The sequence below is a fragment of the Hyperoodon ampullatus genome (assembly GCF_949752795.1).
Source record: "Hyperoodon ampullatus genome assembly, chromosome: 1".
Lineage (NCBI taxonomy): Eukaryota > Metazoa > Chordata > Mammalia > Artiodactyla > Ziphiidae > Hyperoodon > Hyperoodon ampullatus.
The window spans coordinates 144,981,469-145,125,647 of NC_136914.1; the positions used below are offsets into that span (position 1 = coordinate 144,981,469).

Here is a 144,179-nt window from a genome sequence, read left to right on the forward strand (position 1 = left end):
TGTAATAGATGTTCAATAGTTATTTGCTGAAGGAATAGATGATAAAATCCAGTCATTTTTTATTTTACTTTTTTACCTCTGTAGCACTGTGAGGGTGATTCATAAGCAAAAAAATCTTCAATGCCTTCATTGCCATGTAAACCTCTTTGTAACTAAAAATTTAGGCCTCAGATATCAAACTCATATGTTTCAGGTTATATTTTCTCTGAATGTGATTCTCTACGATGAAGGTCATGTACTACTTTTCAGCCTATTCCTTTAAGTTTTTGTATCTTTCCTGTAGTCCATTCTTTTTGCTTTAACATTTTGGTTTGCAAAGTCTATTAAAATGTCATTCATTGCTACTGTTTACCTTTCCTTTCCTGTAGTTTACAAAAAAAAAAAAAAAAATGAAATCTTTCCTAGCCCAGATCCCTAAGAGAAACCAGCTTGCTATGCTCACCCAGAAATTTGTCTATTATCTTACGCCCTTCAGTTCTTTTCTGGAATCTATTTTTAAAACATGACAAAACGTTTTTATATGCATTCAATTTTTAAAATTGCCTTTGCCTATAATCTTAGTGGAGAGATTTTATGTGTGTATTTAATCAATCAAGCAAGAGTTGTCCTTACAGAAACTTTTCTTTCCACTGCTTAAATTACTTTCATGTTAGTAAATCTGTATCATAAATTCTACTTCTCACTGATAAGGTCTTTGAATTTCTTACATGGCTATTCTTATTTAAAATAGTATTAGCAAGCCTTATTTCTCTGTTGGCTAATAAATATTGAGGAAAAATCCTAAATTTGTCCTCAAATTCCTTCAGAATTCTTGGGTGAATCCCACTATTTTGGTTTTTTGTTTGTTTGTTTTAATATTTATTTATTTACTTACTTATTTGGCTGCGGGGTCTTAGTTGTGGCACGCGGGAGCTTAAGTTGCCATGTGTGGAATCTTCCTTGCAGCAGGCGGGCTATTTTAGTTGCTGTATGTGGGATCTAGTTCCCCGACCAGAGATCGAACCCGGGCCCCCTGCATTGGGAGCACGGAGTCTAAACCACTGGACCATCAGGGAAGTTCTGCACAATTTTGTTTATGTTTAGCTTTATAGCTAGGCTTAGAATAGATCTTATGTGTACTTAAGCTTGGCCCTAGATGTTAAGGGACACGCAAAATCTTTAACAGTTAAGTCAAAAATCAAGTTTCTTAACTCTGAACTGCCATCTACTTGATGAACACAACTTTTACATTGTACTGATAACTTTCTAACTGGTTTAAGTTCATTAAGCCTAATACTTTGAGCCAAGTCTGTTCATATTTGTTCTTGAATGTTTTAAATTGAATTTCTATGCTACTCACGGATCTCTTTACTGAAGGAAAGGCCTTTAATACTCTGATGATCTATTAATCAGAAAAAAATATAATACTTTATATACCCCTAGTCCCAATTTACAAAAAATATATGTGCATAGAAAGGAAAAGGGTAAATTTACCACGATTTTATTCTATATTAAAGTTGTATTACTATTATAATAATTATAAAAATCTTTATTACTGAAAATGCTACTAGATATGCATACTTATATTTGATATGAATGTATATTTTTAAGTAATTATTAATTTTTTTCATCTTCACAGCTAAATACTTTTCCCTGGCTATTTATAATCCCATTTTTAATGACTAAGTCTGACCAATTCTTTAGTTTTCCAAATTTCACTGGAATTCTGAATTTAATTGTGTTATGATATCCATTGCACAGTCAAGCACACGCAATTACTTCCTGAACCAGTTCCTAATTTTTAGCTCTTAAAAACCGAACACCATATGTGGCCCTTTCTTTTCTTACTGTCTTTTTTTTTAAGTACTTATATAGAAAAATGAACTGTTTATTAAAAAGATCTGTTTCTACCAGTATTAGAACAGGTGATCTCTTTTAATTCTTTACCTTTGGCAATCTACACAAAAGCTCTGCTCAATGAAGTGCAATGAGAAGAGCTCACCTTGGGCAAGTTACTTCATCTCTGTGAACCTCAGTTTCCTCACCTGTAAGACAGGGGAAGCAGTTCCTACCTCAAGGAGGCCTTCTATGGAGTGAATGCGATAAAGCATATACAGTGCTTAGTGCAGTGCCTAGCTCAATAGACGCTGCCATCGCTGTGACTAGCCTGGCCAGGGGACTGTGTGTTTGTACATATTTCAACAAGTGTCAGGTGAGTAAGGGTGAATGTCATTTTTTTAGTAGAATGCTACTGTTTCCCATCTATTCTGTCATCACTCATCAGAACAATGTCACCTCACCCACCTGCTGGTCTTGTTTTCACTACAGAATGCTACTTGGCCTTTGGAGATGATTTTTTTTTTCACTTGATCTCGAAAGTGCCAGTGAAATGTGAGATTTGCTTTTTCTGCCAAGCATTCTAACTTACCCAGTTTTAGGAACGCCTCCTCTAGTCTTTGTGTAGTTGCATTTACACAAATACCTGAATTGCTTTTATGTCAATCCTGTAAAGATGTTTGAAGAACCAAAAACAATTTATACCAAAGAACTGTTTCACTTTGCTGGTTTCCCGCATAATCATGACCCTTGATAATTTCCTTCTGAATTCAATGATTTGATGTTTTATAACAAAGAGAAACCAGTGCTGTTTTTTTCCATTTCACTAAGAATAAATGATCCATTCTCTCTACTCAGAAATACACAAGGTCAACAATAGTTTTATTTTATAGTTTTTGAATCTAAAAATAATGTTGTGATAAAAATCCATTTTATTTCTTTATTTATTATTTTATTTTTGGCTGCCTCGGGTCTTAGTTGAGGCATGAGGGATCTTTCTAGTTGTGGCGTGCGGTGCAAGGGCTTCTGTAGTTGTGGCGCACAGGCTCCAGAGCATGTGGGCTCTGTAGTTGCAGCACACGGGCTCACTAGTTGTGGTACACAATCTCAGTAGTTGTGGCATGCAGGCTTAGTTGTCCCGCAGCATGTGGGATCTTAGTTCCCTGACCAGGGATCGAACCCACATCCCCTGAATTGGAAGGCGGATTCTTAACCACCGGACCACCAGGGAAGTCCCTAAAAATCCATTTTAAACCCCTGTGCTATTCCTTGATGCCTAAAGTCCTATCACTGTGTTTAAAAAAAAAAAGTAATTAATGAAAGAAAAAAACTCCCTTTATGCACATTTCTTTCTTTTGGAATCTCACCCAAAATCATGAGGACATAGGCTCTTGAAGGTTAATGGACTTTATTACATAAAGAAATTGTAAAGAAATATTTGTTGAATTAAATGAGAAAAAAAGTCTTCCTGAGTTTGGGTTTTTTCTTTTTCTATTGTGCATGGATTTTAGCACTAACCCACATTTCCAAAGGCAGGCTTCTATAATCTGAGGATTTCAACAATTTTCTATATTTTATATGAGTTCTCATAATAGAGAACTCCACAGGGAGGTGAAATGCCAGACATTACAGAGCAAAGATGAAGACATTCAAGGTTTCGGAGTTTTGTTTATTTATTTTGTGGTTTTTCCTACCTGGGCTTTAAATATTATGGTGGAAATAGTTCATTTCATTTTTGGAATCCTTGGGCTAGAACAGACTATCAAAGTAATGTGATTCACACAAATGCTCTTCCTCCACATTCTTTTAGAAAAGCAAAACACTAAATCATCTTTGCTTTGTTTCGATTTGCACTAATTTCACAAATGTCAAAGAAGATTTATTGGCCTGCATCTTAGTTTCTGCAATATAATGAAATGCTAATTTCATTTTCATAAGATGATTTCTACATTGAGTATAAGTTAAAGTGTCAAACCGATTTTATTTTTTTAGGTTTAATATTTGTGTACTTTTTTATTTTAAAATAATTTCAAACTCCCAAGAATTTCTAAGTGTATCAAGATCTTTCTTTTTTTTTTTAACTGAGCCATTCAGAAATAAATTAACACTGGATTATTTCGTGTGCATTTCCTACAACCAAGGACATTCTCCCATGTAACCACAAGAAAGAAAAAAACTTTTCCTCTACCCTCTTAGGTTCAGTGTTGGGGGGCCTGCTAATTTAACCGACAAAGGTTGATTAACAGGAGAAAAGGAATACCATTTATTAATATTTGTATTTTCATGGGATTTCACAGAAAAGAAATGAAATTCAAAGAAGTTAGACTCAGGAGCTTCTATACCCTTCTTAGCAAAGGAAGTAGTGTTTGGGCCTCAGGGGACAATAAATTGTATGGAAGCAACTAGGAAATATATGGGCTATTTTAGTAGGGTTTGTTTATGCAGACTCGTTTGGTTGCCGGCTTTTGATCTCCGGTGATAAGTTGTTCTTCTCATCCTGGTATAGGAAAAGGGCAAAATTTATGCCACCTTCACAAAAGGAAATTTATGCCCTGCTTTTAGGGAGATCAAGGAGGGCAGATAACTCTTATCATACTTGTTGATTCCTCAGCTCAAAATAATTTTCATATCAAAGTGGCATATTTTGAGGGTGGCAAATTCTGATCCCCTTTGAATCAAAATCAGAAAACGAACATTGTTACAATACTATCATATAATTCTCAAAGCCATTCAAGTTTTTGCCAATTATTCTGTTCGTGTTTTTCCTAGACAAAGAAGAATCCAATCCAGGATCATAGATTGCATGTAGTTTTCATGATTTTTAGCCTCTTTCAATCTGGGACAGTTTCCCAGTCTTTGCTTGACTTTCATGACCTAACACTTTATACATTTTTAGCAGGAATACCACAGATGTGAAGCTATGTTTTGATGCATCTTATCAGATGGTCAGTTGGGATTTTTCTCATTACAAGTGATTTTATTCTTGATCATTTTGTTAAGGTGGAGTCTGCCAATATTCTCCAATGTAAAGTTACTCTTCCGTATTTCCTTTAGTATTAGCTAAGTATTGGGGGAGGGAGAGCCTATGAAATGATGTAAAGATCCCATTCCTCATCAAAATTTCAGGCTTGGAGGCGACGAAGCCGTCGGCTCCCAGGCCCGCCTCGCCACCACTTCTCACTTTTCCCAGGGCGGATGCGCCTGCGCTCAGCTGCCTGGGCGGGCTGGGAGGCGCGGGTTGAAAAGTCTCCTTCCAAGTTTGGAGAGAGAGAGAAGAGCGCCTCAGACCTCGGTACCCGTAAGCGGGGAGGAGGCGAGAGAGGAGGACGCAGCGTCTGGGGAGCACCCAGGCTGTAAGACGGAGCTCAGGCTTCGAGAGCTAGAAGTGTGTGACGTGCCTGGGAAAGGCAGGAGCGCCTGCGGTTGGGCTGCTCTTGGCTAGCAAGGGGAGTCCGAAGAGGCGGCGAGGGGCGAACACCCGACGCAAGATGGCGAGTAAAGAGATGTTTGAAGATACTGTGGAGGAGCGTGTCATCAATGAAGAATATAAAATCTGGAAGAAGAATACACCGTTTCTGTATGACCTGGTTATGACCCATGCACTTCAGTGGCCGAGCCTTACCGTTCAGTGGCTTCCTGAAGTGACTAAACCAGAAGGAAAGGATTATGCCCTTCATTGGCTAGTGCTGGGGACTCACACATCTGATGAGCAGAATCATCTCGTGGTTGCTCGAGTCCATATTCCGAATGATGATGCACAGTTTGATGCTCCCCACTGTGACAGTGAGAAGGGTGAATTTGGTGGCTTTGGTTCTGTAACAGGAAAAATTGAATGTGAAATTAAAATTAACCACGAAGGAGAAGTAAACCGTGCTCGTTACATGCCGCAGAATCCTCACATCATTGCTACAAAAACGCCATCTTCTGACGTGCTGGTTTTTGACTATACAAAGCACCCTGCTAAGCCAGACCCAAGTGGAGAATGTAATCCTGATCTTAGGTTAAGAGGCCACCAAAAGGAAGGCTATGGTCTTTCTTGGAATTCTAATTTGAGTGGACATCTCTTAAGTGCATCTGACGACCATACTGTCTGTCTGTGGGATATTAATGCAGGACCAAAAGAAGGCAAAATTGTGGATGCTAAAGCGATTTTTACTGGCCACTCGGCTGTTGTAGAGGATGTGGCCTGGCACCTGCTGCATGAATCATTGTTTGGATCTGTTGCTGATGATCAGAAACTTATGATATGGGACACCAGGTCCAACACCACCTCCAAGCCGAGCCACCTGGTTGATGCACACACCGCCGAGGTCAATTGCCTGTCGTTCAATCCCTACAGCGAGTTCATTCTCGCAACTGGCTCTGCGGATAAGACTGTAGCTTTATGGGATCTGCGTAATTTAAAATTGAAACTCCATACCTTCGAATCTCATAAAGATGAAATTTTCCAGGTCCACTGGTCTCCACATAACGAAACTATTCTGGCTTCAAGTGGTACTGATCGCCGCCTGAACGTGTGGGATTTAAGCAAAATTGGAGAAGAACAATCAGCAGAAGATGGGCCTCCAGAACTCCTGTTTATTCATGGAGGACACACCGCCAAGATACCAGATTTTAGTTGGAACCCCAATGAGCCTTGGGTCATTTGCTCGGTGTCCGAGGATAACATCATGCAGATATGGCAAATGGCTGAAAATATTTACAATGATGAAGAGTCAGATGTCACAACATCGGAACTGGAGGGGCAAGGATCTTAAACCCAAAGTTCGAGAAACGTTTCTGTTGAATGTAATGCTACACAAATGCTTGATTTATCAAGCGCCAAAATGGCATTGTATAGTAGGAAGTCTAAGTGGGGTGGCATATGGCGTTCTTTACCTTCTGATCCTAGCACTTTCAAGTGAGCTATTGCGTACTGTATCATATTGTAGCTTTTAGGGAAGAAAGAAATGTTGCTTAAGAAAGATCATCAGCCGTTGTTTTAAAATACAGTAGCAGGGTACTGCCTTTGATTCAACTATTTTAAGTCCTTGTTTTCTCAAACTAAGTGCTTGCTGTTCCTCAATATGCAAGAATAACTTTTACACTTTTTCCCTCCAACACTTCTTGACTGGCTTTGCAGAAATAAAGTTTTAAAATAAAAAATAAAAAATAAAAATTTCAGGCTTAAGTTTTAGCACCCATTAAAATTTCCTATTTAAAGTATTACTATGATGGCTGCCAAATAGTGAATTTCTGATACCATAATTCCTTCTACATTTATTAGTAGGTATTCTAATGTAAAGAAAAAAGATTTCTCCTGTCCCCATTTATGTCTATTTCTAAATTTTTTATCAGTATAAATTAACTAATCCTATTTTATTTAATGAGTTATAATGATTTTTATCATTACTTCTTTTGATGTGAAATTGTCCCATGTTTAACCAGTTCTTTAAATATTTCCTAACTTCTAGCACAAAAAGAAATTCTAGGCTCATCAATTTCACATCCATATGAGCACTGAAAAAAAAAAGAGAAAGAAAGAAAATGAATATGGACCATTTCAATCTTTAACAAAGTTAACTTACCACTATAGTAGGAAAGCTATTCGGTGTAAGTCTATTACATAAATGTTAAACAACCACTGCAAATTAAAAAAAAAAAACTTTATTAAAAAAGAAATTTTTTATTAAAAGTTTAAAATTCGGTAAGAAAAAAAAGCTACAATTATTACAGATGTACACACCACACACTTCTCTCTCTCTGCTGACCTCAAAATTCAAAATAAATATCATAACAGAAAATGTGAGCAACATCAGAAACTAGTTTCTACCTGAACTGAATGCAGAGTGCCCTCTAGAGGCATCATTTAATCAATGCAATATTTCCAACTGCACATGAACCTATTTATAATATAGCTCTGTAGAAAGTTTTCAGAAGCAGTTCTCATTCAATACGTAGGTTTACTCTACACATACTAATAACTCATCATGATTTGATTCAGTGTATTATGTACCACCTCTAACAAAACTAATGCAAGGAATCCAACAAAAAAGTGGCTCCCACTTTATCAGCTAGACAAGAGAATTGAGACACATGATCACAAGATAAGACATCAAATTGTCATATGTCATTTTGTGACTTTTGGTAAAGCTATTAGCAAGTCTGAAATCTCCCAAAAATTTTATACAGAAGAAATGTTTCCATAATTTATTCCATTATTTCTTCACCATCCATAGACGAATCAGCTGTAGATTCAGCTTGCAAACTGCCTCTCTTGGTTCTGTACCTTTTATGTACTGCTGCAAACTTCAAAACTGCTGGTGAATTAAAATCAAGAACTGTAGTCACATCTTGAAATGAAACTCCAACACAGATGTGAAAAATTCACATTTAAACTGATATCGTTTAAATAAGTATTACTTAAAGATCAAGTAAATAGAAAGGTAAACTACTTCTCCTATTATAAAATTTTTATACAGCTCTCAAGTATATGGGGGTCTAAATTACTTAATACTTCAGCTATAGTTGTTAAAAGTATCACTTTCTCACCTTCTTTGCAATAATTTAAAATAATTTGAATAAAATTATTTTATCAATGGCTGTTCCTTAAAAAAGTCCTTTCAAATATTTGTCCCAATGAAATTCAGCTATAACAATATAGATTTGAGTTAAGAGAATAGTTTTAAGATAATATCGTTTTATTTGATCATATTTTTTACCTAAATACATAGTCAATATTAAACAGCAATGAGATACTAGGGAAAATATTATAATTAGACATGACTCAAAATTTAGTCTTCCAACCTTCCTAGAGAATGTCACAACTTGGTATTGTGTAAAGAAGAGATTTGAGAGATACATTTTGATAAATTAAAGGAAAACTATAGTTGACACCAAAATGTGGTTATATCAGATGAGTGTAACCAGATCTAATTTATCTACTTTGCTTTTTTGATATAGATACAATTGTAAAATATATAACTTAATGTTCCTGTTGAAATGCTTATTTCCAAGTACAGTGTAGGGGAGGAAAATTCTTGAATGGGCTCTGCAAGAAAAGACAGCTTAATAGGAGAAAATCGCACAAACAAGTTTTTGGTGACATGGGAGCCTAAGAGGTTAGGAAATGAAGACCCAAAGAAATGGCAAAACCTAGTATGCAATGCTTTTATACTAAATTGATCAAAGAAAAACAATTAAGGAAAAGTAACTGAAACATATGATGAGGCTAAAGGAAGATAAGAATTATTTTAACAAGGTCTGTTTGTACAGATTTCTCTTCGTCTTAATTTCCCATCCTTGATAAGAACGCTTCTTTCTTCCTAGTATAGGGGGACATCTTTCACAAGGGAGTTTTATCTCCTGTTTTCAGGAAGAAAAAGGGGAGATCAGAATGTTTTTTTTTTTTTGTATCTGCTGTTTTTCAAGTATCTTTTGTTCAAAATAATCCTTATGCTTAAGTGGCATATTTTGGGCTGGCATTCTCTGCCATCATTCAACACTCACAATAAAATATATAATTTTGCTCTGCATGTATAGCTAGTTTAATTTTGTTTTCAATAAATCAGCATGAGCATATTTACTCTGCAGAACAATGTGCAAAAGCTTTAACTGTGTGATACAAACCCTAAAATGCCAAGGCTTTCTTGACCTTCAGGTCAAGCTTAACTTAACAGGCTTAACTTATTCACAATGCTGGTTGGGAATTATGTTTCCTATCACCTGAATCTTTAAGAGTATTCACTTTTTATAGTCTCTGCTTCTTCAAAAGAATGGAATTTTGGGCTCCCCTGGTGGCGCAGTGGTTGGGAGTCCGCCTGCCGGTGCAGGGGACGCGGGGTCGTGCCCCAGTCTGGGAGGATCCCGCATGCCGCGGAGCGGCTGGGCCCGTGGGCCATGGCCGCTGAGCCTGCGCGTCCGGAGCCTGTGCTCCGCGGCGGGAGAGGCCGCAGCAGTGAGAGGCCCGCGTACTGCAAAAAAAAAAAAAAAAAAAAAAAAAAAAAAAAAAAAAAAGAATGGAATTTTAAGTAAATAAAGAACAACCTTCATGATAGTCTGCCATATTAAAAAGAAATAGTAACAAAAACACCAAGGAATCTATCCCCTATTGATCCATAAAGCTCTCAAGCTATGTCCTTCCTGTATCCCTGTTAGAGGGTGTACTTTGTGTGTTTTCAACCCCATAATAAATAGTAGGGAGAGTAGCAATATTTGCATGACTTCTTCGTTTTTCTGCTGTTCCTCCAACAGAGTCCCCGCTCCCTGGAGTAGAGAAACTCACATCCTAACAAACCTTGGTGTTCCAGGCTCAGTCTATCCAGCAGATCTAAGATCTAAAAATGGTGTCATTTTTCTCTCAATAAAAACTCAGAAAACTTGTTAGGAGAGGAGAGAATCATGCTTACTACTTGCCCTCGGACAAGATTTTATCCTGATTTATATTTCTTCTCAAGCATCAACCTGACTACAGGTTTGATTCCAGGGAATTTGGAAGGACTCCACAACTCCGATATCCCTCCAGAACCCTGCTTGCTGATGCCTAAAGCTCTATGGCTTGTAGCAGAAAGTTGTGTCCCCTGTTACAATCTCCATAGCTGTTAGGACTTTGTCAGCTCCTTCTCCCAGAGGCTGACTACTGAGATGAGGAGGGAAGAAATCATATGGATCCCATGGAGAGAACGCATCTAGAGAGAACAGATGAGCAGCCTACACGTGACTTTTTAATACAAGTGTCCCCTCCTTCAGGACTACCTTGCATCCTTGTTGACCTCAGACCTAGTTGTTCTTGACTATCTGTTCTCTTGTCAAACATTTCATAATCACTCTGAGACTCTGGAGTTACAATGATAAGCAAGCCAAACCCATGCCTGCCTCCAGGGGTTTCTAATCTAATGGAGGACACATGTGAGTAAACATGCAATCAAGTGTAATAAGCTGCCTAATGTAGGAAATACATGTTGCTATGGTAATACATAGTTGGAACATCTCATGCAACCTAGGGTCTTGTCACGCTCCCATACTTAAGGTGAGAACTGCACAATGGCTAACATTCAGCCAGACAAAAAGGCCAAGGTTTGCATGTATCACAATATCTCCTGTCGAAACAGTGTGTATTCATAGACGCTGTATCCTGTCTCATCTGTCGCTCTGCCCTTGTGAACAAGAATGTTTCACTGGCGCAGAATAGTTCCAGTAAGATGGCCAAACCTTAACTCCGTAGGATAGTTATAGGAAGATGTGGGTTCTACAGAACTATGCTCACCTGTAACCTTTCACGGTCTGAACAGCACCTTTAGCTACATCTTATCTCTACTCCAATCTGGCTCCTCTGTCCACGCGTTCCTCCAGGGAGCAGCCACAAGAGGTTTGGCTGGGGTATGTGGCATCAGTTCAGCCACCTGGCACATCACAAAAAGCAGAAGGAGATAAATAGGGATCCAACCAACACTGCAGATAGGATTTCCCTGGTGGCGCAGTGGTTGAGAGTCCGCCTGCCGATGCAGGGGACATGGGTTCGTGCCCTGATCCGGGAAGATCCCACGTGCCCTGGAGCGGCTAGGCCCGTGAGCCATGGCCGCTGAGTCTGCGCGTCCGGAGCCTGTGCTCCACAACGGGAGAGGCCACAACAGTGAGAGGCCCGCGTACCACAAAAAAGAAAAAAAGAAAAAAAGAAAAGAATGCAGATAAAGGGCAGTAACAGAGTCCATGTTTATAAGAAATATCTCTGTCCTCCAGGCTTTTGTTTCAGACATGCAAAGACCAGTTTTAGACATTTATTTAAATTATTAAGCCACATAGCCTTGGGTTGAACTCTAGAAATATTCACTCTTGCCCGAGGCCAATGTTACTCTGAAAATTTTGTGAGCAAATCTTTTCTCTTCCATTACCTCTTTAAGCCACAACTGTTAAAGCTCCCAATTACGAAATAATTAAGACACCATGACTTGTGGATCTAAAGCACATTTACAAAGAGTAACTTCTTCATTTAGTAATTTGTTTCTCCCCTTTATAGCCAGTAGCACACTCAGAGTACTAATCACAATAACAAAAAGTAAAACCTAAAAGTCACGGCTTGATTACAGTATTTTAGATAACACCTTTTCATTCTGGGTCCCCAATGGTTGCGATTCCTGGTCTTTGAACATCTGGAAGTGTTTCCATTATAGAAGAACATGCTATTGATTCTTCCCTGTCTTGTATTTGAAAATATGCTTTGTTCTCCAGAACCTTCCCTAAAAAGACTGGGCTTATGACATAGATCAAAGCATAACATGTGACCTTGGTGGCAGGTTGGGAGGAAGTGTGGACATTTGAGGTGGGTGAGTGTGCAGAGGAAGACAGAACACTAGTGCCCTTAATTCTCACCCTGGCTTTGCTGTCTGCCAGTTAACCCCTCTGAGCCTCATTTCTCTGCCTTCTAAATGCAGGAGAGGAATTAAATAATCTTCAGGTTATTTCCAAGATTGTGGTTTCTGTTTTGCGTATTGAGTGTAATTGTTTTCTTTAGGAATTTACACTGCTTGCCAATACTAATGAGGCAACCACAGCATGTAACCATAAAAACCAAGTCTGGTGGTTTGGGGTTGTGTGTTCACCTGAAGTCATTATCAGTAAGTGGAAGTTCCATGGTCTTAAAGTATAGACATCCAGTGATGTTAATGTACAAGGCACAAAAACTTAAAAATGCAACCGTCCTACAAATATAAAATGAACATATGTCCACAGTTTTAATTCAGCTCTTTAATTAATGAGGTATCCAGAAAGATAAGAAGGCTCATTCAAAGAGCATTTGAAGAGCTGGGTATTTACAGGCAATTTAATAAAGGAATGGTAGAATAAGATGTTAGATTAGATACAAAAATGGTAATTCCCTAAGAGGCAGTAAATCATAAACTTTGAGATTATCTTTTCTGCCAGAGAGGATTCTACAAATTAACAATGTCCTGGCTCTAATCAAATGGTAAAATTTAAATAATCAAGTAATCCTTGGATGAGCCTATTAAACGATGGCATACAAAGACTTCACTTTATTGGATAATTTTTTGGAGGCATCTGTACTGGAGACCCTTGAATATGTAATAAAAGTCTGAGGCCTCCAGATATACTGGCAACTCATTCACCTCTTTCCCTGATCTCTCTGGTTGCCGGGTTACTAGGCAGATTGTTACCTCCCAAGGGTAGTCTAGGGGAAAAGGAGTTCACACATCATACATAACATAGGGAAAACTATTTGTAAAATAAGCTTCATGGTCACATTGGCCTAACTTATTATCCTATTGGTAAAATTGAATTCATATGAATACCATTTCTATTTACTTTCTAGGTTGATTTATTCTTGTTGAATGAAGGGTAGGAAGGAGCAATAGTAACATAGGAGATTTATATCCACGTAAGATTAAAACAAGCAATGAATAAGCCAAGGATCCAACAGGGGTTTACTGGACTTCATTGAATTTTGTCACCATCATCTTGGAAAACTCATAGCCTAACAATACTGCCTCTATAATTCCCTGTTCACTTGCAATTTCACAAGGACACCACCTCAAATAAAGATTTACTTAATAGTATTTAAGAGTCATTTTTGAATTTTCATAGTTCTTCCATGGTAAAAAATATATATTTTTTAAAATCAAAGTGTATTCTTGGACAAAGAAAGCCACGATGAGATTTGAATTTAAAGTGGCCACTCATGGCAATAACTCAAGATGGGTCAGTGATTTTTAGCTTTTTTGGGAGGTCGAAAAAAATATAGACCCTCTCTTCAGAAAGAGACAATGAGCATATAACACATATATTATAATATATATATAATTTTGTACTTAATTTGATTTGGGATGACTCATGGAACCCCCGCATTTCATCCTGGACCCTGGTCCATAACTCCCAACTTCGAAAAACAAGGAGGATTGTAAAAGATCATCAGTGAAGAACCTGGTCCTCATAGCTTGTCTCCCAACCCTCTCCTGATATCGGACTTTATAAGTCAGCTACCTTTCAGTTGCAGGCACCAATAGGTTGTTTTCTTTGGCACTGAAGCAGAAATGCCCATCACAATGGAAAACCTAAACCCAATTATTTGGGAATAACACAGTCCTCTATGGTCCTGCTGTAGTGACAATTCCTAAAATCACTACCAAAGGTAGATTAATAAGTCATGGGCTTCAGAGCGCATTCTTACCCTGCCCCTTATTAAGTCAAGTGACCTTAAAAAAAGGTACTTAACTTCCCTAAGTCTCAAGTTACATAATTAAAAAATAAGAATGATTAAGGGGTAGGGCCCAGAGCACAGATATGTGGAGCCATACTCCTCACCTAATCAGTTGAGTAGAATCAGGGAACAGATCCCAGGTGAGGATAATATGGACCCAGTAAAACTAATGCAAGGTTATGTAGGATGTGTTCTATTTGTGTTTAAAAGTTTGGTAGAACGTTTTTCTTTTTTTCTTTTACTGTACTCCAAACCTTGGGTCCTAATGTTACATGCAATGTTATATGTTGCATGCAATTATTTAGTGATCTAAAGAGGAAAGCAGAGTTTACAAACTTTAATTAATTCTGCCTCTCAATTGTCACAATTTTGAGCTTTCTAAGAAAGAAATAAACCTTGATAAATAGTACTCTCTTTTGTAAAATAAATCTAAGGCCAATTGAATTCCATGAAACATAATGAATTTCACAAGTTAAAGACAGAATATAAATATATTTTCATTCACTAAATTCTTATATTAAAGAAGAATCTAAAAGATTTGCTAAGAATTTCATAAAACCCAGGTAGGTAACATGGCTGTCTTTTAAGCAAGGTGTGACTAAACTTTTTGATTATTTTTTTAACCAAATTAAAATGTTTGTGCTTTTTAAATTATTTTTCCTTTCAGCAATATACTAAATTTATGGCTCCTACTTTCCAGTCTCATTTGTTAGAATGTTTGGTAACTGTGCCAGACCTTCAGGATAATAACAGTGATATCAATTATTTTTTTTTTTTTTTTTTTGTGGTACGCGGGCCTCTCACTGTTGTGGCCTCTCCCGTTGCGGAGCACAGGCTCCGGATGCGCAGGCTCAGCAGCCATGGCTCACGGGCCCAGCCGCTCCGCGGCATATGGGATCCTCCCAGACCGGGGCACGAACCCGTATCCCCTGCATCGGCAGGCGGACTCTCAACCACTGCGCCACCAGGGAGGCCCAGTGATATCAATTATTAAGTACCTACAGCATACCTGGCACTGTGCATTGTACCTATGTTATCACTAATCCTACTGACAGCCTCACGGTACAGCATTATGCTTCTCTTTTTATAAACCAGGCTAATAGGACTCAGAGAGGATGTGGCACTTACCCTAGGTCCCACTGTTATGTTCAACCCTAAAAATCCTAGTTTCTACTTTCTTCTGCAACATAATGCTTCTTTCAGAGGCTTCATATGTAAGTTCTGAGGCATACTCATTATTGAGACAATGGCTGTGACAATGGCAATGAGAAGACAAAGAAGCCTTGAGTCCTGACTGAGATATAATCCCTGGAGCTCCATCCCTCCCCTGTCCTTTCAACTCCCAGTGGGGTCCCTAGGTGCCGAGACCCACCATCTCCATCGGTGTGACTGGAAGCTCCCCATTCCATTCACCACCACGTGCTTCTCTTCCTCTTTGCCGTCACTTCTCCTCTTTCTAGGGTGGCCAAAGTCACTGAAGCTGTGGTCACCACCCTGAGGCTCACTCTGCTCCAAGTTCAGGAACCCACAAGCCCCACAAGGGCCCCCCGCTCTTTGGCTATTGTTCTGAGGGACATGTGTGAACCCCATTCACAAGAGAGGGAGTAGGGCCCCTGCTTTGAGGCAGAACATTCACTCACTTGTCCCAACAAGAAAGGAAAGGGTGGCTGTTGGCCTCTAAGCAGGTTCACCACTAAAGTCAAAACAGTTTGTGGATCATCCTGGATTGTGATTATTCCTGCAAAAAGTCAGGACCCTGCAATAGTGGATGCTCAATGAATTATTGTTGAATATTGAAGAAGGCACATAATTCAAGGATAAAAGCACAAGGCAGCAATGAAGGCAGTAATAACTAATCTCAAGTGCCCATTCTATAGCTGCCATTAATGTTTCCATGCTTAACAATTTGTGCCTCCACTTTATCAGTCTTATGAGTTTGAGGTTATTTGCATACATTTTAAATAAGCATCTAATTTACTGTTAGATTTGAGTTCATGTTTTGAATTAAACTTCATCACAGAGTCACTTTTATTCAATAACAAATATTTATTGAGGGAGGTCATACTATGTGCCAAGAAAGAGCAGTGAATAAAAGCAGGCAAACACCCTTCTTTCATGGGGCATTTATGAGGCCTATATGGGGGTGGGGAGAAGAACAGTAAACAAATAAGAAATCAAGATAATAAAAAATTCTGAGAAAATTAGACAGAATTAAGGGCCATTCGTGATGGGTGTGAGAAAGCTATTTTAGATAGGTTTGTCAGCAGAGGCTTTCTTGATAAAGTAACATTTGAGACAAGCCCTGAATGGCATGGGGGGAGCAAGACATGTGGAGGAAACAGCAAACGTCAAGCCCCAGTGTGGGAAGCAAGCATGCTTGGCATGTTCAATAAACTGTGATGGGGCGAGTGTGCCTGGAAGAAAAAGGCAGGGTGGAGGGGAGCGGACGATGAGCTCAGAAGCATAGCAAGGAAGCCCGATCATTTGGGGACTTGGAGATCACAGTGGGTCGTATCAAAATGATCCCCTCTGGGGGCTGGGCTCAGTAACATGTTTGCCACAGAGGAATGTAGTACCAGAAAGTATTGTGACCTCTTGGCAGGTAAGTGTGGTTCAGAAAAAGTCAGAAAGCTGCCTCAGGGGCTTAACATTCAGTCTAGTCCAATTCCATAGGACTAATTAATTAATTGAGAATCTAAGTAACCTGAAGGATTTGGGGCAGTTATTAAAGGAATTTTGTGACTCTTCTTAGAGGGTTGTGGGAAACCTTGAGGATAGGTCCAAACTCAATGCTACACATGTACAAACTTTGGGGCCATGAAGGGTTTTACTGTACACCCAGTAGTTTGTTGTATATGGTGGCATCATATGTGGGACGTGAGGTACAGATATTTCACAGCCCAAGAGAAAGAATAAATAGAAATATGAGGGTTAAGGTGTATTATTTAGAGTTTTTTTTCTGTTACAAATAACAGACACCAAAAAGCTAGCTTAAAAAAAAAGACAGACATAATTCATTATAAAGATATGGGATGATTAGCAGAATATAAGGGTAGGAAGGCAGTCATGCCTTAGAAAGGGCTGATTCAGGACTAGAAAATGGCCAAGACTCCATCTCACAGCTCGGCCTTTCCCTACCCATCTGCTTCATTCTTGGCTCCCTCTGCACACGGAAGAGAATCTCATTGGCCAAGCTGGAATCAGTTGTTTACTCTTGGTCCAATCAGCTATAACCGAACAAGTGCGGTCAAGTAGTGTCTGCAAGCATGGCTGTCAGAGCCTCTTCCTGGGAGCCACTCTCAAAGAAGGTAGAGGGTTGGGTAGACAGCCCAAGCAACCTCTGTCACATGGACATGTGATTAGGTCATCCACCTACATATTTATTTTATTTGGAGACAACTTTAAGAAGTATTCCTGGAAAAACTCCTACCCCAATCCAAGGGGTTGTTTTTAAGGGATGAAAAATGATGAGGAAGGCAAAGAAAGAAAGAAAGAAAGAAAGAAAGAAAGGAAAATCACTAAATGAATGTATTTTTCTCTTGAATTGTGTTTTTAATGAGAAGATTTCTCCATCATGCCAACATGATATAATGGAAAGAAAAATGGACTGGAGTCAGAAAATCTGATTTAAATTTTGATGTTACCTGTTAATAGTCATGGGAATGTAAGCAATTCATTCTTGTTCTCATATAAATGATGCAAGTTGGACTAAGTTCTTTTTAGGGTAACTTCCAGATACTCTTTGACTCTAATATAATATTTCCATTTGGTGGCAAATTATTCCTTAGGGATTTGTTCTCAGTTTAATTGAAGACATACAACAAACATAGCCAAGAGACAGGCCATAGAACCCTACAGATCTGAGTCTGATCTTGGTCCTGCCAATGTTCTGCAGTGTGATTTCACGTAAATTAGTAAGTTAGTTAACTTCCTAAGCCTGAGTTTGCTCATCTGTATGATGCAGGTAATGCTGACTACGGTAATGCATTGTTATACCCACTGAATAAGAAAATGGAAGTAAAGCACCAGGCTTACTGGGAGTGCTCAGGTCTGGTCATCGTTATCAGACTGTGAAAATCCCTAAACTTGCCTGTATCTTACTTGATTACTTGGAATAAATGTGCAAGTAAGTGAAAATTAAACTCCAATACTCTTTAAAGTTCTCTAATGGCAGCACCTAATGAATACAAAATGAAATTAGAGAACTGGAGATTTTAGAGGGGTATCATACTCTAATAACACCTCCACATCATTCACAAAATTATAATCATTTTTAATTACCTTTGTAAAATGTGACTTTCCCATGTCCCCTGGGCAGATGTGAAAGCATGGAGCTGGATAATAAAATCTGCGATCTGATTGAGAGGAATATTTCTCCTGATCCCAGAGGGGTCACCCCGGGGCCAGTGCCAAGTCACAGAAGTCCATCTTCTGTGAAGGTAAGAAAACATTTTCTTTTGACGTTTTCTCAATACACCCTTCAGCAGCGTGTTCACTGAGAAGAATGCATGGGGACAGTCCCCAAATCATTTACAGTAATGCACTTCCTTGATGGCTGAGAGGACAAAGTGAACCAGTACCAACTTCTCATACACAGTCACTTCCTGTTACCAAGGAAACTCTCAGCAGAAGCTCCTTCCAGTTTAAAGCGTGATACCAGGGGAAGCAGAGCTCAAGCCGCAAGAAAGAACGCTTAATGCAGCGACAGCTCTTTTACTGGGAGGCGCTAACCTCATTTTTGTAAACCCACTTACACTGGGTTACGAAAGTTTGCACAACTCACGTCCATTTTTTTGATGAAAGAACAAGGTTTTCCTGATTAGAGAAGTTGTTTGACTTTGACTTTCCTCTTGTTTTAGGATATTTGTCTATGGTGCTTTATGTAAACAAATAAAATTCAAGGGTAAGCTCAAGCTAGGAATTTTGTGCATGACTCTCTAGAAATACATCATAAATGACAACATAAGCTCTTAAGCTCTGCAGCCCTTCTGATTAGAAACCATCTCTAATGATCATTTCAAAAGAGAGCTAATGTAAGTAAAGTAGAGAGCATGGCTGACATTAAAAACATTTACATAACTTCTGCTTTGGTTCTTAGTTCTAAAATAATTCATGCTCATTGTGGAAAAGCTATACTAAGAATAGAGAATACTATAAAAATCATGTAGAGACAGATTTGTTGTGGAGCTAATTAAGCTTGGATTCCCCTAAACAAATATTTACTTTTGTAACTAATTAGCATTCACAGATTTGTGTCTTTTTCTCTTAAAGGAGGTCCTGGACTTGTATAAGCCTCAGGCCTCACCAAACATGTATCAGCCTCTGAAATCCCCTCCATGCCCACAGCTCCTAGAAAGCTTCTCTCAGCATTTGGGGTCTGTGTGTCTCCTTCTGTCACACACACATACACACACACACACACACACGTGCACACCCTGTTTTGTTAAACTCACCTTTTTTTCCCTTAATAAAATGTTGTGGATATTCCTATAACTCTTTCATTCATTTAATGACCAAATAGTATGGTGCGTGTTCTTCCCACTTCTCCCTGAAAAAGAAGTATTTCTTTTCAGAGTTAGAAATGACTCTCTGCTAATGATGAGGGGCAAGGAGGCTTTCCTCCCCTTTTCTTTCTTCTCTTCTCACTCCCACCCCCATACACATACCTCTAACTCCCAGTTAAGACTTCCTTCCTTCACGAAATGTGTGCTTTTTTGTAGTGGCCATCTTGTCTAATCCCGGAAAGAAATTTAATGATGAGAATTTGAATCCCCTCTGGTACCCTGATCTGCATATTCTCTGATTATCAGCCCCCAAGACTCATTTGACTGACTTCCCTCCCCATTCCGTTCGTTTTGTTTTCTGGATTCCTCCTTATATGGTAAAGACCTCTTCTCCATCCTTATTGCTACGCTCTTGGAAATTAGCTCGCTCTGTTCTGGGGACTTAACTGGAACTTCTACCTCTCTTTAACATACTGTTTCCCCTATCACTTTGTTGATGAAATTGGCTCATTTTTCGATACATATCCAGGCAAAGGAGAACAGGTACCTGGCTGATGTTTTTTATTTTCCTTGTGAAGTGTGAGGTAAAGACATCTACAGAGAATGAATGCGAGGGTAAACGTGAAGTCCGGTGGTTAACATAAGGGAAGATATGAAATGGCCATTGAGAGACTGAGAGACAGGAGAGAGGTGCAAAACTAAAATGAGTTGCTGAGTAGCAGTGAGGACCACTTAATAAGACCAGTCACTAAAGAATGTTTGGGCTCCTAAATCTTCAATCTCTCCATCGCCTCTTGCCAGCTTAATTCTCCTTAACTTTAAACATTTATGAGACCTCATATTATTTTATGGGTAATATTCTTTCTTTCTCACCATTAAGTATGATTTTCTTTTATTTTTTATTGAAGTACAGTTGATTTACAATGTTGTGTTAGTTTCAGGTGTACAGCAAAGTGATATGTATATATTCTTTTCCAGATTCTTTTCCATTATAGGTTATTACAAGATACTGAATATAATTCCCTGTGCTATATAGTAGGTCCTTGTTATTTATCTATTTTATATATAGTAGTATGTATCTGTTAATCCCAAACTCCTCATTTATCCCTCCCTCGCCCCCATTTTAGGGGTAATGTTCTAACTCACTCTAATATATCATAGCCAAGCTTATTGATCATGACGTCCAAGACTTTCCAGCCCCTTATCACACCACTAATAAGCTCTACCCTGATAAATCCACGGTCATTTTGCATCTGATTTTTCACTTGTCCTCCCATTTGCATTTGGTACTATTCACTAATTCAACTTTCTTAAAATGTCTTACTCCATTTACATCTATAAAAATATCCCTCAACCCCCTCCTTTTTCCTTCTGATCTTTTCTTCTCACTCACCTTCACTGACTTCTCTTTCACCACCTGCCCCTGTTATACTAGTGTCACCCAGGGGTCTGTCCATAATCATTGGCTCACTAAACTACAAAATATAGGCTGATGACTTCCGACACATACACCTACTAAAGGTCAAGTAACTTTCTATACTCATATCAACTTCACTTAACATTTTCAAAGGTGAATTCAGTATCTTTCCTGTTAAAACTGCTTGTTTTCTTTTTTTCCACTCTCCATTTCCCACTTCCCAAAATGCACCCATGTCCCACCATCCCACAGTCCTCTAACAGACCATGCAGTTTCATGTACTATGCCTTTTCACATGCTGTTTATTCTTCATGGAAACCCTTGTCTCCTTGCCCATTGGATGAACTATCTTTTATGCCAAGGTTTGAACATTTCATGACTCTTTAGTCCCACAGAGTTCTCCAGCCCCCTTTTGCTCTGTCCTAAATAAATACCTTCTTTATACCTCATTCATAGGCTTTATCACCTTGGTTTTGTAATCATTTATGTATAGACATGTCTTCCCCGCCGCTCATGGACTTCTTGAGGATGGGGTGTAAAGTGTCACATGAATATGTAAAGTATCACAACATAGGTTTTTCTAGAAGGTACCAGTGTTATGCAACATGTTTGTTTTCATGCACTATGAGAAAACTAGATGTACAAAATCAAATTATCTCTAGAATTCCTTCACAAATAATTCTCAAATTCTACAGGGTAATATTGAATATACACTTATAAGCCCAGTTTCTCATCCTCAAGCTTTTGACTGCCGGGGATTGTCAGATGCCCACCTATCACTGCTGCTTCTAGATGTCAGCTGTACCACTCTCGGTGGCATTGTTGTGGTACCACTACTGTGACAAGTAAGCCTAATATTTGGATATATTCTCCAGAGCCCAAATGCAGCTAAATGCTATTGCTCTCTCTATTTCAATGGAAAGAACTTTTCTTTCCCAACTTTAGTTACACAGGCCTCCAATGCTACTTTACACATCCAATGTTTGCCAGAAATATGTGTAACAGTCTTTTTGACTTTCATCCTTCTACAGATGGGGAAACTGAGGTTCGGTGAAGCTAAATCATTTTCTCATGGTCCTATAGCAAGTAGAAATTGGTTTCTGGACCTCAACCCAGATTTGTTTGGGTTGCCCTACATATCCTGCTCTTAATTTCCCCTCCCTCACATAAGAATCATTCAGTGACTGGGCCCAAGTTCAAGCTGGTATCAGGAATGATGCTATTGTCAGAGCAAACCCTCCTTTCTGGCTTAAAGCATCACCATTGGATCAAGCTACTGTGCCTTTACTCTCTCTTTGAGGGTAAGGTCTCCCAGGAAAAGTCCCTGCAAGTTTCTCTTTATCTCACGGACTTCTGGCATCTCCTCCTCAATTGTCATCTGAAGTATCTTAAAATATTTGATTCCTTAAGTAAACACAGCTTAGTTTCCAGCTGGAAGCTCTGCTGAATTACTGTTTACAATAGCACTCTGCAGAAGTAAATCCTACATTCAAAACAAACAAAAACTGTTGCATTCTCACTGAGATACTGATGGAACTAAAAAAAGTATAGGAAAAACCTTTTGGGGTAAGATAAGGGTGAGCCAATGACAGAAGAACTGTGGAGGGCATCTCTCATTTTTTCACTGGAGGAAGTAAGTATAAGAACAGTAAGGTAGACTCCCTTTCCAGGAAGAGGAAATGAATTTCTTTATGACATTATGAGATGGGAAGAGTGTGGCTGAATAAAAGAAATATGATTTAATGAAAAGTCCCGAGACATATGTCATGTTCCCTTTTTGCTCTATCTTTGCCAAGAATAACTAAAGAGGGAGAATTACTATAAGAGAAAATGAGCAGACTGACTCATTGCTTTGAGGAAACAGAAAAACATTATTGATGAACATGAGGAACTCCATCAGTATGAAAGCCGGTTTTAATATTCTGGGAGAGCTGAAGTAGAAAGCTGGTGAACAGAAGGCATTGAAAGTCTTATAGGAAAAGGACAAATAATTTTCTAAGTGAGAATAATATTCAATTCCAAAATGGGTGTTAAATGGAAGTTACACTAAACCAAGACATGGTCTTAATACTATGAGAAAATTAATATATGAACATTAATTTATAACCCTGTAATTGTATGTCTTCAAAGACAAAAGAAAGTGATAGGAGGCTTGAGATGTATCTCTTGGACAAGCAAATACATTCCAGTAATGCTTGGAAACAAGGGTGCCACTTGGGAATGGGAAGGAAAAGTGTCCAAATTTTAAGAAGATATACCACAACTGAATTTTCTTAAGAGCATTGTCTTGTGTTTAAATTCTATTTTGCTTTTCTGATTTTAACTGAGACAGCACTAGAAATTGGCTTTTAATAACTTTGGTACCAGCTGAGGGAAGATTTCCCAGTAACTGGAGAAAAATTCTAGCTCTGGACATTCTTCTCAAGGCAAAAAGCTTTGGGAAAATGTTTTGAAATGTTCAGAGAGTAATATGAAACTTCTTGGAAAGTACAGTAAGTTGACACACGTTTTTTGTAACCACATTTGTTGAAAAAAACAAAAGATCTAGTTTCCGTTTCCTTATTTCCCTTTTTAGAAAGTTAAGTTATTTCTTTATCAAAATAAAATTTTGATTATTGAAATCTTGTTTTCTCATCTCTAAAATGGGTTGTCACAAGAATATACTAAAGTGAGTGAAGGAGAGTGAAGCTGCACGCTCGCTCAGCAGCTGCAGGCCCCGCTGCTCCCTTGCTGCACCAACGCTGCAGCCTCAACTCGGATTTTCTCCTGATTTCATGCTTCTTGACCCGGGTCTCTTACTGTTCTGTGGAAGGTAGCTCTACACACGCCTCCTCTTCGAGGTAAATACTTAGGAGTGGAATTGCTGACTCGTATGGTTGCAAATCTGGGAGGTCCTTATCCTGGGATCATTTAATCTGCAGTTATCTTGCAGGCTCCACTGTGGCTGGAGGGTCCAAGTTGTCTTCACACAGATGTGTGGCAGTGGGTACTGGATATTGGCTGAGACTCCTCAGTTCTCCTCCACATGATCTCTCATCTTCTGCCGTGTGGCTGACAGGGTCTTGGTGCTCCAGCCTGGTGTCAGGCCTGAGCTTCTGAGGTGGGAGAGCTGACTTCAGGACATTGTCGACCAGAGACCTCCTGGCCCTACATAGTATCAATCGGCAAGACCTCTCCCAGAGATCTCCATCTCAATGGTAAGACCCAGCTCCCTCCCAATGGCCAGCAAGCTCCAGTGCTGGACAGCCCATGCCAAACAACCAGCAAGACAGGAGCACAACCCCATCCATTAGCAGAGAGGCTGCCTAAAATCACACTAAGTTCACAGACACCCCAAAGCACACCACCGGACGCAGCCCTGCCCACCAGAAAGGCAAGATCCAGCCTCATCCATCAGAACACAGGCAGCAGTCCCCTCCACCAGGAAGCCTACAGAAACCACTGAGCCAAACTTACCCACTGCGAGCAGACACCAAAAACAACAGAAACTATGAACCTGCAGCCTGCGAAAAAGAGACCCCAAAGACAGTAAATTAAGCAAAATGAGAAGACAGTGCAATACACAGCAGATGAAGGAGCAAAGTAAAAACCCACCAGACCAAACAAATGAAGAGGAAATAGGCAGTCTACCTGAAAAACAATTCAGAGTAATGATAGTAAGGATGGCCCCAAATCTTGGAAATAGAATGGAAAAAATACAAGAAACATTTAACAAGGACCTAGAAGAAGTAAAGAGCAAGCAAGCAATGAAGAACAACACAATAAATGAAATTAAAAATTCTCTAGAAGGAATCAATGGCAGAATAACTGAGGCAGAAGAACAGATAAGCAACCTGGAAGATAAAATAATATAAATAACTACCACAGAGCACAATAAAGAAAAAAGAATTTAAAAGACTTGAGGACAGTCTCAGAGACCTCTGGGACAACATTAAATGTACCAACGTTCGAATTATAGGGGTCCCAGAAAAAGAAGAGAAAAAGAAAGGCTCTGAGAAAATATTTGAAGAGATTATAGTTGAACACTTCCTTAATATGGGAAAGGAAATAGTCAAGTCCAGGAAGTGCAGAGAGTCCCATACAGGAGAAAGCCAAGGAGAAGCACACCAAGACACATATTAATCAAACTATCAAAAATTAAATACAAAGAAAAATTATTAAAAGCAGCAAGGGAAAAGCAACAATTAACATGCAAGGGAAATCCCATATGGTTAACAGCTGATCTTTCAGCAGAAACTCTGCAAGCCAGAAGGGAGTGACAGGACATATTTAAAGTGATGAAAGGGAAAAACCTACAACCAAGATTACTCTACCCAGCAAGGATCTCATTCAGATTAGACAGAGAAATTAAAACCTTTAGAGACAAGCAAAAGTTAAGAGGATTCAGAACCACCAAACCAGCTTTACAACAAATGCTAAAGGAACTTCTCTAGGCAAGAAACACAAGAGAAGGAAAAGACCTACAAAAACAAACTCAAAACAATTAAGAAAATGGTAATAGGAGCATACCTATTGATAATTACCTTAATTGTAAATGGACTAAATGCTCCAACCAAAAGATATAGACTGGCTGAAAGGACACAAAAACAAGAGTCATATATACTGTCTACAAGAGACCCACTTCAGACCTAGGGACACATACAGACTGAAAGTGAGGAGATGGAAAAATATATTCCATGCAAATGGAAATCAAAAGAAAGCTGGAGTAGCAATTTTCATATCAGACAAAATAGACTTTAAAATAAAGACTATTACAGGAGACAAAGAAGGACACTACATAATGATCAAGGGATCCATCCAAGAAGAAGATATAACAATTGTAATTATTTATGCACCCAACATAGGAGCACCTCAATACATAAGGCAAATGCTAACAGCCACAAAAGCAGAAATCGACAGTAACACAATCATAGTAGGGGACTTTAGCACCCTATTTTCACCAATGGACAGATCATCCAAAATGAAAATAAATAAGGAAACACAAGGTTTAAATGACACACTAAACAAGATGTACCTAATTGATATTTATAAGACATTCCATCCAAAAACAACAGAATACATTTTCTTCTCAAGTGGTCATGGAACATTCTCCAGGGTAGATCATATCTTGGGTCACAAATCAAGCCTTGGTAAATTTAAGAAAATTGACATTGTATCAAGTATCTTTTCCGACCACAATGCTATGAGACTAGATATCACCTACAGGAAAAAAATCTATAAAAAATACAAATACATGGAGGCTAAACAATACACTACTTAATGACCAAGAGATCGCTAAGAAATAAAAGAGGAAATCAAAAAATACCTAGAAACAAATGACAATGAAAACATGATGACCCAAACCTATGTGATGTAGCAAAAGCAGTCCTAAGAGGGAAGTTTATAGCAATACAATCCTACTTCAAGAAACAAGAAACATTTCAAATAAACAACCTAACCTTACACCTAAAGCAATTAGAGAAAGAAGAACCAAAAACCAACAAAGTTAGCAGAAGGAGAGAAATCATAAAGATCAGATCAGAAATAAATGAAAAAGAAATAAAGGAAACAATAGCAAAGATCAATAAAACTAAAAGCTGGTTCTTTGAGAAGATAAACAAAATTGATAAACCTTTAGCCAGACTCATCAAGAAAAAAAAAGAAGACTCAAATCAATAGATTTAGAAATGAAAAACAAGTAACAACTGACACTGCAGTAATACAGAGGATCATGAGAGATTACTACAAGCAACTATATGTCAATAAAATGGACACCCTGGGGCTTCCCTGGTGGCGCAGTGGTTGAGAGTCCGCCTGCCAATGCAGGGGACATGGGTTCGTGCCCCGGTCCGGGAAGATCCCACTTGCCACGGAGCGGCTAGGCCCATGAGCCATGGCCACTGAGCCTGCACGTCCGGAGCCTGTGCTCCACAATGGGAGAGGCCACAACAGTGAGAGACCCACGTACCACAAAAAACAAGCAAACAAACAAACAAAAAAAACCAATGGCATTTTTCACAGAACTAGAACAAAAAATTTCACAATTTGTATGGAAACACAAAAGACCCCGAATAGCCAAAGCAATCTTTAGAAAGAAAAATGGAGCTAGAGGAATCAGGCTCCATGACTTCAGACTATACTACAAAGCTACAATAATCAAGGCAGCATGGTACTGGCACCAAAACAGAAATACAGATCAATGGAACAGGATAAAAAGCCTAGAGATAAATCCACACAGAAATGGTCACCTTATCTTTGATAAAGGAGGCAGGAATATACAATGGAGAAGAGACAGTCTCTTCAATAAGTGGTGCTGGGAAAACTGGACAGCAGCATGGAAAAGAAGGAAATTAGAACACTTCCTAACACCATACACAAAAATAAACTCAAAATGGATTAAAGACCTAAATGTAAGGCCAGACACTCTAAAACTCCTAGAGGAAAACACAGGAAGAATACTCTTTGACATAAATCACAGCAAGATCCTTTTTGACCCACGTCCTAGAGAAATGGAAATAAAAACTAAAATAAACAAATGGGACCTAATGAAACTTAAAAGCTTTTGCACAGCAAAGGAAACCATAAACAAGATGAAAAGACAACCCTCAGAATGGGAGAAAATATTTGCAAATGAAGCAACTGACAAAGGATTAATCTCCAAAATTTACAAGCAGCTCATGCAGCTCAATATTAAAAACAAACAACCCAATCCAAAAATGGGCAGAAGACCTAAATAGACATTTCTCCAAAGAAGACACAGATTGCCAACAAACACATGAAAGGATGCTCAACATCACTAATCATTTGAGAGATGCAAATCAAAACTACAATGAGGTATCACCTCACTCTGGTCAGAATGGCCATCATCAAAAAATCTACAAACAATAAATGCTGGAGAGGATGTGGAGAAAAGGGAACCCTCTTGCACTGGTGGTGGGAATGTAAATTGATACAGCCACTATGGAGAGCAGTATGGAGGTTCCTTAAAAATCTAAAAATAGAACAACCATACAACCCAGCAACCCCACTACTGGGCATATACCCTGAGAAAACTATAATTCAAAAAGATACATGTACCACAGTGTTCATTGCAGCATGATTTACAATAGCCAGGACATGGAAGCAACCTAAGTGTCCATTGACAGATGAATGGATAAAGAAGTTGTGGCACATATATACAACGGAATATTACTCAGCCATAAAAAGAAATGAAACTGAGTTATTTGTAGTGAGGTGGATGGACCTAGAGTCTGTCATACTGAGTGAAGTAAGTCAGAAAGAGAAAGCCAAATACCATATGCTAACACATATATAGGGAATCTAAAAAAAAAAAAAAAAACGGTTCTGATGAACCTAGGGGTAGGACAGGAATAAGGACGCAGACATAGAGAATGGACTTGAGGACACAGGGAGGGGGAAGGGTAAGCTGGGACGAAGTGAGAGAATAGCATTGACATATATACACTACCAAATGTAAAACAGATAGCTAGCAGGAAGCAGCTGCATAGCACAGGGAGATCAGCTCGGTGGTGCATTGTGACCACCTAGAGGAGTGGGATAGGGAAGGTGGGGGGGAGACGCAAGAAGGAGGGGATATACATATACATATAGCTGATTCACTTTGTTATACAGCAGAAACTAACACAACATTGTAAAGCAATTATACTCCAATAAAGATGTTAAATAAATAAATAAATAAATAAAATCGAGTGAAAATGTGAAAGCATTTTGTAAGTAACTGTAAAGGGCTGAAACACAGCACTGTTATTATTATTATTATTATTACACTAGTGGGATTAGCTTGAGCCTCAAAGTCCTCCTAGTTTTTCTCATACAATTACTGGCTTTCTCTTTGAATTCCATTATTTAATTTTCAGTTGTGGTAATTGTGGAGTATTTCAATCCTTTTTTTGTTAGGAAAAAACGTTGCTTTTTTGTGTGAGGACCTGTTTACTGTTCCCTGGGAAATGTTTGAATAGTTGGCTGGAAAAACAGCAAGTTCTTAGGCAACAAGAAGGCCTGTCTCAACTCAGCTGCTGCACTTTGTGGTGTTTGAAGCTCACAGTTGGCAACCTGGGTGAAGTCATTTAAATGAGCTATGTATCTTTCTCTTATCTCTAAGTTCAGCTAGTAGTTTTTAGTCTTATAGTTCTAAAAGTATAATCACATCTCAAAACTAAACAGATGAGTGGATAAAGAGGCCAGGTTGTGTTTCCCAAAATATCACCATGCCTTATCTATGACATATTACTCCTCCATTCATTACAAAGATTTTAAAAGCTTCCACTATGCATGAATATCAGGTATATGTCCAGATTAGGAGGTCTTGCTGTGTCTGTCCACCTTGAACTCTATTTTATAATAAGGTATAACACCAGGCACCACAGGAAAACAGACACACAAGTCTGTAAGCTAAAATCGAACTCTAAGACACAATTAAAACTGTTATATAAGAAGGGAGACAGAAACTCTCCCTAACACTTGAGAGACGTCCATTGTTGGACAGATGGCTGTCTATTGGATAGAAGTGAGGCGATAAGCTCAAGCTCCCCTTGGTTAATAAGTAAGAGACACTTTTGAGTAGGACACTTTCTTACTCAAAGGTTTTCTCTTCCATCGCTGGGAGGATTTGCCCCAAGTTCCACAAGAGAGAGAGTTAGAGAACACTGGAAGATGCAGGTTATCCTTTCGAAGATGTGAGCAGTAGGTGCAAGAGGATTCCATCTGCCTCTGAACATAGTGATGCTGGAAGCTCCAAAGCAGACTGCTTCGGTGGCCAGGAGAGCAGCATGCCAACATGAGGGTGTGTTAGTTGAGGAAGCCACCAAGTTTTGAAATGAAGGGTGACATCTGGGTGGAAATTATAATACATTTTATAATTTTAATGGAATAAACAAACATAAGGCATCCAGGAGGCTGCAAAGAGAAGAAAATGAATTCGGAGTGTCAGGGCTTCTAGCAAACAAACTTTTGGAGCTAAAAGTATTATCCTTACTTTTGGAATCATTGCCCTCTCCTAGACTTAGATGACTTCAGCAATTACATTTGAAAAAACTTTAGATATGTCTTTCTTATTATGCAGAAGGAAGAGTAACATCAGCCTCTGGGTTCAGAGATTTGTAAATTTGTGACACTATTAAGGAAGCTAAATTCTTGGCTTGGGAGATACCATGAATAAACACGTTCATAAGAGTTGTTTAGCAAATATGTATTCTTTATATTCTTGATCTGTTTAGCTTTGTGACAGAATGTGGATCTCTCGTAGGGACTTCCAAACCAAAGATGGGTTTTGGAATCTAATGCCTCAAGAAGACTTCTTTCTCAAGCAAGCCTTCCCAGTTCTAGTTTGGTTAGAAACAATTTCTTTAATGGACGTGGGGAAAATACTAGCGAAATGGGCACTTTCAGCCCTCACTGAAGAAGGTTCATCGTATTCTAATGTCTACCATCTAGATGAAATGCATCTTAAGACTCTTTTTACCTTCTTTTGTACTTGTGAGGGGAGTGAGGCTGGACCCACAAAGTATATAAATATCTTTTCCTATGGGATTCTGGGATAGGTAGCAAAAAGTGAGATAATTTATTCCTTTTTTTTTCTCCAGTAAGGAAGATTTACTTTTTTAAAGTAAATGTTCCTTAAATCAGTAAGATCAGCTAGTAAATATTTGCAATATTTTCAAGCTCTCATATTGAGAGATTTTCTTTGAGTCAGGCTCATTTTCAAACAAAACAGTCCCAATATACACTATTTGATCACTTGTGTTTCCACAAGTCATCACCATAGGCTCCCATTATTCCCACGTCATCTTTATATGTACATGCCCTTTCTTAATTACTATATGTAACTATAATTTTTGCTATTTAAAAATAGTATCTAGGGGGCTTCCCTGGAGGCTCAGTGGTTGGGAGTCCGCCTGCCGATGCAGGGGACGCGGGTTCGTGCCCCGGTCCGGGAAGATCCCACATGCCACGGAGTGGCTGGGCCCGTGAGCCATGGCTGCTGAGCCTGTGCGTCCAGAGCCTGTGCTCCGCAACGGGAGAGGCCACAGCAGTGAGAGGCCTGCGTACCACAAAAAAAAAAAAAAAAAAAATTCAAATATATAGCCAAGTTGAAAGGATTTTATGGTGTACACCCATAGATTTTACTATTAAAACTTCACTCTACTTGTTTATCATATATCTATCCATCTACCCACCGCATGTTTCATCCATCAATACATATTACTTTTTGAAGCAGTTCAAAATAAATTTCACAGAAGGAATTAATCTTTAAAAAAATTTTTTTTAATATATTACTTTCAGAAATACTAGCTCTTGAAATTCAAAGCTTTGGTTTTCAGGATGGTCTCTAGAGTTTGAAGAGTCTATTTGGAAATTCAAAGGCTGAACAGGGACTGTTTTTCCCTTTGCATTCAATGACAAACTTACTCAGTCCCAAGATGAAAAATATCTCTTACTGAGCAAAGAAAGGATTAGTTACATGAAACAAAGAACCATATGTGTTTGGGGGAATCACCAGTTAATACTTCAAGAGATTAACTTATCTCATAAGATATAAGAAGGCACTGTACAAATGTAGGAGTATTATTGAAGACCACATTTATAACTTTTAAAAATTCCCTCGTAACATGTATAATCATTTATATTATTTATTTATTAAATATTAACTAGGATTAGGAGAAAAAAATTTAAGGGGGTTTTGTATGGAGACAAAATAATATTGATCACATAACCAAAATAAAAAAGGGTGAAATATTTACCTATAAAATGAATAAAAAGAAAATACATTTAAACAGAACAGCTTTTTAAAAATGGATACCCCTACTTGATCCTTTCTGATTTGGAGACAAGACATATAACTTTGTTTATCCCTGTGGTCATTCTCCTCTGGGCTGTGTTCTGAGATGTAGAAGTACACCTACTGAAAATTTATACATAAACAGGTTTATTTTTTTAAAATGTGTATGTCACTACTCTGTACTCTGAAGGTACTATGTCAGTTCCCAAGGCTGAAATGATAAATATCGACCCTACCTTCAAGAAACTTACAGCCTTGGGAGAGAAAGGTACATAAAATTAATGACAGTTTTACAGTAAGTGAAGGAATTGATGCTTCACAAAGTGCCCTGGATCACAAAGGAGGAAGTAACTAACTGCTCTGGAAAACCAGGGGAGACTTCAAAGGGGCTGGTGGTCAGGCTGTGTCAGCTGGTTTACTGCTTTGGGCAGCGCTGAGAAATCTTTAGACATGGAAGTTTCATAAATTCTGCAGTTTCCTAAAGACTAGAGAATAGTCATCAAAATCCAATTTGCCCTGTGATGTATATGCAATGCAGTAAAAACTAAAAGTGTGCAGTGGAAACAGACATGTATGTACTGCATGGAAGAAGTGCTTCAAAGCACCAACCTGGAGGGACATAAGCCTGTATCCCCCTTGAGGCTGTGGAATTTGGGACATGCCTCTCATGGGACTCTTGTAGTCCAAATCCAGGTTTGGGGTATGAAAGAGAGGTAATTTACTAGTTTGGAGGCCAAGAAGTTGACTTTTCTGATCTTGAGATCTTCTACAACCTCTTGAGAAGATACATGACTCTGCAACATTACAGATTTAGTTTTGGGTGAGGAGGAGGCTTTATGTGTGTCTGAGCACTGTGTGTACTTGCATAGGCACTAACATAATTGGCACTATTTTAGGTTCGAGAAATACAGAATGAACACAACAGACAACAACTGCTGTCATGGAGTTTAAGTTCTAATGGTGGGAGGCAAAGAACAAAGATGAAAAATATATAGGGTATGATACACAGTGCTGTGGAAAAACTATAGCAGGAAAGCACTGGGATGGAGAGTAATTTTAAATGTGGGGGGGTAGGTAAGATCTTAATAAAGAGATGACATTGAAGCAATTACCCGTTTGGGGTGGAGGGTGGGATGAGTCATGAGGTTACCTAGGAGAAAGATAGTTCTGGGTGGACAGAACAGGGAGTGCACACGAGAGGTTCATGGACCAGCAGTGTGGCCAGGACATAGAGCAGAGTGAACAAACAGGAGGATACTGAGAAAGAGGTCAGAGGGGCACAGGCTAGAGTATCTAGTACCCTGTGGGCCACTATAAAGAGTTTTGCTTTCACTCTGAGATGGGAAGCCATTGAAAGGTTTTGAGCAGAGGAGTGACACGAAATGACATATTTTAAAGATCCACAGTGGTTACTGGGCTGAGAATAGATGAGAAAGGAGCAAGAGGGGAAGCAAGGAACATTGCAATAATATTGCAATAATCCAGGTAGGAGATGATGGTGGCTTGATCAATGAAAGATGCTAAGCATCTTGCCCAAGGTCACATATCTAGTAAAGGATGGAACTAGGATTTGACACAGAGACAGATGTCAGTAACTACAGGATGCTCTTTTAAGAATTCTCACGTGAGGGCTTCCCTGGTGGCCCAGTGGTTGAGAGTCCGCCTGCCGATGCAGGGGACACGGGTTCGTGCCCCAGTCCGGGAAGATCCCACATGCCACGGAGCGGCTGGGCCCGTGAGCCATGGCCGCTGAGCCTGCGCGTCCGGCGCCTGTTCTCTGCAACGGGAGAGGCCACAACAGTGAGAGGCCCGCGTATCGCCAAAAAAAAAAAAAAAAATTTTTTTTCATGTGAATAAAATCAGGAAGTAATCATTAAAGTTTCCATTTTGAAAATTTATAAAATTGCACCTTTATTTCGCTCTCTCCTTAAACGGGGAAGTCTCTAGGCTCTTGTGGCAACATGCTGCTCTCCTTTTTGTGTATGTTTATAGAGAGACTAAAAAATGTTCAGATAGATCGGGTATAAGCTGTGAGGAAAAAGAGGAGTCAAGGATCACTCCAAAGTTCTTAGTCCAGAGCATGAAATTTGTCATTGTGATGAGGAAGACAAGTTTTGTGAGGGAAGATCAAGAAATAGCTTTTATATAAGTGGATAAGGAGGTACCTATTAAGCAACCAAACAGGTATGGTGAGTAGGCAATTAACATAGGTGTCTGGAGTTCAGAGGTGTGGTTCATTCTGAGTGCCCCAGGTGAATTGACTATTAAATATTTTGATTACCACGAGATGTTAAGTATTTCAAATATTACTTTTGATAATATCTATTAAGTGGTATTGCAGTTGTCAGTCTAACCCATTTAGTACATAATGTGCATAGCCAGGTTTATTTTTACTAAAAAGCCACTTTGATCATATAATTCCTTTCCTCAAGGGTCTTTAGAAGTGCCCCATGACCTATGCAATAAACTTAAAATTTCTTAGTCTGAAATTAAAAGCCTTTCACAATTTGATCCAAATCGACTTTAGATAGACCACATGAGCCCCCCTCTAGTTACACTGAGCTTGCTATAATCCTTCATATTTAGGCTTGTCCATCTCTGTTTCATTTAAGTTGCTCCCCTTACAATAATATATCTCAGTTCTCACCATCTATGAAAATCCTATCCAGCCTTCAAGGCCCAGCAGATATTCCAAATCCTGCAATAATGATTAAAGCTCTGAATGAGCTCTCTCTGAATTCTTACAGTCATTTCTCTCTCTCTCTACCTCTCTCTCTCTCTCTCTGTATATATATATATATATATATATATATATATATATATATATATATATATATATATATATATATATATATATTTATTTATAGATATGTAAATTTCATTAGAAGTAGGAACTTTTGTTACTTTTGTTTATTTTCCTTTGGAACCCACTTAGTGCCATGTGCATAGTAAGTGATGTGTAAATGATTGATGGTCCCTATCTTTAAGGTCATATTATTATTAACATCTAAGCTCTTCTATGTATTATCACAGACAACAACCCCAGGAAGAAGACACCTCTACCATCCTTAGTTTACAAATGTGGAAGTTGAGACTTAGGGGCCTTAAGCATCATCCCCAGATTTACAAGCAGTGAAGGTAGAGCTGAGATATGAATCCAGACGACTGGACTCTAGAGTCAGATGTTTAGTCACCACTACATACACTGTCTCCTATCTAGACAGCACATACACTTAAAAATCTATGCAAATAGATTCAGGAAGCAAAGGAGGTTTTTTAACCCCCATTCTAAATGGATATTAAAGAAAAAGCCATGTTTATTTTACCTGCCAAAGAACACCTCCAAGCATGTATAGAAATGTGATGATCTCTCTTGAACTAATTTTGAGAGAATTATCATCAACCGGAATGATAGTCACAGACCACTGACCGGTAGTTCCTTGGTCCTTTACTTCACCATATTTCCCTCTGTTAGTTATTTTCCTCTAGAGATTATTTTAGTCACTTGAGAAATGAGGACTCTTCAAAATCACTTTGGAAACATGGAGTGACATGTCCATTTCTCTGAAAGTTATTGCAGCTAGTTAGACTTCTCATGAAACAAAGCTTGACTAAAAGCCAAACTCTTAAAGTATATAGCATATGTGAAAGGGATGGAGGTGAGGTGAAGAGGGCATATGTAACAGAAAATATCCAGTTTATTCCTAGGACAGTACTAATGCAAATTCCTTTTTTCTCAAACTGAACTTGGGACACTCCAGAAGAGTTATTGTTTATTCATAAATCACCACATGGCTCTCTGGAGCTAAAAGAAAATCTGTTTGTTGTTAAACTGCCATAGCAGAAAAAGAGGGAAAAAAATTATAATCAAAAATGCAAAGATACAGGATTTCCATTCAGTAGAATCACTCACATCATGATGGGCTACAACAATGAATGTGCAACAGGATACCCATACAGAGGGGACCCAAAGACGACAGTGCCTGGCCAGAAAATGTTCTTTCTAACCATTTCTTTAGGTCAGTGTTAACACATCCACTGGGTTATTATTACCAAATACACAAATAAGGCTGAAGGGAAACTTGAACCATATACAATTATGTTTTGTGTGTGTGTATGTGTGTGTGTGTGTGTGTGTGTGTGTGTATTTGCAGCAGGGATTGGGAGGGAAAAAATATATTTTTACGTTATTGTCTTTTTTATTCTTTTCTGATGAGTAGATTTTACTGTTGATGAAGTGTCAGTCTCCAGGAAATCCCTGCTTATATTCCCTAAAATCAAATCATATGTGAGTCATAAGTTTTACCTTTAGAACTCTGAACAATTTCATTCCCACTTGTATTTTTGGATGTTGCCTTAAGGAAATATCATTCTATTTCACTCAAGTGTACCCCCCGAACAGACCAAGAAACCAGCAGAAAGTAAACACACACACACACACACACACACACACACACACACACACACACACACTCCAGGTGGAGAGAGCCACAGATATCAGGGGGTGGGACCAGTTCAGGAAGCAGAGGGAATTCAGTTCGTCTGGAGCCCAAGAATTGGAGATGGGTAGAAGATCTAAAGGAGAAAAAGGAGGGCCAAATCTTAGCCACCCATTCATTCCCTTTTAAAGAATCTGAATTTAAGGAGTTTTAGGATTTATCCTACATATATGTGGATATCAAATAGGGAGGTCTAAAGAAAAATGTAAATTAAGTGATTGACTAAATTCTTCCTTTTCTCCTTTCAGCAACACATTCTTTTCTTTCTATATTGTTGCCTTTTCTCCTGTTCCCTCTCCTCCAAGTCAAGAATGAGGTCTTCTGCTCTATCACGGCCCATCTGTGTAGCTCCAAACATCTGCTTTCTGTGCTTTTTTTTTTTTTAACATCTTTATTGGAGTATAATTGCCCTACTTATCATGTGCTCCATTATCTCAGTGCCCTGTAAAACGACAAGCCAACTCATTAAAGCTAAATGTTAGTGCAAAGATTTTACTTCCATGGGATCATGGAGAAAATGTGGACAACCTATGGAAAAGACAGTCTTGAGGCTTTAAACTTGAGAACCAAGTTTAAACTTCCTGCCAGTACGGAAGATTAGTTTTACGAACAATACCCGGTAACTTTGTAATGAATTATTTTCTTTTTAGTTCCATGAGAATTTCATATGACTCATTAAATTCTGCACAGCTAAGCTGACATGTATAAGGCATTGCCAGAAAATCCTTCCCTTAGAGAAGCAAGGAACTGGGCTGTCAAAAAGTCAACAGTTACCTAATTGATCTGGAAATACAGTGAAGTTACGGCAGCTTGTCTACTGAGGAAAGACTTGGCTTGCCTAGGCTTTCTGTGGTAACTTCTTCCTCCAGTGGGAGAAACTGCCAGTAAGGGAAGAATGGCAATTTACATACCATAGCAAGGCTTATCTGCCTTGTGTGTTAGTCACAGCCTGCAGCTTGAGACATCCTGGGAAATCCCTATCTGGAAGAGAAGAAAAGTTATAATCACACTTGCTGTGCTTTTAATCTTATTCTGTATAATTCACATACAGAGTCACTGCTGTACATTTTCAGTGAAAAACTGTTGCTATTATTTTCTATCATCAGTTAACTATTTGTGTGGTATTTTTAAAATTATATATATATTTGCTCTGACTTTAAAATACACCATTAAGAGATATTTTCTTTGCTTTTTTCTTTCTGCTCTCCAAGACTCCAGGAAAACCAGCTTCCGTGGCACATTTCCTACAGTGCACAACTAGAATGAGCGGTACAGAAAGTTCTACTGAGCATGCAGAGGTAAGAACGCATTTCTAGGGGATGAATTGACCATATATATCATCAACAGCATTGCTAATGGCGAATTATGAAATGATTAATAAGAGTAGAAATGGCTAGTTTGCTTTCTTTAGCTAAGATCTGCTCTATATATTTCAAGAATGTTATTCAACAAAGGAAAAATATCTAGGTGACTAGTTACATTTCCTTTGACACCTCTGAGCTACATTTCTTCTTTTACAAAGTGAGAAATAAAATCTTGTCCTGTCAGTTTTTCAATTCTATGTGTTTCATATTTTGCTCTTGATTTCAAGGAATCTGGTTTAATGTAAAATGTAAAAAGAATATTATATTTGTGTGGTTAGAAATAAAAGCTATTATAGCAATAGAGTATCTATGGTAAAATACTTCTATATACATAATTAATACCACAGTCATTGTTCTGTTACTGGTTACTGCAACAGATACTTACTAATTGAATGAATGAATGAAAGTGCTTTCTTAAAGATTTTTTTAGAGATAACTAAGATATAATAGGAAACTGAGACTTTTTGGTACATTTAGGTATTTAATTTAGCAGTCTCAGAACTTGGATCTTTTAGAAGTTGGTCTGGTTATTAGGGTAAATGAGAAATCAAGGTCCAAATACTTTGAACACAGATTACATTTTATAGGGAATAAATGTTCTTAAATGAGCCCTTAGAAGGACCAGTGACTAAAAATCTTTCTATGCCTTTATTAGCAACTGGGAAGCACAGCAAAAACAAGTGAAAAGTTTCCCCAAAACTTTGTATTTAATTGATTTTCTTTCATTTTAATGCACACCTAAGACATATGAATGGTGGTAAAATGTTGATTAATCCTCAGATAAATCCCTAGTGATACATTTTTGACTTATAAGCCATACCTATTGCTGTGCTTTCTTTGTCTTGCAGATATAATACCTTTACTAAATCATTTTATAAATGATTTTTATAAAGTTATTTAAAAATACCTCATTTATAAGAAAATCAAGGGTCAAAATATTTCATAATTCTTTTCCAGAGAAAATTATATATGGAAAAAAATGCATACTATCTGATTACTCTTAATCTAGGTTCCCAGAAAGTAGGGTCATACAAATATTTGTTGGTCACAGATTTTGGTTTTTTTTTGGTCTATATCACAAATAGAAAAAAGACTGTTTGAGGACCTAAAATTCATATTCCGAAGCATGGTATGGAATGGAGGAACCTTGAACTTTAGTGTAACTCATGATAATCAGTGATATTTATTTACAAATAGAGGTGGGATAAATAGGTGGAGCACAGAGGATTTTTAAGACGGTGAAACTATTCTCCATGATACTACAAATGATAGATACATGTCATTACACATTCATCTAAATCCATAGAATGTACAACAGCGAACCCTGATGTAAACTGTGGATTTGGGTGATAATGATGTGTCAATGTAGGCTCATCTATTAACAAATATACTACGCTGATGGGGGATGCCAATAATGGGGAAGACTACCCATTTGTTGGGGCAATAGGTATGTGGGAAATCTCTATACTCTCCACTCAATTTTTCTGTGAACCTAGAGCTGCTTTAAAAAGTAGTCTATTAAAAAGAAGAAAGAGGTGCTATGGCTCCCTTTCAGAAATTCCGATCAGTGTTCAGGGTGCCCTATGTTTAGCAAGCTCCCAGGGTGATTCTGATGTGCTCTAGTGGTGAGAACCACTGGTCTAGAATCCAGTCTCACCAAACCTCTGCTTCACAGAGCTCAGGACACACTAAGTAGGGTTGGCTTACAGCATTCTCCAAATCAGAGATGCCTAATATTTAGCCTGTGTTGATCCAGGGTAAGTCCAATCCCTTGGAAGTCTTCCTAAAAAAGGGAAATCTCAATTGCAGGACCCAACATGCTTGTCACCTGGAAATTGATGTCACTTCTGGCACTGGGCTAAACCACCTTGAGGTCAGAAGCAGGTATAATCATTCTGATTGTGTTGACCTACAGAAGAATGTCTCTTTTTAAATGCAGTCTTAGTTACACATGGATCTGAATAAGAAGTAGCTAAGAAAACTAAGAACAGCATCTATAGAGGTATAAAATACCCTCGAATCCTAAAACATTGTGAGACAAAGGTAAATAGAGAAAAGATACAAAATAGTTTTATAAATCATTTCTAATGAAAAAAGTCCTTGAAATCCTATGATGATTGCAAAACAGCATTTCCTGTAACGTTTGTGGAAAAGACCAACATGTTTTGAAAATATTTCTTAATTGTTCATGAATACCCTTAAGCAATTTCGTGGTCCACAATAGCTATTGAGCCTGAAACTGAATAGCAGATTTAGGGACGACCCTCATCACCCCATTCATTGTATTACTTATATGACTCAGCCATGCATGGTTTTAAGACTATTGAATTAAAACAGAGAAAACAGTACTTAAAAGAACTTTGTTGATGGTCAATTTAGACAGATGGCAGGCAGTTTCCAGAGCTTTTGTGCTTTCTTTAAATGAATAATATTTTTTTTAAAAAAACTGAAAAGAAAGGTGGTTGATTTTTCACCATACCAATGATTTATTATTAATCTAAATTTGTCACCTAGTAGCTTTATACAAAGGGCTGGTGAAAATTACAAAATACCAGATAATCTATGCCCACCTCTATAACATAATCATAATGATGTTCATTGAGGTAGTTAATTTATTGTATTATTGTTTCAGAATCAATTTGTTGCCATTTAACTGTAGTGTGTTGGTCTTTTTTTCTTGGTGTTTCTATCACTTCTCTGAATTTTGCCAGGGCCACTCTTCAGATCATGGGTATGTGTACAAAAATGATTTTTTAGAAATGTTTACCAGGTAAATACCTAACATATATCCATGAAACTTACCTGATTTCTATATACATTCTACTCTGAATTTTCATTTTTTTGGAAAAGGATTGAAATCCAAATTCATAAAACCCTAATTTCTTGCTTGCCCATTATATAGATACATTTGTAATTTATTAGAGAATTATTTTGGTACTTAATTCATATAAAAGAGTCTAAAATAGAAAGTTTTTTCATCAACAGGTCTCTATGAAGGACTATGGTGTGAGCATTATTATTGCTAAAATATTTTTATGAATTACAACATGAGAGTTTGTGAAGAGAAGAATTTCTCCTGTTTATAGACTATTCTGTTTCACTCTTTTTCTTTTTTTTTTTTTTAAGTGGACTCAATCATTGAGAAGAAAGAACTTAACAAATTCCCTTGAACAAAAGATAAGGTGCCTGGAAAAACAGAGAAAAGAGGTAATTTTGAAATATTAGTTGAAGCAACATGTGCCGTGGATTAATGCTGAGAATAAAATAGGCACCTAGTGCCTTTTATTTTTGTTATTGGGTCATAGTATTTATCTTAAGGATACTGGACTGCATTATTTTGAGAGCAAATACTTCTTTCTTATTCACCTACATATCTCTTACTCGGTCTCTCAGTGCTTGTGCAAATGAATAAAAATGACAAAGCCATAAATCCAATAATTATAATCTTAATTTTTTTCAAAACTTAGACATTTCCTCCACATGGGCTAGGTGAGCTTATCATCTGTGCCCTTTATGCTGGGCACTTGACACACCTTGAAACTCAAACTGTCAGAGGCTTTATTGTATCATTGATTAGGTGCTATGACTTCATGAGTTGGGCATCTGACCAACAGGGGTTAAGGGGTTAAGCATTATCATAAAAGAAATTTGTTTTAAAGTGTCATTGGGAATGTGATGGATATTATTTTGAGTTCCGTTTTTCTGAGTTTAATGAATATTAGAATCTCTTTATTCTCCTTGACAGAGAAAGAGGTAAAAAGTTAACAATTGGCACTCTGTTGTCAATTTTGTAATTCCTTTTCAAAATCATTTTCTATGCTAGAGCCTTCATGTTTTCTTCTATGGTTTCCTCTACCCTTCTTTGATACTGCATAAAATAGTGTGCCCTTCTGGAAAATTACTGAACTATAGCAGAGTAATGTTACCATAGCATAGAAATGTTAGTCCCTAAAATAACAACAGATCAGGGATCTTTACATAATAATATTATACAGTCTTATACTAAATAGTCATATCTATTTCCAGCATAAGAGTTACCTCACAACTGCCACTCCGGATTAGATATTTTGTTTTGTTATTGAGAGAAAGTCTTGCTACATTTTAGTCATTGTGACACTCTTCTCCATGTCTGTCCCATATTTATTGGTGTTGGAATTTCTCTTAATGTGGAAAATTGTGGACTTCCCTTACAAGAAAACTGAAAACAGGTCTTAGTGTTTTTTCTTTCATCTATTTGGCACACAGTTTTAAAACTTTCAAATTGTTTGCAGCCTAAATTGTTTCTAAATATTGTCTTACGACAAAACTATTATTCCCTGAAAAAGCTATGCTTTCAAAAAGGTGATATTATCCATTAGCTGAGTATATAATACAAATCATGTACCGATTTAAAAAAAAAAAACACAGTATTGCAAGCAAATGATTATCAGTTAATTGAACTTGGAATTTTTTAATATAAATTCTACCTTTAAAAAGCTAGAAGAAATATTTCATTATAATAATCAATGTAAGCACATAAAAATATGGAAAGGTTTGAAAAAAGGCCCTTCAAATAAATATTAATAACCCTTAGATAAAACCATTAATACTTACAATTTTTTATCAGATTCTGGTTAGATTAAACAAGAAGATGAAAATTCAAATAACTAAGCAAAGTTAGAAGTTGCTAATAAACTGTTCAACTGGCTAGTCAAGATATACCTAAGGCTTAATAGTTTTTCATATGTGAACCAATTATGAAAGGCGAATGTGTTCAATTAACTTATCCCAGATCTACCAGAACTTGGTGGAAGGAATACTGTCTTCACCCATGGCTTCCAAAGCCTTAGTAGCCTCGAAAAGTGATTTCATTTTGGCTAAATTTCCAAATGGGCAAAATCCTTTGTTGCTTTACCAAACTTTAATCATTTCAGCTCCTGGAAGTTAACCAGCAATGGGATCAGCAATTTAGAAGCATGAAAGAGTTATATGAAAGAAAGGTAAACACCTCTCTGTTTGGTATTTGCTTTCGATCGGTAATCTGGGGGAGACAAGTATGTGAAGATTCTCATTGATTTCAACTACAGGAGATTTGTGGGTAGCCAGCTGTCTGTTGTAAAATGATGAGGGGGAGGGTGCTGAGTGCATTATTGGCCTCTCCGTACTGAAGATTAATGAACGAAGGAATGTGTCAGTGAATTGTCTTAAGCATGGCAAAAGAAAGGTACTAAATATAGCCCCCAGTGCTGTCTCTAGAGTTCTTGCCCACATTTATCATAGCTCACACAGTATCCTGGCCTCAGCTTTGTTACTAGCAGCCATAAAAACACAAGGTTATATGTGAGGTGAGAAATGGCTTAAAGTTCATATTTTTATGCAAGGCTACTTCTCTAATTCGTTATAGCATAAGCTGTTTTCCACAGAAAAAGAGACAAACAGTGTTAACAGCGAAAGTGTGAGGGGAAGTGGGGAATCCCTTCTCTCCAAAGCATGTTCTCTGTCAAGACACTTTTGCTTTGGTGAGAAAGAATTTTTGGGGGAGGAAATATATTTTAAAGGGTAAAAGTCAGTTTATAATTTAAAACCATTCCATGTTCTAAAAGAGAGGAAAGAGAAGGTAAACTCTCCAAAATAATTCAGAATCAAGAAACTTGACCACAAGTGAGTAATACATTAGTATTGCTCTTTTCTTCCTCATTTTGATACTCAGAGTATTAAATTTGGAAAGAGCAGGATAACGTTTCACTACACCAGGCCATGGTCAAGCCACCTTACAATATTCAGTCTGGACAGCTTTGGGATCTCCAAATTTTAAAGCACATGATCCCAGAGAAAATTGTTTAAGCTGCCTTCCTGAATGGCTTGCAGCTGCATGAAGACCCAGGGTTAACAATGGTCACAGTTCCCATTTTGATCAAGTGCCTGTCCCTAAGGCTTTTCTCACTGGACCCTTGTCACTCAGACGACTAATTTGGCATTTAGTAGCAGGTCAAATGCTGCAGGTTACTGATGAGTTAAAGGTCATGTCTTTTTTTCGGCAAGGTAGGCATATTCACTTATCCCCTATCCTTCGCTGTCCTTTTCAGATCAGATGAGGCACACCTTGCAAGCTGAGGATAGAATGACAAGCCTAGAAGGCTCCCGTAAGGTCTACGGGTTTATTTCCTCGAAAGTGGTGTGGTCTAGAGAAAGGAGGCTGGAGGCCGTTTTGGTGTTTGCTTTTTTTTCTTGTAGAGGAAACTTCTTTTTAAAAGCAAAAGACCCGATCTTGGTTTGGGGCGGTGGAAAGAAGAGCCACTCCCTAGGGGATGCCCAAGACTGAGCCAGTTCTGTCCCCGGGTGCTTAGGCTGGGAATAAATCCAGGGGGTTGTGGGCTTCAGGCGAGGTGTCTGCAGCTGTCTGTGAACCACTTCTACAGGTCGCAGGGCTGAAAACGAAACTGGACGCCGCAGAAAGCTTCCTAGGCACGCTGGAGAAGGCGCTGCAGCAGAGCCAGAGGGAGAGCGACCTGCAGCAGCGCGAGGAGGTGGGCGGGGATCGGGGAGCGACCTCCCCGCCCCCAGGAGCGCGCGGTAGCGGGTAGGGGGGGGTCCCCTGCCTCCAGACGGTTGAGAACCAACCGTTAATTCAAATCAACCCTCTGCAGAGTGGTGACCGATGGGCAAGGGTGTACGGGTTACGCAAGTCCCCAGAGCCAAAAATAGGGGCCACTTCTCTAGAATCAGAAGGCGGGAGGTGCCCGGCTCACTTCCTTCTTTGTCGCGCAAACAGGCAGACCTTAATTTGCCCGGCTCCACCCGCGGGGAGAACTGAGCCAGGGCTTTGGGGTATCTTTCTCCGACATTGCAGCCTAGGAGAAAATTCATTTTGCGTTTTTGCTTTTATTCATACTGATCATTTTTATTACCAGTGTTGATAATATGACAATTCCTTGTATTTGTACAGCTGCTTTTCAGCTTACAGAGAGCTTTACACATAAGTATTACTTTTGTCATCTTAAAAATATAACATTTTTGAAAAGTATCTCACCCTCATCGTCTCATTTAACATCCTCAGCCCATCTGTGAGGAAACTTTTATTTTTGCCGTTTTAGAGATGAGAAGGCTGAGACGTAAGGCTTAGATGACTTAATGTCGATAATGTAGCACATGGAAAAATGGGACTTGAGCCCAGTCTCCAGATTGGAAGGCCCCTTTAATCCTCCTGAGAACTAGAAGGTGGCCATTGAGGCGATGGCCTCTCTTAAAATAGACTCCCGGTTTTACTTTTAGTTATGGGACTTCATGGATTTATAGAAAATGGGAGGAGGCCCTTGAGCTCTAATGGCCTCTCATTTTTTTCAGGCATGTTAGGAAAGAACGAGAAGGGTAGATTTTCTCAGGTGAAGTCTTGTGACTAATATTATGATGCAGCAGCTGTATTTTAAAACGTGCACAAATCTTAAGGCAATGTCACAAATCAGTGCAGACATCATCAGTTCAAGTTCCCTTCCTTGCTTAGCAACTCCCTTTCTGCCACGTAAGATAAGAGTCCCTTTCGGTTCCATTTACATGCAACACAGGAATCATGGTAATTTTTTCCCTATGCAGTTGGGACCATCTTCTTGTGGAAATAATTTTCTCTTAAACTATGCTAAGTTAGAAAAAGATTGGTACATTTTCTATGTGTACACATGGACCTCTTCTGTTTAAACAAAGGCAAAGAGAAGTGTTTTCACTTTTAAAGAAAACAACTCACCTAAAGTAGATTTCTTTAATCATTGTGATGGGAACTATTAGCTATTAAAATAATATACTTTAACGTATATCTTCGCTATTTCCTCATCTTGATTTACCTAAATTCCAGAATGTTTATTTTACGGGGTTAAAACTGCAGTCTCATTAAAAATTCAATTCACTCCACAAAAAGTTTACTGTCCAGAATATAAAATTAAGAGATAGGAGGCAGATGTTGTCTGAATCCAGAGCCTGTTATTGTCTAAGCCACTGACCTTGCTTCAGTTACTTAAAACACTGGATTCCTTGAAGGTGATCTGAAAAGTGGAGGAGTGATGTCAGTTGGACTAGCTCATCTCTACCTTTTAAAAGTAATCATCAGAACAATACAGTGCTCTGAATAATTATCTGTGGTGAAATGTCTTGTTGCCTGAGGTTTTACCTTTTATCCTCTTCTTTGTCTCTCACCAGCCCTGAATGATGCAGGATTGGGCTTTGAGATATTTGGTATTTTTTGTTGCAATGACACTTTGCATATTAGAACTTTCAGTTATTTTTAGTGAGTCACTCTTTCATCACCTTGTAAGAGTGCATAGCAAGTACCTTTTTCTGCAGACCCATTTGACCCTTGAAAGTGAGGAGTGGGGATTTTGATAGCTTGTTCTGGGGTCACAAAACTTAGTAGCAGTAAGGATAACATAAAGATTTCTTCTATCCTCATCCTGACCTCCACCCAGAGATTATTGCTCAAATGGAATGTTAAGTGAAAATCTAGCAGGTCCTGTTTTTTGTTTGTTTGTTTGTTTTTTATTTCAGAAGTATTCCTACAATATCTCATCTGAATTTTATTGATTTTGAATTTGTTTTCTTGCTTTCTACTTCAGAAGGAAAAGGAGAGCCTAAATGAAGAATTACATGAATTGAAGAGAGAGAATAAGCTTTTGAAGGAAAAAAACGCTCTCGCGAACCAGAAGAAACAACATTTTGAATGTGAAATAAAACGCCTCAATAAGGTATCAGGCCAGGTGAAGCTGGAGAGATCAAATGAGAGGTTTCTGTATAAAGAGCACTTTCTGGGCTGAGGCTCACAGCAAAATCCACACTGCAATGCAGCTCAGTCTCGGGGGCTTGCACGGAGGTCTCTGTAACTGCATAAATCACTCCTATCTGCTTCGTTCAGCCATACTTGGCTAAGAATTTTTTTGGGAATTCATGTCTCTGCAAAGGATTGTCATTAAAGAAAGAGATAAGGAGAAAGTATAGAAGAGAGTAAGAACTTTTTTTTGGTAGTTCAAAGAACCACATAAAGCAAGTGGGTGTTTGCGAATAGTAGCGTTATCTCTTGGTCAACCGCAAAAGTTTCCTGAGGAAAACAGGCTGCTCTTTAAAATCATCACTGTGGAGCTGCTGAGTGTAATACAGACTATATGGAAGCAGGCTAAATGCCAAATCCAAAAATGAGATGGCGGCCTTCCTGAGAATAAGCCTAAAACTCACCTTTAATGGGGGCTTGGGGAGTACTGTGTAGGTCTATTAAGAAAATGCTGGTGATTTAATGCCTTTGCTCCAACAACTATTCAAAGGAGCTACCTGTGAATTGCTGCAAAAAGACGACATGTGTGTGTGTGTGTGTGTGTGTGTGTGTGTGTGTTGTTTTAATGGACTAAACCTTAATTCTCTTGGGGGGAGGGATCGCTGACTTGTTCAGGGAAAAAAATTAAATCCTTTGCTGTTGACTTTTTCAAGAGCCACGTCGTATGTGGACCATAGTAATACTTGTAGTACATGGTTGAGTTGAGATGGTCATCTCTCAGGCTAGGTATTTCTTGACCAAAGTAACAGAAATTATCTTCTAAAAAAAGAGTAGGTGGTTGACTGGCCTTAAACACGTGCTCAGTGCTTGCCTTTGGGACCGTGTGCCATCTTGTAGTTAAGTAGTGTTCAGAGGTGTAACTTAAATATCCCCAAAGTGTTAACTATATGCCTGTATGGTTGACATGGTGCTTTACAAATGTGATGCTATGTTTGATCTGTTTATGGGGCAAGTTATTATTCAGGAGAAAATGAGAAATTGGAGATTGACTTCGTAAACAATGTACTTATCTGTCGTTTAAGAGAGAAAAACAATGTTCAGAGATACAAATTCAGGGCAAATGAATTTTCTGTCTTAATCACTGCTGGAAATCCTTCGCAAATGAATTAGAGGAACTGACATTAATTGAGATTATATTTGAAATCTCTCCCATTTTTGATATGTTATTACTTATCAGTTTTCTTCTGTTCTCTATTTCTATAAATGTAGGCACAAGGATATAAAGCCTGTAGAAATTAAAACAGCCAAGAACTCTGTTTTTTACTCAAACCCATGTATAACCTTCATTTTTGTGTAGGTGTGTTTATAGAAAATTTTTTTAAATTAGTAAAAACTTTAAAACTCATGATTTAATCATAAAATCTCAATGAGAAAAATTAATTTGAGTAAAATTCAGAGCTTGTCATCTTCTCAAAGAGGATTTTTCTGGTTATCTTAATTAAAATTACACACTCCACTTCTAATATTTCCTGTTTTAATATTTCCTTGGAACTCATTGCATTCTAGTATATGCATAATGTCTCATATATATTATCTTCATTGTTTCCTGTCTCCCACTCTTGATTGTAAGCTCCATGTGGGCAGGATATTTGCAGGGCAGACTTCTCTCCTAGGCAAGGTGGACACAGTATTGAGGGCCCACAATACTTATAGTGGCCCATTAATATGCTTAATTTCTCTTAAAGTCAGAGGAAAAAAACTAAAGTATGAGGTTGAAAAAACATTTTCCTATTAATATTAACATATTCATCTTTGTAAGAATGCAATTATAATGTATAATTTTACTACATATTTATTTGGAGGAAGGGACTCACAAAGACAACAGTCATAATGGGGCCCTGAGTTTCTCTATTTTGTTCACTGCTACATTCCAAGTGCCTAGAACAGGGCCTTGCTCATAATATGTTCTTAAATATTTGTTGACTGGATGAATGGATGAATTAACTAATTAATGTAATTTGCTGGTACATAATATGTTCAGTAGCCAATTTTGGCCCTGAGATTCATGCTTTAATAGGAACAACACATTACTTATGAGTAGTAAGAAAAAATAAAAGTACTTTAAGCCAGAAAAGATTTCATCTCACACATCTATACCTTCAACTGTCACTTTAAAAACATAGATAGAAAGTGGTGAGCTACAAAGAGATTTTTTTTTTCTCATTTTTTCTTACTTAGTGCAAAGAGATTTTTTTCTCATTTAGGTTTTTTCTCATTTAGTATTAGTGTCTAATGAAATGTAAGAAATTATTATTTTACAGTATAGATTTTTCTTCTGTTCTCTTTTACCACTGTAATAAATAGAAGTTACTCAAAATGATGATTTGGGTAGCTAATTGTGCACACCATTCATCACAGCATGGAAATTTGGGGTCCACCCTGCTTGCACAAACCCACTGCCTCTGACCCAGTCTCAGCAGAAATTGGTAGCATGTCACCTTAGGAATTAACATATGGTTTTCAGAAGTTCACACAACTATGTGTACTGAATTTTACTTATTTGCTTTGAGGGAGATACCTAAGGGCATTGTTTTCATCAGGTTCTTGACAGAGAAGCCAGATGTTTGATCAAAGTGAGAGAAATTACCTGAGGCTAGTCAACCAGGGCCACCCATGGGCAAAATTGATGTGTCTGACATCTTGCCATTGTGAGATGGGTAGATCTGTTTAGTATATCTGTGCTTATGGTAAACTGCTGCTCTAGAGTAGGTTACAGGTGTTTGTTCAAGGAAGTTGGAAAATCCCAAGATGGAATAAATGTCTACTAGACTCACCTTTCATTTATGACTCATTTGGAAAATTTCTAGAGGTCTGAATAGCATGAAAGGTAGATCAGAAAATTCAAATATTACAAGACCTACAAAAGTAGTCTATTCATAGCTGTAGGATATAGAACCAGCATATTTGATTATCTTGACTCACTTGGCTCACCCCACCCTAGATTCTATTACTAGTGACACATTTTTTAAAAATATAACTATTATGATAATACCTAGAACTATGTAGCTTAGCAATAAATTCTAACAAAACATAAATTATTAAACAACTTCTGTTGTCTAATAATTCTTGGAGGAAGAAAAAAGTTCTTGTTTTTCTTACAACTTCCTGAAAAATGATATTTACATCAGGCTAAACTATAAGACATTCTATTAGGAAATTTCTAATCTTAACTATGCATATTTAAGACCTTAAATTTGCTTTTCTTTTCTATCCTTATGACCATATTGTATAGTAATGCAGGGAAGTGAGTTACTGATAGAATCATCAAATGAACACCACTGAAGCTACTAAAGAAATACAGAAGCAGTAAAGTCTTGGAGATTTGGAAGTGAACCTTTTCTATTTGTATAGAGGACTCATTTGATAATGAGCAAGTAGTCATATTGTGTGTGGGCTCTGAGGCCACAACAGGATGAGGTATGTCTGTCACAATTTTTGGTGGCCGTTTTATTTAACTCATCATGAGCCAAGAGTCTTCAGAATAGAGACAATGTCTTTCATATAATCTGAAAAAGTATAGTATATGTAAGAGTGCCATGGAATTATGAGTAAGGATGATGATCTGGTTGGCAAATCTAAGTGTCTCTTATTTGCTTCACTTCCTCACCCCATGGTGAAAACACCAAGTTGTACTACATGTCAAGAAAGGAGAGCACTCTCTCCACCCTCTAGTGGGTTAATGGGTGTTTTATTGGAGAATAAATATGACTGTGTCTGGGCCAAGGCATGTTATGCTGAAGGAGTACAGAGCAGAACCGTACAACAATGGATAATGAATCTGCCTGGGTTCCCATTTATGTGAGTTTCCCTCTCTCCTGTAAGGGACGTGGTTATATAGCAGAAATATATTATTCAAAATGTCATCTAATAAGGATATATGTATATGTATAGCTGATTCACTTTGTTATAAGCAGAAAGTAACACACCATTGTAAAACAATTGTACTTCAATGAAGATATTCTTTTTAAAAATGTCATCTGAGAGCAGGAGCATCAGCTTTTGAGGAATGCAGATTCTCAGACCCTGCTTCCAGGTATACTGATTCAGGATCCTTGGAGGCAATGCCCAGGCGTGGGCATGTTTGCTACCTCTCCAGGTGATTCTGATGCTCCCTGAAGTTTGAGCCTTACTGATGGAGCATATATTTGACTGAAGCAGACTCTAGAGAAAGGCTATGTATCTGTTTTCCACTCATGGTTGGCTAGGTGGAAGGGGCTCTAACACCAAAGCCTTCTCAAGTAACAATGAGAGTTGAATAACATAAGCACCATCATGGAGAAAAGACGGAAATTCTGAAAAAAATGCATTTATGAAGAAAGTTACTCAGTGATGAAAGTAGCATTAAAAATGAAATTCTACCTTATGAGTGCATTTGAGATGACTGTAAGAATTGTAGAGAAATTCATATGATGTGGCAACTCTCAGGTCAACAGTGTGCTTATCTTATAACACAGGCTCTTCAGGATGCCTTGAAAATGGAGTGTTCTTCATCTCCTGAGGACTGTTTGGGGAAGTCTGAAATGGAGTGCAGCCATGAGGAGATGAGAACAGAAATGGAAGTTCTCAAACAGCAGGTGAGAAGTTGAAAGTGGAGCGGTCATGTGGAGAACTTAGGGCCCACTGTTCATGCTGCTTTAGCCATTTCTGGAAGCCCTCCTATTCAAAACATGTCAAAGGTTTTTGCATGTATTTTAATTAGAATTACCTAATTTTAAAGCTTTATGGGAAAATATAGATCAGCTAGTCCAACTCTCACACTTTATAAAAGAGAAAATTAAGTTTCAGATGGATTAAGTGGCTCGCCCAAGATCATACACTTAAAAAGGGGGCATGCTAATTAACCTTTTAGTGAAATTCTATTAGCACTGGGTCTACAGGGTTTCATGTAGACATGATTTATTTTGAAGACACTATTAACCCAAACTCTGGACCTTTTCAGAAAATGGTAGCAGCCGGGCTATTATTCTGTAGCTGCAGGCCTCTGGGCTTTTGAACAATGAGGGCAGTTTTAAAGGGAATACTCTGCACTGATCATAGTCACTGAAGAGCCAGGTCTGTTCGTCTATCCCTACGTACAAATGGCACCACCTAGGAATTTACTGATGTACAATGGTTTCCTCCTCTTAACTCACCCAACTTCACTCACTGTTTCCAAGTGCACAACAAGAGTAAAGGATGCTCTCTCTAAACTTCTGCATGCACCAGCAACACAGGGCTGTGGGGATATAGCACTGCCTAAACTACTTGAGTCTAATTTTAGTTCAGCCAGCTGGAGCTGGCTTAGCTGAGGAGCCACCCATGCATATCACATCTCTTTTCCTGTAAGAGGTTAAATAAACTAATATAAGCAAAGGGCTGGAACAGTTCAAAGTGATATTGATAAGTACAGGAAATATAGGAATTCCAATCCCAGAAGCACACATTGTCAGTAATATGTTAGCAATGGCAGGGGCAGGGGATAGGGTGACACAGAACAAAGAGACAAGAAGTATTATTTTCTGATGCCCCTGGGTATGACTTGTTGGCTGTTTTGCTCTGAAAAAGTGGATTCCTGATGCAATACAAGGAAGAATAGAGCAATTGTGATATTGTTGTTGTTATTTACTTTATTGTTATTACTTCATAGGAAGTAACCTATCTATAAATCTAAAAAATTCAGGACATTTGACATAAAGTTGGATTTTCTCTTCTATCAACTCAGTTTGAAATAATCTGCTTCATTACATTCAGGATCAAATATACAGCTTGAAAATAGACCCATGGAAAGAATAAGTATATAATCAGAGTGTTAAAACTGCCAAATTCTCAGCCCCTAAAGTACCACTGGCGTTAGCCAGGATTCCTCTGAAAAAGGTACTGCTTACGTTCAGACACCTGAGTCATCTTCAGTGCTCCCATATAATGTACACCACATGCGGGAGAGTTGCTCTTACACATGTTTACAGTAAAGGTTTAATTCGTATTTGATATAGACAATGGCAGGTATTCTTCTTCTCATAAACCCCAAGAGTAGACCAGAATCCATCTCCTTCGTTTCTGTATGACCCTTTTGCTAGCTTTCAGCATTCACATTTTAACTGTGCACATTTCTAATTGGGTACCCACAATCATTACATCACCAAGTGCTGCTTGAAACCCTAAAGGATTTAAATTCACAAAGAAACTGAGCTCGAATCTTGGCCATCTAAGTGATGAAATCGCTATCAGTGTTGTGTTTGATAAAGAGTGTCCATCTGTTCTAATCAGATGGACTTCTCCCACTTCAGCTGCCTCTGGTAATTATTTACAGAGCATTGGTTTAACTGTGTCTGGATTTGAACCTCAGCTCTCAACCAAAAAAAAAAAAAAAAAACCAGCCCCAAACAAAATGTCAGCTTGGCTGGGTATAGTTCCCTTGCAACCTTCTGGTGAATAAAGCCTTGAAATTAAATATGTATATCTGCATCTAGATCCATGTAAAATGTTTAATTCCCCCCCTTGCCTATTATATTTTGTTCTATTATTATTGACTTAAAATTGATAATCCTTTAGTTAAAATTCGTTGCACTGTTGCTGATGGTGGTGCAATGTGCATTAACTTTAATAGACAAAATCTAGCTACTAGGTTCCCATGTAATTTGTAGTTTAAATCTGGTTTTAGAGGAAATCCTTTGCTTCATTTCTTAAGCTTCGTTTGTTTTCATAACTCCACATTCTACTCTCCAAGCCATCAGCCAACACTACGCCAATTAAAACAACAATAATTAAATCTGTTTTTGGGGGGGTTGTTTTGATTACTTTTCTGGAATATTTGGAGTACCTCTTGAGAGGCATTCCACTAGAATGTTACTCTTTTTTATGATATACTCCCACAATTACTTATAAAGGCCAACTCTGGTGAATATCTTTCAATAAACATGCTTTGCTCTCCCACATACATGAGCCTTTCATTTCTATCTTGTGCTAAACTTATAATTTATATTTAGAAACTTTGGCTTATCAGTACTTAGTGGCTTCACTTAGCAGCTATTGTCAGTAAACTCTTTCAGAACTTCAAGCAATATTTATACATCAAAGTCTTGTTTTAGAGATGCATGATTTGCTCCAAAACAGTGAAACTTAACACTGATGGGGTGGGAGGAGCAAGGCTTCATCACAATAGTGGAATATGCAATAAAAAATTGGGGAGGAGAATTATTTTCAAAATATCCATGTTATTACTTTACTTATGAATTTCTGATATATGCTCAAGGAGACAAAAGTTGAGAACTGCCATTATAAACAAAGTGAAAGGTAAAATTATAGTAATATGTATCAAGATAGAGCCCCACCATAAAGAAATATTCATGAAAAGAGGACGGGAATGTCTCAGATTGGACAAACCCAGATAGCACCTCTCCGGAACTCATTTATATGGCTTAAGAGAAAAGGAAGCTAGCAGTAACAGTAAGTTAATATTTCCTAGGTGCAAATATACGAAGAAGACTTCAAAAAGGAGCGATCAGACCGAGAAAGACTTAATCGAGAAAAAGAGGAGCTACAGCAAATTAATCAAACTTCTCAAACCCAGTTGAACAGGCTGAATTCTCAGGTATAAGTCCAATAATCTTTGCCATCACGTATGCATTTTATTTTTATTTTCTCATTTAAAAATCTAGACATTTTGGCTTCTGTTAATTGCCGTTGGATTTTTTTTTTTTTTTGAGAGATTAGCACCTGGGATGAAATCATTCTTAAACAATCTTGTAAAGAAGATGAAAATGACTAGAGATTTCTTTCATCTTAAGTATATTAAGGAGTTTTCCAAGAAATTGGATTCCAAAGTCTTTTATAAAATCCAGTTCTTTTGATCTTTTTCTCATAATATTTATCTTGGTAGAATGGGAGTTGGAACTACCTAGCACTCAAATTCAAAGCCAAAACACTCTAGTACAGTGAAGTTGTTTCTAAATTCTTATCATTTTCTTTGAAGGGCTATGTTGGAATGTTCCTGTCTTCTAAAAACATACATACTAAATGTCATTTATATACCTAGTGAAACCAAGAATTTTGTTCAGTGGGTTCCCAGATTTAAAGTAACTGGAGTGCTCTCAAGGAAGCCAGATAATGTTAGCCACTTTATTAGAATAGAATATTAAATGTAAGCATACTAAAATTAGGTGCAATAGAATTTATTAAACATAGACTCAGGAATTTGCCATGATGGGTAAATATTGATGTTAATGAGGGAAATGTAGCTAACACAAATTTGGCTTAAGAAAAAACAATGAACTACGAAATTTTTCATTTGCAAAATTATGCAATGTTTTTCAATAAATAAGGAATTGTTGTGGGACAGGCTGTGACAGCTCTGTAGCTTCAAGATTCTTAGTCTTAGAAGAGATTTTAAACTCTTTGTCATCACCTTCTTCCTAATACAAAGTAGATTGTGAGTTAATTTTAGTTTCTTCTTTGACATGTTTTTTAAGGATTAACTTTAAATTCCTAGTTTTACATGGAGAATTATTTGGCAGAACCATTTCCTTTCTAAGAAACTGGAAGGAATAAAATAACGGTAAAAATATAATACAATTTTTTTTCTGAAAATAATTCATGCAACATACTTTTACAACAGTGGGTGAGAAAATGTTCTGATCGCTTTTGGTGAGAAAATCACTGTCTCAATTTATGCCTTACATGCAAAGCTGCCTTAATTTTTTTGAAGTTGTCACTGCACAAATCATTTTACTTCCTGACGTATTTTAATTTTATTCATTCTACTACATTAAATTCAGATTGATGATAAATATTTGTCTAGACTGACAATGTTCTTGCCTTTATAAAAGCTGTAGTACAGCCCGAAACATACAACCAGATACTTACATTATAGACTATAATTCACAGAAATTTTCATTCCCGTGCCATCTGTAATTTTTGATTGATATCAAAAAAATAAATGTATTGTCTAATTACAGTACAGTATAACTGCTTATGAACTAGGGGAGGATCCTAGTGATATGCTAAAACTATCAAAATTTTCTTTATAATGATAATCCAAGCATTTATTCTTCAAAAGTCTCATTTACTCAGGTGAAAGGAAGACAGAATTCACCAGATGTAATAGATGATTTAACAATCTATGTTAAATGTATTAACAGCAGATTAAATGCCATGATAGAATAGGCATTACCTTATTTGAGTAGCATATTACCAGTGGTCCAAACGGACCACTTGACCAAAGGAATTTTTAGGTCAAATCGATCTGCCACTAGTTGCTTACATACCAGAGTTTATTCTTCCTATCATGAAGGACATTTTAAAGCAATGACTGGTAAAACAGTCAGTGTGGTGAAGTGAAAGATACTTAGGAGATATTTAAGGATAAAAGCCCAATGTTCATGCCTGCTTTGACAATCAGTGAGGACCTTGAGCAAATATTCAACCTTTCTGTTCTTTCTTTTCTTCATCTGTAAAATGACAAAGTTGGAGTAGATGATCTTTAAAATGTTTCTTATAACTCTAAAACCTCTGTCTCTAAAAATAAGTTGCTTAACCTCTCTTAGCATTCTCACCTGTAAAATATAGATAATGATACCTACCTCATGACTTCACAAAGTAGTTCTCAGGGTTAAGTGAAAAAAATCTATGCAGAAACATCTAGTTCAAGTAATGGCTCACAGGTATTTCATAAATAATCTGTTGGAAGGGAGAATTTTTAACAGTTTCATTTAGTTGTATAATTAGCCTGCCACATTCGGTGCCTCGTAATCTAATTTTGATGCTTTCTTTCTGCAAGCCATTTTGCTATATGCTGTGAGGGAACTAAAAAAAAAATCCATTCTATTAAAAGACTCACAAGATAATGAGGGGGACATATATAGTCTGTCCTCATCATTTTTGCAGATTCCATTTTTGTGAATTTGCCTACTCACTAAAATATATTTGTCACCCCAAAATCAATTCTTGTGCCACCTTTAAGGTCATTTGTGAACTTGTACAGAGCAGTAAAGTACTTGAGCTTCCTGACACACTTGTTCCCAGTGGAGGTCCAACAGGTGATGCTGTCTTCTTCTTTCAGATCTCATACTGTAAAAAGTGTCCTTTTCATGGTCTATATAGTGCCACATTTTTCACATATTTGTGCTTTTTGGTGGTGATTTCACTTTTTTTTAAATAAATTTATTCTATTTTATTTTTGGCTGTGTTGGGTCTTCATTGCTGCATGCGGGCTTTCTCTAGTTGTGGCGAGCAGGGGCTACTCTTCGGTGTGGTGCGCGGGCTTCTCATCATGGTAGCTTCTCTTGTTGTGGAGCATGGGCTCTAGAGCGCAGGCTCAGTAGCTGTGGCCCACGGGCTTAGTTGCTCCGTGGCATGTGGGATCTTCCCGGACCAGGGCTCAAACCCATGTCTCCTGCATTGGCAGGTGGATTCTTAACCACTGCACCACCAGGGAAGCCCCCGGTGATTTCATTTTTTTTAAATGTCCCCCAAGCATAGTGCTGAAGTGCTGTCCAGTGTTCCTGAGCACAGCAAGGCTGTGATGTGCCTAATGGAGAAAAGGCATGTGTCAGATAAGCTTCATTCAGGGATGAATATAGCACTATTGGCCATGAGTTCAATGTTAATGGATCTATAATATTTATTAAATGAGGTGTCTTTAACAGAACACACATAAAACAAAATTATGTATTGATTGATTTACAAAAATGGCATGACCAGAAGCTGGTAGGAACCTAAGCCTGCATTTCCCTGGGAGAAATGGTGCAGTGTTTGCTACTTCAGTGTCCACAGTGACTTTATAGAGCATAACTACTGTGAATCATGAGAACTGACTATACATAGCACACATTAGACTATAAAAAGTCATATAGTAAATGTAAAATGCTATCTATATGAGAGGACCAAAGGAGAGAATAATTCTGATAGGTAGGACTTGGAAAGGTATCATAGAGTAGGGGATATTTGACCTTGCTTTATAGGGATATAGGGATGACAATAGCATAACTAAAGAGTCCAAAGAAAACCAGCTTTCCCTAGTTGTGTCAGTAGTTGGGGTAACCCAGCATAGGTGAGTCTGCTGGATGAGGTTGGGCCTTAAATAGCGAGAAGCACGAAGTGTAGCAGTGTGCCTTTGAACAAGTTACTCAGCATCTCATGCCTTAGTGACCTTGTCTGTAAAACAGGAATAATAATGTTAAGTATCACATAGGGGTATTGGGAAGATTGAATGTGAGTTATTAAGTGTAAAGCACTTAGATCACTGTCTGGCATGTATTAAGTGCATATGCAACTTCTAAAATTTATTGTGGAAGCCTTTGACTGTACAATTGACCAATTCCAATTACATTCAATAAGCAGTAGAAGCTGTTTCTATATCCATATCTATGTCTATATCTATATTTATACCTAGAGCTAAATACATCAACCTAAAACTGAGAATTATAATGGCCCCAACAAATTGGAATAACAATTTTAAACAATCCAACTTTCCAAACTTCATTTGGGAATTTCAAGATAGAACCAGTGCCTGTCTGAAAAATCCAAAACTCAGCTATTTTCGCTGGCATGACTGTTATCAGTGCTTCACCCCCTTGATTTCTGAGCAGATCACTGCCCTCTGGGCCAAGAGTAGCTTTAGAACATTTGAGCTCTTTCTGGTATGCAAATGCCTTTGTTTTGTCCACAGATAAAAGCTTGTCAGATGGAGAAAGAAAAACTAGAAAGGCAATTAAAACAGGTATGTTGATTCTTACTTATATTCACCAGCCCTCTTGTCATGTTTGAAATGCCGACTTTAAGTTTTACTCACACATTTATTCCCAAGTACAGCAGTTCCTCATGGTCCCAATTGAAGGCATTTTCAAACTCTGGTACAGATAGCCTAGGACAACTCATGCTTTTCACTGTCAACTAAAATGTCAGTGGAGAGTTAATGCTTAGGTACCACCAAGGCCTCTCAACCCTAACACTCATGAAAAGCACATGTTACAGAACACGTTTTTACAGTAGTACAAGCTTTAGTGTGTGTTCATGCAAACGGAGATTTCTTCATAGACTCACAAATACCTGGGAAATATATTTCCTTGGTATTTCTTGCAGTTGCTTCCACAACAGTGGAAAACTACATCAAAGACTTGTGCCTTCTTTTGAGAAAGTAGAGTATCTTCTTGGGTATTGGAGCATTCTAGTCCATTGGTTCGCTAGGAGCCTTAAGGAATGAATATTGTTTCTCTTAATTCCTAATTTCCTCTCTGGACTTTAGTTATGTCATCAGTGTCTCTGGCTGCAGTTTAAGAAAATTTATTTTATGGCTTAAAGGCTGGTTCTTCTTCAGCAAGGACTATGTGAAGGTAACTCAGAGACACAAAGTTAACTCTACATACATTTTCAAGTGTTTCTAATTTCTTCAACATGGAAAAGTAGCTACAGTTTCACCTTAAGTAAAATTTGGCCTGTGAGATTCATCTCTATCAGTCCAGAGTCTGCATTGACAGGCCTCCTATGTTGAATTTGTATTATGCCAGATTTAGGCTAAACCTTAAGATTTCAACCAAACTTTGTGATTGTATAAAACAAGTGTCAGTGTGATTCCCCAATTTCACCCACTTCCCGTGAACCAACAGCATTGTTCTCCTCAGATGTATTTCCCGACCAGTAACTACGGCTGGAATTTCCACCTACGGGATCCATACCTACCGAAAGGCCCTGGGGCTGTGCAGGATCTACAGAAGTACCCAGTAAGTAAGAGCTCTCATTCCAACAAATAAGTGCTTATATCTCTAATAAGTGCTAATATTCTCTTTTGGTAGAAATGATGTCTGTCTCAGGAATTTTGGCACATAATACTGTCTACATAAAGAGCCTCTATTTATCTCATCCTCTAATTTGCAGAGTTACAGTGGTCTATGTACATTATAATTATCTTTGGGACACTGTATCCATAGGACATATAGATAGGAATACATTAACTGAAAGGTATCGAATTGAGCTAAAATTCCAGGAACAAACATGTTACACTTTATATGGGTCATTTTTAATGACATACCTGACTCTACCAAAAGGACATTTCTGCGTATAAAGAAAAGAAAAGTGAATATAACGAAACAGTCTGGGAGATACTTTTTTCAGTTGTAGACTTATATTCAACTACTATGAATATTGCTACAGCTGTGCAAAATAGTTTTTGACATTTTCCAATTGAAAGGATCTTCTTAAAGGATCCAAGAAAAAGTGACCCACTTAAGTTGCTCTCTATGGCTGTGTCTACCCAAGCAAAATGAAGTGAACAGTGGAGCCATTAGTTGTGAGTGAAATTGATTTGGACAGTCAACCTGAATAAGCCAGACCCAGAGCACCCTCCCTTTCCTTCTCAATAACAGTGTTCTACCCACCATCCCCCATGGTCTGGAAGTTTGTCTCTACTCTCTATTTTTGCCTACATAGACAGAATCTTTATACAGGAAATAAATCATGCATTTTTCTGCATTTTGGATTGGCTCAGACAACCTCCTCCCCCTTAGTTATTATTAACTGTGTTTTTAATTAGGCAAAGAATCTGAGATTTTAAATCCTAGCAGGATTTTCCTAGCAGGACACTTAAGGAGTACATAGTTCTCTTAGTTGCCTGAAACTTCTCACACTTTTGTATTTGAGTGTGACTCAGAAGCCCTTTTCCCAAGGGAAGAGATAATGACTCTTTGGGTGGTGGAAGGATGTCAGAATTTAATGAGCATCTCTTAGTTGACCCTGGTGTGACACAGCATACAGCTGAGAATTTGGTTCTTTTTGTGTTGTTGTTGGTTGCTTCTTCTGTCTGCTCTCCCTTCTCCATTTTCTTTTTTCTTTACCCATTTGCTTACTTTTTACTTTTCACTAGAAACATTTCTGGGAATCTCCAAACACAGCTATCATTCTGTATTTTTTCCAGAATGTAGAAGGAAATTAATATTGTGGGAAGCAAAGAGATAGAAATTTACTAAGGAGTTTAGTTGTCTGAAGGTTAGGGAATTGGGGGAAATACTCTTGTGGAAGGTTAACTATAAATCCAATGAGTCATTGAAGCTTGCCTACAAGTAAAAATGACTATTTTCATCAAATCTTCGTTTGTGGAAAGAAGGCAGAAGTTCACCTACTATAAAAGCTCATCAAACCTTTTCTATCAATTACAAGAGATAAGGCAGTCCAGATCACTTAAAATTATCACCAAATAAACGTCTGTATTTGAAACAACATTCCAAGCCATGTAATGACTACATTTTCAATCAATATTCACTTAAACAAAATCTCAGTATAAGGAGAGAAATTACAGAAACTCCCAGAGTTCATTTTAAAAGAATATTTCATGTTTCGTGCTTATTTCTAAACCTGAATTAAAGCACGTGCAATAGTGTTTGTAAAATTATTGTATATTCACCTTCTTTTGGCAACTGTCCTGGAATATAAAACTGAGGCTCACGTCACTTATCCTATGTGTTATTTGAGACATCTAAAAATAAACCAGGAGATGAAAAACGGAGGTGATCTCATTTCCTCTTTTAGCTTTTTGTGGACCAAAAAAGAGCCAAGAGCCTAGGTGTCTGAGTGAGGGTAAAGTGGGGTCAGGCAGTACCAAATGCAGCATTTCTTAGCGTCTTAGATAATTGAACTCTTAGGCTACTTTCAGTGGTCTGGCAGCCCTGTAAAATGCCCCCTATTGGCTCGTTGTTAGAGAAAACTCTCCTGAGTTATTTTCAGGTGGTAATTGGATAATAGAACAAAGGGCCTGTCTTCTCTGGGTCTTGGGGAGAAGGTAGAGGAAGCAGGAACAAGCATCTGGAGCAGGAAGACAGACCAACCTCCTTGGCAGGGAAAGCTGAAATTCCTCTGTTCTAAGTGGTTAAATACAAAGATTCTGGCCTTGGAACTGTATTTTGAAATTCAGGTCTATAGTTTATGATTTATTTCAATGCAATTTGTTTAACAGGTTTCCTGATGTTCAATGTCTAGCTGTTCTTAATTGGTGTAAATCTAGGGAAAAAATCCCAAGAGAAAAATCCAAGTCTATCCTCTCTTCTCACTGACTGTCTAGTCTAAACTAAGCAATTTAGAATAGTTTCTGAAGAGGAACCGTAAAAAGGGAAAGATTTTCGCTCCTTTACCATCCTGAGCCTCTATAAGCCATGTCCTCATGTAATGGTTTAGATTTCTTCCTTGAGCCACCAGAAAACATTAAACTTGTACATTGTTGTCTTGGTCTTCCTGTTGCCTCCTGTGGGAGGGTTTTATAAAGAGTATTTCTTGATGATAAAGTCTTTTGTTTTATTTATGGGCTATAGTAAGTTTTACAAAAGTGTTTATACTTCTGCACATATCCAAAACACATCTGGTTTAAAAAAAAAAAAAAGCCACAATCCCAAAGTAGTAGACATTCTGGCTGAACACAGAGTGGATTTAGGGGTGGGGGGTAGGGAGATGGTAATAGTGATGAGGGAGATAAGAGGGGTGAGCAAGATTGGCCACAGGTCTGGATAGAAACCCCTTTTGTGTTGCCTGCATAACAAAAGCCACATAGGGTAGTTATATTTTTAACATGCCACTATGTTTGGTTTGAAGCCCATGTTGCTATAATAATGTTTTATTTTTCCACACAGCCAGACCATCAGTGGTATGCTCCCGACCTGTTTCCGCCAGATGTGCAGGACAAGGCGAATGGTAAGACCACAGCTGTATTGAGTATTCTTTCATGTTTACATTTTAATGGACTCTTTTGGGGATGTTTACTCATACTCATACTCGGGGAGGACCCACTATAAAGTTGAGTTGCATACACAACTCTAATGTGATGCACCTGGGGTTAAATTGAACTCCTTTAGAAAAAGAAAATGTTCGAATGCAGAAATGCATGGATCTCAGTTCTGGCTTCTGTTCCTATTCCATCTCAGAGTCAGTATTCCATCTGGGGTTAGAAATGAGAACTTCCAGCAGAGCTGCATTATAACAACAACAACAAAGTTCTGTGATTCTACTGCAAAAGACAGATGCACATCCACTATTCCAGGTTGAGTTTGCTAGACAGATGTTTTAAATGTCACTGGCAGACAGACAGAGGAAACCAAAGGCTCAGAGCTGTGTTCCCTAATGACTAAATGTCAGACTCCAAGTTTAGGCCAGAGTTACCCACAACGCCCACTTCTAAGTATGCTGAGAAAAATGAAAAAGTCACCTACCAAGTACTCACAACTAAGAGTACTCTTTTACCTTATTTTTCTTTGGTTTACCATTCTCTTCTTTCTTTCCAGAATCTGCTATACTTTCTACTGCTGTTTCTCTGGTCTCACGAGGCCACCCAGGAGTGGGCTGAATAAACTGGGCTATAATTATAATCCCTCTTCTGTTTTCATCACATATAATCAAAAGTCAGCAAAGGCTGCAGCATGTTTAAAATTCCATATGACACATACCTGTGACTCTAACTTGTTAATTTCCAGAGATTGGAATCTATCTACAAAAGCTGAAGAGGAACCATATTCCAATTTCAGGCCATACTTGGAACGTTATCTCATTTAGTTCAGATCTGAGGCCACAGAATTCTAGTTTTTAGTACAAGGAATCCATTATGGAATGGAAGTAGAGAGCCGGGGATACCATATGTAATTTTCCAGTTGGGAACTTCACAAGTGCAAGGGCTTTTCATGGTAATCTACATAAATGGAGCCTCCTACAGCTGTGCAGCACACAACCTGGACAGCTGTACACAGCAGCACTGAGAGTGGCAAAGGCCGTAGCTCATAGTAGCATTATGGAGAAGAAAGATAAAAAGTGAGAACTCTAGGGCTTCCCTGGTGGCGCAGTGGTTGGGAGTCCGCCTGCTGATGCAGGGGACACGGGTTCGTGCCCCGGTCTGGGAAGATCCCACGTGCTGCAGAGCAGCTGGGCCCGTGGGCCATGGCCGCTGAGCCTGCGCGTCCGGAGCCTGTGCTCCACAACGGGAGAGGCCACACAACAGTGAGAGGCCTGCGTACCGCAAAAAAAAAAAAAAAAAAAAAAGTGAGAACTCTATAATAAAATGTCTAAGTATTTATCAGAAAACTGTAGAACTTTCTTTTCTTTCTACTACTAATATAACCATTGGTTTTAATGAAGTTCTTGGGTTCCAGTCATAAAGGAGAGCTTTTAATAGAAAGGCATACTATTAACCATAATGATTGTTGCATAATGTCTGTGTTTCTGAAATACATTAGCTGAGTTGCCATCCAATTATAGTTTCCCATTTTATATTATATTGGTCTGGAATGAACATTAAAGATATTTTCTCCTGAGTTGGAGTTTAATCACTAGAAAATACAATTATGCAGTAGAGAATTCAATAATATCATAAAGCCATTTATATATCACTATTGTATTCATCCTGGACCAAAGTAATAGAAACTAATGATTATATAAAATAGGAATGAATTGTGATGATCTTCAGAAACTAAATAACATGCAAAAATATAATTTTATGGTCAGTGGGTGAAACCTACTGATTTTTGTCTACTTGGGAAGAAATATAAGAGCTCTGTGATGTATAAACATGTTGTGTGACAGGTCTACAGATATAAAGTAAGTTTTATTATTATACCATTTTACAGATGAGGAAACTGAGGCTTAGAGAATTTAAGTAGCATGCCTAAATCACAGAGTTAGGAAGATTTAACCCTGGGATTAGATTCCAGGTATATAACACTTCAAAACCTGTGCTTGAATCATATCCTGTAGTGCCCTTGAAAAGCTACCTCTCTTACTATATTAAAATTCTCTAAAATGGTAGATATAAAAATGACAATGGGGGTCTTAACTTGGATAATTATAGGTCTAGTATCTAACCCTCAATAATCTCTTCTTCCTAAGAACTCATAGCATATATTATCTGTGCTTCTCATTCGACACTTAGAATATCACAGGTAAAAGACACAGTACTATGTAAGAGTAAGTGCATAATAAATGTGTTATGAGGTAAATCTTGCTTGGGCAGTCCTGGTGGAAACTGAAGGGTTATATTACCATTTGAAACCTGTCCTCCATACCAGCACTGCTCTGCAGCTGACTGTGGCTTGTCTAGAGCAGGGAAGAGGGCTGATCATGACTAGGGGACTATTACAGAAAGAAATCTCCTTACTTTAAAATCTACCTGCTTGGAATTCCTGTTGCCCCTCTTCTAGCTTCCAAAGCTGATGCTGTTTCAAAGCTCAAGCCAGGTCATGACACTTGGCAGAAGCTCTGAAATCACCCTTGTCACAAACATCCCACGTGCCATTATTTAATTTCGGTAGTGATTCTTGTTATTTTTTGTTTTATTTAATTGGAAATCTCCTTTTGCTTTGTTGATCCAACACAATTGCTCAGAGTTCTTAAAAATAATTGTGTAGTATTGATTGTTAAAAAAAATATGGGTTTAAAGAGCTTTTATTATAAAGATACTTTTATTGTCTCATCATATGACCAATACATTTATTCTCCACTATTCAAGAATATACTGCTAGTCAATAGAGCCTGTGTTTTGGACTAGAAATACCAAAATGCAAGCAATGGAAAGAAAAATGAGTGGCAAAATTAGACTCTGTTTCTGATAATCTATAAACAAACTATTTCTGAAAACTGCTATATGTTTTATTCATATAATACTTAAAATATTTTATTTATATTTAAATTAAAAGGATCCTTTTTAAAATGTGGATATTTAAATTAATATTAATTAGTACATATGCTTCCTAGATTGTCCTAGTTCTTGGTTTTTATTAATTTCCTATTACTCCTGACAAATTTATTTTTCTGACCCCAATATATGTAGGATATTTTTATCTTAGTATCTTCCTTTATAATTATTCCTCTTTTTATAATTTAACCTGAAATAGTGGCTCCAATGTCTACACATAGAGCAGCAGCCTTGTGATTTTTAAAAGGGACAGTGGGTACAAAATGGGTGACTAAACGTCTGTGCTACCGCTAGAGCCTCCTCTGACATTCCCAGGGTCTGCGACAAGAACACAAGGAAAGCTGCATACTTTATTTGTAAATATTTAAACATTATGGATCAGGCTGAGAAGCTATTAAAGTATAGTTTATCCTCCTATTGATAAATATAACTGGAAGGCCAGCGTCAAATTTAGAACACTCAGATTCCAACCAGTTCTGTGCCAGAACACAGTGGTACAGGAAGACCTGAGCCATGGCCCACCCCCTTCCCTCCCACCTACCCACTGGGAGGGGTCTTGAGTGCGAATTTGAGGACAGCCAGCAGGCACATCCCAACTTCATATACCCCTCACTATCCTACAAACAGCACCCCTTGGCTTCGGGCCTGGGGAAGAAGACCACATGGGGCCTGGAAGCAGACCCAGGGTCACCTGGCAAAGAATCTGGGGGTCTGCTTGTGGGTGCCAGAAGCTTGTTTTAAAGGAAGGTAGGCCCACATGATGAGGGGGAGTCTGGCTGGAGGAGGGCCAGAGCAAGGTCCTCTGAAAAGTGGGGACCCAGGGAAGGGCTCCCTGGTCGAGGATTAAGGTCAGTTGGTACTGAGTACAACATGCGACAGTCTTCAGGTCAACTGATTTCCAGCCTTGCTCTCAGCTACTGTCTGTGGTTATTTTAGAGTGCTTTGGGGACACACTGAAAATCAAATCTTCTTTCAGAACCTCAAGATTTAAATAAAGGTTTTCAAGACTTTGAGACTTTCCTAGCTTTCTCTCTGCATAGCATGAAATAATGGCATTTTTCTACATGATGTAGAAAATACAACATCTACATGATGTCCCCAGATGTCAATGGGTTACAGTTTCTGTTTAAACTTGTCACTTTACAAAGAACTTTTAATCTCATTTTATCTGTTATCAGAATGAGATGCAAAATGACTTTCATGTTTCCAGAACAATTATGGCACAGCAGGGTTAGTATAACCTTGAAAGCATGTTGTTTGTTTCCTCCTGTTTGAAATGTCAAAAGGCTATGTTTTCTGACTCTATTGTATGCCAATCACTTCTGTACCTTCCAAAATTTTCATATGGTATAGAGTTGAACTTGTCTAATGAGCTGGAGCTCAATTCTTACATATTTGGAATGGCATGAAATGTAGGCATGCAAGATTGTGTTGTGAGCAAACATCATTATTTCTTTACAATATAGAAGATCAAAGCCCAACCATTATAATTGGCCTTTACCGATGTCTAATAATAACTAATTAATTGAATACTGCCTGAATTCGTTTCCTAGGGCTACCATAACAAAGTACCACAAACTAGGTGGCTTAAAACAGCAAAAATTTATGCTCTCACAGCTCTGGAGGCTGGAAGCCTGAAATCAAGGTGTTGGTAGGGTTGTGCTGCCTTCAGAGCCTGTAGGGGAGGGTCCTTCCTTGCCTCTTTCAGCCTCTGGTAGCCCCAGATGTTCCTTGGTTGTGGCAGCATAATGCCAATCTCTGCGTCTCTCTTCACGTGGCTATCTTCCCTCTGTGTCTGTGTCTAAATTTTCCTCTTCTTATAAGGACACCAGTCATATTGGATTAGGCTAATCCAGTGTAACCTCATATTAACCTGATTATGTCTGCAAAGCCCCTATTCCCAAATAAGGACACGTTCATAGGTACCAGGGGCAAGGACTTAAACATATCTTTGGGGGGGACACGGTTCACCCAACATATGCCAGAAACGATTTAAGGGCCTTATATTTATTATCTCGTCAAAACCTTACAGCAACCATGTGAAACGAGGACTGCCATTGTCCCTGTTTTGTAAACGTGAAAACTGAGAAGCAGAGAGATCATGTAGCTTGTCCAACCCCGCATGGGTGGTTATTGGCTGGGACACAGACAAGTCCACACAGTCTAGCTCCAAAGTCCACATTGTAACCACTAAGCAATATGGACCACCCCATGAAGATGTGGCACATATATACAATGGAATATTACTCAGCCATAAAAAGAAACGAAACTGAGCTATTTGTAATGAGGTGGATAGACCTAGAGTCTGTCATACAGAGTGAAGTAAGTCAGAAAGAGAAAGACAAATACCGTATGCTAACACATATATATGGAATTTAAGAAAAAAAAATGTCATGAAGAACTTAGGGATAAAACAGGAATAGAGACACAGACCTACTGGGGGTGGGCTTGGGGATATGGGGGGGGGCTGTGACGGGGCAAGGGAGAGGCATGGACGTGTATACACTGCCGGGCGTGGGGTGGATGGTTGGTGGGGGGTGGCCGCGTGGTGCGGGGAGATCGGCTCGGTGCTTTGTGGCCGCCTGGAGGGGTGGGATGGGGAGGGTGGGAGGGAGGGAGACGCAGGAGGGAGGGGATGTGGGAACAGATGTATATGTATGACTGATTCACTTTGTTGTAAAGCAGAGACTAATAAAAAAATTAAAAAAAGTAAAAAAAGTAAAATGTAATAGTGTCATACTTCACATTTATTCTATTTAAATGAATTCTAATGGTCCTGTCCTGAAAACCAGAATCTTTATTTCTCAGGGTGTGTCTTTTTTTTTTTTTTTTGCGGTACGCGGGCCTCTCACTGCTGTGGCCTCTCCTGTGACGGAGCACAGGCTCCGGACGCACAGGCTCAACGGCCATGGCTCACGGGCCCAGACGCTCCGCGACATGTGGGATCCTCCCGGACCAGGGCACGAACCCGTGTCCCCCACATCGGCAGGCAGATTCCCAACCACTGCGCCACCAGGGAAACCCCCAGGGTGTGTCTTTTTATAACTGTCTTTATAACTATTTAAACATTACAGGTGATTTTACATTGGTAAATGGCTTGGATTAGTTGGATTTTTTCCAGTTCCTAATAGTATGAAGAGATAAAGGAACCAGTGTAAATAGTACTTAAGAAATGTAAGAAACAGAAGAAACTTAAAGACCATACTTTGTATAATTTTCAATACAGATGGATAAAATATTACAATATTTTTCTTTTATCAAGTACATTACTTTCTTAATAAAGGAAATTAATTGAAACTTAGAGGCAGATAATTTTATGCCTGTTTCTAGATTGTTTGAAAAGAATTACAGGAGAAATGCCACCTCACCTTTAATGTTCTAAAGGTCAGCTTATCAGTAAACTAAATGATTTTGCTAAAAGAATAATAAAGTGCAAAAGTGTATTTACATGTACAGGAACATATGAAAATACAGATGGTAAATATATTCCTAGTCAGACATTGATTTTATAAGCAAAGACTAAACATTCTATTTGACATTTTGTATGAATAGATATAGAAGATAGATAGATGATAGATAGATGATAGATAGATAGATAGGTAGATAGATCCTAGATGAGAAAAATGCACACAATAAGTCTAGACTAGTCACAATTCCACCAGGTAAATAAAATTGTAGTAATTCTCTTAAATGGAAGATAAAAATCCATAGGGAAGGAAAGTAAGGTATATATTTTATTTTTCTGCATCTCAACTGGGAAGAAAGTCTACTTACCTAGGTTTCCTTACTGTTCATGCCTAAGAGTTCACATTCTAAGAGGTTAGTGGGCATGTAGAGAGCAGAGTCCTCTCAATCCTTTTAAAACCCCTCTGTGGCACTGATACCCTCTCCACTCTTAACCACCAACTATACTTTAGATTCAGCTAATACTTGATGTAGAGTTGAGACATGGCTTCTTCCACCAAGATCTCTGGGGTCTATTCAGATCACTTTGGCATCAGGCTACTTAACCTGCACTCCTGTGAACATGGAAACCTACAGTGTAACCAAAACCATTAATAGATAGTTACCCAATTAGTGTGTAGAGTCCTTCACCAAGCAATAAGGCAAAGCCAACTCTTCCTAGCAGGTGAGGACCCACATTCCCTTGTGGTGTTTCTCTTGTCCTGCCCCCATAACTGCAGAGCCAAGTCTCACGACAGAAGTCTCTAACCAACTTCACTATATAAGGACACTCTGCCTTCCATTCAAGGAACTCAAGACCTGTATTTGCCTTTGTTCAGATTTCCATTCTGCCATGGATTATCTCATGGGCCATAGCTGCTCTCCATCTAAAACTTGGGGGTAGTAGCCCTTGCCTCTATACCTATTTCACAAGAGTGCTGTAAAAACTACACAGGAACTAATTTTTCTTAATGTTTTAAGATACCTAGAGGTAGGTATCATTAATTAATGGATTAATTCTAAACTTCAGGATTCGTTAGACCAGTAGATCATGCTTCTGGATCCAAATTTATGTTCTCACCATATTAGATATCTTTTCTTTTTGGAAATGCAAAAGCTTTTAAATTAGATTAAGGAATGCTTCCAGACTTTAAAAAATTATTATAAAGTTATATTCCCATCTAAACACATTTTTACCTATATTTTTATATTTTCTCAGTTTAGTGCATAATCATGTCTAGTCTGTCTTTAAAATACACCAAAAGTTCAAGTATATATTGTAAATGAATTCTTTGCCATAAATTGGAATTCGGTGCCATAAATTGCATGTAATTTCAAAAATGTACACTGCAAATATCTTAAGAACGTTATGCGGCTAAGTTCCTGTAGAAACTGTAGTTAACATTTCTGAGAAAGTAAGATACTTATAATGTTTAATATAACTTTCCAAGATGGCATTAAATATTTTTTTCTTTTTTTATTGAGGTATAGTTGATTTACAATATTATATAAGTTTCAGGTGTATAACAGTGATTCACAATTTTTGAAGGTTATACTCTGCTCATAGTTCATTATAACATATTCATCCATTCATTATAAAATATTGGCTATATTTCCTGTGCTGTACAATAAAGCCTTGTAGCTTATTTATTTTATGCATGGTAGTTTGTACCTCTTAATCCCCTGCCCCTTTCTTGTCCCTCTCCATTCCCTCTCCCCACTGATAACCACTGGTTTGTTCTCTATATCTGTGAGTCTGTTTCTGTTTTATTATATTCCCTAGTTTGTTGTATTTTTTAGATTCTACATATAAGTGATATCATACGGTATTTATCTTTCTCTGTCTGACTTATCTCACATAATACCCTCCAAGTCCATCTATGTTGTTGCAAGTGGCAAAATTTCATTCTCTTTTATGGCTGAGTAATATTCCATTATATATGTATTATGTATTATATATATTATATATATCCATTACACATGTAATGGATATATATAATACACATAATATATTTTATATATATATATATATATATATATATATATATATATATATATATATATATATCCCACATCTTCTTTATCCATTCATCTGTTGATGAACACTGAGGTTGCTTCCATATCTTGGCTATTGTAAACAATGCTGCTATGAACATTGGAGTACATATATCTTTTTGAATTAGTGCTTTTGTTTTCTTCGGATACATACCCAGGAGTGGAATTGCTGGATCATACGGTAGTTGTATTTTTAGTTTTTTTGACGAAACTCCATACTGTTTTCCACAGTGGCAACACCAATTTACACTCCCACCAACAGTGTCCAAGGGTTACCATTTCTCCACATCCTTGCCAACATTTGTTATTTGTAGTCCTTTTGATGATAGCCATTCTGGCAAGTGTGAGCTAGTATCTCATTGTGGTTTTGATTTTCATTTCTTTGATGATCAATGATGTTGAGCATCTTTTCATGTGCCTATTGGTCAAATGACTGTCTTCTTTGGAAAAATGTCTGTTCAGGTCTTATGCCCATTTATAATTGGGTTGTTTGTTTGTTTGTTTTGATATTGAGTTGTATGAGCTATTTATATATGTTAGATATTAACCCCTTATCGGTCATATCATTTGCAAGTATTTACTCCCATTCAGTAGCTTGCTCTTTCATCTTGTTTCCAGTAGATACCTTTTTATATAATGGCTGCAGTTCTCAGAAGAATATTTTTTCAACCTGAAAAAGTAACCTTTTATCTTCCTGTTACTAAAATGTTAGTTTAGCATATCTTTGAAATACCAAATGCAGGGCAGCAAGTATAAAACATTTAACATATACTAAAATGTTATCATGAATCAGGAAGACACCTTATTTCTTGGCATTTATGCGATTTTTTTTCCATTGCCATGAGTAGACTTCTTTGATTTTGTTTTCCCTATGGCACTTATTTGTGGCATTTTATCCTGGTCTTACTAAAATATTCCTAATTTTTCATATTGGTTTTCATGATACACTCTCACATCGTAAGAACTGTGATCTTTTCTATGGCTTCGGCAAGAACGCACCCAGTATCGTATTTTTAAAGTAATTTATTTGGCAGTTGTCTCTCTGTGGGATGAGTAATGAACCAAATAGTAACACATATGACTCACTTTCATAAGCAAATGCCAGAGCCACCAAAATGCCAGCAAGAATGAGTAGTATATCCTTGTCAGGCATGATTAGGACTAGGCCACAAGTGATTTCACAAAATGGTAAGCATATGTCAGTCCTGAAAATAATAACCTTCCATTTGCTGCCTCTTGATTTCTCAGTGTAAACTTGTGGGTGCTCATGAATAAAATACTTTTTCTCGCCAGCCTCGAAGTTTATGTTAGCCCTAAGCCAGAAGAAGAGAAATTAATTTTTAATTTTCAATCTGAAACATTTTCCTGCTGTTTTTCATAGGTTTCTCCTCAGAAAAGAAAGCCAATGCGTAGAAGCACATGCTGTTGGAGGAGCACACAGGCCGAGGGAGAGCTCAGCTGAGGGCCCTCGTTCCTCTTTTTACTGTGGCTTGTGTCTGCCACACCTGCACATCACCTCCTCCACTACTTATACCTAGTAACGTTTCCCTTTGGCATGGATGGAGGACAAGGCTGTGACAGCTGAGATCCTGATCAAGTCCTAGGGGCTAAAATTATACAACCTATCACAACTTCCAGCTTCCTTGAAATGAGAAAATCCTAATGTGATGGTGATGGCTTTGCTGCGTACATATATACTTAGAGAAGTAGTTCAGAGACATCGATTTGCAGTTAAATCTGTGTTTTTCTTCCTGTGCATTTGCGTAATTATTAACAAAAAATGTAACTGTTTTCTCAAACCAATTAAAACAGAAAACGAATGTATCCACATTTTATTGCAATCAAATTATACAGTGACGTGACAGATGTCTAAAGATTAAGCAGGTTTAAAAGTATTAAGTTCATCCATTTAATAAGGATTCTACTAGGACCAACTGGAGATCATCTTTGCGAGGAGGTATAAAGCAGGAGTGTGAGATTCACAGATATCTGTACTTCCAGAAGTAACTAAAGAAAACCAGGAGCATCAACTGAAGCTGCAGTCCAATAAACAATCCAGAGATAAGAGCTGAGACTATCTAGCTCCAACTTCCAAAAGTTATTCTGCTTAATTCCATCTCAATCTTTTTTTGTTTTTTCAATTTCTGGAAATACTTGAAGCTTTGTGTAATAGGAAGATGAAAGAGCCTTACTAAGCAGTTAAATACTTTCAACCTCAGTCTTTGGCTATTTAATTCTTGATAATTCTTGAGAAAGAATTATCCTTCTCTTACGTTAATTCACTAAAGCTTTGCTTTTTCTACTACTGATTAAAGAGACAAATCATTCTTGGCCAATACTTCAGTATAAGTGAATCAGAAAAACAATAGTTGCATCATAACATTTTGGTGTATTTTTTTAAATTTCCATTTCCTTGAATTAGTGAAAAAGTCATTGCAATCCAACTTCTAGTAGTGGATTAAGTTTGCCAACTGAGGTGTGCTCACCAGAATAAAAACTGAACGTATATATAAGAAGTACCCCTTGGTAGCCCCGTTATAGGTCAATTCAACAGCAGTAAAACATGATTTAATCATGCCATTACTATTACTGAAGTCATCCTATTACTAATTAGCAAACTGCCAAACATTGGCAAGATTGTACAAATGCTAATGTATTGGGAGAAAATCCAGTTTAGGCGAGACCTAATTTCATTTGAACTCCCGGTGGGTGACTGCAAATGTGCAAAGAGGACCCCTTGCTCAGAGTACTACTGTAGTTCCAAGAAGACAGGTTTCCACGTTCCAGGCCTGCGAGTCAGCCAGTCCCTCTTGTGACCCTCTCCCAGAATCATTTGGGGACACCTCTGTCTCAGCTTATTATAAAGGTCATACCCCTGTGCTGTGGCATTTGCTTCATTATCACACACAGTTTGTAGAAACTGTGTGAAGAATAGCTCTAACCCTTTGAAAAGAGAGGAAGTCACACCACACGGTGGTCTCTGTTACTTTGGAAATGTAAGACCAGGCATATTTTAAGTTTTCAAAGGTCATGGAGAATTCGATCTTTGACTTGAAGGTATCACATGAAGAGAAAGATGTATTCACTTTGTCATGGTTGTGATGTGATGTCAGAAGAAAACTTTCCTTGGAGTCTAGTTAGGTCTGGGAGTGAGGCCAGCCTGTAACGCTCACTAGCATAGATTTTTTTTTTAACCCCATTTTCCTTATCAATAAAAATAATATTTCAGACTAAATTTCTAATATTATTAAGCATGTACTAACTTCAGATGATTTTCCTTAGTTTATTTATTGAGCTCTATCACCCAGCAAGAGAGGTATAATTATCTGTTGTTACAGGTGATTAATCCAAGTCTCATGGCAAGAAAATGGCAGAGCCAGGATTCAAAACTGCCCCAGGGCTGGCCGCCCAGTTCTATGCATGCTATAATTCTGCTTCCTAAATTATTCCAGCAAGTTCCACTTGTTTTATGGTTCTTTGGGTCTTCATCAATTTGCAGTTATAAGAGTATACTTCTAGGAGAAAGTATTTCGATAAAAAATACTATATATTTTATAGAATTTATGTTAACCCCTGGATTAAGGGAAGTATCTCATTTAAGTTCCTACATCGAAAAAGGAAAATGTACATTTAACATTAAAATGCATTAAAGGTAGAAGTATGGGCCTGATTGGTTGCTTTCATGTATTGAAACTTTTTTATGTAGCTCAGACACTGGTAGAATTGAATCTAAAAGACATATATTTCCCAATTCAATGATTCAATTTAACAATTATTCTTTTTTTTTTTACAACTTTATTGGAGTGTAATTGCTTCACGATGGTGTATTAGTTTCTGCTTTATAACAAAGTGAATCAGTTATACATATACATCTGTTCCCATATCCCTTCCCTCTTGCGTCTCCCCTCCTCCCACCCTCCCTATCCCACCATTCCAGGCGGTCACAAAGCACCGATCTGATCTCCCTGTGCTATGCCGCTGCTTCCCACTAGCTGTGTACCTTACGTTTGGTAGTGTATATATGTCCATGCCTCTCTCTCGCTTTGTCACAGCTTACCCTTCCCCCTCCCCATATCCTCAAGTCCTTTCTCAAGTAGGTCTGTGTCTTTATTCCTGTTTTACCCCTAGGTTCTTCATGACATTTTTTTCCCCTTAAATTCCACATATATGTGTTAGCATACGGTATTTGACTTTCTATTTCTGACTTAATTCACTCTGTATGACAGACTCTAGGTCTATCCACCTCATTACAAATAGCTCAATTTTGTTTATTTTTATGGCTGACTAATATTCCATTGTATATATGTGCCACATCTTCTTTATACATTCATCTGTCGATGGACACTTAGGTTGTTTCCATCTCCAGGCTATTGTAAATAGAGCTGCAATGAACAATTTGGTACATGACTCTTTTGGAATTATGCTTTTCTCAGGGTATATGCCCAGCAGAGGGATAGCTGGGTCATATGGTAGTTCTATTTTTAGTTTTTTAAGGAACCTCCATACTGTTCTCCATAGTGGCTGTATCAATTTACATTCCCACCAACAATGCAAGAGGGTTCCCTTTTCTCCACACCCTCTCCAGCATTTATTGTTTGTAGATTTTTTGATGATGTCCATTATGACTGGTGTGGGATGATATCTCATTGTAGTTTTGATTTGCATTTCTCTAATGATTAATGATGTTGAGCAATCTTTCATATGTTTGTTGGCAGTCTGTATATCTTCTTTGGAGAAATGTCTATTTAGGTCGTCTGCCCATTTTTGGATTGGGTTGTTTGTTTTTGTGTTATTGAGCTGCATGAGCTGCTTATAAATTTTGGAGATTAATCCTTTGTCAGTTGCTTCATTTGCAAATATTTTCTCCCATTCTGAGGGTTGTCTTTTCATCTTGTTTATGGTTTCCTTTGCTGTGCAAAAGCTTTGAAGTTTCATTAGGTCCCATTTATTTTAGTTTTTATTTCCATTTCTCTAGGACGTGGGTCAAAAAGGATCTTGCTGTGATTTATGTCATAGAGTGTTCTGCCTATGTTTTCCTCTAAGAGTTTGATAGTGTCTGGCCTTACATTTAGGTTTTTAATCCATTTTGAGCTTATTTTTGTGTATGGTGTTAGGGAGTGATCTAATCTCATAGTTTTAAATGTCCCTGTCCAGTTTTCCCAGCACCACTTATTGAAGAGGCTATCCTTTCACCACTGTACATTCCTGCCCCCTTTATCAAAGATAAGGTGACCATGTGGGCGTGGGTTTATCTCTGGGCTTTCTATCCTGTTCCATTGATCTATCTTCCTGTTTCTGTGCCAGTACCACACTGTCTTCAGTACTGTAGCTTTGTAGTATAGTCTGAAGTCAGGGAGCCTGATTCCTCCAGCTCCGTTTTTCGTTCTCAAGATTGCTTCGGCTATTCGGGGTCTTTTGTGTTTCCATACAAACTTTGAAATTTTTTGTTCTAGTTCTGTGAAAAATGCCAGTGGTAGTTTGATAGGGATTGCATTGGATCTGTAGATTGCTTTGGGTGGTAGAGTCATTTTCACAATGTTGATTCTTCCAATCCAAGAACATGGTATATCTCTCCATCTATTTGTATCATCTTTAATTTCTTTCATCAGTATCTTATAATTTTCTGCATACAGTTCTTTTGTCTCCTTAGGTAGGTTTATTCCTAGATATTTTACTCTTTTTGTTGCAATGGTAAATGGGAGTGTTTTCTTGATTTCACTTTCAGATTTTTCATCATTAGTGTATAGGAATGCCAGAGATTTCTGTGCATTAATTTTGTATCCTGCTACATTACCAAATTCATTGATTAGCTCTAGTAGTTTTCTGGCAGCAGCTTTAGGAATCTCTATGTATGGTATCATGTCATCTGCAAACAGTGACAGCTTTACAACTTCTTTTCTGATTTGGATTCCTTTTATTTCCTTTTCTTCTCTGATTGCTGTGGCTAAAACTTCCAGAACTATGTTGAATAAGAGTGATGAGAGAGGGCAGCCTTGTCTTTTTCCTGATCTTAGTGGAAATGGTTTCAGTTTTCAGCACTGAGGACGATGTTGGCACTGGGTTTGTCATATATGTCCTTTATTATGTTGAAGAAAATTCCCTCTATGCCTACTTTCTGCAGGGTTTTTATCATAAATGGGTGTTGAGTTTTGTCGAAAGCTTTCTCTGCATCTATTGAGATGATCATATGGTTTTTCTCCTTCAATTTGTTAATATGGTGTATCACGTTGCTTGATTTACATATATTGAAGAATCCTTGCATTCCTGGAATAAACCCCACTTGATCATGGTGTATGATCCTTTTAATGTGCTGTTGGATTCTGTTTGCTAGTATTTTGTTGAGGATTTTTGCATCTATGTTCATCAGTGATATTGGCCTGTAGTTTTCTTTCTTTGTGACATCCTTGTCTGGTTTTGGTATCAAGGTGATGGTGGCCTCGTAGAATGAGTTTGGGAGTGCTCCTCCCTCTGCTATATTTTGGAAGAGTTTGAGAAGGATAGGTGTTAGCTCTTCTCTAAATGTTTGATAGAATTCGCCTGTGAAGCCATCTGGTCCTGGACTTTTGTTTGTTGGAAGATTTTTAATCACAGTTTCAATTTCAGTGCTTGGATTGGTCTATTCATATTTTCTATTTCTTCCTGATTCAGTCTTGGCAGGTTGTGCATTTCTAAGAATTTGTCCATTTCTTCCAGGTTGTCCATTTTATTGGCATAGAATTGCTTGTAGTAATCTCTCCTGATCTTTTCTATTTCTGCAGTGTCAGTTGTTACTTCTCCTTTTTCATTTCTAATTCTATGGATTTGAGTCTTCTCCCTTTTTTTCTTGATGAGTCTGGCTAATGGTTTATCAATTTTGTTTATCTTCTCAAAGATCCAGCTTTTAGTTTTATTGATCTTTGCTATCGTTTCCTTCATTTCTTTTTCATTTATTTCTGATCTGATCTTTATGATTTCTTTCCTTCTGCTAACTTTGGGGTTTTTTTGTTCTTCTTCCTCTATTTGCTTTCGGTGGAAGGTCAGGTTGTTTATTCGAGATGTTTCCTGTTTCTTAAGGTGGGATTTTATTGCTATAAACTTCCCTCTTAGAACTGCTTTTGCTGCATCCCATAGGTTTTGGGTCGTCGTGTCTCCATTGTCATTTGTTTCTAGGTATTTTTTGATTTCCTCTTTGATTTCTTCAGTGATCACTTCGTTATTAAGTAGTGTATTGTTTAGCCTCCATGTGTTTGTATTTTTTACAGATCTTTTCCTGTAATTGATACCTAGTATCATAGCGTTGTGGTTGGAAAAGATACTTGATACAATTTCAATTTTCTTAAATTTACCAAGGCTTGATTTGTGACCCAAGATATGATCTATCCTGGAGAATGTTCCATGAGCACTTGAGAAAAATGTGTATTCTGTTGTTTTTGGATGGAATGTCCTATAAATATCAATTAAGTCCATCTTGTTTAATGTATCATTTAAAGCTTGTGTTTCCTTATTTATTTTCATTTTGGATGATTTGTCCATTGGTAAAAGTGGGGTGTTAAAGTCCCCTACTATGAATGTGTTAATGTTGATTTCCCCTTTTATGGCTGTTAGTATTTGCCTTACGTATTGAGGTGCTCCTATGTTGGGTGCATAAATATTTACAATTGTTATATCTTCTTCTTGGATCAATCCCTTGATCATTATGTAGTGTCCTTCTTTGTCTCTTCTAGTAGTCTTTATTTTAAAGTCTATTTTGTCTGATATGAGAATTGCTACTCCAGCTTTCTTTTGGTTTCCATTTGAATGAAATATCTTTTTCCATCCCCTTACTTTCAATCTGTATGTGTCTCTAGGTCTGAAGTGGGTCTCTTGTAGACAGCATATATATGGGTTTTGTTTTTGTATCCATTCAGCCAATCTGTGTCTTTTGGTGGGAATATTTAGTCCATTTACATTTAAGGTAATTATTGATATGTATGTTCCTATTCCCATTTCCTTAATTGTTTTGGGTTCGTTATTGTAGGTCTTTTCCTTCTGTTGTGTTTCTTGCCTAGAGAAGTTCCTTTAGCATTTGTTGTAAAGCTGGTTTGGTGGTGCTGAACTCTCTCAGCTTTTGCTTGTCTGTAAACGTTTTAATTTCTCCATCAAATCTGAATGAGATCCTTGCTGGGTAAAATAATCTTGGTTGCAGGTTTTTTTCCTTCATCACTTTAAGTATGTCCTGCCAGTCCCTTCTGGCTTGCAGAGTTTCTGCTGAAAGATCAGCTGTTAACCTTATGGGGATTCCCTTGTGTGTTATTTGTTGTTTTTCCCTTGCTGCTTTTAATGTTTTCTTTGTATTTAATTTTTGACAGTTTGATTAATATGTGTCTTGGTGTATTTCTCCTTGAATTTTTTCTATATGGGACTCTCTGTGCCTCATGGACTTGATTAACTATTTCCTTTCCCATAATAGGGAAGTTTTCCACTATAATCTCTTCAAATATTTTCTCAGTCCCTTTCTTTTTCTCTTCTTCTTCTCGAACCCCTATAATTCGAATGTTGGTGCGTTTAATGTCCCAGAGGTCTCTGAGACTGTCCTCAGTTCTTTTCATTCTTTTTTCTTTATTCTGCTCTGCAGCAGTTATTTCCACTATTTTATCTTCCAGGTCACTTATCCGTTCTTCTGCCTCAGTTATTCTGCTATTGATCCCATCTAGAGTATTTTTAATTTCATTTATTGTGTTGCTCATCGTTGCTTGATTCTTCTTTAGTTCTTCTAGGTCCTTGTTAAATGTTTCTTGCATTTTGTCTATTCTATTTCCAAGATTTTGGATCATCTTTACTATCATTATTCTGAATTCTTTTTCAGATAGACTGCCTATTTCCTCTTCATTTGTTAGGTCTGTTGGGTTTTTATCTCGCTCCTTCACCTGCTGTGTGTTTTTCTGTCTTCTCATTTTGCTTATCTTACTGTGTTTCTGGTCTCCTTTTTGCAGGCTGCAGGTTCATAGCTCCCGTTGTTTTTGGTGTCTGTCCCCAGTGGCTAAAGTTGTTTCAGTGGGTTATGTAGGCTTCCTGGTGGAGGGGACTAGTGCCTGTGTTCTGGTGGATGAGGCTGGATCTTGTCTTTCTGGTGGGCAGGTCCACATCTGGTGGTGTGTTTTGGGGTGTCTGTGGACTTATTATGATTTTAGACATCCTCTCTGCTAATGGGTGGGGTTGTTTTCCTGTCTTGCTAGTTGTTTGGCATAGGGTGTCCAGCACTGTAGCTTGCTGGTCGTTGAGTGAAGCTGGGTCTTGGTGTTGAGATGGAGATCTCTGGGAGATTTTCGCCGTTTGATATTATGTGGAGCGGGGAGGTCTCTTGTGGACCAGTGTCCTGAAGTTGGCTCTCCCACCTCAGAGGCACAGCCCTGATGCCTGGCTGGAGCACCAAGAGCCTTTCATCCCCACGGCTCAGAATAAAAGGGAGAAAAAGTAGAGAGAAAGAATTAGTAGAAGTAGAAAGAAAGAAAGAAAGAAAGAAAGAAAAGAGGGATGGAGGGAGGAAGGAGGGAAGGAAGGAGGGAAGGAAGGACAAAAAGAAAGAAGATAAAGTAAAATAAAATAAAGTATGATAAAATATAATAAAGTTATTTAAATAAAAAATAATCGTTAAGAAAAACAAACAAACAAACAAAACGGACGCATAGAACTCTGGGACAAATGGTGGAAGCAAAGCTATACAGACAAAATCTCACACAGAAGCATACACATACACACTCACAAAAAGAGGAAAAGGGAAAAAAATCATAAATCTTGCTCTCAACGTCCACCTCCTCAATTTGGGATGATTCGTTGTCTATTCATGTATTCCACAGATGCAGGGTACATCAAGTTGATTGTGGAGCTTTAATCCGCTGCTTCTGAGGCTGCTGGGAGAGATTTCCCTTTCTCTTCTTTGTTCTCACAGCTCCCGGGTCTCAGCTTTGGATTTGGCCCCGCCTCTGCGTGTAGGTGCTGGAGGGCGTCTGTTCTTCGCTCAGACAGGACGGGCTTAAAGGAGCAGCTGAGCAGGGGGCTCTGGCTCACTCAGGCCCGGGGGAGGGAGGGGCACCGAGTGCCGGGCGAGCCTGCGGCGGCAGAGGCCAGCGTGACGTTGCACCAGCCCGAGGCGCGCCGTGCGTTCTCCCGGGGCGTTGTCCCTGGATCACGGGACCCTGGCGGTGGCGGGCTGCACAGGCTCCCCAGAAGGGGGGCGTGGACAGTGACCTGCGCTCGCACACAGGCCTCTTGGTGCCGGCAGCAGCAGCCACAGCATCCCACGCCCGTCTTTGGGGTCCGCGCTGTTAGCCGCGGCTCGCACCCGTCGCTGGAGCTCCTTTAAGCAGCGCTCTTAATCCCCTCTCCTCGCGCACCAGGAAACAAAGAGGGAAGAAAAAGTCTCTTGCCTTTTCGGCAGGTCCAGACTTTTCCCCGGACTCCCTCCCGGCTAGCTGTGGCGCACCAGCCCCTTCAGGCTGTGTTCACGCCGCCAGCCCCAGTCCTCTCCCTGCGCTCCGACCAAAGCCCGAGCCTCAGCTCCCAGCCCCGCCCGCCCCGGCGGGCGAGCAGACAAGCCTCTCAGGCTGGTGAGTGCCGTTCGGCACCGCTCCTCTGTGCGGGAATCTCTCTGCTTTGCCCTACCCAGGTACGTGGGGAGTTTCTTGCCTTTTGGGGAGGTCTGAGGTCTTCTGCCAGCGTTCAGTAGGTGTTCTGTAGGAGTTGTTCCACATGTAGATGTATTTCTGGTGTATCTGTGGGGAGGAAGGTGATCTCTGCGTCTTACTCTTCCGCCATCTTCCCCGGAAGTCCCACAATTATTCTTTAAACACTCACTTATTCAAATGTCCAGGCAGCTCAAAGCATCTCATACTGATTCTTTGTCTATGCACTAATTTTGGTTGAGTCCATATAGGACAGAGTCATTTAGCAGCCATTATTCTCCCCAACTTGAGGGTCCCTTTGCCCCATTTCATTTCTGTCATTTTCTTCTAATCATCCTGGGCACCTGCAGGATGTTAAATCCTAGGCAGATATAAAATCAGTTGCACTGCTGTTGCAGCCACACTATGATCCTTTTGCTGGCTTAAAATTGCTTAAGCTCCAAGTACAAGCTCAAAAGAAAAGAAAATGTTTGCTCTAATCCTTACTTTTCAATAATTTTAGAAATAGTTTCTCGTGCCTAGTTTCCATCTTATATAACTACCTCTTCACTTTCATCAGTCTTTGCTCCAAGGGAAAAAGGTGTTAGGGGGAAACAGTTATACCTCCAGCCTTTGTGATTCCATAGAAAAGGAAAGTTTTACCAGCACACACATGCTATACACACACGCACACATACCAGGCACCCCCACACACACACACACACACCACACACACGCCCCCCTCTGCCTCCCCAGCCTTCCAGGCAGCACTGTGGGGCTCTAGCTTCTCCATTTGTGGCTGGGTAGATATATTCAAATTGAAAATTTTGCATAATAAAATTATGTCTTTTCAGTTTGCCTCAAATGCTGGTGTGTGTGTAATATACTGCCAAGAATATTGACAAACTCTATCTTAAGCCTCCTACAGGAAGTGATAATGCTTAGATCTAGAACCAATTAACTTGGCAATAATTGCTGAGTAATAGGAGGGGAATTTAATGTTTGTGGAAATGCGTGAGTTTTACCAATTTGTGTCCTGCACTCAGAAGTTAAGATAATTTCTCTCTGCTCTTCTTCCACTTTATTCCACCCCAGCAGCAGAAGGGGGAGCACAATATATGAGGCTCACGAAGTACTGCTTTGGTAAACTAAACCCAACCCCAGGGCTTCCCAGTGCTTCTTAACCTATTCCTGAGAATTCGTTTGTTGGGAGAATCATCCTATGAGCTGATTTTCCTGAGTCTGCCCTTGACTGGGGGGAGCATTTGCACATCTTCGGGGGAACCTCACAGCTCCCTTCTTCCTCTCCCCCTCTGCGGCCGTCAGATGACGACCCACATCAGCCAACACAGACACAGAGGCGGCTGGCAAGCACGAGGCCCCCTCCACTCGGAGACGCCTCTGCAGGCCGAGAGGCTGGCTTTGTGCTGGTGAAGCTGCTCAGTGTGTTGCTTCACGTGCATTTGCCACACTCGGGCCATGTCCATCTGCCCTGGGAAGGCGGGGCTGAGGGAATACATGTGCGAAATCGCAGGGTCCGGCCTAGGCTGAGATGATACTCCGCATTTCTCACAAGGGGTTACAGCATGGAGCAGGATTTAGCATGTAAATAATGAGACTTAAGCCTTCTCTCCTCCTTTGATTCTGTTTAACTTCCATAGGTTCTTTCTCTCTGTTCCTGGGTGGAGACCCTAATGTCTTCCTGCTTCCTGGCCACTCCTGAATGCCAACCAAAAACATGTCTTTCCCTTCAGTTTCCTTTTTATCAGACTTTTCTCATGTTCCTTTTAAGTAACGGAAGTTTCAAAAAGGCAAGATGGATGGTAGCATGAATGTAAACAGTATGATCTCAAGTTCTCTCAGATGTGGTAATTTACACAGGGGTCTCCAGATTCCTATTACTTAATCCAGACCCCTCTCCTGATTCCTAATGAAGAGCTCAGTGCATCCCAAACTGTGATGGATGCCATTGTCCCTTCTAATCCCACTCTGTCTTCTATTTCCTATTTTCGTCTACAGAATTGTCATTCATCTAGTCCCATAAACCAGAGACCTTTGAAACAGTAGCAAAGCAACATTTTCAGCATATTATGCTTTACTATTTCGAGAAAGGTAAAAATGCAACTGAAACACAAAAAAAGATTTGTGCAGTGTATGGAGAAGGTGCTGTGACTGATCAAACATATCTAAAGTGGTTTGCGACGTTTCGTGCTGGAGATTTCTAGCTGGACGATGCTCCACAGTCAGGTAGAACAGTTGAAGTTGATAGCGATCAAATCAAGACATTAACTGAGAACAATCATTGTTATACCATGCGGGAGATAGCCGACATACTCAAGATATCCAAATCAAGCACTGAAAATCATTTGCACCAGCTTGGTTATGTTCATTGCTTTGATATTTGGGTTCCACATAAGTTAAGCGAAAAAAGCCTTCTTGACTGTATTTCTGCGATTCTCTACTTAAACATAATGAAAATGTTCGGTTTTTAAAACCTCTGCCACGCAGCACAATAACTGTGAGTTTGACCAAAATACTCAACCTCTATGAGCATCAGGTTTTCCTTGAATAAGAATCCCACATAGTATTTGGGGGCTTCAAGAACCTCTGGCTTGCCATCTCTGTTTTACCAACTCACCATGACCTCCAAACCTCGTGTCACCCTGGATGTAAACCTGGATATGAAATTCGGAACCTTCCAGAGGATCCGCAAGTAATCTAATCCCTGAAATGAGTTTCTCATGGTTTGTACAGTCCGTCCTAAATATTTGTGGGATTATGGGGATTGCATTCATAGCATCCCACTACAGGCTCCTATCTAGTATTTGTGTACCCTGCCTTGCCCTCTACCACAGCTTTATTGCCTTGTTATTTTTATTTTTACTTTCTCTTCTGCCTTTTTCCACTTAGTATTCAGTCTCTGACATTTTCTCTAACTTCCAACTCTTTCCCTTCTTTCAGTAGCAACAAACATTTACCCCTTTGTCCTAAATATAATGACAGTCATTTATTTTTCAAATGTGTCCTTGAGGTGTTACCCTCTACTCAAGAGTATTATCAATGTATTGTGTCACCAAAACAGACAGACAGACAAATGGCAAGGGTCTCCCTGAAATAAATTCTAATGAATTCTCTGAGTGCTAAGGCACAAAATGAAGAAAATAGTTATTAATTTATGGGATTATTTAAGGATTAAATTATGTATATAAAGAGGTTAACACAGTGGCTGGTACATGGTAGGGACTCAGTAAATTCCTTGGTTTCAATATCTATAAAGAAAAATGTCAACGTTGATAAAGGCTGCTATTGTCAAGAACTGTAGAAGTCTGAAATACATAAGTCAGCTGCCATAGTTTCAGGAATGCTAGCAGAAGACGCAAGATTCCTGGGTCAGAGACAGAAGACTTCATTACTCCCAGCAATATCAGTAGCCACAGTATCAGCATTTCCTTGTGCCCGTTATCTGAGCCTGATTCCCACAGGGCAAAGTGAAGAGGGCCAGGTGACACCTACACATGCAGTGGCCACACTACAGGAAAGGAACCCTAAATTTAGAGAACCCAAACCTTTTATGATGGGCAGTAATCCTGCCTGTTGCTTTGGAAAGAGACATTATCTTTATTATATTGGGCAGCAAACCTGTCTGCCACCTACTCCAGAAGGAGATACTTCCTCTATCTTCTGAAAAAAAAAATATATATATATATATTTTTTTTTTTTTAAATTTTTGGCTGTGTTGGGTCTTCGTTGCTGCGTGCGGGCTTTCTCTAGTTGCCGTGAACGGGGGCTACTCTTCGTTGCGGTGCACGGGCTTCTCATTGTGGTGGCTTCTCTTGTTGCAGAGCACGGGTTCTAGGCGTGCAGGCTTCAGTAGTTGTGGCACATGGGCTCAGTAGTTGTGGCTCACGGGCTCTAGAGTGCAGCCTCAGTAGTTGTGGCTAACAGTCTTAGTTGCCCTGCAGCATGTGGGATCTTCCCAGACCAGGTCTCAAACCCATGTTCCCTGCATTGGCAAGCGGATTCTTAACCACTGCACCACCAGGGAAGCCCCTGAAAAATATTTTTGAAAAGATAATCCAGAACTAAGGCAATCAGTGTCTCTGCTTGAGAGATGTAAAGAAATGGGATATTCCCAAGGAGGATTCTCTCCCAACGGATATATGTGAATAAAATCACCAGTTTCCTAAATGCTGTAACAAATTTCCCTATCTATATGAGCTCGGAGTTAAAACTTGGGTTACATATATGGTAACTACCTCATTTATAAAATGGGATACTTCCAATTAACTCAATCTTAGACATAGCTCAATACCTCTTGTCAATTATATGCTTTAAGGTCAATTATTAGGCAATATTATTCCTTATATATCTTTGCATATGCATACTCAAAAGAATGATAAAAAATACACATAAGATTTCCTGGTTCTCTGAGGAAAGTTATTCTAGCATAATACTTTATTAAAAGTATTTGAGAGATTGTTGCTTTCTTGATTTCCAAACATCCATTCCATCTTCTTTTGGGAATAGCACCTTAATATCTTTTAGGAAAATTATCTTTTTCCCCACTGAACCCAGTTTGATCTAAAGTGTCCTGTCCTCTCCTAGGCAAGGGAAAACCATGTGATCCAAACCAGGCTGGTTGGACTTTCCCTTGCTGGAATTTGAACTTCAAGGCAACAGAGTGCCTTGAGGGGATAGTGGTTGCTACCTTGGCCCCTTAAGACTGACCATGTTCTACAACTTCCCTCTTACTCATGTGAGTAACCCAGTATCTCTCCAAACAGTTGTTTAAGTCAATCAGAGTTAGTTTCTCTAGTTTGAAACAAACAAATCTTAATCACAAATGTGGGAGTTAAAGCTCAGAGTTTAGGTCAAGGATCTTGTGAAGAATATATGTACACATACAATATACATATTTTTTTCTTTATTATATCTCTGAAAATGGAAAGTAGGACTGGTGGTAGCTTTATAATAATATAATCAGATCCAATATAATCAGATGAGTTAAACAATTCAAATGCTATGCTTGCAAGTCTGACAAAATATTACCTTGGATCATTGCACAATACACTCAAATATACTTTAAAGTGGAAAACTTCATAATAAAAATAAAATACAATTATTCATTTGAATTTCCTCCAAAATCTGACAAAGCTCCTTAAGAATTTTGTTTGTTAGTTTAGTTTTGTTTTGTTTGCGTTACGCGGGCCTCTCACTGTTGTGGCCTCTCCCGTTGCGGAGCACAGGCTCCAGACGCACAGGCTCAGCGGCCATGGCTCACGGGCCCAGCCGCTCCACGGCATGTGGGATCCTCCCGGACCGGGGCACGAACCCATGTCCCCTGCATCGGCAGGCGGACTCTCAACCACTGTGCCACCAGGGAAGCCCAAGAAAATATTTTAATGAAGCAACTTTGGGAAAAGTTCCAGCAAAAGAAAACCACCAAAGCCCATATCTAATTTCCTTATTTCTTTCAATGAAGTGCCTACCTTCATATAACTGATGATCTACATTTTAATATGTTGTTAATAAATAAATCGTAGGTAATAGAATTCCTTTGTGAAAGAACTATACCAAATGAGTTCTGCTTTAAAAATCAGTGAGATGATGGTGTTACTTTCCAGCAAAGTTAAACTCTAGCATTATAAACTTCAGATTATTCTGCAGCAAAATGTGAGTTCAAATACAGAGCAGCTCCTCAATAAGAAGTTAAGGTAAAATTCCTGATGGCTTAAAAATTTCTTGTAAACCAATACATTTTTGGACATTTGGCCAATTCTACACATACCTAACTCTCATCTTGATCAATTATCTATTTTGGATTATTATTTGTCATTGTCATTTTATTGGAAATTTATTTTATTTGCATAAAACTGTACCTTGTGTGGCGTGATGCGTGGGTGATACCAAAGAGAGGCAGTTCCTATTCTTTCTAATGTCTAAGGAAAAGTATTCTAGCAGCTGTGGGGAGAATGCATTGAAGCCAGGGGAGATTGAATCTCCTTTTAATTTCCAACCTATTCCTCGGTCTTTCAATGTCTCTAGAAGTATTATCTTCCTTCTATAAATCACAGGAGGCAATCAGTCAAAATTTGGCAATTTAAAGTGAGAAAACTACTATAATATTCAAATATTCTAGCAAAACTTTGTAAGTTTTTTATCAAAATGTATTATTTTATTAATTAGCAAAATGTAGATCCATTTTCCCCAAAAGAATAACTAGCCTTTAATTTATTTTTTCTTTAATTTATTATTACTCCTAGTTCAATAGGTTCCAACAGTATGGCAGAAATCTATCTTTCCCATAAAACATTAAAGTTAATCCCAGGACATAGATTAATCACTAAGACACTTTGCAAACAAAATTAAAATGAATTTTTTAAATATAAGGAAGTGGTAGGCCAATGTTTCTGACATAAATTTATATTTATATTTGTAAATTTAATTTTTTCCAGTTTGTTATATGTTTTTCAAAAGAAATTACCACTAACAATGTTTAGCAAACTTTTAATTTAACTTTAGACATTAATTCTTGCTTCATTACCAAATTATTTAGCATCTATTGCCTTCACCCTCCACTGATTGCTTTCCAGTAAAATGAACAAATCATCAGGTAAAAATAGGAGTGTTTTTCCCAATAGGAATAGTTGAGATAATTTAAGAGCTTTTATCTGAGATCTTCAAGAGATTCACTTCTATCAAATAAGAATGTAATGAATGAGTAAATTTTGTAGAAAGAGCACGGGATTTGGAGTCAGGTACAGATTCTGGCCCTGATTGCACAGGTATGAATGTGAGCAAGTGTGCCTGATGTTAATAAACCTCAGTTCTCATAACTGAAAAATGACAAGAAAACAATCTCAGATTTTTGTAAAAAGTTAAATGATATCAAATATGTGATGTTTGGCAGTTGGGTGGTTTTCATCATATGTTAGCTCCCTTTGCTTACTGTGACGGTTAAAGAAATTTCTCTTGGGTAACATTTCCTAAAATGTGCTTGATAGGAGGACAAATAGGAGCTTTGCAGGAAAGGATTTCCTCATAAACGTAAGAAATGCTTTGTCCAACCCAGCTTTTACTGTAGGAGTTCTCAGATCTTTTCATGTGAAATTGCAAGTTACAAAACTCACTCTGTGAACTGTTCCCAACTTGTGGAGAATTTAAGTCATGTTGATAAAGATACCATAAATAGAATTAACACAAAAATCAGATGCCATCCAAAGATTATCTCTGCAAGACAAAAGCATAAAGAGTGATTATTCTCTGTTAAGTTTAGACATATTATGCTTATTAAAAGAGTGGCTCAAACACAGAAAAGGTTATCCTATCACATACCACTCAAAGACATAGGGTTAGCTTCAGTGGCTGGGACAGGCTAGAAGTACAGGAAAGGAAGTACAGCACACCCATAGGGTGGGTGGTATAGACCCAGTTGAGGAAGACACAGCTGCAGATGATGGGAAGAATGGGTGGGATGTTCCAAGTCGATGGTGATAGACAGAGGGGCAGACCAATCTAGATGTAAGCCCCAAGAACACCCAACAAGTAGTGATAACGTTGTTCAATTTGAAAGCAACTGAAAATGGATCAAAGCAGCAAATTAAAAGAGCTCATCTTGATACAGACAGAATGAACTAAAATAAAGACTATACAGGGCTTCCCTGGTGGCACAGTGGTTGACAGTTGGCCTGCCGATGCAGGGGACACGGGTTTCTGCCCCGGTCCGGAAAGATGCCCACATGCCACGGAGCGGTTAGGCCCGTGAGCCATGGTCGCTGAGCCTGCACGTCTGGAGCCTGTGCTCCGCAACGGGAGGCCACAACAGTGAGAGGCCCGCGTACAGCAAAAAAAAAAAAAAAAAAAAGACTATACAGACACACTCTGAAAAAGCTATTTGTATTACAAAAATAATAATCATAAACTTTAAAAAATTCTCATACAAGTTTCTAAACTAAAAAAATCAGTTGGTCTACAATGGAACTGTAGAGGGAATACCAACCAATGCTGGACAACTTGACATACAAGGAGATAATGGAGCAGCACTTGTCATTATTTTGGCATTATACTTTCATTTATCTTTTCAGTCATCTTTCAGGGGTATCCTTGTATAAATAACATGCAAAAATTAAATTACATTACGTTTTATATAAATGGCTTTATAATGTCTTAATTTATGGTAAAGTGATTATAAATACCTTATTTCTTAGTAGTATATATTTGCATTTTAAAAAATACATTAAAGTGCTCCCATATCTAGGGTTAGTTAGAATGTAGCAATGGTACCATGCAAACAGCCCGCCTCCCTGAGAGTTTATCTTTCTGTTTAAAAATCTGAAAGTTATTAGTTTCATTATATATAAGCCACAGTTCAAAGCCAAGGGCTACTTGAGCCAGGAGTGTTTACTTTTAAAACCTAAGAACATTTTACATTTTGGCTATTACACAAAATTCTTCTCATAATTTTTATTCTATCTTGCAGTTCTGAGGAATTTCAAGTTAAACTCAGATTCCAGTTTTCACATTTACCTTCTTTAGAAAAACAAATCATATCACTCAAGGAGAAGCTAAATCACAGGTGTGGATATGGAGTTAGCAACTTGCAGAATGAGGACTTTTTATGTTATAGCCTAGTTTGAAAGCATCCTTATGAAGCTGAACTTACATATGTCACTTTATGTAGAGCCATTTTGGAGATCCGGCAATATTCCAGCTTCAGGCACACTCTTGATGTTCATGTCTGCAAGACAACTCCAATTTCCAAAAGACAATCAGATTGTCGATTAGTTTCAATAGAATATGCCTCCTGTTCCTAATTAGATTATTTCAAAAACTGGAAGTACAGATACTCCAAAGATACACCTGAAGCTATTTGTTTAAGTAAAAAAGGAAATTAATGGCAAGAAACATATATGCCAGATGTTTTCCCTTTATAGATAATATGTAAAAACAATTTATATATGATATATATGTTAAATCTTTATATGTATATATATTAAGTACAGAATTAAATAGTCTGATGGACAATAATCCAACAAAAAAATAACAATAAAAGAAAAACTAAACTTCTGATAAACATTTTTTTCTTCTGATGACTTTCTGAAAGTTCTTTTGTACCAATAAACATACCACCTGAGTGCATTTCAAATTCTTTATAAACGAAGTCCAAATTGATTGCTAAGGATGTTACATTGCAGCTTGTAAAAGTTAGCAACAGTCATGCCAGTGTGGCATTTACATGTTCTTGGATTGAGGATTGCTAGAATAAGAAGCAGAACTCAGAGTGTGGTAAGCTTTAAAAATTTATTCTCCCATTCTCGTCTAAATTGACCTCTTCACAATCTTCTGATATTACTAAGCTTTTGCAAGGGGAAGGAGGCAGTTGACAGAAAGAGGGAAGGCTTAGGGTTTATTAGCGTAATGGAGAAAGGACGACATCAAAGAACATCCATCATCTGACACTCCAGGAGCAAAACCAATCAGCTTTGCTTCACTGGGAACCGCAGGAACGTTACAGACAGAAGTTCCTTTATACTTAAGTGTCAATGTCTGAAGCATTGAGGTCATCTTTGGTAAATTAGCAGCCACTACAAAACTACGTTACGATTATCAACCAGGCCAGCAGAGAACACTTTTCTGAGAAAGGCCATCTGTTATGGCTCTTTATGGAATAAGAATCATCAAGTTCTTTTTTTTTGGAGTTTCTGAATCTTCTCACACAGTTCACGGTCTAAGACATTTCTCTGTGTTCTTGACTAGCACCCTGTTAGCTCGCGCAGAAAGGGGCTGCCTCTCTTCTGCTATACTGGCATTCACTGAAATCACTGGGTTTTCTTTTTCCACTCTTCACGAACTTTCTTTTAAAAAAAGCTGCTTTCCTTTCTTCACTTTTTCATCCACTTGGAAATCACTGTCTTTGATTTTTTGAAGATAATTCTTGACTAAGAACCTTCCTCATAGGGCTTCCCTGCTGGCGCAGTGGTTAAGAGTCCGCCTGCTGATGCAGGGGACACGGGTTCGTGCCCCGGTCCGGGAAGATCCCACATGCTGCGGAGCGGCTGGGCCCGTGAGCCGTGGCCGCTGGGCCTGCGCGTCCGGAGCCTGTGCTCCGCAACGGGAGGCCACAACAGTGAGAGGCCCGCGTACCACAAAAAAAAAAAAAAAAAAAGAACCTTCCTCATACTGACCCAGCATCTGCAGTGTTGGACCACGTGTTCCTTACTGACAGGGTCTGGGCTCTAATCCTTAACCTTCCGTGTGGTTGAGATCAGCTCTCTGAGCCAGATGGCTCCCAAAAGTCAGAGAGGATCCTCAGAAAGTACCTGCCAAAATCTTATACCATGTGCAAATGCTCATGTATATATATCTACAATAACTATATATCTATAATATCTATATAGCTATAATGTGTCTTTAAAGTGTTTTTGTTTAGAAGTTACATTGTAGCTAAAGAGTTTATTCTAGATAGATTGAGGGGTAAAAAGGAAAATATAAAATCTTAAAAGAAAGACATAGGGCTTCCCTGGTGGCGCAGTGGTTGAGAGTCCGCCTGCCGATGCAGGGGATACGGGTTCGTGCCCCAGTCAGGGAAGATCTCACATGCCGCGGAGCGGCTGGGCCCGTGAGCCATGGCCGCTGAGCCTGTGCGTCCGGAGCCTGTGCTCCGCAACGGGAGAGGCCACAACAGTGAGAGGCCCGCGTACCGCAAAAAAAAAAAAAAGGCACAACTGAAAACATCTTATAGGGGTGTGCTCAGAGTAGGGAGCGTGAAGAAATGGCTCGTCTGTTTACAACACACTTGACAGGAATCTGGGCTCATTGTGACAAGGTGCACAAAATACCCAACAAATACCCAACACACGTCCTCCACGTGGCTGCTGGGCAGGACCAGTGGGACAGGGCTCAATATTGGAAGAAAAGCTACAGTATTTAGTGGGGGAGTTTGCCACCTAGAGACTGTCCAGTCCACACATGGGTGGGCCATGAGTGGTCTTATAGACATAAAGGCTTTGAAGCTCTCTTTTCAAGGAAAAAAGAAAAGAAAAATAGATTCTATATGCCATTCTGGAAAAGGCAACACTGTGGAAACAATAAAAAGATCAGTGGTTGTCAGTAGTTTGGGGGGAGAGGGGAGAGGAATACAGATTCCAGAAGTTTTTATGAGCAGTGAAAATACTTTGACGTTATGATTGATATATGTCATCATACTTTTGTCCAGACCCATAGAATGTGCAACACTATTCACTTCATTAAAGTGAACCCTAAGGTGAAACAAACAAAAAAGAATCTACAGATTTGATCTACAGATGCAGCCATGAGTATGATGACACCACAAGTATCATATGTGGTATTTATTGATACATGTAATATCTGTAAATATTTTTAAAAACAACATAAATAGGTAAACATAAACTAGAAAAACATACACATCAAATATGGTGAACAACTGGCTAACATGCTTAAAATATATTTAATAAATTTTTAATATGTAAGCTATTTTGTCACTATCAAAATTGTTTACAAAACTTTAACATGATAAAATATTAACATAACTTAAAAAAATTTTTTTTTAATTTTTTCTAAAATATAACTTTAAAGAAACAACACCATTTTAAAAAATGTGCTTAGGTTCACAATTCATTATCTGCAATTCTGAAATCTAATAAGCTCAGAAAAACAAGAGACTATTTGTGATTAACTGTGAGTCAATTAATAGCAAAATATGACCATAACTCATATGAGGCTGCTTATAGTCTTTATTAATCTCATGTATTATGAACAAACATTTCACTATTAATGTATTTGATTGCAGGGTCCTGCCCCAGACCACACTAGGGATATTATGTAATGTACAGTTTATATAAAATTACCTTTTTATACCCAATCATTTCTCAATTCTCAAGCACATTTTGGTTCCAGAGTTTTCAGATAAGAGATTGAAGACCTATGCATAGCCTCAATTAAAAAAAACAAACTACCCATTTATATAATTATTTTTAATTCTATCTAGGTGGATAAAAGGAAGATTGGATGGAAGGAAGTGAAGGAGGAAGGGGAGAGGGAGGGAGGAAAGAGGAAGAAGGGCAGGTATGAAGAAAGGGAGGAATTTTTCTAAAATATTAGTAGTTATCTATGAGCAGTGGGATTATGGACGATTTTTATTTTCTTTCTTTTTAATATTCTAAATTTCCTAAAATAAGCAAGCTTTTAGAATCAAGAAAAACAAAAAATATTATAAAAACATTCTTTGAAGTCATTTTATGCTATTAGAAGCTCTTCATGGAAAACACAAAGATAAATTTTTAACCAATGTAGTGTTTGAATTAATCGCAAATTTTTAATTAGTGGGAAATACATTAATAGACTTTCAGTGTAGAAACATACATATAGTTAATATTTAATTTTAATGTAGCTTGTATTTATGTACTCATGTAAATATATATTATATTATATATACACATACAACTTTATAAGATATACATACATCTTTCACCATGAGGTCTACCCTATCCACCTCATTTAAAAAGGCAACGTCTGCTGTTCAGTAGAAGCTAACACAACATTGTAAAGCAACTATACTCCAATAAAAATTAATTTTAAAAAAACATTAAAAAAGAGGCAACGTCTCTTATGCTCTAGATTTTCTCACCCTGCTCTGTATTCCCCCATTGCACTTATTACCTTCTATCATAGTATATCTATTAATCTGTTATGTTTATCATTCATAGTCTCTCTTTTCCTCACTAGAATATTAGCTCACAAGGGCTTCAATCTTTTGTCTACTTTTGTTCACAAATGTATCCCAAGCACTCAGAACAGTGCCTGGTGTGTATGAGTTACTGAATAAATAGTTGTTAAATTAATGAATCTGTATAGTTTTTAAATACTCAGTAACAAAAAGAACAACAACATTAAGTAATACATAAAATCTTAGAATTCTTGGAATCACATTAGATCTGAAAGGAGCCTGAGCTTTCTTTAGTACAGCTAAATATGGTTTAGCTAAATATAATTTTAGGACATTAATCACTGTTACATAGGATATCCAAGTACAATTTTCTTTTATGCTAAAAAATGTTTATAACCAGTTTTTTTTTAGTAGAAAATCTTGAGGTTTGCCTTTCTTTAATGTTTTTCAAGTTTCCACAGAGAAGGTTAAGAATTCTTCTTCAAATTATACTGTTATGTGATTCTGGCTTAGAGATTTATTAAAATAACATCCCTTTGACCTTTTCAATCTTGTTTGAGGAAAAAAAATCCTATAATCTACTTTGTAACCATAATGTAGAACATGATAAGAATATGCACTGTAAATGAAATTATCAACATAAACTTCCATTATATTATCTACATAATCTACATTGTTTGACAGGACCCTTACATTGAATTCATAGAACCCAAAGAGCTCACAATTCTTCCTGAGAACAAACACCTTCCTTTTCATCTCCTGTGCCCCTTCTCCCACAGGATGCCACAACCCAAGATCAGGCACACAGCAATGCTAGAAACAGCCTTTATGAATTTGTGTGTGTGTGGTGTAAGCACAGAGGACCCATGGAGTTGTGCTGGGGAAAGAGGCAGCTGGACCAAAACCCTTTTGCTGTCCCAGTATTTTGCCAGACAAGTCATTATCCTTCTTGTACTTTGTATACATACTAGCTGAGGAAAGTACCCTTAAGATGTTAGTCTGCCTTTGCCTTTGGTGATTAGGAGTCAGAGATAAAATTCCCAGATAGCAGAAGGGATAGATGGAAACACTGACCTAATGAGTTTTCCTTTCTTTAAGTCCTCTAAGCATATCTTTCACTTATACATTCTATTTTTTAAAATTAATTAATTTATTTATTTATTTTTTGGCTGCATTGGGTCTTCGTTGCTGTGCACGGGCTTTCTCTAGTTGCCACTGCTACTCTTCGTTGCAGTGTGTGGGCTTCTCATTGCGGTGGCTTCTCTTGTTGCAGAGCTCCGGCTCTAGGCGCATGGGCTTCAGTAGTTGCAGCACGCGGGCTCAGTAGTTGTGGTTCACGGGCTCTAGAGCACAGGCTCAGTAGTTGTGGCACACGGGCTTAGTTGCTCCACGGCATATGGGATATTCCCGGACCAGGGCTCGAACCCATGTCTCCTGCATTGACAGGCGGATTCTTAACCACTGTGCCACCAGGGAAGTCCCTATACATTCTATTTTATATCAAGGTACCTTCCATGCTAAAAGTTTCTCCCCATTGATCCTTGGGTATGTTAATTTCTGTTGCTTTATGATGTGCCGTCTAGGAGACACTTGTGTTTTTGCCAAGAGCCCTTTTTCCTTCTGTAGAACCCATATTTGATGCAGGTATTAGGGCTCAGGAAAGATTAGTCCTGTCCCAGTCACAGCCCCAAGAGGGTGAATCCTGATTGCCTTCAACCAATCATAACACAGTAGTTCAATTTCCCTTTCCATTTTGAGATTGAGCTGGAAAGAGATACCTGGTCCAAATCTAATAAGGCATGAGTGGAAATCTGTTGGAATAACTCCTGGAGAAAGATTCTAAGCTCTTAAAAAAGACATGTGAGAGAGGGCTCTTGAGTTTGTTTTTCCTCTGGACATTGATGTGTGAGGATGTAAAGTTTGCAGATAGAATCATTTTGCAAGCATGAAAGGGCCTATCCCAGATGGCAAGGCTGATAGAAGAAAAAGAATAATTCTGGGTATTTAATGGCTTTCTTAAGTTGCTGAATTAACAAACCCTGGAGGCTCCCTACATCTGAAACACTAGTTCTGTGCAACAATAATGTTTCCATGTTGACCACGTTGCTTTGACTAAAAGCCAAATGCGTGCCTCTTCAGCAGCATAGTAACAGCTAATTTGCACCCATTTGAGCCTGGGTTGGCTATTTGCTGTAGTAATGACCCTTACATATTTTCAGTTCTTATTTTTGCCAACCTCAGTCTATGATTTCATTTTGAAGAATCATTTGGAAATTTTGAAGTTATCTGTCCACTGTTAGGCCACATCTAAGTCCTTTTGCTTTCTGATAAAGCAAAGTAGAACACAAAGACATGTATGACCCAAAAAATCTGGATATCTAACTAGCTGCAAATCAAACAATAAACAGACTCATTGGCAGTCTTATTTTAAAGCTATTCTTTGAACTTAAAAACTTGGCCTAAATTTGAGTATCTTTCATTATATGGAATAGATGTGTTTCAGAATGTTAACTGTGCTATAAAGCTAATGCTGGTGATTTAATTGCTGTCTTACATGATAAAATTAAAGACATATTCAAAACCAAAAATTCCTCTAAGCAGAATTCAATTTTAAAACTTCCAGCAAAAAGAGACTGACGATCAGCAAGAAGACGTGCTTGCTATTGGAACTGCTAGACGTCACTCACAGTCCTTTGAGAACTTGCAGAATTTCTCCCATGGGAGATTTTTATTGTAGCATTGCTACCAATTTTCAATGATCCGAGGTTATAGAACTTCTCACGTTCCCCAAAGTCTTTTGACCACGTGTTTATGATTCCCCAAATTGAACTTTTTTTTTTCTATTTTGATTATCTACCGTACAAATGGGGACCCTGTGGTAAATTCAGATGGAAAGAATGAAGAATAAGAGTCTGTAAGTCTGTCTTCCCTGAACTTTTCTCTGAGCCTAGACACAAGCTGGAACATGACTTTTCTCATCTTTCAAACAAAGGGAATGAGCTAGATCCAATATTTCTAAAAGTTTTCCACTGAAGAACCTCTAATAGCAAGACGAAAATGAATGTGTTTGAAACAGAGACACTTTTGGAAGATTTCCATCATAGATAAAAAAAAAAAAATCAGGCTAATTGTGCCATCTAAGTCATAATAAACATTTATTTTCGTATATAAATGTCGAATAAAATTGAGATGTCAGAAAGATGTGCCATGCATATTCTGTAACTACTTATACTCCAGACATAGTGTATTTTTTCCAGGAAGATGCATTCTGTAATTTGAAAAACCTGACAAAACAGGGGCTTCCCTGGTGGTGCAGTGGTTAAGAATCCGCCTGCCAATACAGGGGACACGGGTTCAAGCCCTGGCCCAGGAAGATCGCACATGCCACAGAGTAACTAAGCCTGTCTGCCGCAGCTACTGAGCCTGTGCTCTAGTGCTCACGTGCCACAACTACTGAGCCCTCATGCCACGACTACTGAAGCCTGCGTGCCTAGAGCCCATGCTCCGCCACAAGAGAAGCCACTGCAATGAGAAGCCTGCACACCACAACAAAGGGTAGCCCCCCTCGCTGCAACCAGAGAAAGTCCGCACATAGCAACAAACACCCAACGCAGCCAAAAATTTAAAAAAACAAAAAATTAATAAATTTTAAAATAAATAAATAAAAATTAAAACCTGACAAAACAGTTTCTTCCTATATTAAAGTCTTTAGAATTTGTTTCTAGTGATGCTAGACTGCAATATCGTACATTGTCAGTAGGTGCCACTACTTCACATAATTTACGAGAAGGTGAAAATTCCTTAGTTCACTGTCCATCAACTAATTAGTATATTTTAAAATGAGTGTCAATTAATGTAGAAGATGCAGAAAGTATCTTTATTTACTTTCTGCTGAGACGTCAGTCTCTTTTTGCTGGAAGTTTTAAAATTCAATTCTGCTTAGAGGAATTTTTGGTTATGAATATGCCTTTAATTTTATCATGTAAGGAGGGATTTTTCTTCCAGGAATCTAGAAAAAGTTAAATTCTGTAGATGAATGCTATGCGAAATCAGTGGGAGAGAATTGCTGCATCCTTTAGAAAGGTGTCCATTATTTTCCTGGAGTTTGCGATACCAAACGTACTTTTATGATAGATTATGTTCCTATTCTGCCTTGCAAAATTTTAAAATAAAAAGATAATATTGTTTCCAAATATAATAAAATAATTTTTCTTCTTCTTAGAGAAAAACACCAAAATAATAATACATTGTTGTGGAAACTCATGGGATTTGGAGTCAGACAGACCTAAGTTTGAGCCCATCTCTCCCACTTACTACTTGGACAATCTTAAGCAATTTACTTGGGCTTTTTTTTCTTTTTTTTTTTTGCCAGAGTCCCTATATCTTAATTACAAGGTTTACACATCTGACAGAGTTTTTGGAAGACTAATAATGTACATAAATCCCCTGGCACATAGTAGGCATTCCAAAAGCAGTAGTTATTAGCAGTTGTCATGTTTCAGCAAAGCCTCAGTAACTACATTACCACCATGGCATTAAACATGGTAGTGTTGAACATTATTAGTAATATTAGTAATATTAAAGTTAATTTTAATTTGCTCTAATGCATATGAATCTAACATTTAAGAGGTAAATATATTTCCTTATCAAATCAAATTCCACTTAACTTTGAATCTGATCTTGAATCCGATCTTTTCCTTGGATTCATTTACGGTGAGCACACTGTCTGAAGGCCAAGCAGTAGGGAATAAACTGTAGGGACCAGGTCATCCTCCTTGTTGGGAAAGCCCAAATACTCACAAGCGCTGAGGACATAAGGGTGCTGAGCGTGTCAGAAGTGCTTCAAAGAGGGGGTTAGCGCCCGCAGTTCTGCACCTCCGCCCGCCAGGGGGCGCTCGGCCGGACGCCGACCCCGCGGGAGCGGCGGGGCTGGAGAAGGCGGAGCCCAGCCCGGCAAGATGGCGCCGTCCGCCTTGTTGCGCCCCTTCTCCAAGCTGCTGGTCCCGGCCAGGCTCCCGAGCGTCTTTTCAGCGCGGTCAAAGTTCTACATTCGGGAATCGCCACTTGGCAGACCTGACTGGCTGAAGGTTGGACTGACCTTGGGCACCTCCGTTTTCTTGTGGATCTATCTCATCAAACAGCATAATGAAGATGTTTTAGAATATAAAAGAAGAAATGGGTTGGAATAAACTTTTGAAATACCGATACAGTATATAGCATTTATAGCAGTTCCTCTGGATTCACCAATCTGTTGAGCTGTAAACGTGAGAGAAAGAGTTACATGTGAATATATGTCAAGTCAGCATTTTGTGTTTCACATAATTAAATTTAAAAATACTTCTGTATTAAAAAAAAAAAAAAGGAGAAGAAGAAGTGCTTAAAAGAACTTGAGCTGCTTGACCGAAGTGGGTTAGAGTGAGTCTTTGCTGATCAGCCCATTTGGGATTTACGGTTACCTGGCTCTACCCCATGGGCAGAGTGCAAAATGGCAACCATCAAAATACTTACACCATGGGAAGAGGTCTAATTGAGGAGCCTTTGTGTGTACAGTTTAAAACAACACTCTATATTGGTCTTGGCGTCTTGCATTTATAGAGGTACATTCAAGACACTCACACCACACAAGCAAAGCATGTAACCAGAAGGGGAACAACTGTTTTCTCCCAGTATAACAGACCCATAACTAAAGGTGCTGCGAAGGCTCTGTCACATTGATCTCAGCTAGTCTTTATTTCACCATCTGGCTTCTTTTCCAGGGCTCCCTCAAAAAGGATATCCCTAACTAACCCAACAGGGCCTTCTCTCCCACACATCAGTCCGCATAGAAACAACAAAAGATGTCAATTGTGCTGATTTTCTGTGTAAGGCCCCATACCAGGCTTGTTAGCAGAAGCCTCCTCCTTCACCCAGCCTGGCTGGCCTCCCCTTCACAGTCAGGAGTCTTCATTTAAGTCCCTTTTAATGAGAGGAGCTGAGAGCGAACTCAATAGTCCCAACCTTCCTCTTAAAGGAACTGGGCTCCACCCTCCCATCACAGCTACTTCCAACAGTATTCCTAATAAGACTTGGTAATGTTTTCCTGTGATACTTATTCAGTGCCTGCACAATTTTAGTTTTGGAACCAACAGTGCTGTTGGTTCACCCATCTGAGCTTATTCCACAGTAGTTCCAAACCACGTATCATTCTGTTGGGTGAAACCTGTTCATTGAAGAGATGAGTCCAGTGATCAAAGAAAGGACAGTGTACAAAAGCTCTTTCTGCTTCCAATTATTTCAGTGATTTATTTGGGGCCAGATAAGCCACTCAATCTAAGCGTGTTTAAATAACGCACGGGTGAGTTGCAGCCGAATCTCAGTGGTGGCTCTTTTGATTTAAGATGCTTATGGGCTCCCAGACCTGCCTGTGGACATCACCAGGAAGTCTATTCCATGCTATTCTCTTTGTGCTTGTTTCCAGCTGATGGTATTCTTCAAATACAGAGTGGCACGTTCAAAGATATATGTAGCATAAATTTTGCTCTGGCAGATGATTGGAGCAAATATATGCCCTCACATTTACCTTTAGGGAATCTTTTAATCATTTAATAGAAAATTCATGGCAAACTTGTCTACAGTTTCCACATCCTCCATTTACTTGGTATGACCCAATCAGCCTTGCCTATTATAATTAACTCTCACCCACTGAGGTCAAATTTATGAAACATTGCTATATTGCACCTGTCACTTTGGGTATGAGATCCTTGGTAAGCAGACTGGGGAAAATGGGCAATCTCTCTTTGTGGCAGAGTGAGAGGTGCCCACATTTCCTGGGGTGTTGTCTTAACTCAGTAGCTGTATCACACTGCTTTATGAACTGTCCAACAGCTGTGACTTTGGGCATTTAGACACTGATTTCTTCATTGTAAGAAATGACATTATTAATGTTTACAAATGGTGGTTCTCAAAGTGTGGTCCCCAGACCAGCTGCATCAGCAACAGCTGGGAACTTGTTAGAAATGCAAATTCTAAGGTTATACACGAGAAGTTGAATCAGACGCTCCAGAGGGTGTTTTAACAATCTCTCCCAGGGCCTTGATGCCTGCTGAGCCTTCACGTGAGAGATACTTTGCAGACAGCAGATTTTTACCTGCACATTAATTGGGTAACACAGAGAAGAGTCTCTCTTGTGCTGAGGAAAGTCTGAATGCTGCACTCTATAGCACACCTTAAATAATCTTTTTTGAAGCCTTTTGCCTTTGCTACAGAAAGGTTGAAATTTCAATATTTTTTTGTTCTCACCCAATCCATTTTATCACATGAATCTTATTCCCTGAAACCGAAAGCCCTGTTGAAAAGAAGCGGGTGAATAATTCTAGGCAGTGGAAACATCCTAGATATGTACAGCAAGCATGGTTCCCACAACATAACTGTCTGGCTGTGCTTCTTTTAAATATTTAAAAAATGAGAATCTCCATCTATAGGCTATTTCCTTTCTTCCTTACTAAGCAGAATCTCTTATGTAGGATGTTATTTTGTCCAAGGACTCTATCCTTCTCCTAATAGGCTTTCTCAAGCAACATTTTCTTAATTCTCTCAGGTCAACTCCAAATACAACCACTCTGATAGTCTTCTCTGTTATTGTTTCTTGACTTGACATGCCAGTAATTTCCTTTCATCTTTTCCCATTAATCACCAAGTTCATATCTTGAGCCCTCATGTTCTCCAGTAATCTTCACCAGGCGTTTTGGTGCTGTGTGGTCTTCTCCATTCATTCACCATCTTCTACCCAAGCCATTATTTTATTAGTTTCCTTCAGTTGGTCCTTAGAGTCCCTTATTTTGCCTTTTTCTGGTATCTATTTAATATCTGATAGTGTCACCTGGTCTGGATGTAGGTAAGCTGAGGGGCTGTCCACAGTGACAGGATGGATCCAAGACAGAATGAGAATCAGACAGTCTCCTTGTGGGTGAAACATTTTAACATAGAATCTGTGTGTGGAAAAGGATAGAGGATGTTGAGTGAAACAGACCACAGTTGGAAGTCAGGTTGACCAGCGCGGAGCCATAGCTTCATCATCACTTGTTTTGTTCTGGGCACTCTAAGCCACCTGCAGTTCCATCTCACTTGCCCTGCTTTGCATGTTGCTTCCAGCTTTTGGTTTACCCCATGCCTTTGTGCAAGTTACAAAAAAGTGGTCCCTCTGAGCAGACATACCCACAGGGCAGACATTTAACAAAGGGGCCCTTTTGGGTGGACAAAATACAGACCAGCGGCCCTTCCCGAATGCTTACATTGCCCTCAGGGCCTAGCAAGTGCAATAAGGGCTGGATTTCAGGTCCATTGCCGCCCCACAGCCCATGCTGGTGCCTTTGTTTCATGCTAAAACTGCACAACCCGACCTATGGCACTGCTTGCTTTTCCCCCATTTTGTACTGCTCTGTCTAAATCAGTGGTTCTCAAAGTACAGTCCTTAGATCAATATTACCATCACCTAGAAACATGTTAGAAACACAAACTCTCAAACCCTGCTGTAGACCTCCTGCCTCCGCAAACAGCAGTCTGTGTTTAAACAAGCCCTCCAGATGATTCTGGTGCACACTAAAATTTGGAAACACTAGAAAAATATCTGACATGTAACAGGTATTTAGTAAATGTTTGTTGGTTGAATGAGGAAATTAATTTCTCCATCAAAATTAAGGGCTTCCCTGGTGGCACAGTGGTTGAGAGTCTGCCTGCCGATGCAGGGGACACGGGTTCGTGCCCCAGTCCGGGAAGATCCCACATGCCGCGGAGCGGCTGGGACCGTGAGCCATGGCCGCTGAGCCTGCGCGTCCGGAGCCTGTGCTCCTCAACGGGACAGGCCACAACAGTGAGAGGCCCGTGTACAACAACAACAACAACAACAACAAAAAAGCACAAGCATCATTCCCCTGAGCCTCCTCCAGCCTCCATCTCATCAGGCTATGGCCCCTCTGTGTTCTCACCTGAGTCTGTATCACTGCACTGTGCAATGAGATTTAACGCACTGTGGGAAATAAATTGGACAACTTGGCTCTTTCCATGACTCAAATTGGTGCTCCTTCAGGAGGAGGAGGGTAGAAACTGTGTTTACTGAACTTCATTTTTGTACCCCTCAACACAGTGCTTTGTTTGCAATAGGAACTCAATTGCCATAGAAGGAAGTGACGGAGGATGATGCAAACAAACAAACAGGCAAAGAAAAAGTAGTCACCAGGCTTGGAATGGTACTCCCCAGAGGAGTACTCCCCAGGGCTGGAAGTTTTCTTTGTATAAAATTCCAGTTGATTCACAAACTCATGCTCAAAAAGATCTTTCCTTATTGTGCCTGAAATAATATGATACTTCCTCTTGTTCAGTTGTTTTGCTTACTTTTAGTTAATAATAAAATTTGTTTATTAAAGTATTTAAGCGACTTGTGTCTAGGGTGGCATTTGTTTCTATTTCTAGGTCTATATGGAAACAGGATCAGGGAATGAACATGGCTGGACCCTTAAGAAGTTGATCTAGTCAGTAGCAAGAAATCATAAAATATTGTCTTTTTGTGTCTGGCTTATTTTACTTAGCTTACTTCACTTAATGTTTTCAAGGCTCATCCCTGCTGTAGCATGTGTCAAAACTCCACTCCTTTTAAAGGCTGAATAATATTCCATTGTATGTACACACCACATTTGTTTATCCAAGTACCTGTTAATGGACACTTGGATTCTTTCAACCTTTCAGCTATTGTGAATAATGCTACTGAGAACAATAAAGCTTTTACCGTATAGAGTAATGCAGTAGCTTCAAACTGCTTTCCATGGAGTTTCATCTGCTTTATATATCAACACTCCATTTGAGGGTTAAAAATAATAGTTTTACTGGTAAAGTAGAACAAGCTAAAGCTTTGGAGTCAGACGAGATGCCATTTCTGCCTTCTGTCTTCTATGTGAACTTGGGCAAGTAATTTAACTCCTCAGGGTCTTAATTTCTTCATCTGTTACATGGATCGATGTAATAATTTCTGTTGTACAGGTTGTAGTGAGGATAAATAAGACAGCATATATAAAGCACCTAGTCTAATATTTGGCAACTAGTATGAAAATAGTAACTGGAAACCACTAGCATTATTTCCAAATGGCCACATAATCCAGCCCCTACACTTTTAATCTAACTAAACTGCTTTCTTCATCCCCTTGTCACCCGTCTGGCCTTTATTCCCACTTTTTCTTCTAGTTGCTGTTAAGAGTTTTATTTCAATCACTTGCATAGGTCACAATACCACTCCCCAGTTTTCTAACCTGTTTAATATTTTATATCAAAAAGTCTATTTTATCAAGTTTACCTTCTGCTCTAGTTTATAACTTGGAGAAAGATCATAGGAGAATATATTTTTAGAAATTCAAGATCATTCATGTATGAATTACTCTGAGGACCATCTATTAAAAAGTGTTTATGTGGTATCAAAGACTTCTTCCATCCCAGTGAAAGGGCGAGGATGATTGACATTTAAGGCCTAGATAGAAGACATTCATGGACCATATCACTTAACTACTGTTTTTTAGTTGAAAAGTGGCATTAAATCGCCCTGCAAATATATGTAGATCCCTGGGAGGATCCTAGCTCATATGCCTAAATCCAGGAAAAGCATTGGGAAACCCTGAAATTAGTCCCAGTGTGTGCAAAAGAGGTACAGAGATCCTACTTAATTCATAACTGCCCTGGTAGGCAGTTTGTCTGCTCTGGGTTGAGCCACTCATAGTCAAGGAATATAAGGGATAAAAGAGAGCCAGAAACGTCCTCAATCCAAAGACCCTTGCACCTGGCAGTACAGTCTGCATATTCTAGAAGATTTATCCAGAGCTTAACCATTTTAATTTTGAACCGAACTAAAAATAAATAATGATCCAATCAATTATCAATGGTTGATTCAATCAACCATTTTGGTCTTTTAAAATAAAAGAGATCCATAGATTTAGGTTTCAAGTTCATGAAATCAGGATAACAATAACAAGAACTTCTGGCTTACTTTATTCCAAATGTTTAGAGGTTTACTCTGTAGGCTGCCAATCTGCTTTTAGACATAATGTGAATAGAAGTAACACTGCCAAATCAGTAAAAAAAAAAATCCGGCCATGTTAATATTTTGGAATCATCCATATGATTAATATTTGAATGAAACATCTGAATAGATTGGCCATTTTGCTATTGTGTTGCAAATTAGAGCCACTATCAGAGGTCAAGTTTTTGTATTTCCAATAGTTCACTTTAGATGGCCACTGATATTGATAGGAAGCCCCTCTTGTGCTATAGGACTAAAGCAATTGTCAGTATCATAGAAGCTAGGAAGTGATTGGCATATATTTGATGCTGAAGGCCAATAAATATTGTTGCTGAAATGAATAAATGAATGATTTCTATTACTCTGCATTTTGGGAAACGTGTACCAGATTTTTGTTTTTAATCAAATTGTAGTTTGTTTCTTGTCACAGTCATTCCAGTGTTACCTAGTTTGGCTCTCCACATTGATTAAATTATCGAATTTTTAAAACACATTTCTAGTGTGTTCTTAAACATAGGAAAGTGTTTTATTTACCGGTAGATACTTTTGTTTGTTTTCCAGTGTAATTATTTGGTTTCTACCTTGTTACTTGTGAATTTAATATTTTAAACAAGTTATTTCTCCTGTTATCCTTGTTATTTTCCTCTAATGCTCATTTCATTAAAGAAAAAAAACTTTCTCTAACTTTTGGAATCAAAGGTTTGTTTCTAAGTAAATGTCCACTAGATGGAACTATTGTTTCAAAAGAAGACGGTGATGCCTTAGAAAGGACCCATTTCTAAAGATTTCCCACTGAACTTTACCTCATAAAAACTGCTGATAGATAATCCCTTTTCTTTCTTTTTTTTAACTAACACTTTCTCTTTTTTGTAAGTAACATTACCATTTAAAGCACATGCTATTTGAAGGCTTATATTCTGAAGACCTGTTGCATCTCTAAGACTTTTAATCTGTTTCAATGCAGAGTTCTCTTTTTAAAACTTTTTTTTCCTGTATACTTCAAGGGTTTAGTGACAACAAATGAAAATATCTTAGTTGTAAAATGTGCCTTAAAAATGGAGGGAACTTGCTTAATGAGTCAGAAATTTAAAAATACAATTCATAGAGGTTTAAATAAAAACCCTAAAACTAAAGTCCTTAACAAAAAGATAATAAAACTTCAAGTGTGGAAACACCTACACAAAGATTAAATGTGAGTGTCTATTAGGTATGTTTCTCAAGTTCTCAAAGAAACAATATCACTGTGTATTCACACATTCTTGCCCAGTTTACACAACTGTATTTAAACTGCATAGCTTACTATTTGCTAATGCAAATGACATGGTAATGTTGCAAGTTACTTTCCTGTTTGCATTTGCTGAAATGAATATAAAAATTCTCTTTATTAACTGAAATTTGTCGTGATTTACCCTTAGTTTAGTATGCTTAAGCTTCTAAAGCAGTTTTTACATTTTCTTACTATAATGTTTATCACCAATATTTTAAAAGTATTTACTTAATGTCTTATGGCATATTATGTTTTATAATTAAATGTGGCTTTGGAGTTATTAACTTATTACCTGTAGGAAGTACAATTTTAAGGAAACAAAGTTATGATGCAGTATAAAAGCATTTTAGTTTGAGGCTTCAAAACTTCAACCTAATGATAAGCTTCCTCTACATGTTATCCCACAAGTGTATACTTTCAACAAATGATAAAGAGAAATCTATCAGCTCCTTGACAAACTCTTTGTGGTAGTGACTGGAGACATCAAAGAGTACATACAGCAAGTCTGAGTCACCATGATGTCATTGAAAATTCTATTATTCCTTTTTTTCTCTATAAAATCTGAGGGGAATTTTTTTATCATTATTATGTAAGTTTCAGGTGTACAGCATCATAATTCAACACCTGCATAAGCTACAAAGGGATCACCACTACAAGTCGAGCTACCACCCATCACCATACAGTTGATCCTAAGGGGACTTCTTATTTATTTATTTATTTTGGCTGCATTGGGTCTTCGTTGCTGCGCACGGGCTTTCTCTAGTTGTGGCGAGTGCGGGCTACTCTTCATTGTGGTGAGCGGGCTTCTCACTGCAGTGACTTCTCTTGTTGCAGAGCATGGGCTGTAGGTACGCGGGCTTCAGTAGTTGTGGTGCACAGGCTTAGTTGCTCTGCAGCATGTGGGATCTTCCCAGACCAGGGCTCAAATCCGTGTCCCCTGCATTGGCAGGTGGATTCTTAACCACTGCGCCACCAGGGAAGTCCCAGGGACTTCTTTTAATTAAGTTGAAATAGTTATAATACTTTCTTAAAGTTTTCTTCAAAGCTCTCACAACTAAAAAATATTTTTTAAAGCTTTGAATGTAAGTGTTCTTCCTTACATAATTTACTTAATGGTAAAATTTAGCAAATAAGTTAAAGTTCTCAGAAACTAATAGCAATTTTAGAGTCTTTCCTTAAATCATTTGTCAAGATAAAATTTCAAATATTGGGTTTTTTTCCAATTTATTGAGAAATAATTTACATAGATTACTGTATAACTTTAAGGCATACAGCATTATGGTTTGATTTACATATATAGTGAAATTATGACCACTATAGGTTCAGTTAACATCCATTTTCTCATATAGATACAATAAACAGAAAAGAAGAAAGGAAAAAAATTTCTCCTCATGATGAAAACTCGTAGGATTTATTCTCTTAACAACTTTCCTATATAGCATACTTTAGTGTTAGCTACAGTTATCGTGTTGTACATTACATCCCTAGTAGGGATAATTACATCCCTATTTAATTATCTTATAACTGGAGGCTTATACCTTTTGATTCCCTTCCTCCAATTCCCTCTCCCCCCACCCTCCTCCTCTGGTAACCACAAGTCTGATCTCTTTTTCTATCAGTTTTTTAAAGAATATATTCCACAGATAAGTGAGATCATACAGTATTTCTATGATCACTTAGCATAATGCCTACAAAGTCCATCTATGTTGTTACAAATGATAGGATTTCCTTGTTTTTTATGGGTGAATAATATTCCATATTATATATATATATATTCAGTATATACATATATATTATATACGTAATGGAATATTCTATATATACCACAACTACTTTATCCATTCACCCATCAATGAACACTTAGGTTCCTTCCATGTTCTGGCTATTGTAAATAATGTGGCTATGAGCATCAGGGTGCAAATATCCTTTCAAGTTAGTGTTTTTATTCCCTCTGGATGTATTCCCAGAAGTGGAATTTTTGGATCATATGGTAGTTCCAGTTTTAATTTTTCAAGGATCCTCCATATTGTTTTCTATAGTGGCTGTACCTATTTGCATTCCCAGCAAGAATGCCCAAGCATTCCCTTTTCTCCACATCCACACCAGCATTTGTTATCTCTTGTCTTTTGATAGTGGCCATTCTAATAGGCAAGAGATAATATCTCATTGTGGTTTTCATCTGCATTTCTCTAATGACTAGTGATACTGAGCATCTTTTCGGATTCTGTTGGTGTTTCATATATCTTCTTTGAAGAAATGTCTGTTCAGGTCCTTTGCCCATTTTTTAATTGCACTATTTGTTTTTTTGCCATTGAGTTATAGGAGTTCTCTATGTATGTTGAATAGTAACCCCTTAACAGATATATGATTTGCAAATATTTTTTCCTGTTCTGTATGTTGTTTTTTCACTTTGTTGATGGTTTCTTTTGCTGTGAAGAAGCTTTTTAGTTTGATGTAGTCCCACTTGTTTATTTTTTTTATTTTGTTGCTTGTGCTTTAGGTGTCATATCCAGAAAATCATTACCAAGACCCATGTCAAGGGTCTTGTTGTAGGAGTTTTATGGTTTCAGGTCTTACATTTAAGTCCTAATCCATTTTGGGTTAATTTTTGTGAGGGTAAGATATGGATCCAGTTTCATTCTTTTACATGTGAATATCCAATTATCCCAGCACCATCTATTAAACAGACCTGTCTTTTCTCCATTGAGTATTCTTGGCTCCCTTGTCAAATATCAGCCATATATGCTTGGATTTATTTCTGGGCTCTTGATTTTGTTCCATTAATCTATCTGTCTATTTTTATGCCAGTACTATACTTATTTGATGACTATAGCTTTATAGAATAGCTTGAAATCAGAAAGTATGATGCCTCCTGCTTTGTTCTTCTTTCTCACCATTTCTTTGTTTATTCAGGGTCTTTTGTGATGTCATATAAATTTTAGGAGCTTTTTTTCTGCTTCTGTAAAAATTGCCCCTGGAATCTCGTTAGGGATCGCACTGAATGTATAGCTGGCTTTTGGTAGTATTGACATTTTAACAATACCAATTCTTCCAATCCGTGAACAAGATATCTTTACACTTCTTTGTGTCTCCTGTTAATTTCTTTCATCAATTTCTTATACTTTTCAGAATATATCTTTCAGCTTTCTTGGAAAATTTATTCCTAAATATTTGCTAGTTTTTGATGCTATTATAAATGGGATATTTTTCTGAAAGTACATTGCTAGTGTTTAGAAACACCACTGAATTTGTATGTTAATTCTGTATTTTCCAACTTTACTAAATTAGTTGATTAGATCTAACAGTTTTTTGATTGAGTCTTTAGGATTTTCTATATATAAAATCATGTCATCTGCAAATAGAGACAACTTAACTTCTTCCTTTCTAATTCTGATACATTTTATTTCTTTTTCTGGCCTGATTGCTCTAGCTAGGACTTCCAGTACTACATTGAATAGGAGGGGTGAGAGTGGGCACCCTTTTCTTGTTCCTGACCTTAGAGGAAAATCTTTCAACATTAATATGATGTTATTTTTGGGCTTGTGATATATGGCCTTTATTATGTTGAGATATGCCTAATTTGTTTAGAGATTTTTATCAAGAATGGATGTTTTACTTTGCCAAATGTTTTTTCTGTGTATATTGAAATGATTGTATGATTCTTATCTTTCATTTTATTAATGTGATGTATCGATTTGTGTATGTTGAACCATCCTTATACCCCAGGGATATCATACATTAGGTTTTAATTTAATGTTGTATTATTTGTACAAATACAAAATGGTCTTTGTTCATCCATCCCTTGATTCATTAATCAATATTTATCAAATTCCTAATATACCTTCTTTAGCATTCAGTGTTTTCTACATCTTTATTTTTAATATGCTGTCATGCCTTTCTAATTTGATTCTCAAATGTTCTACTTTTTAAACATAAAAAATTCTATAACTTCCCAATGCCTACTGAAAATAAGTCCAACTCCTAACTCCTTTGTCTGACATGGTGCCTTTCCTCAATGAAGCTCCAACTTTTGAGGTTCATCACCTATTATTCCACCTATTTGACATTTCACTCAAATCTTATCTAGTCACCATTCCCTAAATATCACCTTCAATTCCCTTTGCTTATTCTCTTGCAATGTAATGGCCTACACTTCTGAGTTCCTCACATACTTTAAGAACTACCTCAGACTTTACTTCCTTTATGAGATTCTACTCCATCCCAAATCAGAAACAACCTTTCCATTCAGTAAGCTACCATTCTTTGCCTTCTATTTCTAACTCTCTCATGTCATCTATCACTTTCTACTTAGTAACAGAATTATTAGCATATGTTTTATCTCCCTCTTCCAAACCGAGAGAGGACTGGGATCCTGGCATATTCATCTTGGCATCTTGAAAGCTCTTATCACACTCTCATTACCCAACCTGTGACCATCTGGACCATCATCACTCCATCCTCCTGATACTTGGAGGGACTGCCTCTTCCTGGTAAAGGGTAACGCTTCCACCAGTGCACTGTATCTCATACCCTCCTTCCCACCTCCTTAAGGATCTCCTGCCACTGGCTATTCTCTTTTCCTTCTTTATTGGATTTTTCCTATCAGCATATAAGCATGCTTAAGTCTCTCTTAAAACCTTCTTTTCAACCTGATACACCCTTTCAACTAGCACACTATCTCTCTTCTGCCTTAACAGTCAAACTTCTTGAAAGCATTTTCTACACTCACTGTCACCATGTCCACGGCTCCCACTCACTTCTGAACCCAGTGTGATCTGGTTTCCATCCCCATCACTCAAATGAAGCTGTTATCGCAAGGGACACCAATGACCTTCTGGTTGCTAAGTCCAATGGGTACTTCTTAAAACTGTTTTTTTTTGGGGGGGGGTGCTCTCTACGTCACCTAACACTATGGACCATTCTTTCCTCTTTCAAGTGCCCTCCTCCCTTGAATTTCTGTGATATTTTATGTTCCTGGATTTCCTCCTGAGTCTCAACCATCTCTTATAATGTGGGCTTTGGTCATTGTTCTGTCCTTGGCTTTCCTCTGTCCTAAGTCTACATGCTTCCCCTGAATGGTCTTCTAATCCACAGTTTCAGATGCCATTAGACTGGTGACTTTTTTAGCTTTGTTTTATTTCCAGCCTAGATGTCTCTTCTAACTTTATACATACATAAAGCCTTCTACACTTTTCTGTTTGGATGGTCCATATGTACCCAAAGTACATGCCCCAAGACAAACTCATCACATTTTCTCCCTTCACCCAAATCTGTTGGCTTTTTTTGTTCCTCATCACATTGAAAGGTAGTACCATAAATCAAGTTTCCCAAGTCAGAAACCAGAGTATCTCTCCTGAATTGTCCTTCTCTTTTATTCTATATATTAAAAAAAAAAAAATACTGAACCCTGCTGATTCTAACCTCAAAGCTTTGGAATATGGTCTCTTTTCTCCCATCTCTTTCACATTACCCTGGTTAAGACACCATAATTTTTAACCTGGATTTCTGCTATGCTTTCTAACTCATCACTCTGCTTTCAGTCTTGGTCTCTGGCAATGGATTTTCCACACTGAAGGTTGAGTAAACTTGACAAATACAAGTCATCCCCCTGGTCAAACACATCAGTCATGCTAATGATTTGTAGGAGAAAGTCCAAGATAGTTTACAATAAGATAATTTACAATAGTGTGCATAACCTGATTGCTACTCACTTCTCTGGCCTCATCTATGGTCACACCCCTTGAAACTCAACATTCCAGCTCTCCAAGTTCTCTCAACATACTGCACTCTCTCAACTTGGGCGCTATACACGCGCTGTTCCCTATGTCTAGATCACCCTGATTCCCACCTCTCAATGCCTTTGCAAGGCTAACTCCTTCTCATCTACCAAGTCTCTCAGCTTACGTCTCTTCCTCCAGAAAATCTCTACTAACTTACTGCCTCTGGGTCAGGTATTTGTCCTATGTACCTGCAGTGGCATCTTACACTTTGTAGATCAAACTTAATTGTTCTTGCCTGTTTACCTGCCTATATGCTTATGAATTGGGACTGTCTATTACATACACAGCCATAACCTAATGGCTAATGCATGCCTAATACAATGCCTGGTACATAGCAGTGACTGATACGTATTAAAGAGATCATAGATGCTCAAAAATGTATATAGTATGTGATGGATTTTTAAAAGTAATCAAACTTACCACAGTGGGGAGAAAAGGGCTTCTGGGCTTGGTTAGATAGTTTTGTTTTGTTTTTCGCCATGTGACTATAAGATAAAAATTGTTTCATCTAAGCAAGTCAATACATGGTCATATACATAAGCCATATCATGAAATAGTAGGGCAATTCTATCAAATTAGATTTTCATATGTACATAGATGGACAAGTCTACACAGATTGCCATATCCTAACACTTGGGTCATCCTGTGGTAATCAGCACTGACCTTTAAGAGGATCCAAGTAAATGAACTGGCTAGGGGAAAGTCTGTACATTCATGACTTTAAACCCAGCCTGTGTATGTGTTTACACATTATAATATTTATATTGAAGAAGTAATTTATCATAGATTATATTGAACTATTGGAGAAATCACTTTTCTTTGGGCTGGACAATTCTAGTCATTCACAAATTGAAATAAATTCTTCAGTTCAGTTTGTAGATCTACACCAAATGTATTGAGTTAGCCAAAAAGTGCCTTCAGTTTTTAAGTAAAAATAAAAGACACATTTTTCATTTTCACCAAGAACTTTATTGAACAATGTATTCACTCTTTTGTTCCACTACCTTCTGCCATTTTTCAGGCAACTTCATAATTCCATCTTCCCAAAACTTTTTATCTTTTTGAGCACAGAACTGTTCCAAGTGCCTTTTACAGTCTTCCAGGGAATTGAGATTTTTTCCACCAAGAGAATTTTGTAAAGACCTACATAAATGGAAATCTGAAGGTGCAATGTCTGAAGGTGAATATGGCGGATGAATCAGAACTTCCCAGCCAAGCTGTAACAGTTTTCGCCTGGTCGTCAAAGAAACGTGTGGTCTTGCGTTATCCTGATGGAAGGTTATGCGTTTTTTGACTACCTCTGGATGTTTTTCGTCGAGTGCTGCTTTCAGTTGATCTAATTGGGAGAAGTACTTGTAAGAATTAATTGTTTTGCTTTCCAAAAGGAGCTCATAATAAAGGACTCCCTTCCAATCCCACCATATACACAACATCATCTTCTTTGGATGAAGACCAGCCTTTGGTGTGGTTGGTGGTGGTTCATTTCACTTGCCCCACGATCTCTTCCATTCCACATTATTGTACAGCACCCACTTTTCATTGCCCGTCACAGTTTCTTTTAAAAATGGAACATTTTCATTACGTTTACATAGAGAATTGCATGCGGAAATACAGTTAAGGTTTTTTTCGCTTAACTTATGTGGAACCCAAACACCAAAGTGATTAACATAACCAAGCTGGTGCAAATGATTTTCAATGCTTGTTTTGGATATCTTGAGTATATTGGCTATCTCCCGCGTGGTATAACATTGATTGTTCTCAATTAATGTCTTGGTTTGATCGCTATCAACTTCAACTGTTCTACCCGACTGTGGAGCATCGTCTAGCAAGAAAACTCCAGCACAAAACGTCGCAAACCACTTTTGACACGTTTAATCAGTCACAGCACCTTCTCCATACACTGCACAAATCTTTTTTTTTTTTTTGCGTTTCAGTTGCATTTTTACCTTTCTCGAAATAGTAAAGCATAATATGCCAAAAACGTTGCTTTTTTCTTCCATCCTCAATATTAAAATGGCTACACAAAAATTCACCAATTTTGATGTTTCTTTTAAAATGCACACTGATATGACAGCTCTCACAATACAATCTAACAAAATTGTTTCGAATAAAGTTAAAGACAACTAAGTGCTACTAGAGCCATCTTACGGAAAAAAACGAAAGAAACTTTTGGCCAACCCAATAACATTTTTAACTGTCCAAAATGGCTAACTGCATAGAAGAAATAAATAAATAGCAGTGTGCTTAAATCCTAGAGAGTGTTCAGTACCTAATTGTCAATAGCTGGACAAGCAAGAGTCATCTTTTTCAATTCCCTCCTCGTATAGATGAGGAAAAAGGAGTCCGGAGAGGTCAGGTTTCATTGTTCAGGTCACCCAGCATATAGAGGCCAATCTCCCATCTTGTTAGTGGGATCAGAGTAGAACCCATTTGGCACACCTTCCTACCCAGTCCTCTTTCCATTACAACGTGTGGTCCCTGACCACCCTCATGTCCTCTCATTTGCAGCTTGTGTAAACACTCTCAGCCTGGCTCAGAATTTCCAAGTCTTGCAACTTTGAGGAGGTATTTCAATGACGTATGTTTTCTGGCTAAGGTAGTAAAAAAAAAAAATTTTTTTTTAATGAAATCTTATCTGGAATCACAATATAAAAAACAGATAAAATTGGGCTTCCCTGGTGGCGCAGTGGTTGAGAGTCCGCCTACCGATGCAGGGGACACGGGTTCGTGCCCCGGTCTGGGAGGATCCTACATGTCGCGGAGCGGCTGGGCCCGTGAGCCATGGCCGCTGAGCCTGCGCGTCCGGAGCCTGTGCTCCGCAACAGGAGAGGCCACAACAGTGAGAGGCCCGCGTACCGGAAAAAAAAAAAAAAAAAAAAAAAAAAAAAAAAAAAAACAGATAAAATCAATGAATGAGTTTTTCAGGCAATTTAAATCTTCGCTGTTTGTGGAACCCCTGAAGCCCTTTCGAAGGTACAAAATACCTAGGGAGGAGAGTTGGGAAACTACTCTAAACTGAGGGAATTGGATCTTTGGCAGCAGGATTTCTGGGTTCTGCCATTCTCCTTGGACTTGGAGAGAGCCGGCTGACACAGCAAAGCATTACTTTAGCATCCTTATGTGTTTTAATAGGGTTGATTTTTTTTTTACTGTAATCAAGCACTGAGTAATTACTACAATAAGATAATAGTGTAACTCAGAGCTCAGACAAAATGATAGAAAATTGGGGGGAAGGACTTCTCATGCTTTCTTCCCTTGTCATCTTACATGCATTCATTCAACAATTTTAAAACTGTTTATGTATTTATTTTTGGTACTATTTTCCCCAGAGGGGCTTTGGTCACCAGCATCTCAGTTAGTGCTCCTGCATCTTAGATACCTGTCCTAGGGGAGGCAACAAATTTTTTTATTAACATAGTTTATGTTGCAGACACTGGCCAGTCGTTAAAACATTTGCACGTTCCATCTGCCCTGTTTTGCTTTCTTCCCATTCCTAACTTCAAGTCTACTCCATATTTCAGCTGCTAGTAATTCTTCAATGCCTATTTCACCCTTGTTCTCTCTTGAATAAAGCCATGTCTAACTCACCTGCAGGAGACTAAGATTGCTTCTTCCTTTAAACCCTTATGGCATTTGCTCAGATTTCTTTTATAATACTTGGATTTATGAGTTTTAGAGTTTTCACAGTACTTGTCTCCTCTCTGCCCCACCATCCACTCCTCTCCACACCCCACAATGCACACTTCTATTTTCGAGACACTAGCTTTCTTACTTACCTATGTATCCATGGGAGCAACAAGCCCAATGCCTTTTAAAAAAAGAACAGGCTATGGGAAAGATGAATTGAATACAAATCCTTGCCTTACAATTTTTTTAACCTAATATGTTGGTTCGGTAACCTTTCTGCATCTCAATTTCCCTATCTGCAAAATGGGGAGAAGACTTATTTGTAAGCCTTTGGTTACGATTGCAAACAATGCATATAAGGTCCTCAGCCCTGGGCTAGTCAAGGAAGTCTGTCACTATTGAATACATGAATTAATTCACATAGCATGGAGCTTTGGTCTGCAGGTTACTGGGGCTGCAGTAACAGTCTTTCCACCAGGTGTAGAAACCTTACATGTGTAGATACATAGGCCAGAGCTTGGTCTGTAAACTCTGTCTTGTAAAGGCCAATCTTCTTTCTACACAATCTGTTCTGTAGTCCTGAGCACACATAAGGCAGTGCAAAATAATGGAAAGAACTACTCAAGAGCAAGATAACCTTGTTTTTAACCTAAGCCTCTCTTTTTTAACCTAAACTTTGTTTGTATGATACTGAGGAAGTCAGACATTTATACCCTCAGGTTTTCATGCATAAGACAAGAAGAACCCTGCCATATTTGCCTCACAGGCTTTTAGTGTGGAGCAGAGAGAATTACTGAAGTGAGAGCCATTTGGAAACTGTGAAGGGAAATACCAATATGAATTAAACATTTAGTTGGCTTTTTAAAATTTTTCAGTTGGTATTATATAAACTTTGTACACAATTTAAAAAATACAAATGGGTAGACAGTGAAAGGCAAGTCTTTCTCCCACTCCTGTCCCCCAGCCATGCAGCTCCCCTCACTAGGGCAACGGATGTTGTCATTTTTTGTTTATCTTTCTAATATATTTATATGCAATGTATTATGTAACTTTTTATAAAAATCTCCAACAGCCCCCTACACCTTCCTCCAGCCTAAGGTTCCACTTCACACTTTTAAAGCCAGCAACACCCAGGGCTGACACTTATAGTTGGCCACCTTGCACTGTTAACTGTATTTACTATTAAGAGGTACTCAGTCACTGAGAAAGATTCTGTCCTAAGTCTGAAAAAGCCATCATTCTCAGCACACAATCCCCCCAGGGAGCAGAGGGCCCAGTGAAGCCCAAAGATGCTACATCTTCTGCTCAGAACCATAATACCTAAATGGTCCCTATTCTCACACATTCCAACTGAAGCCACAATCCATTGAAAATCACTTGTTTTACTTTTTTTCTTCCACTTGCCCTTGCTCCACTTTGATATATATGAAATGATTTATTTGGATTTTCCCCTATATTTGCTTGAAATAGTTGTTTGTATACTACTTGAAACCATCTTAATCTTTGGCGGACTTTTGTGCGATATTTACATCCTATCACATCCACAAGATTATAGCTCAGATTAAGTGTCATTATACCAAGCTCTTCCAAATCTTTAGGTGAAAAGTCTTCAATAGCTAAAGTATGTGGCTTTAAATATTAGAGAGCTTCTCTAATACTAAACTACTTCAAATGAGCGTTGTAAACCCTGAAACTTAAAGATTGTATTCTTTGAAGTCTTCCGGTAGGTACATCCTGAATTTTGAAGATCACACTTAAAATGATCAAGATTAATGTTTTAAGTGATCATCTGTGTTAGTCTTTAGTCACTTATTCAGTCAGGGTCCAATCAGAAGGCAGAAACCCTGTCTGTTCTTTAAATAGAGAGAATGTAATATAATCAGGTGTTGGAGAACTGAAAAGGGCAGACCAAGGGCAAAAAGGGAACTTGGAGGTCTCCCAGAGGTAGCAAGTGAGAAAGCAGAGGGTTCCCCTGAGCACAAAGAGAAGACGTGGAACTGTTCAAACCTACAAGCCTGGACTTAGAAGCATGAAGGAGTTTGGTGGAGCTGAAACTCAGATCTCTGAGGATGAGACACAGTTAAACTCATGCTGCTGTGTCTGACCTGCGACCTGTGACCTGGACCTCTAAGGACAGGATGCTGGTGTTTCTGACGGGAGGTGATGAAGCTGACTCTACAGGCTGGGAAATCCGCAAACGGGCATCCATTGCTGCTACTGCAAAATACCACCATGGCCAAATGGAGAAGCCCCACTGGGTGAAGTCTGAGGGCACAGGAAGCAGAAGCAGCAGTGGGAATAAAACAGGAAGCACTGAGGAAGGCAGTGCCCCTTCTTCGTCCTCCAACCCTGCACTCTCACCCCAGCATCCATCGGCAGAGCCCATTCCAGAGCAGCTGGCAAAGCAGAGACGTGCTTTGCCAGATCCTCAACACAACAAAGTGGGGAGGGAGAAGGAGGGAGGTACAAAACGGAGTGAAAAGAGCTTAATACCAGGCACAAAAATGTTATGTATTCAAAGGGGAACCTTTGAGAAGAGAATCATTCCCAAACCCGAGAGGTGAAAAATGAAAAGTCCATCATTGTTTTAGGAAGACCTGTGAACTGTCCACAGCTTCTCAAACATTGGTCAGTAGAATTTATAAGTTATTCTCTTCTATGCTTTTGAGATAACAAATATATTAGAAGATTTTGATAAAACACCATAGTATTACTCTCAGTTAAGAATTAATTAAGTGGAATATAAATCATCTCTCCATCTCCACTCGGAAGCAGAACTATTCCTCTACCTTAAGTGAATATCTGTCTCTTGAGATGCCTGAATTAGGTGTTTCACCCACTGAGAGATGCCATTTAAAAACAAGACTTTTTGTGTTTACTTTAGGTTAAAATCAATTAAGTTGGCCTTTAATTTGGTTCTTCCCATTCGTATTATAAAACTGATTTTCTAGTTCTCTTGAACAAAGATAGTACAAGAAACCTATAATAGACCTGGAGGTGTGTGTGTATTTCTGTGAGTGTGTTTACGATCTATAAGAACTGGCATCCCAAAATAAAAGTGAGAGTTAGAATAAAACTGTTGCTATACTCTTCTCCTACAGACCTAATTCTGTTAAACTTAGCCCCAAACATATTATAGCTTCAAAAGAACACAAAAATGACATTCCATATTAATATCACCTCTGTTGAATTATGTTGATGACCCTCTGTTGAGTTTTTGAGCCTGTGAGTTGAGGTAGATTAAAACTGGTCACAAATTATTTACAGATTCTTCCATCAAGAAGTGGAGTCTAGGGACTTCTCTGGTGGTCCAGTGGTTAAGACGACATGCTCCCAATGCAGGGGGCCCGGGTTCGATCCCTGGTTGGGGAGCTAGATCCCTCATGCATGCCTCAACTGGGAGCCCACATGCAGCAACTAAGAGATTCCACATGCTGCAATGAAGATCCTGCACATAGCAACGAAGATCACAGGTGCCACAACTAAGACCCGGCACAGCAAATAAATAAATATTTAAAAAAAAAAAAAAGAAGTGGAGTCTACTTCCTCACCTCTTGAATCTGGGCTGGCTCTGTGAGCTTCTTTCATCAATAGAATGAGGCAGAAGTGACATTGTGTGCCCTCCATGCTGGATCTCAAGGGGCTATTTCCTCATCTCTCCCCCTTTCTTGCAGGCCTCAGGGGCTCACTGCCCATTGCTCTCCTGTATTTCCTCCCTCTTTAGGGTCTTTCAAGAGCTTCCCACTGCTGTGGATCAGACAAGAGTCCTTCCTGCCTTCCTCATAGCCTAGGACTATCTCACTTTGCATGCATGCAAAGCAGCAACAGCATGAGATATTATTTTAAGTGGTTCCATAGCAAATATTTTATTTATTTTAATGTGTATGAGAAAAAAAACATAACTAGCATGTGAAACAGATATTACTGTTTAGGTTGTTAATTTCCTTTTAAAATAAGCTATTTAGTAAAAAAAAAAAAAAAAAAAAGAAGGTCTACAGTTTAAACAGATCAAGTAAGTAATAGTAAAGTCTGTGTTTAAATATGGAAAACTTTTGGGAAATTCTGCTGTAAGGCATATTGGCTCAAATCCACCCAGTGAAAATACACAATCCAGTTTAGTTTCTCTCCTTTTACCAAGAGGACCCCTCTAACTTCAAAATCCTCCCCACTTCAGTTTTCTATCTTCCTTCCTTTCACTCAGATTGCCCATGAAAATGAAGCAGCTCTTTGAAGCTTCTCTAACTGATAGTGAGATGCAAATTCTTGAAATATGCTACTCTGCCTCCCAGTAAATGTCAGTGTACGTTTTTGTTTTCTCATTACATAAGTATTGACTCTGTGATGTTACCTCTAGATCTGGTGCTAAGTCACATACCATTCCTTTTTTCTTGGCCTTCTCGACTCCTCTGATGCACTCTGTATTTTCCGGCCCCCATGCCCACTACTGACTATCCTTAACCCTAATCACTTTATTACGTGTCTTTATTTTCCCATCACTCTCTATTTTAAGTTCTTAACTACTATTTTGTCTTCTCTTCACTTTTTTCTCTCATTTTTATCCCTACTTCCCATCATCTTTATTCTTCATTTTATTGTGTTTCTCCCCCTACATGTGTTTTGCTAGACTTGCCTTGAAATACAGAGGAAGAGCAAGTAGGGGATTTGTAAATGTATTTGCTCATGTAAAGATGAAGAGAATCAAACATTTTTGCACTTCTGAAGTTTTTTCTGCACTTGGATCCTGCTTGATTTGTATCACCTATTCCCTTAAGAACATTCTCGCTAGAAATAAATTACAAAATTTCTGGTCTAGAATTGATCGGATATAAGATTATCTTTAGTTCTTGAATGAGACTTTGTGTTTAACACAAATTACATATTCCTCATAGGTTGGTGTACAATTTCCCACACAGATAAGGTCTTTGAAAAGTTCTTTCAAAATCAGAATGATTTTTCTATGTTTTGACAGATGTACAAATGAGTTCTTTGGAGTTTAGTGTTTCAAATGACCACTGAGTTTCCAACCTATTTGAATTTTCATGATGTTATTCTCTTTTAATTGCAGAAAAATGTCCAGCCCCTAAGTTTTGTTTCTTCACCATAGGAATTCTCTCAGATTTTGACTGAGTAGTCTAAGGTTTGGGGATTGGAAGTGATATAATACCAGTATGATTAGCACATCATAGAAATTTATAGACTTAGAAATATAGACAGTTACTGATAAAACGCTAGGAAGACAAGAGAAAAATTCAAGGTTCTAAATAGGTAATATTTATGGAGAGAATATGTCATATAAGGATTAATCTGAACAAATGAAGCAGGTTTAGGCTAGATAATTTAAGTTTACATTAACAAAAATCAAAATTTTCCTTTGTAACACCAAGAGTTTTCAGATTCACATCAGACTCTATCAGAATGAAAGCTGTTTTCCCAAAATAATTTCAGTGGTTCATTTACAATTTATTATCTAGAAAAAATGGCTTTATTCCTTTTAAATGACTCAAAATAATGCAATATTTTCCTTCAATAGAGCATAAGATTTTTGAGAAGTTATTCTCAGGGAACAAGAACGACCTACGTTTCTCATTACCTTGCACATACAGATTTTGAATTTTACAGGGTAGTGATTCATATTTGATCTAGTTTTATAATAGAATCTGATTTGGCACAATGGATTAAATATTAATACATTTGTTTCATAAATGCTGGAGAGGGTGTGGAGAAAAGGGAACCCTCTTGCACTGTTGGTGGGAATGTAAATTGATACAGCCACTATGGAGAACAGTATGGAGGTTCCTTAAAAAACTGAAAACAGGGGCTTCCCTGGTGGCGCAGTGGTTGAGAATCTGCCTGCCAATGCAGGGGACACGGGTTTGAGCCCTGGTCTGGGAAGATCCCACATGCTGCGGAGCAACAGGGCCCGTGAGCCACAACTCCTGAGCCTATGCATCTGGAGCCTGTGCTCCACAACAAGAGAGGCTGCGATAGTGAGAGGCCCGCACACTGCGATGAAGAGTGGCCCCCTCTTGCTGCAACTAGAGAAAGCCCTCGCACAGAAATGGACACACAACACAGCCAAAAATAAATAAATAAATTTATATTAAAAAAAAACTAAAAATAGAACTACCATATGACCCAGCAATCCCACTACTGGGCATATACCCTGAGAAAACCATAATTCAAAAAAAGGCATGTACCACAGTGTTCACTGCAGCACTATTTACAATAGCCAGGACATGGAAGCAACCTAAGTGTCCATCGACAGAGGAATGGAAAAAGAAGATGTGGTACACATATACAATGGAATATTACTCAGCCATAAAAAGAAATGAAATTGAGTTATTTGTAGTGAGGTAGATGGACCTAGAGTCTGCCCTACAGAATGAAGTAAGTCAGAAAGAGAAAATCAAATACCGTATGCTAACACATATATATGGAATCTAAAAAAAAAAAAAAAAAAGTTCTGAAGAACCAAGGGGCAGGATAGGAATAAAGATGCAGACATAGAGAATGGGCTTGAGGACACAGTGGGGGGAAGGGTAAGCTGGGACGAAGTGAGAGAGTGGCATGGACATATATACACTACCAAATGTAAAATAGATAGCTAGTGGGAAGCAGCCACATAGCACAGGGAGATCAGCTCGGTGCTTTGTGACCACCTAGAGGGGTGGGATAGGGAGGGTGGGAGGGAGGGAGATGCAACAGGGAGGAGATATGGGGATATATGTATATGTATAGCCGATTCACTTTGTTATAAAGCAGAAAGTAACACACCATTGTAAAGCAATTATACTCCAATAAAGAAGTTTAAAAAACCATCCATTTCTTTCCTAGATGTGGCATTTAAAGTAGAAATGTGACAAAATCCAGTGTTAACTGGTCTAATCCAGTAAGGAATTTAATATGTTTGAGTCTGTTAATGCACACTGAGAAACTTAACAGATTTTTTAACATTATGTTATTCTATCCAAGAAAAGTTTAATTTTCTCAAAGGGAACTTTTTAATATGCCACACTACTAAGAAATAGTTAAAATGGATGTTGATGTGACTGGACTTGACTTGCTCTTGAATTCTTTAGTTCATTGCCCACATTTGTAAGGGACTACCTTAAATTGATTCCAAAAGGGGGCGAAGAGGGTGCCATAGCCAAAAGCACTGCCTGGGTTCAAATTTCTTCTTGGCAAGAAACAGGACAAGTTCTGACAGCCTCAGTAGCCTCATCTCTAAAATGGGCATCATAACAATACCTACTGATGCTGGCTCTTGTGGGGACTAGTGAGCAGTAACAGTAGAAGTGTGTAGAAACCACCTAATAACAGAGATTAGACAGACAAAAGGTTAATGCGGGGATGCCTTTTTCTTTTTTATTTTTTTTCCCACTAATTGACCTCTAGGGTTAACAAGTTCCTTGTAATGGAAACTGGTTGAATCAAAGGTATATATAGTCATGTCTGCTTTTATGAGCTGCACATGTGAAGATTTTTAAAAATTATGTTAGCCCTCCTAGCCACACTGTTTTTCATGGACAAGCCAGTTTGTCAAGTACCATTAGGGAAGGACCCATACTGTGTCAACTGGATGGAGTTTAAATGGTTTTCAAGTAAAAGACTCAGGCAGCTAAATCAAGTTGGACTATTCCACTTCCCTCTGGTTTAATCTTCCAGACTTGTGACCTGAGACGTTTGTGGCTAGAATTGATGAATTCATACACTTTGTGAAAACAGTATGTGTGATTAAATTTGCTCTTATAGAGTGCCAAGGAGCCACCAACTCAAATTCTGTGGTAAAATCTTTTTTTTTTATTATTGTCTATTAACATGACAGAACCAAAAAGAGAAATGAATATGTGAAAACAGTTGATAGAGAGGTTACAAGTAATATACCTGGACAGCCTGGGGAGCTGGTTAAGAGCAGAGGATTTGGGGTCAGACAGAATGAGGTTCAGGTCACTTGTGTCCCTAAACCTCAGTTTCCTCATCAGTGAAATGTGGAAAATAATGTTTTTCAGTCTTTGTTTTAAGGAATAAACTAGATAAAAATTTGTAAAGGGAGGAGTATTAGATATAGCACATTTTATAAACCTGAAATTGCTCATTTTGGTCATCCTAATGCCCAGGTTCTCGATGATTCCATTCATTTCATTTGTTTTTCACTTACAAATGGTCTTCTAATTAGGCAGGGGCAAATGTTTTATGCGTTTTCAGGCAAGTTGAAGCCAGGGAATAAGAATGGGCAGTTATTTAGTGGCTATTTATATATCCAGCACTTTACATATTCAAAACTGTTTAATTCTGACAATAAAATTCCTCTCAGGGAAATTTTATTATTCCCATTTTACAGATGATAAAACTGAGCTTGAGAGAGATTAAACAACTTTCCAAGTCACACAGTCTCCAAGTCATTAAGGGGCAATGTAGGAAACTGTACGCAAGACCTCTGATTCAGAAGCCTGTGTTCCTTCCACTCTATCAATGCCATTGAGCTTCAAAACATTTAAAAAATAACTGGGCTTTGTGACCACCTAGAGGGGTGGGAGGGAGACGCAAGAGAGAGGGGATATGTGGATATATGTATACATATAGCTGATTCACTTTGTTATACAGCAGAAACTAACACAACATTGTAAACCAATTACACTCCAATAAAGATGTTAAAAAAAAAGAAGAAGAAAATAGAGGGCTCTGGAGAAAAATCAAAGAAAATAAAAGCTGATTCTTTGATATAAATATAATTGATAAATCTAAAATAAATAAAATAAAATAACAGGGCTTTGCGTCTGAGTGGCCTTAAGGTAGTATGACGTCACTGGCATGTAGCTATCAGGCGCTTGGGCCAATCTTCCTACATGAAAGAATTTTCTTTTTAACTCTGTCTAAACAAGCCATGAGAGGTAGAAAATAAAGCAATTTTTAAATTATCCCAAATTATAGGAACATATTAATCACATAATCCTGGACTCACTGTTATATCTAAGAATACCTCCCCACCCCTATTCCTTTCAGCCCTTTTTCTGCTCCAGACTGGCCCAGTATTTTCGCGTCTCTTTTTGTGGGTGTGCACATATCTTCAGTAACCTCACTACAGTGCTGCTAGTTTGTCTTGCATGGTCTGCTCTCTCTACATAATTGACACAGTGCAGGCTACTGAAAATAGCAATCTATGTCGATTTGGTCAACCAGCCTGGATCAAAGTACAGTGGTGGAATACCACAGGCTGAGACTCGATGTCACCAGTGGATTCCTTCTTCTAGAACATAGGATGCACTCAGGAAATGTTTTTCTAGATTGACATTAAAAAATAGTTTTTCTAAAAAATACTTTAGTTTTTCTATCACATAACTGATAAAGTGTAATATATCAACTAGCAAAATTGTTCACGGGAAATGCAATGAATGAGCAGATATATACAGTGGACCCTTGAACAACATGAGTTTGACTGTGCAGGTCCACTTATACGTGGATTGTGGATTTTTTTAAATAAATACTACAGCGCCACATGAACCTAGGTCGGTTGAATCAACGGATGAGGAATCACGGATATGAAAGGCCGACTATGGGACTTGAACATCGAAGGATTTCAATATCCACAGCCGGTCCTGGAACCAATCCCCCAAGGATACCAAGGAAGACTGTACTTTGAAGTGAAACAATAGGGGATTTTATGTAAGAGGAACCTATTTATTATAATCAAAAGAATGCCTCTTTTACAAACCAGGAGTGTCCTTCTTAAGTGTGGCAAACAATGCTTTCTTTAATGTTTTATTTGTTTAGGTTATACTCCTTGCAAAGAGGAATGAAGCCCAAACCTCATCTTATAACATGGTCACTCCAAACTACCCAACCTACGTATCCGATTTCTTTTTCTATATTAATTCCATTAATTCCATTACAAAACCCATCCCAGCTAAACTAGTCTATTTTCTGCCTCTTAATGCATCTTGGTATTTCCTTCCTCTGAACCTCTCCCAATGACACTTCTGTTGCTTTGATGCTCTCAGTCTCCTCTCCCTTAATTCAAACTTTTCCCAATGGTGAAAAAGTTACGTCCTGCAATTTTTACTATGCCCTTGGAACTATCACTTGGTGTCTGATGTTGTGACCAATATTTGAAAGCCAACTGACTTGTCACTATTGTGCTATATGCTCTCTGAGGGCAGGGGTGACATCTGTCTTTTTAATAATACATCATCAAGATCAGTCAGGCAATAGGCACTCAATAAATATTTACTGAATGTCTAAAGGAAGGAAAGAAAATATATCTGAACTTATCTTACAGACTTTTCCTGGGCAAACACTATGCTTTATTTTTTTTTTTATCTCTTTAGCATTGAGTTCAGTGCCTTGAACAAAGTAACAATAAAAACATTCTTTTTCGATGCACTAAGTTAATCTTTGGAAAGCCACGCAAAATTGCGTTTGAGGTTTCTAATAAAATTTTTAACCTTTTTTTTAATCCAGTGATTCTTTTAAGATAATGGTAATTCTGATTTAAATTAAATGTATTTAAATGTACTATAATGGTTTTAAAATATCCCATTCTAGTGCTCACACAAACTAAAACTCAAGAAAAATATGTTGATCTTATCTATACCTTTAAAATTAAGGTAATTTCCTATACTAGTGGGTTTCTTGGTAACACTTTCTGAATATGTCATAGTCTAGGCTGTTCCCTCTTCCTTCAAACCCTCATTGACTCCACCCTGCCATCCTTTAACCCAAGATGACTGACACATTCTCTGGGTCTCTATTTTTTAGATGTTACTTTTTCCAAGAATCTTCCCCTGACACTCCACTCCAATTTCTCATGGATTTGCACAGCGTCTCACTACTCACTTATTACATCACATGGTAATTACCTAATTCTCCACTAGACTAGATTCCTGAGAGCAAGTGCCCTGCTTATCCTTTTCTTCCCAGCAGCTAGCATAGTGCCAGAAATATCGTAGGTGCTCAACAAGTATTTATTAAGTGAATAAATGCCCTCATGAAGAATGAGGGGTAACTCAGGCTTAAGGTTTCCACTTAACATTGGTTCTGTGTGTAAGAGACATCAAATTAGAGGTAATCGTTAATTTTGAAGGGAATTTAGAGTACTACTTCAAGAATTGTGTAACAGCCTCTGCCATGGAGAGGGTGGAGTAGGGAAGGGATTGAAACTGAGCCAACAAACAAAAGAATGCCTGGAACTGATTCAGTAGAATGCCCAGGCATGGCGTGATACTGTTTTATCCAAACTTGTATTTGTATGATGGTTTCCACCAGTTCTTCTGTTCCAGTCCCCAGTGCAGAAATGTCTACTACAACACTCTATAGAGTTAAGTATATGTATAGAAGGGTCTATTTATATTTGTGTAATATAAGAAATATGTTGGACAAATAAATGCATGTGAGATGTTGGCCAATCATTAGGCAGAATACTATGATAAGGCTTTGATGACCTTTCAATCTATTTTCATGATTAGGCCTGTTCTATAAGGCAGTGGTTCTCAAGAACCACTAAGAATCATTGAGGATCTTAGAATCGTTGGGGATCCCAAGCAGTTTTTGTTTATGTGGATTATTTCTATCAGTATTCAACATATTAGGAATTAAAACAGAAAAAATTTTTACTTTATTAATTTATTTTAAAATAACTATAGCATATCTACCATGTTAGCATAAATAGCATCATGTTTTTCTGAAAATAACTATATTTTCCAAAGAAAATAATCTAGTAAGAAAAGTGGCATTGTTTTATATTTTTTGCAAGTCTCTTTAATGTTTGGCTTAGTAGAAGACAGCTGGATTCTCCTATCGCTTCCATATTCAATCTGTTGCGATATGCTGTTTTGTTTGAAGCAAATGAGGAATATCTGGTTTCACACAGATATGTAGCTGGAAAACGAAGTAACAGTTTAATAACTTTTTCAAATAATTCTGGATATTTTTCTTTGGTGCTATACGAAAACTCAACAAGTGGTAGCTTCTTAAACTTTATAATTGCAATACGGAATGTGAAACCACATCAGTTAACGTTTCATACTCTTATATAAAAATTCATTGGTCTGTCTTGGACTTTGAATGGATCTGTAACTAATGCACGATTTTAGAACATCGCACATTATTGGTCATTTGGAAAATACTGGTGCACTGCGTAAGCAGACTTCCAAATATCAAGACATTTCATTGTACAATATCAAAAAACCACATTAATTAAAAAGGCCACAATCTTATTAGAAAAGAGTTTATGTTTTGGGAAGCTGTCAAGCTCATGGTAGCAGATACAAGTTTTCTAATTTCTATATTTTTTTTTCCTTGAAAGCTCAAATTTTTCATTGATAATAAATACTGCCAGTTGTTTACCTTGAAGTGACAGGCTCACTTAATTTGTTTTGAAAAAAAATGTCTGCCAAACATCAAGTGTGAATAACCATAGTTTGTCTGTCAGTTGTTCTTTCAAGTAAAAATATGTTTCATGAAAAAAAACAACAACTAGTTTACCTCACAACTCAATTACACAAGAGTCTTAATTCAGGACACTGTATGCAGCAGAAAAGTTTTATGTGTGTCTCTCACTTTGCTATACAGAATATTAAAAAGACAAAGTCAAGGGTTAAAATTTAATAAAATAAATAATTTTTACTGCATCAAAGGCATTCTTAGGAGAAACTGACATTTGTAGCAGTGGAGATGACAATAACTACTGGTATGGTTTGGTGCCACTGCCTTGATTCATGCTAAGATGTTAGCAGTTTTACCCGCTATTGCTTTTGTACTATTGATATTAGTGCAAATGTCAACACAGTAAAAAAGGCAAATTACCATCTTCGAGTTAATATGATAGTACCTTGGCCTTACAGATCTCCCTGAAAGGGTCTCATGCCCCACCCCTCCACTGTTCTGTGGACCACACTTTGAGGACTGCTGCCTTAAGACCAGGGCTTGAACTAGGACTTCTCTTAAATAGACTTAAATTACACTCTTAAGTTTATAATAGTCTTGGACTTTTAATTTTTTCCCAATTGACTGAATATTTATGAATTTCATAGTTTAAAAGTAAATTGAGGGCTTCCATGGTGGCACAGTGGTTAAGAATCTGCCTGCCAATGCAGGGGACATGGGTTTGAGCCCTGGTCCAGGAAGATCCCACATGCCGTGGAGCAGTTAAGCCCATGCGCCACAACTACTGAGCCTGCACTCTAGGGCCTGCGAGCCACAACTACTGAGCCCACGTGCCTAGAGCCTGTGCTCCACAACAAGAGAAGCCACTGCAGTGAGAAGCCCGCACACCGCAACGAAGAGTAGTCCCAGCTCGCTGCAACTAAAGAAAGCCCACGTGCAGTAACAAACACCCAATGCAGCCAGAAATAAATGAATTTATTTTAAAAAGTAAATTGAAATATAAGTAATCAAATATCTGCCAAACACCTGAATACAGTATAGTACCTAATCCTCACGAAACATCTGTAAGTCAGCTATAATTTGTTCCATTTCTATATTGGAAAAAACAACACTGAAGCTCAGTGAGATTAACCTATTTGTCCCACAGCAAATAATTACCAGGTTTAGAATTAAATACAAGTCTGTCTGACTAAATAATGCATGTTCTAACTAATATGGCACATCTCCCAAGTCTCTCAAAACACACTGAGGGTCCGTACATATATAAATATAAATACACACAATGCCATTGGCTTTACCAATGGCACATTTTTTGAGAAGACAGCTATATTGATATATGCAAATCCTGATGTTCAAAATTAGGAATTTGGGGGGAACTTTCATAAAAATACCTTTCACAGAGTTTTTATAGAACTTTCCCCATAGACTACTCAGTCTGTCATTAATTGGCTGATTTAATAAGTCACTTTAACATCTTTTGGACTCAGTTTCTTCCCAGCAATTTTAAAGCACTATCTTAATGCCTGGTTTATCTGAACTCCCATCAACACTGTGAGATTCACCAGGTAGATATTGGTGCCACCACTGTACTGAGGCGGGAAGAGATCCTCAGAGAACTTCACAGACTACTCTGCCTTTCTCTCTCCACCTGCTTTCCCCTCAGCATTGTGCAATTAAGACCAGGTATATCAGATAAGGAAAACAAACAAAAGTACAACTACAAAAATGCTTTTCTCATCATCTCTCTCCTTCCCTTCAGGGCCAAAGTACTAGGGAAATGAGCTATGTTCTCTGTCCCCGTGATCTCACCTTCTCTACCTGCTATTATCTGGATCCATTACACACATACAACAGAAACTACAATTGCTTAGGTCAAGATCACTGAGACATTCTGAAAAGAGTAGCAGTTGCTTTTTAGCCTGGTTGTATTGTTCACCCTGCCACCTTCCACCTTGGTCACCAGTCCTTTCCTTCCTCGGCTTCATCAATGCCGCTCCCTCCTTGGTCTCCTCTTCCCTCTCTGGTCTCCATCTGTTTCTTTCAAAGGCTCCTCTTTCCCCATCCAGCCCTAGAACATTGGTGTTCTGCCATGTTCCTTCCTAAGTCTTCTCTCCCTGGCCGCCTTCCCCCTCTCCCTGGCTTCAAGAAATATCTGAATGCTGATAATTCCTGATGGGTCCTCCAGCTTGGATCTTCTCTCCTAGGAACTTTGTTTCTGGCTGCTTACAAGGTACTGCACTCAGGTGTCCCAAATGCACCCGCTACTCAACAAGTTTAAGACAGAACTCATCCCATTGCTCCTAAAATTCCTCCTCTCTCTACATTGTTTCTCTTGACAAATGGCACCATCCCCTGCCTGCTTGCCCCAGCCAGAAACCTGGGAGGCAGTCTAGACTACTCCTCCTCTGCATTACCCTCCATGTGCAATCAACCACTAGGTCCTGCTATACTATTTCCTAAATATCTCTAGAGCTGTCCCGATCTTCCAATTGGTACTTTCACTGCCCTAGTTAGGGCCTACTTTTTCCTCTGGAAATAACCTCTTCACTGTTATCTATTTGTCTTCCACCATTATTCCAGAGGTAACTTTCCAAAACTCGTATTTGATGACATTTGAAAACCTTAAACTCTGTCCTTGCTGTAAACCCTTAATAGTTTCCCAACTACGTACCAACTCCAGAAAGTTCTGGCTCTCTGGGCCTGTAGTGTGTGGTGTGGCCTGGCCTTGCTTGCTTCAGCAGCAATTCAGCCACATCTAACTTCTCCCAGTTCCCAGGACACACCGTGTACTTTGACACTTTTCTAACCTTTTCACTTGCTTCTCTCTGTTTGTGGAAGTCCTTTCCTCCCCCATCCTTGTTTGCCTGGCATTCTCTTCCTCATGCTTCAGAACTCTACACTAAAATCTCTACCAAGAGTAACTTCTAAAGGGGAATTAGCTGCTTCCCTTTCCATGTTCCTACAGGAACAGGTACAAACACATATTATAGCGCTAATCACATTTTCATTGATGCCTCTGTCTCCCCACCAGGCTATAAACTTCTTAAAGGCCCAGCACTATGTCTTACCTTGAAATCTTGGCACCAAGACATGTATGGTACACAGCAGGTGCTTAATAAATGTTTGCTGAGTTCTCCAATGACCTGTTTGGGGCCATATCTCAGAAGTGCAGAAGCCACTCTTCCAGATCTGAGCAGAGATCCAGAGATCCCTTTTTCCTACCTCATTGTCTCATCTGCTAAAAACGTTTGCACAGTGATCTCAATGTCCCTTTTAGCGCTTAAAAATTCTAAGGCTTTTATAAAGCGATTTTGTGGAGTAAATCGGTTTCATAAATCCACCTACTGCAGTGTTCTCATCCAGGAGCCACAAAACTTAAGGAGCTGCATTGGGCTGTCCTCTGTGACCAGATATTTAACAAGAATATTACCTCGGTAAGGTTGATTTTCATCTTGTCTTCATTTTTCTGTGGCAACGAGAAGCGGGCAAGTATTTTTCCTGCTTTCATTCCTGACACTATATCTTAATAAACTATATGTTCTGAGAACTTAAAGTGCAAGGATCTACAAACCAGGTTAGCCGAAAACTAGGTTCGAAGTTGCCAAAGTGAGGTCACTAAATCACTTAGTCCCGCCCCTCCCGCCCCTCCCGCCCCTCCCGCCCCCGCCCTCCCGCAGCCTTTTCCTGCGCCCAGGCCAGGTTGCAAATTAGGTAACTTCTTATCATAATTACCTAGTCAGCCTTAATGCCTTCACACACTCCGCTCAGTCTCTCTGGTCCTGCAGGGCCGCTTTTCAATTGTTAAAACAGCTGCTGAGTTTCAAACCCGAGGAGGCTCGGAGTGCGCCGAGGGGGAAGCGCTCCCCGGCTGAAGGCTGTGGTAGGCAGGCGGCCGGGTGAAAAGTGGGACAGGAATGCACAGTTTGCACACTCTGCTTCCGCCTCCAACCTTCTCCGTTTAGCTCGTCTCCCCACCCCGCCCTCAAATCAACCCGAGTTCCCCCTTATTGTGCACCCAGATCTCCCAGACAGGGCGATGGTCCCGTTATGCGTCTCTCTGGGTTTCGTAGCTTTGAGGGGGTCTCGGTGGGCCTCCCTCTGCTTCCCCGCGGCTGGCTGGGAGGTAAGGAGGGGGTACGCCCCCCGCGATGCCGCCCGCGAGGGTCCATTTGGGAGGGGGGGAGGGTGTGTGTGTGCGTGTGTGTGTGTACGCGCGCGCGCGCGCGGTGGCGCGCAGCGGGAGGGAGGGAGGAACGGAGCGGGAGGCAGCGGGCAGAGGGAGGGGGCGGGCGGGCAGCGGTGGGGCGGGAGGGGGAGCGGCTCCGGGCTTCAGCAGTGACACTCGGGAGAGATCACACACTCCCAGCTCCGAGCCGCGAGAAAGCGGAGCGAACCGAGCCGCTCACACGCCGCCGCCCCGTGCGCCCAGCTCTCCCCGCGCGGCGCTCCAGCCTGGAGCCGGTGCCCAGAGAGGCCGCCCGCGGAGCCCGCGCCGGCTCCCCTCTCAGCTGCAGCATCCTCCCGCCGCCCGGCCCCCGCACGCTCCCTGCCTTTTAAAAGGACCTTCCGCCGCTCCCTCGCTCTGCCCCGGGATCCCCCCAGTTCCGCGCTTCTCCCCGCGCCACTTCGCAGCAACTTCGGCGGCCGCGCGCCGCCAGCCCTCTCCCGCCTTTGAAGTTTGCAGCGCCGGCCGCAAAGTTGGGACACTTCGGCCCATTTCATTTTTCTCCTTTATCCGCCTCTTCCTCCACCCACCTCCCCCAAGTCCCTTTGGTTCCTGAGTACTGGTGCTTAGCATCTTGGCCGGAGCCGGGGACGTGGCCCCATCACACCTCGGGAAGGGATATTTCCTCTTCCCCCCAGGAAAACATTTTTTTAAGGTAAGTTGCGAGAGAAAAGCAAACCCCCGACGTCCGACGCCTTTAGCCCGCCACCCGAGACCTGGCGCAAGAAGCGTTCGCACCCAAGGGCTCGTCTGGGATGGGGGTGGAGGCGCGCGTCTCCTCACTTGGTGGGGCCCCGCTAGGTTCTCGGTCACAGCAGGGCGAGGGCGCCGGCTCCCGAGGAGCCGAGGGCGTGAGGGGCGTGGAGCAGGTCTCCCTCAGTTCTCCAGGCTGGCTTCGTGGCTGGGCGGCCCCAGCGGTGCTGGGAGGAGACGCAGAGAGTGCATAGGTCGGGGGCACGGGGTCCGGTGCCCAGGGGGCGGCGGAGTCCGGGGAGCCGCCCCCGAGCCCTTATCCCCGACTTGGCCTGGACACTTTCTTTGCCCGACCGCCGGGAGGGCTGCTGCCTCCCTCCCCTGGTTCATGCCCTCCGCCGGCCGCTGGAGAAAGCCTGCGGGGCTGGTGGGGTCTTGCAGGGCGCCTCTGCGTGTGAGGCGAAAAGCGAGAAGTCAGGACAGCGCGCGGGGCTCGCCCGGCGGCGGGGCGGCGCAGGTTCCTGGCGGGCGGTCCGGAGCCGCGCAGCCCCCGGGGGCGCTGGGGTCTCTGCCGGCCTCGCCCGGCGGACCCCCCACCTATCTGGCTCCTCGTTTGTCCTCTGCGTGGTGGACAAGCATCGTTAGAGAAACTTCCTGGAGCTCAGCGGGGTGGCCTGGGACCCGATCCTACTTTTACCGGGAAAGCAGAGCGGCCACCGAGGGGACGCTCCTTCCTGCCCCAGCTGGAGCGACAGGGCATCCGGCCGTAGCGCCGTCTATGCGGGAGTCTGGCGCTACCTTCAGGACTGCAGGCGGGGCAGTTCTGACCCTCAGGAATCCGAACGATTGGCTCTAGGTCCCAGCTGTTCTCTTGGGGGCCCTTCGCAAACTGCTGAATTTGGGGTGCGGTTTCGTTTCCTCGTGCGCCCTTCGTACCCCTTCCTCGCAGCACACTCCTGTCCCCAGAGGTCGAGGCGGGAGAATTGCCCGCAGCCCCCAGCCCCCGCTCCGCGCGGGTCGCCAAGGCCCCTGGAGCTCACCGCGGGCACCTCGGCGCTGCCGCTGAGCTGTCCTTCGGGTCAGGTCGCGGTTCCTCTCCCGGTCCCCTTCGGGGCGCTGTCCATCTCCTGCTCTGTAAAAGTAGTTCCCTGAAACCACCAAGACCTTGAGCGGGAAATGAACCTGAGAAAATGTTTCTGGGTTGGTGTGTTTGTGTGGTTTTAACAAAGTTCTTTTTAGCAACTTAGTTGGGTTGTAAATGTTTATTCCTCATCCCTCGATCCCGCTAAATCACGCAAAATACATATGTGTATATCTTCATTTCGTTGCTGATCTCTCCGAACACGCTACCATCTCTTCCCCCCTGCACCCCTCCTCCTCCTGCCTCGCTTCCTGAACCTTTTTCTTTTCTGAAGGAGGGAATCTCCGCACCTCCTCCTCTCTTCCTCCCACCCGATCCCTGAGCGCCTGTGAGAACCAGGGGAGTCGTCAATGGAAATAAATAGGACCCCGCTCCATTCTCCGCCCCCTTCAAACAAGTAAAATCCTCCCTGGGCTCGCAGAAGTAGAGATAAAACATCCCTCCCGAGGGAGCGGTTTTGAGGATTTGATGGGATTGAATTGTGTTATTATCCTGAAAGACGTGATGGATGGATGCGAGAGCAAATATGCGTGCAGAGCAGAGGGTACTGAGGGCGATCAGTATTTATTATTACTCATTATCGTTTATTAAGAGTGATAATAAGGCCGTAACCCTGGCTGAAGACTATGTTTATATTTGGTTTTAATTTTACGTCAGTCTCTTATTACAGTGGTTTCAGAAAGTGAAAACACCAAAAGGGTATTAATTCCTCACACTCATGCTGCACATGGAATTAATCAATGTCAAAAAGATACTGTCGTTTTACCAAAGTTTTAACCCATGAACTTTTATAAGGTTGCAGTCTTATAAATGTCCTCATTTGCCTCAGTCTGTCTGCTTAAAGTTCAAAAAACTTGGCAACATAATTAATTATGGTCCCAATTCCCATTTTCAATCTAAACCTATATTCAGGATTATATTAAACTATCCCATCATTTATCCTTTAAAAGTGACTCTGATGAGTTTAAATTCTTGGAGGGGGAGCTGGGAATGAGGGGCCCAGAAGTTAGAGAAATTAATACTATTTCAGATTTCTCAAAAATCCTTCACTAATTCCTTAAAAAAAAAAAGAAAAGAAAAGAAAAGAAATTACAAGTTTTTTTCTCTGCACAGTTCTTAACTTCAGTGAATCTACTTAATCTTTACCACACACTGGGAACATAACAGCTTGCAGCTTTGTCTGTATTATTGTTTTCATTTTTATGTCAGGCTGTTTTATTCATCAACCTGTATGTCGAAGTCACAGGCTCAGCGTGACAATAACACTCTGTTTTAATTAGTAGCTATCATAAAAAAAGAAGCTAGAACTCTGTAATGGGCCTAAATTGGTATGAATTATGTGTGGTTTAAATTACGCATTTATTTCAGCAGAAATGAAACCATGAATATAAAACATCTTTTAATCACTTGCAGATACAGCTTTTATCTCTTTAAAATGTAACAAAGTATATAATTGAAAAATACCCTTCTAAGAATGAGGGAAGCCCCCGCCCTCAGTTTATTTGTCCTGGGTTTATTGAACATCCGTGTGAAGTATGAATGTTAAAGAGTAAAGAATAATAGCATGCTGAGGGAATGCTACATTCGAAGTAGCCACAGTGGGTCAGTCTTCAGATAACTTAATGCAGCAACTTTTTCAGTTGGCTTCATGAGCCTGGTGATTCAGATTTTGGTTTCCTCACTTGGATTTACTGACTAGGCTCTCTGTGTGATAGTGGGGGAAATGTGTTGTAAAGCTCCAACAAATTATTTGAAATAAAGGGGGGACAGGTAGAAATAAAGCGTAAACTGTCTGTTATCTTCCTATGTTCATTTTTCTATTCAGTCTACCTAGAGGTCAGAATTTTTATTTTAAAACCGATTGTGTTTTTGTTGTCATTGTTAGGACAGAACTTATTTTGCATTTTGCTCTGATGGATGAGTAGATATTGGAAATGGAACGGTTATGCCTGAATTAACAGATAGTATGGGAGTAGTGTGATTCCACATAATTTGCATTGATTGAAATTATTTTAATCCCTCTTCCTTAGTCTTCCCAATGATTATGTGGTTGATTCTAGTAACCAAGCAGGGTTCTCTGACACTTAACTTGTTCGTTGTCTCCTTGTCAGGTGTTGCTTTGGGCACCAGCGCATCCATAGTAGCAGCCTTGTAATGAATGAAACTTGCCAGGGTCAGTTGCCATCAGCCAGTCACCAGAAAGAAGGCATTTCCTATGATCTGTACTGGGTCAAAGGCAAGCATAACCTTCAGGAATCATTCAGATTATTCATTTGACCTTGAAATGATATCGAATACCTCTAAATATTTATTTTGGAACTATTATTCTGAAGAATGTAATTTATTCTTCCCCATTGGTTCACAATCATTTAGCAGAAGCAATAGCTTTAAAAGTTTCAGTTGAATAGTCAGTCACACCAAGTCTGTGCTTTGAAGACTGATTTTAAAATTAAAGTTCTCCAGTATTTAAATGCCCCCATTTAAAAATACTTTGCAATTTAAATCCTGAATTTAGGCTAAATTCTGCTTTATTTTCCCACTGTATTACAATGCAAATTGACACCTAGGATACACGCAGTTATGTTTCCACATGTTAATTTCTACCTAGGAAGAAAAGTAAATGCTGCTGTTGTTATTGTGGTTAAAGAAAAAAAAAAAAAGAGAATCGTATAGTATGACATGGAAAAACAGAATTGCTAATATTTTATTGAATCACACAGTGGTATATTGACCATAAATTCAGTTATATTGCTGGGAAAACCAGCACCCTTTTAGTGTGAATCTGTGTTTGTTTGGACGTGCGCACAGACTTATGTATCTATTGCCACTTCTGAGATGACACCTGAGATTTGCTGTTCTATATCCCACCAGTGCCCAAGCCAGTATAGGAAGCAGGTGGTTTCGTGGCTGCTTATTTCCTAAACACACTCCTTAAACCCAAAGATGCTATATCTGCACCTTTCCCCTTCATTTTGGTATTTTGCCAAAAACTGCAAACCAACAAATACACACATTTTAGTCTTTTGAAATATTTGGAACATGTGAAATATATAATTTTAATTCACTCCAAATAAAAAAGGCATTGCTTGCTTTGCATTTTAAAAAGTAAGAGTGAAGCATTTGATCAGTATGGAATAAAAGCAAACTAGCAATATGCTTCTGCAGACTTTTCCCTTTGGGGTGAAGAATCAGATTTGACCACAGAACAGCTGGATATTGGGTCCTGTTACAATGTCAATTTTTTAAAGAACTCACCAAGCTAGATTTGATTTAAACTTAACTTTAAAGTCTGCAGACCTCAAGTTTATAAGTATAGAAACTTCCAAAATTACATGTTATTACTCCTTCAATAAGTTCTGGATCCTTTGGAAACTGATTTATTTTAGTAAGTTGGTGAATAGTTTTTGGTTTTCATTTGTTAATTTTTTCCTGTAGCAAATTTGGACATGATATATATTTAATGTTTCATATATTTCTCTGAAGTATTTATTTTTAGTTTCACTTGTAAAAACTCTGAAATGAATCTTTTCTTTGAAAAAGAAAAATGTGGCAGAATGCATATGGTTAACTTATCAAATATCTCTTTAAATTATTCTTTTGAAAGAATTTGCTGCCTTTTATATAGTTATGAGAAAAGAAAAAACATTTTTAGAAGTAACGGGGTTATATAAAGTTTGGAAGGAACACAACAAAAAACATGATTACACATGATTGAAAATCAGCTCATTTGAGTGGAACTCTTACACACTGCTTCTGCAGTGTGGAGATTTTATATATAATAACCAAATAATAAAAAAATGAAGTTATGCACTCGTGTCTGTTTTCTAGTTGGAATGATTTCACACAATAGCACAAGTAGTGGAGACCGACTGAAGTAAATGGTGACTACGTAAGTTTTTTGTCTGTTAGTGTTTCTTCTCCCTAACATGAAATCAAGGTAAACGCCCTCTTCTTCCAGCTGTGTGATCAAAGAGCATATATTCCACAATCTAAAGACATAGCCAAAAAATATGAGCTATATTCAAATGGGTGTTTTACCGACAACAAAAGATTATCATAAGTACATCTTGTTCTCTGAGGCAAGTCCTTATATACACAGATCTAAATAAAATATAAGACTAAAATTTATCATTTTCTAAAATAATTAGTAAAAACTGAACCCATAATTAGAAAGATCTGTGAGGTGTGACACCTTCTTTTTGAAATTACCATGATTATTTTTAAACTTATAGAAACTATGAACAAGTATTTATATGCAAAGATAGATAATAACATATCTAGACAGTTGACAAAATGATAAACATTGTGGTAGTTACTTGGAAATATTATGTTTAAAAGGGAAAAATCTAATGTAAAAGGGCTTGATTTATTTAGTATTAATTTCTCCAATATAGGTGCCTCTTGGAGTATGTATGGTTACAATTTATAGCACATCACAGTGAAAAGTAAACCCTAGCAATGCATGTAAACCTAGGAGATGGCTTTGATTACTCTCTTTTGTTCAGGTCATATGTACTCTAAGCCCATAGGCCTTGCCAAGTGTAACATTATGCATTTTATTCCAGTAATAAAATGTGTTTCTGATTAAATTATCAGTCATACCAAACACACACACACACACACACACACACACACACACGAACATAAATGTACTTGATCCTTCTTAGTTATCTTGTTTAAAATACATTTAAAGGTAAATAATAAATACTAGTATATCTATCATGATTTAAATCTAAATATTGTTCATATGTTGATAGCACTCAGTAAATGTTGTAATTTCATATTAAATTACAGCATTCACTAAAATTCACTGATATTATCAAAAGCTTCAAATAGAGATTGATTCAGAAGTAACTGGATCCTGTAATTGAAGACATATTTGTTGCCAACAGTGGTGACAGAGATCAGAAACAGCAGTGCTGGCTAAAACACCTGGCAAACTGAGAAGAGACAGCAATCACTTACCTCTTGCCCTCTCCAAGTCTCAGTTCTAGGGCTGATCCTTCAAAATTTGCTAAAATTGCTATGAGGGACTTCCCTGGCAGTCCAGTGGTTAAGACTTTGCCTTCCAATGCAGGGGGGGTGCAGGTTCGTTCCCTACTCAGGGAGCTAAGATCCCACATGCCTCGCGGCCAAAAAACCAAAACAAAACAGAAGCAACATTGTAACAAATTCAATAAAGACTTTAAAAATGTTCCACATCAAAAAAAAAATCTTTAGGGCTTCCCTGGTGGCGCAGTGGTTGAGAATCTGCCTGCCAATGCACGGGACACGGGTTCCAGCCTTGGTCTGGGAAGATCCCACATGCCGCGGAGCAATTAGGCATGAGCCACAATTGCTGAGCCTGCGCGTCTGGAGCCTGTGCTCCGCAACAAGAGAGGCCGCGATAGTGAGAGGCCCGCACACCGCGATGAGGAGTGGTCCCCGCTTGCCGCAACTAGAGAAAGCCCTTGCACAGAAACGAAGACCCAACACAGCCAAAAATAAATAAAAAATAAAAAATAAAGGAATTCCCTTAAAAATTTTTTTTAATTTTAAAAAAATCTTTAAAAAATTGCTATGAAAATATATTACTTTTTAATGGAAGAATAAAACTGCCTCTTAAATAGGAGATACAAATTTAACACTCTAACAATTGCAGTAGCAGGATTAGGTACTAGTAGATGAACCAACAGACGAGTCTCCTGAGAGATGGCCTGAGAGGTATTGGGACCCTGCCCCAAATGTCAGTATGGTCTCTCATGGTACTAAAACACCACCTGAAAAAAGATGATTTTTCATTTTTAAAGTAATCTTGTTTTTCAGTGTCCCCTATAAATATGAAAATATCCCCAAGATGGGAAACAGAGTAAGCTGCAATTGGCCAACATCTTCCAAAGATGTTAATGGCTAGATAAAGCCAGATTGAAATGAGGCTAGTTTTAGACAGAATTTTAGAGAGGAATGATGTATATCTTGGGCTCTCTTAGCCTCTCCTTCTGTAGACAGTATGTACCTAGTATGTACTTAGTATGTACCTGTACTATGGTCTCTTCCTCTGGTAATCGATTCTCAGTTTCTTATACTCTAGTATAAGTTATACTCAGGGCCAGCTTCATGGGCTGCAGTTAGGAGGAACCCCTGTGCTCAGTTGAGTACTCTGCTGTTGTCATCTTGAATTCTTAATTTATGAACAAGAAATCTTGCATTGTGTCCCACAAATCATGTAAGTCACCTTCATTCTCCTTTGGTGTGAATTTAAGACAGAATCTTAATGTCAAGGGATTGGAAAGGACATTTGAGATTATTTTTGTAAGGTTAGGTCCAGTGAATATTTGATTTAAAAACATGTCTTTAACTAAAATGAAAGAGACAGGATACTTCTTTAAACAATTGAGGTAAAGGTTTCCCATTGCCTCCAAAATTATACTGAATAGTTATCCAGCTTCTAATAATGTCAGTCTTGTAGAGCAAAATTCCCTAAAACAGAGTGTCCTTTTCCCCTCATTACAGAACACACGGTGTCTCATTATGATGAAAGCAGAAAATATCAGATGCTTTATTTATATTTACTTTTATGTATAAAGAAGGAAAGTGTTTTGTTAATATTATTTTCAATATATCTATTGAAAAAGGCACTCTCAGCATATCAGATGGTCATTGGACAATAAAAACAACATGGCAGAGGTGAGAGCTTCTATGACATAAAAAGACAAAGTAAAAATGACATTCTAATCAGCCGTTATGGGAAGTCAGTCCTTGCCACAGATTAACTAGAAAAAAATTTTAAATATACAATTTCATCCGCTATAATTAATTATGATACTTATTCCAGTATAGAATGCCTTAAGTTATTTTATGTAAATGAAATATATTTATATATTTTAATCAGAATTCTAAGAGATTTGGAGACAACCAATTACAGAGCCAGAGGTCTTGAAAGGAGGTGGACAGGTAGCTGAAAGAGCCCTCAATTAAATTAGCCACCATTATCTTCAAGAGTATTCTTAGTTATTTGTACAAACATTTCATAAGTCCTCTGTTATCGATAATTAGATATTATACTCCATTATATTCTGAAATTTCAGTATTTTAAGAGTTAAAAAAAGTTATCTAACCTTCTTAATGCTCTCATAAAAATGTATATTGTGTTACCTTTTGAAATTTTTATTTGAAATTTTATTATTTTTCAGTATAGTTAGTTATTAACTGTGTTAAAGTTGCTTCTGTGCTTTGGATTTCACAGAGTGAATGGAAAAGATTCTATTTACTAATAATATTATAGCCCTTGACTGTTTACAAGGTGCTTCCGCATCCATCGTTTTCTTTCATCTTCACAGGAACTCAGTGAGGAAGTTATTATATCCCCTTTCTCCTGAGAAATCTGAGACTCAGTTTCGGATAAAAGACTTATCGAAACACACACTTTTAAAATAAAGTGATAACTCTTTGATTTCAGAAGGAAAGTTGATGGAAATGTCTAAAATTTTTAAATTTAGATTAATTGCCAAATTAATTTGCAAGGACACAATTTGCTTAGAATTTTTTAAAATATAATGATTCAAAAACATTAATTTAGTCTAAATCCACAAGACTTTAATCGTAGGCAGCTTATGTGCTACATGTTTGTTTGTTTGTTTTGATAATAGTTAACTTATTAGGGAATCTTCTAGGGGAAAATGATTACGTTTTCCAGTTTTAAGTCATTATTTAAGGTCATGCCTAAACAACTTTTCTTTGAGAATAAACACATTCTACTTGAAAATAACACAAAGGTCCAGCAAGGATAAATAGAAAAACAATGCCCCACACCTGTCCTTCTAGAAGGTTAAAGACTTTTTTTTTAATAAGGGGAATTTTTGAAAGTGAAATGGGGTATCGATTTCTGACTATATGTGTAAGTTCTGGTGTAAACCTGCCCCGCCTCCCCACATTCCCAACCTCTGTTTGCACAGATTCTACCCCAATCACAAAAGGCAAACTAGTTCATCACTTTGCTTTATTAAATCTACATATAGCCATGGAATCAATTCTTGAAGGCAAATCTCTTTTCCTTTCTTTAGCTCTCCTCTTATAGTCTCACTGACCAGCCATCCAACCCTGGGTGTTAAAATGCCCTAAGATACGCTATTTGTTGCATCTGATGTGTATGTGTGTGAGTGTCTGTGTGTATGTGTGTGTGTATAACAGACAAAGTCTTTAACATACTTTAGAGACAAGTTGTCTGGAAAAGGAAACAATAAAACATTTTTCTCAGAAAGTGGAGTCTAATAAGAAAATTAGGGATTAAAAAATGAGTTATAAGTGTATTAGAGACATATAACCTACGATTTTGACACATATTCCAAGAATATATGGCACGTATAGTACTGAAAAATCAATAAGCTACAGAATCCCTTTTAAAATTAGTAGTAATTAATAGTAATTCAGCACTACAGTTATTTTATTATTCCATTAATAATGTGACATTTTTGAGAGGTAAGATTTCAAGTTAGTTCAGTGCTAAGATTTTTTTAAACAGTGATTTCCCAAAAACTTGGATGAAATTTTATTTTTCAATGGAATAATGAGAGCTATTATAGACATATATGATAAGATATTCCAAATATCCAAAAAGTTTAAAGCCCTTTAAAACACAATGAGGAATAAGTAAGTTCAGACAATGAAAGTATTTATACACACACCCATATTGACACTTCAGCCACCAGATTCAGTCTATAATTGAAAAAATGTCTCTACATTTAAAGTTTATTCACACTTACAAAGCAACGACCCCAAAGAGGCAGTTTGGACACATCTTTTTCTCTTGGCACACTCTGTCTTGTAATGAGCACTGAACACTGTTGACCCCCAACACTCACCAGCTGCAGCCTTTCCTCAAAGTTTCCCTTAAAAAGTTTTTAATAAGAATAAAAACCACACCTACCTATACATCTTACTTTTCGGGGAGGAAAGGAATGAAATAATTGTGGGTCTGGATACCCATATTGGGTCAGTATTTTGTGGTTTATCATCTCCCTAATTGTTGCAGGCTTATATGTTTGTATTATTTCATCATAATTTGCTATAAACTCTTTATTAAAAGTGACTGTGAGATCAATCCACATCGTCTGCCTTTTGACTGTCCTGTTCTTCAATCATCTCTTAATCCAGAAATAATAATGCAGAACATCACAGGGACTGAGCCTAACCCTCAACTCTCTAATCTCAGCACATGCATCTTAAATCCTTTGCTGGATCTAGTGCCTAAAAATCTGGTGCACACTCACCTTTGAATCGGTTTTAATCCAGCTTTGTTTTTATTAAACAATACTGATGTCCTCAGATAAGGCATATCAAGGATAACAAAAAGAATATTAAGAGTTTTTACTGTCTGTGTGGTTGTTTTTTAAAACCCAACATCTTGGCCTTTTCTCCGTGTTTCTAGTCAGTCTCTTTATATAGGAACCTAACCTTTTACCTGATAGATTAGGTAAATAAAGGTAGAATAATCTGATGCTGAAACTCCTTCTCATATCTCATATCTTGTTTTAAGAGCAAGTCAAAACCTGTATCTTTTGCCATTGAATACAATTTTGCAACTAATTGGGTAGCTGGATTATAGTATTTGTAAATAAATAGAGCCTTCTTTACTTTAAAAAGAGCATTCATGTCTATGATTTTTTAATCTTATAACAATCCTGGGAATAATTGTCTTCATTTTGTAGATGAGGAAACTGAGACTCAAAGAGATTGAGACTTGCTCAAAATACAAAAGCCGATAATTGTTTTGTCAGAACGTCTCCAACCCAGATCTTCTTACTCTCAGTCCAGTGATTGTTTTCTATTTTAAATAGAAATTTTGGCAGCCTTTTAACTGTCCCTAAACTTGAATAAATAAATTAATACATACATAAAAATTACATGACAGGGGGAGAATGGATAAGAATAAAGAACAAACCAAAAATTAAATTCAAGTTTTTGTAAAAATATTCAATCCTGAATTGATAGGAACCCAAGATGTGGGAATAGTCACCTGAGACACTGAGACAGAAGACAGGAGGGTGAGACAGAGAAAGACAGGAGAGAATCTCTAAATTACTAAATTGTCAGGAACCAGTGTCCTTGGAGAATATTATCTCATCTGTCCAAAGACATGGCTCTAAGTTTATAGTTTGTTTTTGGCCTTGGATTTTAAGGCCAAACAGTTTGAAAACTTTAACTTATTTCTTTTTACAAGAACAACATACTCGCGTGCCCCCCTTTTTTCTGGAAATAAGA

The 144,179-nt window shown here is 38.6% G+C and overlaps 3 protein-coding genes across 10 annotated transcripts; all 3 read left to right on the forward strand.

Moving 5' to 3' along the window:
• Positions 1-5,010: 5,010 nt before the first annotated feature.
• Positions 5,011-6,973, forward strand: LOC307059826 (histone-binding protein RBBP7-like; the record flags this gene model as incomplete). 2 transcript variants are annotated; one of them, XM_079714059.1, is made up of 2 exons in its annotated part: positions 5,011-5,113; positions 5,317-6,973. In XM_079714059.1, the coding sequence occupies 2 exons, from the start codon at positions 5,011-5,013 to the stop codon at positions 6,570-6,572; spliced, it is 1,359 nt and encodes a 452-aa protein (XP_079570185.1). In that variant the 3' UTR covers positions 6,573-6,973. The 2 variants fall into 2 exon arrangements, with proteins under 2 accessions (XP_079570185.1, XP_079570186.1); XM_079714060.1 differs by lacking the exon at positions 5,011-5,113 and having other exon boundaries at positions 5,304-6,973.
• Positions 6,974-37,447: 30,474 nt separating this feature from the next.
• TNIP3 (TNFAIP3 interacting protein 3) lies at positions 37,448-103,067 on the forward strand. 7 transcript variants are annotated; one of them, XM_079714072.1, is made up of 11 exons: positions 37,448-37,500; positions 40,693-40,773; positions 42,480-42,545; positions 43,965-44,072; positions 46,146-46,274; positions 50,809-50,928; positions 53,799-53,924; positions 57,999-58,049; positions 58,936-59,049; positions 61,942-62,002; positions 102,927-103,067. In XM_079714072.1, the coding sequence occupies exons 1-11, from the start codon at positions 37,465-37,467 to the stop codon at positions 102,941-102,943; spliced, it is 909 nt and encodes a 302-aa protein (XP_079570198.1). In that variant the 5' UTR covers positions 37,448-37,464; the 3' UTR covers positions 102,944-103,067. The 7 variants fall into 7 exon arrangements, with proteins under 7 accessions (XP_079570198.1, XP_079570193.1, XP_079570197.1 ...); XM_079714067.1 differs by lacking the exon at positions 102,927-103,067 and adding an exon at positions 71,866-72,302 and having other exon boundaries at positions 58,936-59,053; XM_079714071.1 differs by lacking the exon at positions 102,927-103,067 and adding an exon at positions 71,866-72,302.
• LOC307054130 (NADH dehydrogenase [ubiquinone] 1 subunit C1, mitochondrial-like) lies at positions 98,747-99,367 on the forward strand (the record flags this gene model as incomplete). The annotated part of the gene is made up of 1 exon (XM_079705668.1): positions 98,747-99,367. One exon carries the CDS (start codon positions 98,747-98,749, stop codon positions 98,975-98,977), a length of 231 nt encoding a protein of 76 aa, XP_079561794.1. The 3' UTR covers positions 98,978-99,367.
• Positions 103,068-144,179: the final 41,112 nt, after the last annotated feature.

Coding starts and splice junctions, on each gene's coding strand:
- TNIP3 (XM_079714067.1), top strand. CDS start 37,465: ATGAGCGGTACAGAAAGTTCTACTGAGCATGCAGAG. Junction 40,774..42,479: donor TGGAAAAACAGAGAAAAGAG/GTAATTTTGAAA, acceptor TAATCATTTCAG/CTCCTGGAAGTTAACCAGCA. Junction 44,073..46,145: donor ACCTGCAGCAGCGCGAGGAG/GTGGGCGGGGAT, acceptor TTTCTACTTCAG/AAGGAAAAGGAGAGCCTAAA.